The 143,295-nt window shown below is 51.5% G+C and overlaps 5 protein-coding genes across 8 annotated transcripts in view; 2 read left to right on the top strand and 3 right to left on the bottom strand.

Moving 5' to 3' along the window:
• LOC119093620 (protein O-mannosyl-transferase 2-like) overlaps positions 1-2,163 on the bottom strand; it is a 14,219-nt gene extending 12,056 nt beyond the window's left edge. The window contains 4 exon segments of the mRNA XM_037216601.1: positions 149-253; positions 536-620; positions 939-1,040; positions 1,971-2,163. Of these exon segments, the coding sequence (XP_037072496.1) occupies positions 149-253; positions 536-620; positions 939-1,040; positions 1,971-2,041 (363 nt within the window). The 5' untranslated portion in view covers positions 2,042-2,163.
• Positions 2,164-23,974: 21,811 nt separating this feature from the next.
• grp (serine/threonine-protein kinase grp) lies at positions 23,975-38,231 on the top strand. Its single transcript, XM_037217342.1, has 11 exons — positions 23,975-24,101; positions 28,054-28,149; positions 28,556-28,779; positions 29,246-29,310; positions 31,265-31,390; positions 32,002-32,131; positions 34,904-35,107; positions 36,403-36,434; positions 36,535-36,654; positions 36,885-37,016; positions 37,392-38,231. The coding sequence occupies exons 2-11, from the start codon at positions 28,082-28,084 to the stop codon at positions 37,608-37,610; spliced, it is 1,320 nt and encodes a 439-aa protein (XP_037073237.1). The 5' UTR covers positions 23,975-24,101; positions 28,054-28,081; the 3' UTR covers positions 37,611-38,231.
• A 78-nt stretch (positions 38,232-38,309) lies between these two features.
• Positions 38,310-75,424, bottom strand: LOC119093972 (galactose mutarotase). 2 transcript variants are annotated; one of them, XM_037217008.1, is made up of 10 exons: positions 75,102-75,424; positions 52,780-52,882; positions 47,182-47,316; positions 46,436-46,590; positions 45,908-46,008; positions 45,417-45,534; positions 44,200-44,284; positions 43,602-43,731; positions 42,332-42,515; positions 38,310-41,667 (listed from the first exon to the last, which is right to left on the bottom strand). In XM_037217008.1, exons 2-10 carry the CDS (start codon positions 52,862-52,864, stop codon positions 41,593-41,595), a joined length of 1,068 nt encoding a protein of 355 aa, XP_037072903.1. In that variant the 5' UTR covers positions 52,865-52,882; positions 75,102-75,424; the 3' UTR covers positions 38,310-41,592. The 2 variants fall into 2 exon arrangements, with proteins under 2 accessions (XP_037072903.1, XP_037072902.1); XM_037217007.1 differs by lacking the exon at positions 75,102-75,424 and adding an exon at positions 58,472-58,612.
• A 4,981-nt stretch (positions 75,425-80,405) lies between these two features.
• Positions 80,406-85,237, top strand: Rpn11 (regulatory particle non-ATPase 11). Its single transcript, XM_037217006.1, has 2 exons — positions 80,406-80,577; positions 84,105-85,237. Exon 2 carries the CDS (start codon positions 84,155-84,157, stop codon positions 85,088-85,090), a length of 936 nt encoding a protein of 311 aa, XP_037072901.1. The 5' UTR covers positions 80,406-80,577; positions 84,105-84,154; the 3' UTR covers positions 85,091-85,237.
• On the bottom strand, positions 85,238-134,297 carry LOC119093970 (protein amalgam). Of its 3 annotated transcripts, XM_037217003.1 has the most exons (13): positions 134,202-134,297; positions 104,041-104,193; positions 103,042-103,251; positions 102,166-102,284; positions 98,224-98,292; positions 97,648-97,801; positions 89,842-89,939; positions 89,422-89,596; positions 88,599-88,738; positions 87,892-88,090; positions 87,319-87,433; positions 86,460-86,483; positions 85,238-86,123 (listed from the first exon to the last, which is right to left on the bottom strand). In XM_037217003.1, the coding sequence occupies exons 1-11, from the start codon at positions 134,245-134,247 to the stop codon at positions 87,333-87,335; spliced, it is 1,464 nt and encodes a 487-aa protein (XP_037072898.1). In that variant the 5' UTR covers positions 134,248-134,297; the 3' UTR covers positions 85,238-86,123; positions 86,460-86,483; positions 87,319-87,332. The 3 variants fall into 3 exon arrangements, with proteins under 3 accessions (XP_037072898.1, XP_037072899.1, XP_037072900.1); XM_037217004.1 differs by lacking the exon at positions 86,460-86,483; XM_037217005.1 differs by lacking the exon at positions 98,224-98,292.
• Between the last annotated feature and the right edge of the window lie 8,998 nt (positions 134,298-143,295).

Here is a 143,295-nt window from a genome sequence, read left to right as displayed (position 1 = left end):
CAATTCCATCACAAAATTGCACAGAAAAATGGCAGACAGAAGCCATCCACACCAAAACAGGATGCTATGAAAAATCATCATAAACAAAGCAGTAGCTGATTCTTCACAGCATTGCCTAAGGACAGTCATTCACAGCTGTCACACTTACCACTCTCATTCCCAAGTAATGGGTCTCATTAAATTTCTGGCCAGGTTTTTCAAATTCAAAAGTGCCATCATAACCAGTAAGGTAACCAAATCCAGCAATCAGCATCTGAAACAGAATTGGTATGCTGTGATTCAAACATAGGGGATGGGTAAAAATGTTAATGACTTCCAAGCTACATCTAGTATTGTATAAAATTGGAGAACTCAAAACATTTCCAAAACTAGCCATTTCCTTAACTTAACACTTGGAAACACACTCATAAGCAAAGACAAATGTAAAAAAGTTCATCATTACATCATTGGGACCCTGCTTGATAGGGCTATCCAGCTAACAAAGACATGAAACAGTCAATCCAATCCAGAGGATGACACCCCTAAATGTGCTTACCTTCCCAGTGGGTGGATGTACATCAAAGAAGAATGTCCTGTTTATGTACCAGCTGGCCATCTTCCCAAAATGGGTCTCATCCCACCTGCAGGGTTGGATGCAATAGGGTCAGATGATCAAGCACATCAAGGAAAACTAGCAAGAAAAAGTTATGAACATATAAATTGGAATAACAAATACAGGCAGGTTTACCAAAGCATTTGGTGAAACAGGAACCAGGAAATGCCCAAATGGAAACATCTTGTGATGCTAAGAACATTGTAGTGCTAACTGTCAGAATGTGGGTAAAATTGAACAAAGCACAGTCAAGTCATCAAAAGGCAAATGTACCACAAAATTAACAAATATGTAAACCCATCATGAGCCACCCATTGCAGTCAAAACTGGCACTGACACAACTTACGCAACATGGTCAGGTGAGTCAACCTTGTACAGTCTTGTTGCTAAAGTAAGGCACAGGACAAGTCCAAATGTAGTCCACCACGTCTGATCATCCTTGCTTTGCCTGAAAAAGTGCATGGGGTCTGCTGAATGCCCAGACACTGATACTGCAGCCAAGAACACATGAACTTGAAACTTCACACAAGATGCAGGAAGACAAGCCCATGATGGTGCTATGAAAGTTGCTGCGCCTCAATGCAATAATTTTCTTCATAAAAGGACCTTAAAATGATAGAGAATACCAGAACTTAGTATGACAAAATACCACAAACAGATCTGTCACCTTCTTCCATGAAAACTCCAATGTACAAACACAATAAAACATCTCATGTGATGGTTCATGCATAATCTAGACTGCAAAAATATGCACCACATCAAATCTGGCATAGAACCCACATCCCTGCAACAATGTCAGTGCACGCAAAAAGTAAATCCAAGAGCCTCGAATTTAGTGTGCAGTCATAACCAATTTCAACACAGAATGCCAGTGTTCCAAGAAATGATGATGTTTCAAAGCAATCTGAAGGAAATATACCCAAAAACCTTTTTAAAGAACAAATAATGTCAAAGCTCTATACAATTTGATGTGGCCCAAGTTTGAGGCAAAAGTACTTCAGCTTCAGCACACCAATATCACAGGAGCAGTCACCCAATGCCCTGCACATTGCATGGATACTTTGAGCCCAGGTGTTCAATGACATTATTCTTGATACTTGGACAACAATTGATGCCTATGAAAAAGGCCAGTGCGGAGCAGACCAATACATAGGTTGAAATGCCACTCCAAGTCCAGCTCATGACATTTAATGAGCTGTGTCTTTCCCTTTTTACGGATAGCTTTTGTTTCAAATCTTTATATGCTCCCCTTACCATTTGCAGTATTTGCAAGGATGCATCCAGAACTGTACAGTCCGAACAACAATAGGTTTGGGCACATGCGGTACACGTTAGAGCCACAGACAATTTGGGTCAAGCAACACCGCGCGTATCTTACCTGAACCTGTGTATCCACTTAGAAAAGCTGACAGGGTCATCATCCGAACTTTTCGTTCCTTTTTGCTTCATGTCAGCGCACTTTCAGCAATGTCACATACAACCACCCCCACACGCGCACCACACTCAGTCCCGCGCTGCGACAGGCGGCACACCGATGAAGGCCCTTGTGGAGAAAGTAGCCGGCAGATCGCCACGTATGCCTTCTTTTCGTCTCCAGAGGCGCTTCTTGATCACCACAAAACACCATCAGGATCAACGTCTATGAACATTTAATGACGTCAAATACAAGAAGTATCACTTTAATGAAGAGTCCTTGGTATGTTTGCGTTCACTTTATATTTTAATTATTCTTAAAAGTTATAAGAATGATTTAAAAAGTCTTATAATGAGCTTTATACAATAATGTAATAGCAGTGGTCACGATTTACTTACCAAGACACATTTTTGGTTTCCGTCAAAGCAGATGAGCTGAACAACGTGACCTTGAAAGTGAAAGGAGACGATCCTTTCGAGATGATATAAAAAGGATGGCAATTTCTCTTTTGCTAAAAAGCTCACTTTACGCCATTTTGTCAACGCGGTACGTGTCTCACGCATGGTGGCAGGCGACTTTTGATGGAATATCGGCTTGGCCAATGCGTGTTTGGTACTCAACTTTCTAATGCGACGGGGCGTTTGATTCCGGCGTCAACACACATCCGTGTGGCTGGTTGAATACACTTCACTCGGGGGGAGGGGGGGGGGGTAGTTTAACCACCTTGAGATCTCAAGAACTAAGATAATTATTATCGTACCCATAGCACCTTGTTCTTAACTCAATTTGTGCGACTCCTTTTTAATGTGTCAACGGAAAGGCCACTGGCTTTTGCTCGCCACGAATGAATGAACAAAGGCTGCATTACCTGCCACGGCCTGCACCTAGGACAAAGCGTGCGAAATTTCCGACATGCAACTAAAAAAAAAAACAGATGGTGACTGGGCGGTCGAAAAGGTGCCATTTCAACGCACGTACGTATTCGTATTCGTATTCAACGCGCGTATTCAACGTACAAAACCTGACAAAACATTCAAAACTGTCGAAAGCGGACAAATCTTTCCTGAGCGCTACTGTGCGGGTGACACATGCTATTGCAGCATGGCAAGACACAACCTTTCGTTCAATTGCTTTTCGGGCAATATCAAAGACATGTCGCTCCGACTCCTCGTTGCTGAGTTACGACCACAGTTTCCGATAGCTACTCGCCCGTTTCCCGCGGTTCACGGTTCCAGCCTCCCTCATCCAAATCCAACGGGCCTAAAAACGGCCCTTACGGTGCGTCCCATGCCCGAGCCCTGGACCGCACGGCTCGCGAACCTAGATGTAGAAAACCGCCTCGTGCACGTGGGCGTCGTGTGCAAATGTTATCCTCGTGTCGCTCACTGCTTGACATAAAGACGGGTCAACATAAAAATACGACAGACAGAGACACCTCACACAAATCGTTATCGACAGGTGGTACCCGTCGGCTTTTGGCCAACGACCGGTCTAGAAAAGAGGTGACGGGGTAAATCAGAGCAAGGCTGAATGTTGTTGAACTGGACGTTCAACCTTTCCGAATAGTTCACACCCCGCCAAACCACATAACATGACCACCATGTGATAGGGCGATGCACTTAAGCGTATTGATAGTTATGCAATGCCAGGGACGGATCCAGGATTTCGTCAAGGGGGTGGGCACGCAACAGTGCGGGGGCCCCCTGGAGTTTGGGGCCGCTCTCCAAAAAATAGCCTTGCATTTTGGTCATTACACTTTAAGGCGAGTCGTATGTAGCGTGTATATATATATATATATATATATATATATATATATATATATATGCATATGGGTACGTTTATATGCATGTATGCATTTACTGATTCATTTATTTCATAAATACGGAAACCCATCTAACTGTGCACGACCTCATAAAGCTAGGCGTGCTACGCATGAGTACACATAGAGCTGACTCACTTTCAGCAGATCATGTTAAATGCTGTGATTTTGAGGCTAAGTGTTTCGGAACAACAGACGAAATAAAGCTGAGTCAGCTGCCAACGACCTTCAAAACCAAGCATGGGCTTGATTCCTAGCTGATGTTTTTACGGCTAGGCGGCTGGGCGATGCAATCAGTTGATGACTGATAACTAATGCAGGATTTTTCCTCCGTTATAAAGGAGTACAACATATCCTAGCATTCGAAATATGTTAAGACCGTGATGCAGTAGTATTATAAGTGTCACACGCTCAACAGGTAATGAAAATGACACATGCGATGTCCGCGGCATGTCAAATTACGTTTGACAATGGCGCGCAAACATTCATCAGCGCATATTCGAGCGCTGTTCTGAGACGACGGCACCAGGGCCAATAGGGACGAAACCTGGGCGATCATGGGTGCCGCAGGAGGCCAACAAAGTGGCTACCGTCAACAAGTATAGGGTCCGCAGAGCAAGCAAAAAAACCCAAGACCAACGTGGTGGGCCCATGAGCGACCGGTAGTGCCTCGGCAGGCTGACATATGAAGCCCCGGCCAGAGCACAAAACCCGCGAACGAAGGAGAATTATCCAAGACTATGAATTAATAACACCTGTGCGATCAAGAGTGCGCGAGCGGGTTAACAACACGAGCCTCGATAGGAGTGAAGAGGCCTCCACAAATGAGGCCAAAAGGAGAGAGCCCTCGATCAAAGTAGATGGCCCCTGAGCATCTAGTGTCTCCGTGCCTTACCTTATCAAAGCCCTAGCAACAGCACAAGGCGCTCCAAGCAAGTAGGAAGAGCCCAAAACTTAAACGCAGGGTCCCGGAGCAACTGAGTGTACCTTGGCATATGGGGCCTGGAAAAGGCGTAAAGAGCCTTTCGGGTGAATTGGGACAATCCGCGGAGGAAAACCTGATCGATCAACAGTGCTCAGACATGGAGGCAGATAACGTCCCAACAGCACATTAAGCCCTACGAGAAAATTCAAAGAGATCAAGAGCAACGTGGAAAGCTCCTTAGCGCTCAGATTGATCCGGGAAGTGGACATGTAGGGGTCAGGAAACCAGCAGCATAATGGGCTCCAAAATTTCCCCCAAGCAACACTTTCTCAATCAGCAAAAAATGAACTTGCTCTGCTTATGAACTCTTCATTTTTGCTAGCAAATGTTCTTGGTCGTCCATAGGCGCAAAGGCTTCCAATTTTGTTGTGTTTTTGTTGTAAGAAAACTGCGTCCGTTCGGCAGGTTATGGGCCCCTTCGGAGCCTTTAGGTCCCTTCGGCATGGTCCATGGGGCATGGTCCCGTGCCTCTCCCCCTCCCCCCCCCCCCCCTTCTGCATCCGCCACTGGCCCGAGCAGCTCAATAGATGGGGCCGCCAAGAACATGGGGCCATCCATTCAAAAAATTAATACTCATGACACAATGTGTAGGGCTTTGAACGATCGAGTGCGCCCCGAGCGGGTTAATATACAGGGCCCCATCAAGAGCGTAGAGCCCTCCATTCAAATAGGAAGTACCCAAGACCCTATGTAGAGGGCCCCGAATGATTGAGTGTGCCCGGGCAGGTTAACAGATAAGGTTCCCAAAAAGAGCGTAGGGCTCTCCGTTGAAATAGGAAAGTATTCATGACCCAGTGCAGAGGACCCCCAATAATTCAGTGCGTCAGAGCAGGTTAACATATAGGGCCCCGTCAAGAGTGTAGGACCCTCCATTCAAATAGGAAGCACCCAAAACCCAATAAAGAGCGCCCGCCAATGATCCAGTGTGCCCGAGCAGGTTTACAAATAGAGCCCCCAGCAAGAGGGTAGAGCTCTCCATTCGAATGAGAAGCACCGAAGAACTTATGTGAATGGCCCCAGAACGATAGAATGTGCCCGAGCAGCTTTCAGAAGGAGCCCAAGAAGAACATAGGGCCATCCATTCAAATAAAAAGTACCCAAAACGCAGTGGGGAGTGCCCATGAAGGATGGAGTATACCCGAGCAGATCATTCGGTGGCCCAGACAGGATTGCAGCGCCCTAAATTCAAACACCGAGACCCAGTGTGCAGGGCCCCCTCGACAATTCAGTGTGCCCGAGCAGGTTACCAGATGGGGCGCCGGCAAGAGCGTGCGGCCTTCCGTTCAAATATGAAATACCCGCGACACGATGTCGAGGGTCCCGAAAAATCGAGTGCGCCAGAGCAGGTTAACAGGCAGAGTCACCGAAAAGCGTCGAGGGCCCTCCATTCAAAAAGGAAGTGCTCAAAAACCACACGTAGAGGTCCCCCACGATCGAATGGGCCCGAGCATCTTATCAGAAGGGATCCCAACGGGAGCGTAAGGACCTCCATTCAAATGGGATGTACCCAAAACCCGGTGCGGAGTGCCCCCCGCAAGATGGAGTGTAACCGAACAGGTTATTAGATGACCCCGATAGGAGCAGAGGGCCCTAAATTCAAACACAAAAAACCAATGTGCAGGCCCTCCCCCCCCCCCCCCCCAGAGCAATCCAGTATGGCCGAAGAGGGCAAACAGAGGGACCCTCGACAAGTGCGTAGGGCCCCATTCAAATAGTCACGTGCTCAAGACCCAATGTAGAGGGCCCTCGAACGATTGAATGTGCTCGAGCAGGTTGTCAGATAGGCCCCCCCTCAAAAGCAAGGGCCCCCCATTAAGAAAAGAAGTACCCAAAACCCAGTGTGAGGGGTCCCCGAACGACTGTTATGTCCAAGCAGGCCATCAGATGGGCCCCTGACAAGAGTGTGAGGTCCTAAGCAAGTGACAGAGAATTGGAAGCGCCGTAGACCAATGAAGAGGGCCCATGAGCATATCGCAAGTGCGTCGGTAGGTTAACTGAGACCCACGTAAGGGGCCCCTGAGCGACCGAGAATACCCCGGCAAGTTAAGATATAGGACCCCGGCTATAACCCACAGAGCCTTTCTGGCGAATGGAAAGAACACGTGAAAGGGCCCGTGATTGACAAGAGTACCCCGGCACGCTAGCAGGAAGGGTCCCAACAACAGTGCAGGCGCCCCGAGCAAGTGAAAAGAAATAAAGGGCAGCGTGGAATGCATCTTAACTATCAAAATGATCCTGCAAGTGGGCATATGGGTCCCCAAGAAACAGCATGAGCCCCTAGACAGTGTAATGAGGCTGAAAGTTTCCAGTTCACAACTTGTCCAATCACTGAATAATTCTTTTGACTTCTCCTAAGCCCTTCACTTTCAATTGCCACTGTTCCTGGTTGTCTGGAAGACCAGAGATATCCAGTTTTGTTACGTTCTGTGCTAAAAAAAACTGCACCTTTTCGGCCGGCGATGGGCCCCCTCGGAGCCATTGGGCCCCTTCGGGACCCAAGGGGGGGGGCATGGGGCTTCCGTGGCCCCCCCTTCTGTATCCGCCCCTGTGCGATGCACCGTCTAAAATTCAAACGCGTGGTTGCATAAAATAATTGTTTGTGTTTGTGGATCGGGGATAGCTGCAGAGGAAAGTCGTCAAACTTACTCCAAAATATATCTCAAAACGGGCGGCCCCAGAGTTCTTATATTTTCTCACAGCTGAGGGTTTGAGTCTCCTCAGGCGCGACATGACATTACACCCCTGCAATAGTCCTTTATTAGACCACGGCGCTTCCATTTATTCAAAGTACCGCCATAGATTTTAATATCTTTACATAGTCTTGCTAAGATATGCATTTTCTGGTTTAGTTCTTTTTAAGCAAGAATGTGAACCTAAAAGCATTGCTGTTAACTTTCCCCACACATGTACGGTGGTTACACATGTACGGTGCTGGTGGCATACATCATTGCAGCCATGCCACTGCAGTTTTTTGCAACTGCTCCAAATCTGCGACTTACTTCGACGCATTCCTCGAAAGAAATGTAGACAAAATTTTATTAGGGTGGGGGGTGTAAAATATTCTCCGAGCTCCTGCAAATTTTGACCGCAATTTTGACCTGTCACATTTCCCAGTATCCAGCGTATCATTATTGGATCAGGGCGACGTGGCACTCGTTCCCATCGTGTAGGCACGTCACTGTCCCTCGCAATGACAACGATCCACACCACGCAACACGATAGCTTGTAATCATTTTCTAAACCCTTATGCTACGTTTTTCGAAAAATGCTATTCTGCTTTTGGATCAGCGCTACCAATTCTTGAAAGCATGCTTATGTGCAATGTAGTCGCCCGATATTGATGTCATTTTTTTGTATCTAGGAGTACCTGGCCGTTCTGTCACCAGTGAGCTCTTTTTTACAGTGACTTTTCTGAAGACAGCGAAGGTAATGGGATTGCATCCTCTTACGCATCTTGCTCTCTTTCAATAGCCGAGTGATGGATGTCGATTGATTCTTTCTTGCAGTGCACCGCACCGAGGTCTGGTGACATAATCGGCACGTCTCTGCGCTGATGTCTGAAAATATATGTACATTTTTCTGAAGATTGCATATCTGACCAACGTAAGCCAAGTAAATGGCGGTAGTTGTATCGCGGTTTTCCAATGGAACTAAAGCTACGGCTCATTCCGAAACGACCCAGTTTTGTTTGACAGCTATTCAGCCGTCGAATCACATGGTACTACCCTTGCATACCTGCCAGCCTACCTTGTTAGTCACCTTGGCCGTTTGATCGTGATTTTGCCTTAGCGCTGGCTCAAATTGTCCGGCTCGCTTTGATGCGTCCAGGCAGTAAACGTTCTTCATCGCGCAAGGGTGGTGCATTTTATCACCTATTCCTTTTTGCCTTTCAACATTTTTCGCAAGTGGTGTGCAATAAAATAATAATTGGTGTTGTTCGTAACGAGGTATCTCTGAGTTCGGTGACCGACCCTTGGCTCTAATAGTAAATTAGGCTGAAAGTGCCTCCGCGGTCTAGTCGACCGCAATAAAAGCCAACGTGTTCGTTCATAAGTTCTATGTGCGAGTCGAAATACATTTCAGCGTTTGCCGACTGCATGTAAAATGTCTATTTTTCTAGTTTCATATTCATTCATTACGGGATGATACTGGTAACCTCTGCTACGATGTTTCTATCTCACTCTGCAGCAATTAAGAAAACGCGCCGTGAAAGTGAGTGAGAAAGTTTTGTACCTTAACAGTGCGTTCTCTGCTTACAACCATCTGCGATAAGTTTTCCTGTGTCATTCTTTACAGATTACTCCGCACTTAATTCAGTATCTCATTATACATTTATGCATGCAAAGGACTGGAATGATGTATTCTGTAGTCACCGTGGCACACCTGTTCTTCTTGCCACGAATGAATGAATGGGCAAAAGCTGAACCGCGGGCCGCCGGATCACACGCAGGACGTGCACATTCCAAAGTTTTGCTTAAAAAATACGCGGCATGGACTGGTATCTATTGCCCTGGCATGGACTGAGCCACCAGCGCTGACATTTCGACACCGCGAAAGGTAAGATTGTAACTCATTGGCAAAACTAATATTTAAACGGGATATTTCACAGAATTACGAATCAAAAGGTGGCAAATACCGGAAAAGAATCGGCGCATGCGGTGATGTCAATTTCGCCGTGACCCTGGCGACGGTTTTGAGACAGCAAGCTGGCTTCAGCGCCATTTTTCAAAACGACATTCCCGGCTTGTCCGACTTTTATTGGCGCAACCGCGTGTCGCACGACTGTGTTCGACATGTGAAATGTGGACGGTACATTTGTTGACGCTTTGAAGCTAGCTCTGGCTACTGAGCTGTGACACAGAGCGTGAAAAAAAGCTGTCGAAAACGGACAAATCCGCCTTGATCACTTCTGCGCTTGTGCCACGTGCCACGTAGCGCCACAAACTTGCTAACCGCCGATTCCCCACTCAATTTCCAGTCGAGCTGTGCAAATTTCATGTCGCTCTCACCTCTTGTCGACATGTGGCCGCAGTTTCGAACGACTGCGCGCCCGTTTCCCGCCGGTCACATTTCCAGGCTTTCCCATGCAGCCCAACGCGCCTACAACGGCACTTTCGGCACGTGCCACGCCCGATGCGTGGACCACGTCGGTTCGCGAACTACCTGACAAAACTGCCTTGTGCGCACGTGCACCGTGTGCAAATGTCATCCATTATCTCTTACCGTTCGACCTGCAGACAGGTCCAACGGTAATGCAATAAAAGACACTAAACCGACAGGCAGACAGACATACATACATACAGACAGACAGACAGACAGACAGACGGACGGACAGACAGACAGACAGACAGACAGACAGACAGACAGACAGACAGACAGACAGACAGACAGACAGACAGACAGACAGACAGACAGACGACAGACAGACAGACAGACAGACAGACATACAGACAGACAAACAAACAGACAGACAGACAGACAGACAGACAAACAAACAGACAGACAGACAGACAGACAGACAGACAGACAGACAGACAGACAGACAGACAGACAGACAGACAGACAGAGACATCTTACATGAATAATATATCGACAAGTGGGACCCGTCTGCCCTTGGCCAGTGTTTTCGCGTTTTTTGTCTCTACATCAGTCGTGGCCGCACGTGATGATAGTCACAAATATGATTCTACCACCTGAGTCTTCCGTCAATCTATAGCCTTTTCCATAGGCATCTGCCCGGGCGGGCAGACGTGTTGTGCCGGGCAGACGTTTTGGTGTTGGTCCAAGTGGAGGACACATGCATATTAAGGGGAGTGTTCCACATTTGTGTAGCGTTTTGAGCTGCAATAGCCATCTTGAAGATCATTCGGTGCAGTTCACAGCTCTGTTCTTCTTAATACCTAAACCCGTCTATTTTCTGAGCCACACACCTGCAAAGATGTGCAGATTATTTGGGAACACTATTTCAAGGTCATCCAGGGATCCATGGCGCCATGAAAACACCACTGAAATCCTTCAGTGCCGTTGTTCATGCGGTGAACAAGGCAAATAAAAATATTTCTGTCGAATCGTCCATATCTGCCGTTCGGGACAACGATTTCCAGATATGACGGCCGTCGGTTGGCTCTCAATCCATATTGTGCGAGGTACGATGACATAATCAAACAAAGGACGTATTGAGGAGCATATTTACTAAACAGACGAACTGTTTGGCTAGAGAAGCCCTTCCCACCTAAAAACATACCTGCAGCTAAAAGCGAGCTTTTTACATCATGCATGACGCATGCTAGAATATCTTCAAATGTAAAACGTTCTCCTTCCCGCATAGCGTACAAATTTCACTAGTACGTGGTTGAACAGTCAAGCCGGTACAACACTTAATTTCGTGTGCCTGCAGTTTGCGTAGTATTTCATTTGAATATATTTTTGACACAGGGTGTCAGCAAAAGTTAGGCAAATAGCTGCCAAGTTGCTGCCCAGATACCGGTTCACCCGCAACTCATGTTTATATGAACCCAGCCGCCCCACCCCCACCCAAAAAAACATGTGGATCAAAAACAATCTTTAAGCGATGCACGCTTCTACGTGCAAACAGCACTTGTATAACTTTTACGGGCTGCACTTTTGGATCGCAGCAGAGTGCAACAAGAAGACAGCAGCAGAACTGATAAGTGACATCTGACAACGAGCGAATCTGTCGTTGGCAGCGACTACCAGGGCATGCAGATGTCTATAGCATGCACTAGTCATCAAATGAGGAGCAAAACGTACAAAAAGATGTCGCCACTGATCTGTGACGTTAACACTTTCATGGCAAAGTTTGTGGTATGTTTCTGCCACCTTCTAAAAGCCTTCCCAATTAAACCTACTACGTTTGTAAGCATTTTGTTGCTCAATTTGCTCATACAGCATAACGCCAATGCTTCTACATGTACTCTACACAAGCTCATCCTGCAAGCGTTAGCGAGTGCAGACCAACACTAAGCTTTGAATTTCGTCTAACTAAGATGGTCTGTTTAAACTGTTTCTATTTTTGCAATACTGTCCCAAAAAAGCTCGCAAAAGTGTTCCTTTTTGCTACCGATCATATCCTGTAAATCGTTAGCTTTTTCACTCCTGCCGTTCGAACAGTCACTACGCTAAACGCCACGGGGAGAAAACGCTAAACGCTACAGGGGAGAAATAAAAGTCACCATGCAACATCTCGTTGAATTCGCATGAGGATGACGTCATATTTGTAAAAAGTTGCCCTAAAGACAGGGTTTCAAGCTCTCTTACCGTCTATCGCAAAAACATTTTGACAAATTGGTCAACTTATATATCACATAATTCACACGTTGACAAAATCCAATCAAAACGAGAATATTGCTTTCGTAATGGTACAGAAGAGGCCCAGTTAAACTTTCTCCCCTGAAGTGGCTACTTCAAATTCAATTCTGAGCTTTCCAGCAGGATTTCAAGAAAACTGGTCTTACCGATCAAATCGGACCCGTCTTATCCAACTACGCATGTAAAGTGCAAAAAGGTGGATACCCCAAAAAAGGTGGATGATAAAACGACAGAACTCACGCGCGCTGTGTGTGAACCGGCGGCCAGTGGTGGTTTGTTTTAGTCTTTGCTCATTCGTTCGTGGCGGAGAAAACATGTGTGCACAGTGCAAACAGAATGCTTAATCGCATTTTGCAACCATCCGCGTGGAGAAGTAGGAAGGAGACTACACAGGTGGAGTCAAAAGCTGTCGGAAAGGTGGTGGGAGTGGATATTGGACTAACTTGGTTGACAGGAGCATGACGCAGATTGCCGGTCCAATATCCCAACACCAAACATAACTTAAGATACCTAAAAATCTAACGACGGCGGTAGAGAAAACACGGCTGGCTTCCGAGAGATTTCCGTGATGTAAATTTAGGTTCGCAATGACTATCTGAAAACCAAGCACAGGCTAGCTACCATGCCAAATTTGTGGACCTACACTAGCGCGGGACGTATCGTGACTCACATTGTGTCATGTTGATATTTCGCCGCACAATGATGCCGTTGACCGAAATTTCACCATCAAATGGCGGCGTCAGGGCTCACGCAAAAGGGACTGCGTGACGCGGGCACTGACCCCAGGAATGCAACCAATCAAAATGTTTAACTTAAATCTTGAAAACAAGCTCTTGCACGTCGTATGTCCTCGCTACATGCCGGCAGCGGTGGAACGCACCAGACACTGAACACGATACCGTCTGAGTTTATAGAACACCAGAAATTTTGACCCACGTATGTACGCCAACCAGGTATTCATGGGGACCATTCGGCTCTTGCTCGGGTTGTTCTGTCTCATCGTCAGACTGTTTGAGACAGAGGAGACCGAGTCGGCGTGTTGAGAAGAGAGCACCTTCGTCAGTTTATATCCGCCGTCCCTGCAGCACTGTTGGCGTAGCGCTGGACACTGGCCAATGTGTTGCAGCTATGTAATATCTCGATACAAAAACCGCGCTGGTCTGGCTCGCCTTTGACAGCCAGCTTACAACTGCTTCTGACCCCAGGTGCGAATTAAGGGGACTACACGGAAGGCATGTGGCTTCACTCAAAAATGCGGGAAGCGCCTCCGTGCTCCGCGCCGAACGGAATGAAGAACTGAGGGGAGGAAGGAATGAATGAAATGGGCGAATCGATTGCAAAGGACGGACTGTGGAGGAAATCCATTGCAATCACACGACAAACCCCAAAGAACGAATGGGTCGGAAAGCAGATTAAAAAACGGTAAAAAAGATACAGTTTTGGAGTTTGGCGGTCGTTCTTAATGCACATGTTGCTCCACAGGTCGTTCTCCTGCTTCCTGTTTGGCTCGGCCACGTCGAAAATAGGTGCTGCTGGGCATGGCGGCCTGTGGCATGGACTCTGCTATGCCAAGAGGTTGGTGAAACTTGATAGTAACTAGTAAAATCCCAAGCACTGAGATGATAGCATCACCGACCTGCGGCCCGTCAACGACCAAAGCGGCACCTAGCGGCCAGAAGCAGAGCTAAGACGATCCCTGAGCGGCCGGAGAAGCCCTGGGCATACATAAAATCTTAATGGTCAATGCGATCCCTGATCGGCCGGTGAGCCTCCGCGCAATTTCGACGTTCCCTTCTTTTTCCAGACGGTAGTTCGAGACGCCACAGGGGGCTTTAGTAGCTATAATGGCTTGAAAGGAATGTTTCACATTTGAAGATATTGAAACAAGCATCACATATAATGAACCAAGCTCATATATAAGTAATGGTACACCTTTGAGAAGAAAAGACTGCTCTAGCCAACACAGTTTCTCTGTCTTTTAAACATCCTCCCCGTTACGTCATTGTTTGATTACGTCATCGTACCATGCACAACATTGAATGATAGCCAATTGACGACCGTTCAACTGGAAATCGCGCTGACGAAAGCCAGATATGAACGACTCGACCACTACGTTTTTCTCGGCCTTGATCGCCGCCTGGCTTGTGGAATGGAATGATCTGAGCGACGTTATCATGACGTCATGAATGCCGAGGTGATCTTGAAATACTCTCCCCGAAATAGTCTCCCCATTTTCGCAGGCATGTAATCAGAAAATAGAGGGGTTTATATTTTAAGAAGGGTATGCCTGTGAACTGCACTGAAAGGTCTTCAAGATGGCTAGTTCAGTTCAAAACCTCATAGAAATGTGGAATGCACCCATTAAGCGGTCGGAGGGCCTTTGAGTGCCAGGAAGGGTGCACCGAACGGCCTCAGGGGGCTGTGGGTGGAAAGCTGGAGCCTATTGAGCTGGGAGAGGGCTGTCTGAACGTACGTTTTGAAAAAGGAACTGGCCTCTCATATACTCTCATACAGTATGGTGTTTTTTTTTGCGCTTCGCATGCCTTAGAGAGCCTTTCCGTAGTAAAACCTGAACCCTCTCGTTATCTGGAGGTGTAGGTAGGCACATTATTGTTATAATGTTGTGACAGACTCTCGGTCGCCCAGAATTATGGCCGAAACCGGTAAGAAGCTACTGCGATGTGCGCAAGGACAGACCTGAAAGCATTTTAAAGAGAAAGGGGAGCAGGGCAACTTGACCTACAGGCCGATGCTTTCTGTGTCAGTGATGAGCACGTAAGTGATTTGGTACAATGGGTATTGTTTTGGCCTTACAGAAAGGTGCATCCGTTCGTTGCTCACTCTAGTGCACGACAATCACGCGATGATACCGCTGGACGAAGATCGCACGCTGTTATAGGGCTTTGCTGGTAATTTCGGTACATGAACATAACTTGCTCGTCGGCAGGCTGCTTGAAGTCTGCTTGCGAGTCACAAACAGCCAGTCTGAGAACTGCCACTGCGCGATCGTAGTCCAAAGGCGTCAAACGCGTGAGCGTCGCGCAGAAGAGTGAGTAGCAGATTACTCACCGTCCGTCCCGATGGTTCAGCTGGTTTCAGCGCCTGCTTTCCGATCCACCCGCCCGTGGCGGGTTGGGTCCAAATCTCTTTAGACGCTCGCTATTTGCCATTGAGTAGGATGAACTGCGGCCGGTGGTAGAGGTTGCGCTTAAGATCAGGCGACGGCAGATTGCAGTATGGAACGTGCCGAGCTTATGGCACGTTGAACTTTTGCCCCCAAATTGTACCTATGACCGGGAATTTCATTTTCGTGTGGTGGAATCAGGGTTCACGCAACAAACATTGCTCAGCGTGTGCTATCACTCCAGAAATCCATCCATTCAAAAGATGCGCACCAAGTTTTCTGTATAGAAATTACCCGCCCGGAAGGCCAGAACAATATGCATCGTACGAAATCTCTCAACGCTCAAAGGCAGGGTTGCGCCAGGACAGCGCCCGACGGGCGGGCTCCGTCCGGATAAAAATCGCGCGCGTCTAAAGACACAACCCTGGTCGTAACCAACGTCGTTCAGAGCCGTGAATCAATGTGTTGAATCTCCATATCCACGCCCCACCTCACCACGCAGATGAGGCAAGCCGGATCGTTATGACGCAAGTCTGCCTGCAACCATCACCCAATTAAATGTCTCGCTTGTTCAAGACAAGTCCGGTCCAGAACCTGCTTTGTTTCACGGTGGACTCCAGCCAGTGACAGGTTCTCTGTAACTATGTAGCGCATTCGGGCAACCGTCGGCCGGCAGACGGGGGGCCGACACGGCCGTCGCTCGTGCACTGCGGGCTGCGTGTAGATCAGGGGCAACCGGCCCAGCCGGCGGGCGCGACCGGACAGACTCCCAGAGAGAGCAGCCGGCTGCCTTCTGGGAGATTGCGAGTTAGATCGTGCGCACGGACGGGGCTGCCCCGGCCACTGCGGCACCAGCAGGGGCGTAGCCGGGGTAATTTTAAGGGAGGGGCCTGGAGCTCGGCGAGCACGCATCACGCATATTATCAACTTTCTGTCGGGAGCCCTTGATGGTGAGAAAAAACAAGAACAAAGAATCCGGACCTGAGAAGAGAGCCCGGAGCCCCCGGCCTCTCCCTTGGCTGCGCCCCTGAACACCAACAGGCAAGTATCTTCGGCTACGGCTGCATATGCGCTTAAGGTCACGTGACATAGCGCCACAACCAATCGGCAACCGAGGATTCAATCAGCCCGCCTGAGAGCGAAAGCCGCGAATCAACAGCAAGACATCTTTACTTTTACAGGTAAGCCACACTTGTCTTTTCAAGCCCAGCGTCATCACAGATTCGGTAGCAAAAATTTGGGGATAACAAGCGCATCGACGCCAAACGTTGTTTGCCCACGACTGGGGAGCGCGATGACTTTGTGGGATGCAGCCTTTTGGTTGGGCTGTTAATGACAGCACTAAGTCAAAGGTAATTAATTTTTCAAGTATATTATCACCTCTGAGCCTGTGATAGCAGTGGATACATATGTTCTTCCAATGATGAGGTATTCAAGCCGCAGTTAGTTGGCTTCTTGCAATTTTTTTGGAATGATATCGGTTATTGGCGCAAACACCGGTGACAATCTACATCCGTTTGTGACGGCCCTGACTCCGGCAACGTTGAGTTCTACCCCTCCCAATGTTGGCTTGGTCCTCTGTACCCAAATTCTAGCTGGAAAATTACAACAGCGTAGGAAAATGTTCACTACCACGCATGCATTATCTTCTTGGGGGCGCCTTTTACAGGCCCTGAGCAACAGCAATAGATCGAGCGGGACGAGGAAATTCTGCAGGAGGGTCGTCAGTCTCAATCAAGGGGCCACCAGCCCTGCACAAAACACTCATATGGCGGTTTTGTGTTTAAGGGCACGCCTGCTGCAAATCGTCAGGCAGCGCCCATAATTATCGCATTATACAGCAAAGTCGTGATTTAAATTGGTTGTTGATATAAGAATAAGCGACCTGAAAGAGTGAGTAAAAATGGTGTACCACTAAAAATATCACGGTAAAGCCTACTGCAGAGAGAGAATAAGGCAGCTTTCGAGTTTCAACAGCGTCAGATTCATTATTTAAGATGTCGGCCAGCGTAAGATTTGGGGCGCTCCATCCAAAAACCGCACCCGCGTTCAAATAGGCCAGGACAAGCGATCAGCGCGAGACACAAAGTCGGCGGGTCGCGCGCATCGGGAGCAGCTGGGGCTGTCATCAGCAAATGTGGATGACGGTGAGTGGCATGAGTGTGTCCTACGCGTAGACGGCAAAGAGAGACTTCATCTCTTGTTTCTTTGGGGTCCGATGCCACGGTCAGATGCAGGGTTTGACGACCTTCAGCTTGTTGCTGCACGGATCCCAACGGCTCTACCATAGCTTCTGCATAACGGACACCCATGCTGGGTACATGTCCTTGGCAAGCAGTTTTGTGACGGATATGCGCGTCCCCCTGCGTAGCACATTTTGCTACTGCATCGGCGAGATCATTTCCAGTGATCCATTCGTGGCTCAGGATCTCACATAATACCACCGTTTCCCCCGCCCGATCCAGTGAGGTAAGTCGCGAAAGAATATCTTGAACAAGTAGGTTGTTGTTGTCAAACAAGACACGAGCCTGAGATATCCAAAATCCTGCTCAATGAGTCAGAGAGTATCAGATGCAGATAACTGCTGTCCACTTCTATAAGACGGCGAGTTTTGATGACAGCTATCAGTTCGGATGAGTGTACGGATGCATGGGCAGGTAGCGTGAATGAGCGTATTACGGGGTCACACACGAAGGCACAGCCTACGCCCGCAAATTTTCTGGAACCATCCGTGTAACTCGTCGTATATTCGTGGAAGGACACTGCGTGTTCCAAGGTTTTATTTTCAAATTCAGCCGATAATGCATTTTTCTTTTGCGTGTTTGTAGTCAGCCATCGCCGACATGAGCTTCCAAGGAGGGGTCGGCATGAGGCTAGGCCTGTTAACACGTCTAAAGTCCAAGCTATTTTCGTTCAGAAACCCTCGAATTCGTACGCAAAAAGGGGGAGTTTGTCGTGAACGTTACTGTTGAGAGAGGTTTAGCCTGCCACGCGAGAACACCGCGTGGTAGCTGGGATGACGCGGGAACTGAAACAGCGTGCACGCGTAGCGCAATCTCGGAATTTGTCTGCGCATTGCTAGTGGGGGTTCGTGAGCTTCCACCAAAAGGACTTTAATAGGGGATGTACGGAATGCTCCTGTAGCGATACGGATTGCGGTGTTGTGAACTGTGTTGGTGTGCATTTGGTTGAGTCTGATGCACCATCGTAGATAAAACAACCATAGATAAGTTTGGAAAGGAGGAGGGAGCGTTGCAGAAGGGTCCTCCTATCCGCACTGTGCCTCACGCTGCCCTACCTGATGAGAAGCAGAGCAATGTTGGCTCGCATGGTTGGTTCTGCAAGACTGTTAAGACATTAGAACACCCAGCACCCTTATTTGTTTTTCCTCTTTCGTGCCAACGCTTGATGGCTAGATTACAATTTATAAGTACAGCGTAAGAAAGTCATTCATATTTTAGGTTATTCAACTCTCACAAAAGATCACCAACCTAAGCGAAAAGCAGACGCTTTTGTTTTGTTGGTTTCGGTCAGTTGCGCACACTAACTTCAAGAAATGCACCCTCAGCTAAGGTATGGGACAAAGCCGGCGTCGGCCTCGACTTCGATCCACGTAGCCGCAGTTTTTCTCCAGTGACTTCGGGTTCGGCCTCGGCTTTGGGTCAGTTTTCACGGCTAGCTTCGGCTACAGCTTTATGCCTTTGCAACGGTTGGCTCCAACTTAATATTTTTGTCATTTGCAACAGCTGACTTTGGTGTTGGGCATGAAGTACAGCTAATAAATGTAAAGAAGGCGTAAGTATATTAGGAAAATAGGCTTTCACAAATAGCACTGGCTATCCAACTGTTTCCTGACTTTCGAGCAGCACTCTATCCGCGAAGGTATTCTTTCGGTGCGGGTCCTACATCATTCAATCTCTTACTTATCGTAACGTCCAACATACTAGCATGAAGTTTACGCAGGAGGAATGATATGAAATCGGCCCTTGCCTTTCCTTTAAAGGTATGTTTTACATTTTAAGATAGTGGAGTGAGCGTGAAATATGATGAAACAAGCTCATTCATAGCTATTGGTATAATTTCATGTAGAAAAGACTGCTCTGGACAACACAACTTCTCTGGCTAGTACATAGGCTCTCCGATACACCATTGCTTCCTCACATCATCATTTACATTGTACAACATTGCCTGAGAGCCAATTCACGGCCGTTGTATCTGGAAATCGTGCTCACGAACGCCAGATGAACGACTCGACCATTATATTTTTCTCGGCCTTGGCCGCCGCATGGCTTATAAAATGATAGAATTTGAATGATGTCAACTTGACATTATGAATGCCAGGTTGACCTTGAAATGCTCTTCCCGATATTCTCTCCCGATGTTCGTGCACGCATAGCTCGGAAACTAGAGCGGTTTAGGTTTTAACGAGGGCAGGGCTGTAAGACGCACCGCAAGGTCTTCAAGACAGCTATTTCATGTCAAAACCCATATAAATGTGGAACGCTCCCTTTAATGGGCGAGTTGAAAAGTTATAAGGGAAAGTTGAAATCTTTACTTGTTGAAAGCCTACATTCACCGGCCTCGGATTGAGCTCTGGTCATAAATTCCTGACGTTTTTGATGGTTTAGCGCTATTTACAGGGCTTTCCCTTGAAGTTCCAGCTACATTACGTTCGTTGGCCTTAATCTCTAAACGTGGAAGACATTGTGTGTGTTTGGTCGGTTTAGGGCAAGTTGTCTTTCAGTTTTGGTAAAACTGTACTGGTATTGGCAGAATTCTAATTCTACTTATTTGGGGAAGTTTATTTTGGTAAAAATTGGGAATAGGAGCCCCGGAGTGAAAATCTGCGCGACGAATATACTTTCCAATCTGTTATGGGTGTTCATGTGTCTGCCCAGCCGGTGAAGGCCTCCAGTAGGTACCTTGGAATAAGTGTATTTGTCCATTAAGACTCAACTGTCGTTAGATACAAGTTTCAGTTCCTTACCAAATGGCCCGAGCTTTGATGAGATGTGATTTGTTTCATTGTTCTGAAGATGATAAATGCTTTAAGCTACGTCAAGTATTTGCGCAGCAAACAACTGCAATTTAATAGCTCGGGACGCGCATTCCAATGCTTCACCTTGGAGATTCAGCGGCGTCGCACCAAGCACTCAAACTTACGCACGTGTGATGCGCCCTCTACTAGCGTAAGGTCCTTCTGAGCACGTGGGAAGAGGCGGCGTGGAGAGCCCAAGAGTGATCGTGAGTGAACAGGGCCCTATAAGGTCCTTCTGAGCACGTGGGAAGAGGCGGTGTGGAGAGCCCAAGAGCGATCGTGAGTGTGCAGGGCCCTAGAATGATCGGGAGTGTGGGTAGCACAGGAATGATCGGAAGTGTGCAGGAATCGGGAGTGATCGGGGGTGTGGAGGGCCTAGGAGTGATCAGGAGTGGCCCGGTCACACTTCGACAACAGCGTAGGGCTCTCAAGTTATAGGCGAAGAACTGGGCATCAAAATATTGTGATGCCAAGACCAGTTTTGAGGTAGACTCCTATAAGTGTCACCATTTCAGGATTCTCGGCGAGAAGGGGTACCATGGCGCCCACGAGCCCCATCCACTTTCCCCCATTCCTTCGCTTATGCTCCGAGCGATCGGGAAACACCCATAGCCAGCGTTAAGAGCTTATTTAGTGTGTAAGCGTGTGAAGGTCTCAGGAAATGGAGAGGGGACGATGCCAATTTGGATGTCAATTCGTATGTGCATTGCCATAGGTTTAATGTTTCACCTACTCAAAACGTTCGCGAGTTGGCATGCTCCTATTCTCACACCCGTGCATGAGGGATCTAGTAGCGCCCAGACGACGCCGCACACATGTAGATCCTGCCAACAGCTCAGCGCCTTCCGCGATAATGGGAAGAACACGCGGAGAGGCCCTGAGCGTTTAAAAGTACGTCTCCCCCCCCCCCCCCCCAACAGCATGAAACTCCTGAGCAGTGCGTACATGCGCGCTGCCAGGGCCTCGTCAAGGGGCAGGGACACAGGGTTGACTAAGGCCCCCTGATAGCAAAAAGAAGGTTCTGCGCTGCTGCCAGGATCTACATGTATGCCACGTCGCCTGGGCACTAGATCCCTCAATCACGGGTATGAAAACCAGGGCATGCCCACCCCAAACGTTTTGAATAAGTTGAACATTAAACTTACGGCAATGTACATAACGAATTGACGCCCAAATTGGTGTTGTCCCCTCTCCGTTTTCTGAGACCTTCTTACGCTTACACACTACATTAGCCCTTAACGTTGTCCATGGGTTCTTCCCGATCTCTCGGATCTAAGCGTAAGAAAAGTGGGGGTGGGAGTGGGTGGGGTGGGGCTCATGGGGGCCATGGTAACCCTACTCTCCGAGAATCTTGATGAATTTTGAATGGCAGCACTTAAATGGGGTCGACTCCAAAACTGGTCTTGGCATCCCCACATTCTGACACCCACTTCTTCGCCTATAGCTTGAGAGCCGTGTTTGTCGAAGTGTGCCCGGGCCACTCCCCATCATTCGTGGGCTCTCCGGACTTCGATCCTTCCCATGTGTTCAGAGGGACCTTGTGGTTGTAGACGGCATATCACACATGCGTAACTTAACTTAGCGCCGACACTGTGGGTCCCTGACCGACACAGGAGCCCCAAACCATTGTTTCAAGAACCAGATAAATACAGTCATGACCCCGAGCCTTGCTCCTGCTCAGGAAATAGGCCCCCAGCTGTTTCCGACTGACATGGAGCCATCTGTTAGGTGTTTGTAGTCCCTGGCCATTTTCGATACCCACATTGTATTAGGAGGTCCTCGAAAGGGGCAAGGGGTCTCTGACTGGTATTTCAGGTCACGACCCTACGGGTCGCGATTCCTTGCGTGACATACAGCAAGTCCTTCAGGCCCTTCCGCCGTCCAACCAGACCTTTGATCGTCGGTTCCGGCGGGTCGCCCGGGCCACTCTGGGCCTCACTGAACACTGCCCCTGGTCGGCTCGAGGCCCCTTGCCAGCACGAGGGCTCATACCGACTCGGGACCGCCGGCGCGGCACTGGCAATGTCTGACCGGTATATTAGTCCACATGAACTTAGGAAGTCCGCGACCGGCGCAAAGGGCCCTTTGGCTGTCATCTGAGGGCTTGTCCACGCAGGTCGGGGCCCCTGAAAGACTCCGACCAGCCATTTATGCCTTTAGGCCCTCCAATCGAGCCCTTGAATTTGACCCGGTGGGCCCTCCAGGCTCGTCCGGCATCCTCGAACATTGCTCCTGGCCGACTCGGGGCCCCTTAGCAACACAGAGGCCCCGCTAGGCACTGTGGGGCCTTGACAGACGCAGGGACCCCGTCCAATGTAAATCGCTGGTCACGGCTTCGTCCCTGCTTGGTAAATGAGCCCTCAAACCCATGCCGCCACGGAGCGGACTGTGCGTTACCGGGGGTATCTGACCAACACGTAGGCCCTTTTCGACTAAGGGGGTCACTGGTCAGCGCGCGGACCCCTCTGACTGCAATGGAGTGCCTAGCCTCGCGGGCCGGGGCCCTTGATTGTTGGACCCGGTGTCGCTGCTGATTGATGTACCCAATCCAGGTGCATCAATCTCGGCCTTGAGGAACCCAACCTTACCTAACCCTCGGGACCTAAGGGGGGGGGGGAGGCACGTACCTCTGTGCCCCTTCCCCTACATGCGCTACGAGCAGCGTAATGGGCGCTTAAACACTTTTCCACCCGTCACCCTCACGGCCAACCAGGAGTGCTTCCGGGCTCATGGACCTGAATTCCCAGGTCAGCCGGACGCTCGCAGGCGTGCAATGCTTTCGCTGTTTTTTTTTTTTGCTTTTGAAACCTGCAACCTTTGGCCGGTTAGGGGCCCTTGCGGTCCTTCTGTGGTAGGCTCCGAGACTCCCGTAGTGCGAGGACCACGGGTCCACGGCAGCTAAGCCCGGAACATTTGTGAAAATTCAACATTGCTCCTGCTTTTGATGTTGACAAAAGGAATGCCCAAAAGTGGGTATCGGCCCAACTCAACTTAGGAGTGCTTCCATTGCCCCTGCCTACCTCTGGATCCGCCGCTTGCCGACGCATCATCATTGCCGCCGACAATGCACGCTCACGCCCATGGTGCACCTCAAAAAGCCTAGAATTTTTGGGGGAGAGCAAAAGTAAGCAGCCACCGCCTCTGACGGGTGGCGGGTGGCGGGTGAGCGACTGTCCAACCTGCTCACCCCGTGGGTCTTTCTACGTTGTATCCTATCCCGCGCACCCCCAACCGCATCTATACCGAATACACCAATTGAAATATGTTTATATAAATGGTGGCGCCTAACACGGAAGTTCCGCCAAAGTAATGGAATCAGCTAACAGATGTCGCTACGAATCGGCGCGAAAATGAGTGGACGAGGTGGCTAGCATACGTTAGAAGAACTGAAGCGGAGAAACTTTTCTTTAGCATCAGCTGTTGAAAGAACGAAAAACAAATGACGTCATAAAAATAACGGCTCTCTGGTAATTCAGGATGCTCATTCACAAGAGGTGTAAATTTTTTCAATATTGTAGCTTAGTAAAATAAATTAAAACACTAATATTTATTTGAAGGTCGTAATATTACCAGTTAAGTTTGATTTGAACTGAAATTTAAGCCCGAGCCAGCTGAAAAATAATTCCTAGATCCCCTTTCCTCCAAAATGGCGCGAGTACCTTCTGTGGAAACGTGTAGGCGCTGGCGAACCGAGAAACGTGCCTGCTTGGTGCATTCTGGCGCGGTTTGTTCCTGGAGGGGGTTCCGCATTTTCGGAAATGGCGTGACGTTTTTATGCATTCTTCGTGACCCATCCCAAGGTTAGTTGCCGCGCAAGCTTAACGTGTTCCATGCCATTTGCGATGTGCGATGACTGGGTGCGTTTTTCTGATGATGTCCCGAGGTGAGGGACTTTTCTACAGTTACCAAGGATAGATCTTACAAGTAAGTTCCTGTGGGCTAGTTTGTAGTAAGGTGTGGTATTTTGCATTCACTTCATGCTGAAGCACATTTGCCTTCCTGCTATGTGCTCGTGGTAATTCTGGGCAGAATGGTGATAGAGGTGCTAGTAGGTCAATATGAAAGATCACATCCACGGAGGATATGGGTTTGTATGCTCCATCCAGCTGGTAGAATTACATGCTTTCACAGAGCAGCTCATTCCATTTACTAACAATTTAGTTGTTTATGCAGGTACTGCTTCCAAATTATGCAACATGAGTGATAACTGTTAGTCTGCACACTAAAGCCCGAATCATTGAAAGGCATGTAATAGCAATGCTGCAACATGCCTCCTAGAAATAGATGGCCGTAACCTCCCTGGATGCCAATTGCCTTCCAATAAAGAGCTGACTTATAACCAAGTATAATGCCTAATTTGTTGAATGATTGATCAGCTGATTATCCTGGTTATGTTAATAATTAAATCATTATGCAGAGTAGAAGCTAATAAGTGCACTTAATGCTATATGTTCTTTTTTAACTTCAAGAAAGAAAATGAATTTTTTTTAAGAGTATAACTTACAGAAATAATTTGGCTGTCACATGAATTTGTAATGGCAAAAGGACTGCAGTGAGCCATGCCATTTAATGTGACTATTTTATTGTGTACTATATGATGAATTTTTTGCTATTTTAGGATGTATGTAGCAGAGCAGAAATTCTGTGGCATTTGATCATTTTTTGACAACCACATTCTCAATTGAATGATAATGCCTACGCTTCAAATTTTACGCCAGATCCATGGATGATATATTTGGAAACTGCGCTACACACAGGTCTTTTGAATGCCAAATCTGCCAAACAAATCTGCATTGAACACTTGCAAAATATTGGTGTACTGAATCTTGAGCTTGCTTGTGTTAAATTCTGGTCAGGCTGCAAACTCTGGTGTGCCATATCTGCACAATTTTCATAAGAAATGCTTTTAAAGTACCTTTGCCTTCACTTTCATCTTAAATGTCATAAATCAGATTTATAATGTATGGGAACTCAAGGTTTTTCCTTGATTTTGCTTCCGCTCTCTACTTGCCTGTTTTTTTTGCTGATTTTTTTGTGCACTGGTTAGTAAGTGCAGAACAAATCAGGGTGTGTTGATATGTGCACCAACTCCCTTTTAAATAATGATGATCACAATTCTTTATTGAAAGCTCCTAATCACAGTAAGGTTGTCTTAAAAAATTTGGTGTTTGTGATATATGGCTGGTAACGCTGATGTTGACCTATCACCTGCTCTGCTGACCTGTGGCATGTTAATGGTCTTCTTTTGATGTTGACAATTGGCAAGGCAGATTATTAGTGAAATATACAGCATGGATGCGCTACCACAAGGACAAATGTTTGCTAGATATAAGCACAGTAATACAACTTAAGACATTGAATATTTAATTGAAAATTAAAGGAATAGAATGTGAACAAGGTGATTTTTTTCAATCAGTTATAAAATGTTCCAGTTTTTGCATACCACACCACAGATGCAATAATGATTCTCTCTAACTGGCAGACCTTGTTTGATCATTTCCCTGGTGGGGTACCTATAGTAGACATACCTCTGGTAACATATAGTATCTTCTGTTTATCAGGAAGTTTCCATGTACTACAGCTTTTGCTGTGTTGTTTTTTATTGTGCAGAAGCTTTAATATTACACCATTAATGACTGATAGTATTGAGGTGGAGAGCACCCAGGAACCCCTTTTCTGAAACTCATGAAGTGGAGCATGCTGTGACCTAAACTGAAAAGTGTGAAACCACAAAAAGTTACATATAAAGTTTTTTTTTTTACCCCACAACCCATAATGATATAAGTTTTTTGTTTGTTCAAGAAGCATTTAAATTGTTTTGAATTCATCCACATTGCCAATTGGAATTTCTGGTTCATGGAAGGCCCAAAGGCAGGGAACATTCAAGCAATACCATTTACAAATTATTACAAAGTGCACAAGTAATTCTGCATACCTTTCTTAAGCCCATGAACGGAGGGGGCTATGCTGATCCACTGACTTTCCATTTGTGTTCCAATAGGCAAGTCTTATCTATATGTTTTCCCATAGGTGACTCCATTTGCTTCCATCACATGCTAGCATTTAGGCATCATCAACATAGTGATACAAATCATGTAGGTGATGTCTTTTTAATCCCACAGCATCAAAGACATGCTTCCTGTTCTTATATATCAATATTGGAACATATTGTCAGCACTATGATTGTAGAAGAGCAAGCAAGATTGCTGCTTTTGCATATTTGACAGTTCTGCCTGCTCTGAGGCATCTCAATGTTTCAGCCTAAATCACTGCTTTGATGGGGTACCTTTTGCCTTGTTGAAATTTCATTGGTGCCACTTTGTGGGAGGATGAATGTTCATAATGGTATTGCCTCATTACTGCAACCATTTGTTGCAATACTCAACTGTAACATGGAAAAATGGTTAGTGTTGGCAATATGGGCACAATCAGTGCTCTATTGCCTTTGGAATGGTATTATTAACAGGCATATCAAGTTTTCATGCTTCCATGTAATATTAGCAATGATTTGACTTACATTGTTTTCCCTGTTACTTGAAGCCTGGGTGACACATCAGGCTGGGAGCTGCAGCCCACTCAGTCAAAGGCAACGACATCATCAACTGCACCACACTTACGTCATGAGAGTCTGTGTCAGGTTCACTACTGTGGGTCTTGGGACATTTAATGGAAGTGGCCTTTTATGCCTGGGCATCACCAAATTTGGAGGATTCTTAATGAATTGAGGAAAAATTGCTGGCCAGCTTGAAAGCTTGTCCACAATTGTTTAGCTTTGCAACTCAAAGCCTTACCAGGGTGTGGTAAGGTAAACAGTGGATGTTTACAGTAAACAGTGGATGTTTACAGTAAACAGTGGATGTTTACCTTACCAGGATGTGGTGTCCCACTGAGAGCTAAAGCTGCTAAAACCAGCTTTGCCTGCTTGAACAAAAAATTCCCCAGTTGTCTTACATTTGATGATGGTATTCTGTTAGTCCATACAGCTAGCTTGTTGTCTCAGATGATACACATTATGCAGTTGTGGTGAGCAGTAAGATCTTACAGGTCTTATTATAATTATATAATTTACTGGGATATTTGGTTTTGTCTTTCCAACCTAAAACACCAAAAATAGCTGTCCAGGAAATGACCTTGCAGGCAGAAAATGTCATGCAAATGAAAAGGATCTCAGGATTTCTTCACCATAAATTTTTAGTGCACAAATCATTCCTAAACATTGAGTGTGCCAGTCTTGTTGATTTAAGTTGAGACTTTTCGGCCTGTGGGCAATGGGACAGAGTGGCATGAGCTTGCAACAACACCTTTTGCTCCTTTTTTCAGGTTTGGCTTCTGTTTAGGAATCCCTCGCACAGCTGGCTTCAGCTTTTCAGCTTTGCATCCTTCTGATGGTTCGAATTAGCATCATTTGAACAGTTAACTTCCTATTTGGCAACAACTTCTAATGTTTGGAATTATGGTGATGTTTTGGACTTCATGGGATCCTGAAATGTTAGCTATGACTCAAGCATGGCCATTTGGTCATAACAGTTGTAACTCACCAATAAGTCTGATGCAGCCTGACTTTCATGCCCAGTTGCTGTATTGATGCATGTTTATGTTGCAAAATAGGAAATCAGCAGGGCAATGAAGAAGCAAGGAATGTGTGTGCACATGCACAGTAGTGTATTGGCAGTGTGGTGGTGCTGCTGATGAAGTTCAGTATCCTGATGCAAATTGAAATAACTGATGAATTTTTCTCCTGTGGTTTTTCAGAGGTCTGCTGACAGTTCTTCATTTCATCATGGATCAGCAGTTCATTGAAGGCTGGGACAAGGCGCCCAACCTTCTAGGAGAGGGAGCCTTTGGCGAGTAGGTGTCATTGTCAAGGACAACAGATCAGGTTGCTGAAAGTTGGTGTGCAGTAATGTTTGCCCCATTGTTTCCTATGGCATGCCAGTTTTATTAATGCAACAAGGCTGAAGAACTGGTGCTTGGTGTGTTGTGCTGTTTTCTTTCCATCTCCATGGGCCATTTCATTATGTGCTGGTGGCGACGGGCTCGTCATCAGGATGACTCCTGCGCCGTTAATCACGACTCAATGCCTCATCGGCCGTGCCTGATGCCTGAAGGCACTAATCACCACCTGAACTTTAATAATGTGCGTGTGCCGTGCTGCTGCGCGTGCCGTCTCTGTGTGTGCGTGGGAGGTTGGGAGGGCTGCCCCCCGCGCGCGCGCCGTGCTGAGCGCCGTGCTAATCCGCCGCCGGCGCCGCAGGGTGCACCTGCTCACGAACCGCGCCACCGGCGAGGCGGTGGCCATGAAGGTGATCGACACGCGCATCCACGCCGGCGTGTACGAGCAGGCGCGCAAGGAGTTCACCATACACCGGCGGCTGGACAACGACAGCATCATCCGCGTGTACGGCGTGCGCAAGGAGCCGCCGCTCATGTACCTGTTCCTCGAGTACGCGCCCGGCGGCGAACTCTACGACAAGATAGGTGCGTGGCGACTGCTCGGGCGTTGCCCGGTTGGCCTGGCGACCGCCGCTCTGCTGGGCGCCAGGTCTACCGCTCAGTGCCCCCCTAAGCATGTCTTTGTTACAGTGTCTCGAGTGGTACTATCCATCGTAAGTGCGGCCAGTAGTAACAATTGTCCATGTCCGATGCAAGTATACGGACAGTTCTACCTTTACAAATGTTAGCTAGCAATTTCACGAATTTTCAGTCAGTTTGATTTGCAACTGGTCTTTTCGCGTTTCTTTATTCCTTTCAGGGAATACGGCACTTGCGCGGTGTCATTTTTCAAACGACGCGCAGCCGTTATATCATCGGGTTTGCGTCTGGATTTGTTGGTGGAAAGCAGTACACTGTGTGCTGCAGAGATCTCTGTAGTGACTGGTTGGAAGTAGAGAGATGGCAGCATCGACCGGGCGTGCCTTACCGGAGCCCTGCCGTGGGTTTACAGAGCCGGACGTCGGGCTGCCTCAGCTGGAAGCTCAGCGCTACTTTCGCCAGATCATCGGGGGCGTGGTGAGTGGCGAGACCGCACCATATCATTCCGCCGGCTGGGGGGACGCTGCGTGGACTCGCACTGCAAGGGGCAGAGACACTGCGTGCGTGCGTGCGTGCGTGCGTGCGTGCGTGCGTGACACAGGTTATATTGGCTCGGCATGTGCAGAGAGCTCACTGAACCGCGCGGTAGCTGTCTTTGGATTGGTGTGCTTGGGCTGACGTTTTTCATAGACATTGATTGACTGCTGCATTTTGGCAGTAACCTCGCGTTATTTCGGCTCCCGCACTCGCGACCACGACTGCTAATGGTTCGTGGCGTCATGCTACGACCCGCTGTCCAGGAGATCACGTCAGGCGCGCTCGCCGCACCGGACAGGTGGAGCAGCGGGGAGAGCGACCAGCGCACTCTCCAGTTAGCTGTTCTGATGCGTTAAACGTTGACCTGCGTCATTGCTGACATTGAGACTCCTAGAATTTCGCCGCATTGCACTGCTCCTGAGAGGGCGTGAAGGCCGCGTCCGTTGTCGGGGGGAGCGACGATGGACTCGTCATTCAGCGGCACTGGGTACGAGCCCCGTAGCGGGCGCATTGTTTGGCTCGACTGAAACGGAAAGATCGGTTGGCGGCCGGCCAGCGAGGGTGACCCAGGTCCGAGGGTGGTGGCGGCCGGCCAGCGAGGGTGACCCAGGCCTGGGGGCGGTGGCGGCCGGCCAGCGAGGGTGACCCAGGCCCGGGGCGCTGGCATCCGGCCAGCGAGGGTGACCCAGGCCCGGGGGCCGTGACGGCCGTAGCATAGCATCGTGCCACTCGTAAACAGCCGGCATCTCCGGCTGGGCGGAGGCAAAATTATCCCTTGAACTGGACGACAGCGTGGGCAGTTGGTTAAGCATTCACACAACGAGCTATGCTTGTCAAATATTCTGAATCCATGGGCACACATGCGAGCCGTTTGGGATCAGTTTATAAAAAGGGCGTGTTGGACCCACTAGCACTTCCGGTTCAAGCAGGGGTGAGGGACCGGCGCGGTGTCGGTGCGACAGTAGCGGGGTGCGGCTGCTGGGCGGGGGTTACGCACCCGGTCGCATATCACCAGTCCCAGCCGACGGACGGCCGCCGGCGCCATCTTTGGTAAGACCAGGATGCATGTAGCATATAGTTCATGCACTTGGATTACCAACCGTGGTGCTGGCGGCGTGCCTGTGACCAGCATGAACCGGTGCGGCGCGGCCGACGCTCATGTGCGGCCGTGGGCGGCGCGCCGTGTGGGGGGGTACTGAGGGTTGTCCCGTGGACGCGTAGTCGCCACCACAAACGGCGTCCAGACCCAGCAGGTGCCGCTTCGCTGTTTCTCTGCAGTGCAGGACAGGTCTGAAACTCCAGTAGCACTCAGCCGCGCTGCAGGTTATGAAGGGGACCGTAGGAGCACGTGTTGACATGCACACACGTGAACAAGACCATTGTACGGTCACGGAACTAGTGGGGCTTCTGCCGAGTTATAAATGTTCTGAATTGCATTCGAACGCTGCAATGATCTCAAAAGTATTCATATAAACTAAAGGCAGTTGCATTACACGTTTCGTGTCTGTCTGTGAGCATAAACGCGAGGCCGAATGGATCAGTGTGGTAATGGGTGATTTGTGAGACACGTTTTTAGTTTTACGTGTGCTGTCTTTTGTTGGATTCGAGACGTTTCCTTCACATGCGTTAGAAGTTGGTGAAAATGCCGCCTTGATGCTACGTAGCGTTTTGTAGTAATGGCCGTACCAAACAAGCGCACTCTGGTTTTTCAGCGAATAAGCTTGTTGAAAAATTCACGTAGATTTGGGGACATTGCAGGGAAGATTGCATACATTTGAGGGTGCGTTTGGGCCCCCTTCCTCCCCTCACGGAGAGTGAGAGGGGAGGAAGGAGCCCGACAGCGAGGTTGGCCGGCGGCGGTGGGCGTCGGGTGACGGTCGTGACCGCGCCACAGGAGTACCTGCACCGGCTGGGCATTGCGCACCGCGACCTCAAGCCGGAGAACATCCTGCTCGACAACCACGACAACATCAAGATCTCCGACTTCGGCATGGCCACCATCTTCCGGCTGAACGGCGTGGTGAGTGGACCGAGCGTCGGCTCCGGCTCCGGCTCTGGCTCTGGCTCTGGCTCTGGCTCTGGCTCTGGCTCTGGCTCTGGCTCTGGCTCTGGCTCCAGCTTCTCTTCCTCCTTTCCCCTCGATATCGGCATGATCTTTTTGATAGGATATGCTAGTTATTGGTGTGCATTTTCCTGTATTTTCTTCGGCGCGGACTCTTCTTTCACAGAAGTCTGGTATCGCTCCAGAATCGGCGAGTGACAGAAGATATGTTTTGCCCCATGTTGCGGCTCGACTCATGTCAGAGTACAGGAATGCACCTGGGATTTGGTTAGAAGGGATTTTTGAGGGAACGAAGAGAACAGATATTCCAACAAAGCACTTTTTGCCTCTGGCAAGTCATACAACTTCTGAAATGTTTCTGCATTTGCCCTTCGTCTTCGGCGATAACTGTATGGATTGCAATGCTGCCACGGTAAAAGCCTCACTACTGTACTCGCTTCCAATTTGACCCACGCGAGAGCGTAAGTTGTAGATCTCTGGCGGAGAGAGCCCGCCGAGTGCCGCTGGGAATGCGGTGCGGCGCGGGTGGCGCTGCTCCCGCTGGGACTGACCTGACCGGCGGCCGGCAGGAGCGCAAGCTGGACAAGCGGTGCGGCACGCTGCCGTACATCGCGCCCGAGGTGCTGCGCGGGCCGTACCGGGCTGAGCCGGCCGACCTCTGGTCCTGCGGCGTCATCCTCGTCGCGCTGCTCACCGGAGGTAGGCGGAGCCGCCCCCCCCCCCCTTCGACCCCCCTTCGACCCCCCTTCGACCCCGCCTCCTCCACGGCGCCCACAACTTGCCAGCGTACTTGCTCTTTTCAAGTGGTCTAATTTTTCTCGCTGAACCTGCAACTTGCTGAGATGTTAGCTTGTATTATTGTAACGTACGAATCCGGTGCATTTGGATGCGTACGGTCAGGCCAGTCGCGACCATCCTGCCTTGCATAGGTCACCTGTTCGGGATAATGCCGACGCTAGCACGACGGCCGACAGTCAGGCCGTTAGGTAAAGTGAACTGACCAGTAATAGCGTGTCATCCTGCTTGCCACAACCATTTCCAAGATGCACGCTCGGTGTGTGGCGCAGGTGTTATCCGGATTTGTCCGAGGTATTCCTGTTGTCTCCCTTTGTGTGGTCTTGTTGTCGGATGGGCGTGGCAGAAGTAGTAAGATATGCTCTTCTAACATCAACATCCACGCAACGTGGCTCCATATCCCGTTTCGGAGCTGTGAAACACGACAGAAGTCAACGCACGAGCATGAACAGGTCACACCACTGGACAACGCGAGTTATAGGGAATGTTTCAGTCTAGGTTTGGGACAAGCTGATATGATCGTTACGTTTGTAGTTCTCATCGCTAATTAGTTAGTCTCACAAGGCTCGGGCCCGTCCGGACGGACAGCGACGCTACTGAGGTCCCAGCGCATGTCACCAAATGAGCGGGAGGGTTACGCCCAGAACGGAACGTTCCGGGCCGAGGAGGGTCCCATGTACAAATTATTGTTTCCTTATGCGCTCCAGTAGTGCAGCTCAGGCGAAGTCTGTGTGTAGTCGGCAGGCTGCCCGCGTGAGTTGCCCAGCATTGGATTTCAGGGCGTGATTTCAGAAAGCCAAACAGTAAGGTGGTGGGCCAATGCCAAAGCGCCATACCAGATGTCTCCTCGGTCCCGTGGACTGTAGTTAGGAGAGCGGTGTCGTGTGGCCCTCCAGCAGTATCCACCGCCAGACATGTGCCGGGAGCCCGAGCAGCGAGGTTGTGGCGAGGTTGAGCAGCGAGGTTGTGAGGTTGTGTGCCGAGCAGCGAGGTTGTGGGTCAATACCAAAGTGTCACACCTGATGTCTCCTCGCTCCCGTGGACTGTAGTTAGGAGAGCGGTGTGGTGTAGCCCTCCAGCAGTGTCCACCGCCAGACAGGCGCCGGGAGCCCCGCGCAATCCCGTGTCCACGATCCGAGAACATGCTCGATCTACCGCAGTGAAGAAAATGTGTCTCCGGCCGGACAGCCTGGCCTGTGGTGGACACAAATCATGGGCCTGCGTTTGTCCGCGCCCGCCACTTGGCTGTAGCGCGCAGTGGCGTGGAGCGGACACCTTGTTTGCACCCATTGGGGGGGGGGGGGGGGGGGGGGAGCTCAGCCCGATGCTCAAGACAGGGAGGAGACACTGACGATCTGAGAGGTCAAACCACTGTCACGCGAGGGTCGTTGGCTGCAGTGGGTAAATACACCGGTTGGGAGGCAGTAACCCGTCCCCCTGCTGGTGACGGCTCTGCCTCTGCCCGCGGCATGCGCCCGCGTGTGATTGATGTCATCGGACGGAATGACACGTGGTCGTCACGTGACCGGTCACGTGACGTGATCACGTGATTGTCACGGCCCCTCTCTCCGCCCGCCCCACGTAGCAGCACGAGAGGGGTTATCACACACCCGCAAGCAGCCGACGGCCGGCAGCTGTGCAGCGCGCGCGGGGCGATAGATGGCGCGTAGGGTGGGGCTTGCAGACGGGGACTTCCGGCTGTCTCGGGCGAGAGTGCAGCTTGCTCAGCCAGCTGGCCTTGACTGCAGATGGGCGCAGCATGCGAGCAAACACCCGACCGGCGCTTTTACGTAGCGCGGAGCTTTATTCGCGTGTTATGCATTGCCCCCACCGTAAGGTCACGATCAAGGCTGTAACTCGCTGTCGTAATCTTGTAAATACAAAGAACCAAGGCAGCTCGAATCGTCTCTCCCGTCCTATGCACATGTAGTTTAGTGCACCGTGACAGCAGCGCGCCCTGGACCCCGCGGTGTCTGGACCGCCGAGCAGCGGCATTGACTGGGAGTAGTTGGCCGGCTGCCCGCACGCGCGTGCTCTGCCGCCACCCGTCGGCCGGGCGCGCCGTCTTTGGTGGTTTAGCTGTATGAGTGGCGTTTCAAGTCATAAAGCTGAACCACCGGGGCTGCGCGCCCGGCACCGCCACACGAGGCGAGCAGTGAGCGTCGTGGGCGGGCCGCACCGGCGCCGCCAGCGCCCCGGGCACCTCTGTCTGCTCTGCATGCCACCCGCGTGGCAGCGGCTCCGCTGCGCTGGCACCGGGCCGACCTGCTTCTGCTGTGGCTCGGGGCGTGGACGAGAGGTGTGATCCAGCGTGCCGTGTCCCCGGACGGGCCGTCCGTCTGTAAACAATGTTGAAAAGATCCACAGGCCAGAGTTCTACGGTGCGTTGACTGCGAAAGTCATGCAGCTATCGGGTCATACGCAACGGGTTAGATTATTTCTTAACTCGTATGGCGGATATAAATCTTGTAGGTCTCTTAGGCGCGCCTGGTTGGAATTTTTGCCATCTGTAATGTAAAGTGGTCCGACTCAAGAAAGCTAAGCAAACGGCGGTGCAGAAGCTATGTTTGTTATTGTTGGTAATCGTGTTGCATCTATGTTGGAATGGGCGGCGTGGTGCGTCCTAGAGCCAGCGGTGTGTGTATGCGCCTGACGCCTGGTCGCCACCCTCGGCAGAGCTGCCGTGGGACGAGCCGACGCCGACACAGCCCGAGTACCGCGGCTGGCGGGACGGCAAGATCGGCCGGCCGCCCTGGGTCAAGGTCGACAGTCTGGCGCTGGGCCTGCTGCAGCGGCTGCTGCAGCACGCGGCCGGCCGGCGCGCCACCGTACAGACCATCCGCGACAGCGCCTGGTTCAAGCGCCGCCTGCGGTCCGACGGTACGTGACGCGCCGCCGGCCCGGCGGGACCCGGTCAGGCCGCGCTCCCTCCGCCGCCGCGCGGCTCCCGGCCGCCGGGTCTGAGCTCCGCTGACCAGTAGCGTGGATGCCGGAGTGGAGTTGCCGGTAGATTCGGTTCATTTCACGGGCATGGCGCTTTCCCGGTGATAAGGGGACATGCTATGCCGATCAGGCGTGTGTATGTGTGTGTTATGCGGCGTCGGCTGTCGCTTGTATTTGGGCGTTGCCGCAGTACGTTGCGTCTCGGGACGTTACCTGTTGTCGGCGTGCCGGGTGCAGCCTGCACGAACGCCAGGCGGTGCCATCGGACCGCGCGTCGGAGGAGAGGCGGCCCGGCGGCCGACCCCATCCGATCGCCGCTCCCCGCTTTGGCAATCTAGCTTATGAGAGTTGCTGACGTCATAAAGCTAGACTACCAAAGCAGGGCGTGGCGACGCTCGTCCGGGGCGGCCTGCGCGCCGGCAGCAGTCGAGTGAGACGGTGTCCAGAGGGTTAGCGGACGGGATGGGGGGCTCGTGTCGGCTGGCGTGTGCTCTTGTCGCGTCTTTGGTGACCTAGCTGTTATGGGTGAATATGTCGCCATAAAGCTAGGTTACCGAAGGTGGGAAAAGATGTCCCGCTTCTGGTCGAGAGCCTGTCGGGACGGACAGGATGGGCTGGGCCAGGCGGACTGCTGCCTGCGGGTGCGTTTTGCCTGGGGGTGTGGGCTCGTTAGTCAATGAAATAATTGGAACATTTGGTGACGTTACGTCTCCAGCTGAACCGTCGGGCTTTGGGTGTGTGCTCGCCCGCACACAGCGCGTGTTATGGGGTTGGTGGATTGGGCCGGGTGCGTTTACCTTAAGCGTGGCAACAACACAGGTTCGGTTCCCGGATTATGCGTGGTGTTCCGGGTATTATGTTCAGCGGCATATGGTGGATTTTTTCGACAATTGTCTTGAACGTTGGACGCTGGGTTCCTTGCTAGCGTTTTTTTTCATGTATTGCTACGATTTCATAGCCTTTTGTCACGCACTGTCCAAAGTCTGCTTCGATGTCCGATGCCTACCAATCTCTTGTGAATGTGTGTGCTTGGCTCCATGTCAAGTTTTCATGGCATTTGCCGTGGGTCACGTGGCACAGTACCGTTGCATACCAGTGGTCAGTATTTCCGGTGCCACCCGCCGAGCAGGCGCGACTGGCGCCAGCTGCAGCCAGGAGGCCGCGTGCCGTCGGCCCCGGCTGGCCAGGCGTGCACGACTCTGACCGGGCGTGTGTGACCCTTCCGGCCGCAGGGGACCGCTGGTCGCTGGACGGCTGCCCGCCGGCCAAAGCGGCCGTGCGCGGCCGTGGACGGCTCGCCGCTGCACCCGTCGCTGCGCATGGCCTGCTCGCAGCCGGCGCCGACGCGCCGCGCCGACGACACGCCGCCGGCCCGCGGCGGCGCCGACGACGTGCCGTCGTTCTCCCAGCCGGCGGCCGGCGCCGATGAGCTACTGCTCGGCACGCAGTTCCAGAACACGCAGCCGGGCACGGCCAGCAGTCAGGTCAGAGCCAGTATGGGGCGCCGGGCGGCCGGCCGGCCGGCCGCCAGACCACGTGAGCCCCGTGCAACACTGTTCATATGCGTTCAGCGACACGTCATGGGACGAACAGAGCGGAATGTAGCTGGTGTGACCTGTGCCGCCACATTTGGGGAAGTGGTGTGTGTTGTGTCGGACGTATGACGTGACATAGCACGGCGTGTGACGTTAATTGTGGTTGTGTCTTGCCGCAGACGCCGCTGCAGCGGCTGGTGAAGCGCATGACGCGCTTCTTCGTGACCACCAACCAAGCGGAGACGCTGGACCGGCTGAAGGAGCTGTTCGACAGCTGCGGCTACACCTGGCGCTTCACAGGATCGTGCACGGTGAGTGGCCAGCCTGGCCTCGGGTGCGCCTGACTCAGCAGGGGACGGGGGTCGCGATGCGCCACGGCTACCTGACCTGAGCCGCACGCGGCGCGGCGTTTGCGGTGGCGTGGGCTTGGCCCGGAGGACTGCGGTGACAGCCTGCGGTCTCGCTCGCTCGCTGACCACGTGGACTGGTCGCAGCGACCGTTCATGCGTGGGCAGACGTTAGTACCGTGTCGTGGGCCGTCTGGTGTCGGGCTGTCCGGTGGTGTGACTCGGTGCACCAAAGTTCATTGAGGTGGTTTGTCACCGGTGGCGTGGCGTCGCCGAGCGGCCAGCTGTCCGTCTGCCATCGGCGAACGGGTCTGACGCGACGGCTGTTGTCTGGCGCAGATGACCGTCCAGACGCTGGACCGGCGGAAGATGCCACTGACCTTCAAGGCCAGCGTGCTGGACATGACGGACCACGTGCTGGTCGACTTCCGGCTCTCCAAAGGCTGCGGCCTCGACTTCAAGCGCCACTTCATCCGCATCAAGCAGAAGCTGCCCGACATCCTGCTGAACGTGCCGGTGAACTGGTCGGTGGCGGCGGCTACCAACAGCGTGCCGTAGCGTCGGCCGCCGCACCTCTGGGCGGCCTCCTGTACATACTGCGCCTCATCCACTCATCATCGTCTCATCACATGGCATCCCAGTGGGCGCCGGCCGGCCGCATGTTTTGGGTGAGGGGCTTGATCTGAGGGACGCTGTGCCCGCCGTCGGCCGCTGGCCGTGTGTTTCGCCGGGGCGTGGACCCCGCAGTGGCGTCCGCCGCAGTCTCGCCGGCCGGCAGCCCCTGCTGGGCCGTCTCAGCTGTGACCCAGCGGTGGCGTCCGTCGCAGACCCGCCGGCCGGCAGCCCCTGCTGGGCCGTCTCAGCTGTGACCTAGCGGTGGCGTCCGCCGCAGTCTCGCCGGCCGGCAGCCCCTGCCGGGCCGTCTCAGCTGTGACCCAGCGGTGGCGTCCGTCGCAGACCCGCCGGCCGGCAGCCCCCGCTGGGCCGTCTCAGCTGTGACCCAGCGGTGGCGTCCGCCAGCCCATGCTGGGCCCGTCCCATCTGTGATCTGTGTGGCGCGGCAGACCACGCGCTGTTATGCCTGGTCTCCGCACTCTTGTAATAAAAGCGCAGCTGGGACGTGTCTTGTGTCCCATGCTGGGAATGTACACTCAGGATGAATATACTCCTTTGGTGCTAGCTGCTGTTGTCATTGCTCCGGCGCTAATATTTTGGGCGGAATGCACTTCTGACAAGGTTTTACCACAATCGTGAAGCCTTGTTTCATCCCTTTTATTTCATTTGCTTAACGTTATTCCATTCCGGCTCTTTCAGATGGTATACATTACGCAATGTATCTCGAAGTCGACATTTCAAAGTTATGCACATTCAAAATCCCGTGTGGACATCGCAAGGTGCTCAAGCAAAATGATGGTGCCACACGCAGCCCAGTTCTACGGTTGGATTATCACGTCTGTTTACAGATCATACGGTTTACGCCACTCTGCATCCAGTAGGCAATACACAACTGAAGTCGCAGATTGGCCATGCGAGCGTTATGCCCCAGTCGGTAAGGCCGATAGGTGGCAGTCGATATGACTGACAGGTAGGAGGGCCGATTGCGGAACGCTCGACCTACCTATGCCCAAAACCTGGTTCCCCTGGATTTTGACCACTTGCGTTTGCGTTCCCGGTGTCAGGCTTTTGTTTTAAATCGTCAGAGTAAAGATTGTGTTGCGGAAGAATCGCTTCCAGGTTAACCCTATACCAAACCGCGGTTTTGTAAAAGGCTCAAAATTGGTTGTGATTCGCGGAAAAGATCTAGCAAGATGGTCTGATATGATCACAAGAGAAAGAGTCTCGCTTATCGCTCATGACAGGCAGCCTGGGACTCAAAAGGACAGTTCTATACAGGACGGCCTGACACGTGCAGGCTTAAAAGAGTATTAGTGCGCACACTATTCTTTGTGAAGAGGCTATCTCAAATGGATGTTGGGCGCTGCCAGGCAGTACCTATACGCCAAAGAGGAAATGAGCTTGCATGATCTCAGCAAATATGTCTACAACCAGACGGACAAAGCTGGGAAAGGATAGTGACTGAACGTGCGATCAGAATGGCCGTCCCAGTACTTAGCGCGATCAGCGCTTTGGCACGAGTTTGATGTTATAAAAACAAGAATGGCCTTGCGTTTATGGTTACGCTCGGCATTCTGAGTTGGAAGTGGGCCGCAAATCAGCATTTAGTTGACGAGAAGGTGCTGGTTGAGCGACGTTGTCAAGCAAGCGATGGCTATGCCAAGGAAATTCAGCGTTCCGAAGCTGAGTTTATGTTCAGATTTCGCAGAAATCCACCAGCACGGCACGATTTCTTCCACTCTTGAGCCAACCACCCAAAATGTGTCAGTTCCATCCATGAGCACCCATTTTGCGGCGCGATCAGGCGGAAGATATACCACCTCTGCCTTACATCCTTGGCCGCCATCACACTTACAATTTGGCACATCCCCACGTCCGGCAAGACAGCAGTCCTTACACCTCAAATGCGGAGAGCAGTGCGCGAATCGTCACATTGTTCGTGCTGAACGGAGCAAACCAGTCTGGTTGAGTCCTATTTATTAGTTGCTGACAGAAGAACACGGTAATTGGTCAACCCTTAAATATATATACCTGTTTTTGAAGCTGAGTCCGCACAATTACGGTTGCTTGCACTAGTACGTGTTCCAGTCGCCAGGCCAGCGTGAGCGCGCTGGAGGCGTCGCGCTGGCCACACACGCATACTTATTTAGCTACACCCAATTAGTGAAGTACACCGATTCATAATCCGACTGGCAAACACTCTGCAATGAGGTTTTCAGTTTTGTTGAAACCTGTCCGTCCAGACCATGCGATCGTCCTCCAGCAAACAGTTACCGACGTGATTTCTGTAGCTGTGTTGGGTGGCCTCCACTCAGAACACATTTTAAACGTGGTTTGCAGTCTGTAGGGGCGTATACGGAATCTCAGGATGGGGAAGGGGCTGGGGCAACGCAGCAGAGGCGGGGGCGGGGCCGGGGGGGGGGGGGGGTCAGAGCACCCTCTATATTCAGGAGACCCCCATTACTGGAACTGGAGGCTTCTTCCATGCACCAGATGGCCGCGGTCTCGAATCCGGATGATCGGCAGTGTGGTAAGGAGGCTCCTTAGCTAGATTTGAAAGCCCCTTCATGAATCGGAGGCATTTTGTTCTAGATTGGTAGCCCCCCCCCCCCCCCCATGCCTCAGGAGATCATTTTCTGGAACAGGAGGCCCTGTGCTGTGATAGCGAATGGCACCGCCCAGGAAGCGCCCTGTGAGGAGACTTCATTTAGCCTAGGAGCCCCCCTTGAAACCCCTACCTTTCCACCTTAAAATCCGTGTCGCCGCTCCTGGGGGATAGACTCTGTGTTTCACTGAAATATTTTGCTAGCGCGCCGCAGTCGCGAAGAAATTCTGGCGTAGCGCGAAACAACATTACGTGTTCTCGACCATATCGTTTTCACAGACTCACTTCTACACTAAGCCTCCCATATACCACATCTTTGCTTCAAACTCCCTCCACACCATCGCATGTACCGTTCATCGAGTGTCCACTGAGCTGAAGAGGACGACTAATGAAACACCGACCGACGATTTTTGTGCCCTACTATTTGAATACCAAAGCAGCCAAACTCGGGCGAAACATAGCACGTTTGGTCACTTTAAAGACTAGGCAGCTTTCTAGAATGCAATTGTGTTTTAAGGTATCCTTGAAAGGTAAGAAAACAATACTAAATACATTTTTGGGAATCACTGCATCTGTTTGCACTTTGCTGCACTCCAAGACTGACAATGCCCCCCCCCCCCCCCTACTCCTTCCCTTTCCAGACGGTGTTTTGCGTCCGCCCTTGCTGTTTGACAAACCAATTATCAGCCATCGAGACACATAAATTAGCTATGGATTATCCCGTGGCCATCAAGTTCAGCTCACTACACCACTCGATGGACGATGTAAAACTGATTTGGCTGTAGGGAGTGCGGCGCATAGATGTGCTGTATAAGAGGCTATGATGCGGCTATAGGAGGTTCACAAAGGAGACGTGGATTTATGTGCTGGCAATGCCGCACCTTTAAGAGGGGACTAACATAAAAACACAACCATATGACCAATAGATGCTCCAATCTGTCTTCGAAATTGTTTTTGCACATCGGCTGCCACACATACTGCACATTTCATGTTGGATCATTTTTGGCTATGATGGAGGGCGACAAATTCGCCTTGTTCAGACTGATTCAGGTTCGAAATACGACTGAATCGTTGTAGTGCAGAATACTAGCACGGACAACAGAAATAGCGTGAGAACCATGTAAAGGAAACCATGAACATGCAGACATCAACAGAGACCATGAATAAACCGTGTGGTCTACATAGGTGCGTGGCCATTTTTATTTTGTTATGATATGGCAACACCATGCCACGAGACGTGCTGGGGCGACACTCAGTTGGCGGACGTGCCGCCTGCTTGCTGCAGCCGTGGGTCCTGACGCCGGCATTGCCAGCAGCCGCCTAGGCGCCGAACTGGTAAACGCACTCGTGTTTGTAGACTTGCCCCGGCTTCAGAATCACCGACGGGAAGGACGGCTGTGAAGGTCAGACGTGAACCGTCACACGGCTGAGGTCAGACGGAAACGATCAGACGGCTGTGAGGGTCCGACAGGAGCGGTCAGGCGGCTGTGAAGCTCACACGGAAGCGGTCCGACAGCTGTGAAGCTCACACGGAAGCGGTCCGACAGCTGTGAAGCTCAACCGGAAGCGGTCAGACAGCTGTGAATATCCGACAGGAGCGGTCAGACGGCTGTGAAGCCCAGACGGAAGCGGTCAGACGGCTGTGAATGTCCGACAGGAGCGGTTAGACGGCTGTGAATGTCCGACAGGAGCCGTTAGACGGTTGTGAATGTCAAACGGGAGCGGTCAGACGGCTGTGAAGGTCAAACGGGAGCGGTCAGACGGCTGTGAAGCTCAGGCCGGAGCCGTCAGACGTCCGCCCGATTTCGACAGCCGTAGTCAGCGGGTGGACACTGGCAAATATTGGTCAATGCCGCTCACTGGCAAGTTCGAGCGGGCAAAGGTTTATGAAAGACGGAAAGTTACAGGCATTTTTCCTCGGAAATACCTTTTGTTTTCCCGTATCTTGTACAAGCGTCATTCACAGAGCCGGCGAAAACGACAGACGAGGGTGAAACGCCCGTCGCTACACACTTTGACCTACTGCCCATTCAGTGGTCCGGGGTCCGACGATACTCACGACATTCACGGCGTTGGGGAACGCGCTGGTCTCCAGTGCGATGCTGCCGTGCTTGCGGTAGAGAGCGCCGCCTTTCCCCGGAATGCCACCGGGTGCGACCGGCATGTAATTGGACGTGTAGATCACCACAGCTCGCTGGTCGGTGAAGACGCTCAGCGACCGGCCGCTCGGTGCGTGGCTCAGCCTGCCGGGTCGGGGGCACGCTGCAGGCGGCGACCGCGATGGGGTGCGACCACTGGTCCTCGTGCTGGGGGACAACTTGTAGCATGCGGAGGAACACGGAAGCCCATTTCCATGTAAAGCACCAACGGGCGTGCGGATGCTTGCGAGGCAATCTTGGCGACATTGGCAATTACCATGGCTTGTTTTAACTGCGTCCGCTAATGTGACAGGCGCCAGAAGCAAGTTTTTCGTCTTCGCAGCGTACTCTCTACTGCAAATGCACCTAGTGGTCAACTCAGGTTTTTCGCGCTCATCAGGCCCTATTTTGCATGTTAAGAGGAAGAACAAAACCTCCAATCACACAGTAAAACCCTGTTTGCCAGCAGCTTACGCTTACCAGATCCTTGAAACGGTTCAGACAAAGATCGTGAGGAGTATGCATTCCGAAGTGACAGTTGTTCTTAAATAGGCCATTCCATGACAAACCGGCCGCGGATAGACGCATTTCAACACAACACCCTTTTCCAAATTTGACAAAAACACGTTTGAAGAGTAATTGTATGGGCAACACGCGATTCTGCAAGTTTTAGAACCATACAGCGCACCGATAAGGAACTACAAGCAGATGACAATATGCAATTACGTCACAAATCCTATTTTCAACCTGCTCTAGCAAAGCAGTTTGGCAACTACAGTGTTTGGAGAAAGGGCATCGAAAAGCTAAATACTTCTTTCTGAAACACGGGTCAATAAAATATCCAAGGCCATAAGGTGTAAACACTTTGCCGCTCGTTACTTTGCGTATATTCTTTGGCAGCTTGCAGTGCCATTCCATAGTTTCTCCAAATAAAGCCATATCCGCTTAAACGCATCGCGTTTACCTTCCTTCCAAGCATAAACGTTTGAAAACCATGTCCACAAGACCAAAGAAACAACATTCCACAGCACAAATCCCTGAATAAACAAGCGCAGAGTTAGGAACCACAATAACAATGAGTTTATCAGCAGATGGGTAGTGAGAACGTTTCATCTCCCGCTTGACATCACAGTGTGACTGCCCCGACCTGGCGCTGACTGAGTCAGTGCACGCTGCTCGTGCGGTACTCACTTGGCGGCCAAGACCAAGCCGTCGTCTGCGTACGGCAGCTCGAATATGTCGTCGATTCCGCCGCCCATCTGCTGCATGACGTCAGGCAGCGGGCCATGCGGCGGTGCCGGGTTCAGCACGGCCTTCCCGCCTGCGGTCACACGCGGGCGCTGCCGTCAGGCGCTGCGACACTGCAGTCGACCAGCGCCGGGCAGCAGTGTGTGCAACAGGGTCAGCAGTGCAGCCGCCGTGATATTCTCAGAGAGTATGGAGGAGGGAGAGGGGGGAGGGGGGCACGACTACCGTTACAACATTCTGAAACTGTATACTCGTCAACCTGAAGATGAAGACCCATGTGTTTTACGCTACACCCGGTTTCGCCCATTATGGGTACAGTTGAATCATGTTTTATACATCCTATGATTTTCCGGACGCCTAGCGTTACTCTTGAGCTTTCCGATATATCCTATATCTACTTGTCGGGCGTCGTAAAGTATGTGACGTAGAACCGTCAAAGCGCTATACAACTTTTCACCATGATCTATGGACCAGCAAACAGTTTTGACACCGATGCTGCCTCATTTACATAAACCCCGACCCCTCTGGCTAAATCTCATACCGGTAGCGATTCCCCCTTCCAAGACCAGCTTCTTCTCGGCGTTGATGCTGATGTCATGAGCTTTCAGGCCCGCCTCGCCACTTCCCTGTGGCACAAGATCACATTAGCGAGGCGCACATCAGTGGCCCCAGCCTAAAATCGGACAGTTGGCCACACATGAGAACCAAGACGCCGAAGAGCCAATGAAACGGTGCAAATGAAACCGACCCACCTGCTACACAGCAGCTTGAGACCATCCCAACCATGTACATGGCCGAGTCGTGCTTCTGTCCTGTACAGCGTGGGGCCTCCCTCGTACGCGGCAAAGGCCTTTTGCCGGATGTTGGCTCTCAACCACTCGATTGTAGTGATTGTGTTGTATATGATTACGATAAAAGATAGCCCATCGCCCTGACGAGGACCAAATTGCAGAATTTCGTCGAGACCACATGATAATTTTTGTCATGTCATTTTCGACCATTAGGTACGAATATGCACAAAACGGTCGATGAGAAAAAGTCGCCTTGATATGGGATAAAGGCTCACGCAATCTTTAACATTTCGCTATGGGAGTTCTCAGCATTTTATGGGCTTTGAACTGAAACAGCCATCTTGAAGATTATTCGGTAAAATTCACAACCCTGCTCTTTTTAAGGCCTAAGCCCCTCTAGTTTCTGTCCTACACGCCCGCGAAGATATGCAGACCATTTAGGGGGGGGGGGACTGTTTCAAGGTCGCCCCGGTATCAAGACCAAGACTCATATCGATCGATCGATATCGATATCGATCAAGACCAAGGAAAACATAATTGCCAAGTCGTTCCTATCTGGCATCCGTAAGCACGACTTCCAAATATAACTACCGCCAATTTGCTCTCAATCAATGTTGTGCAAGGTACGATGACGTAATCAGACAATGACGTATCGAGGATCATATTCACTACATAGAGAAACGACGTCGTCTAGAGCAGCCTTTTCCACTTTAAAGTATATCAATACTTATAAGTGAGCTTGTTTCATCACATCTGATGCTTGTTCAATATCTTCAAATGTGGAACATTCCCTTTAAGGGGATGAACGCATTTCATCCTTTCATTCTGACGAGTCTCCGCGGGCACCAGCTCGCAGTAAGCCACCAATTGCAGACGATTCCATTACGGACAGCAGAGAGGACGTCGTGGTTGGCGCCCACGGAAAACGAGAGGATGGGAGGCGGGGGAGGGGCAACACCACGCTCACATGGCCGGCGAGGTTGAAGTAGGAGTGGTGGGTCATGCTGAGTGGCGTGCTGGAGGTGGAGAGCCCGCGGTAGCTCAGGCTCAGCGCCGGCGACGCGCTCATCATTGTCAGGCTGTACCTGCAACAGACCGGACCGGAGCGACGCGGTGTCAAGCTCCCGGCAAGAGCCACACTCCGTACCATCAGGCGAACCCTCGGACACCTCGGACGAACACATGCGCAGCTCCTTCGAGGCTGGCTGGGAAAATGCTACCTTTTACCGGGCTATAATACGAGGTAGGTGGAATTCAGTAAAGATTGAGCATGCGAGGCATAAACAACGCCTTTTGTGGAATGCAAAGCGCACGGTGTATCGCGTCGATCAGAAATAAAGATGCCTTTAAGGTGAGCCTTTCAGTGAATCACCTATCGCAGTCTGCCGTCCCGTCCGCCGGCCTGGCTGCACGCTGCAGCCAGCGTCCGCGCCGCCTGCGGCCGGGAGCACCACTCACGTGACCTGGACCAGCACGTCGCCCGGGTAGCCCTCCTCGCCGTGGCGAGACAGGTAGCTGAAGGTCACCCCACAGTCGCTGACCTCCGCTGTCCACACGCGCTGAAACGGGGTCGTCGTCCGTTCACCGCCCTCCCCACCGTGATCGGAATCTTGTCTCAGCCAAGGCGCGCCAGGCAGAAGATGGCGGCGGCGTGAGCACAGCGCCCGGACACCAGCGGCCTTAGGCCTCGCAGAGGGAGCACCGCAAGCAGAAGGTCGTCCTATCATTACGTGCATTTCGCCGTCTTAGATAAACAAAGGTAGTGAACCAGTTGAAACTGACAATAGTGTAATTTTCTGTATATATATATATATATATATATATATATATATATATATATATATATATATTACGCATGTTCGAGAAAAAAATGACGGCTCACTAAGCACTGACGAGCTTTTTCATGCATCGTTGTAGTTTCCGGGCATTTGACTTAGCATTATCGTTTAGATTAATGCTGAGTCAAAAGCCCGGACGAGCTGCCACCTTGTCGAAGCCGCGCAGGCCGCCGTGCAGGTGGCCATCAGGCAAGTTCCTGGGCAGCCGGTAGGTAGTGCCGTTGAGCGTGAAGGCGGAGTCGCCCACTCTGCTAGCCGTGCGGCCGATGGTGGCGCCCATGTACGCGTCCTGCTGCTCGTACTCTGCAGTCGGTCCGGCGTCCGGTGAGACACGGCGCGGCCACGACTCGTTCAGGAAGGCACAACCAGGCCAGCACGCGGGCATGCACCCTCCAATAGCTCGTGTCCATGCCAACACGCCAGCATGTCTCAATATGTAGACACTTCCGCTTTCATGCTGTAGAGATACTGCGTGATGGGCCAAAAATTACCGAGCACGTTTCTGACGCTTGTTTTTAAGGGTGTTAGGACAGCGCATTTTTCACTGCCAAACAATTTTGATTTCAACAAGCAACTTCTCGCGCCAACACTCCAGGACGATGCTCTCAGAACTGATCACTGCCGTGTGCACGCCCTCAGTAAGACCCTCAATACCCTTAAACGTTGCGTAATTATTAAAACTTATCGTGGAACTCCTCGCAAAAATTACACAGAATCAGGGCAGTATTACGTACGATTTCTGCAATAATAGCCACGACATCGCGAGCGTTCAGCTCCCTGCAGTCTGACCACGTAAAAAACGCCAGCATCAGCACTCCATAGCCTTATATGCACCGAATCGGCCTATCGCACCGCAATCTCAGAGCCGGTGAGGATGGAGCCCGGCGGCCGTACCAGAGAGCGTGTCGAAGCCCAGGACGACATCTTCCAGAGTGCCGTTGGAGTCTGGCACGAGCAGGGAGACGACGTTGGCGCCGAAACTGCTGAGGGTGGCCACCACAGCCGGCGACGACTGCCCGGCCAATGTACCTGACAGAATGACACGAAGGATATATCTTTGGTGCTATTGCCAGTCGTGCCGGCGTAACATAGACATAGTAACGGGGGGGGGGAGTAGGTATATATATATATATATATATATATATATATATATCTATATATCTATATATATTTCCCATGTCTTGGGTGGAATTAACAGTCGTGCTTGCGTACCGTGGGCATATGAACTGATGGGTAGTGGGTATGTGTGTATGTATGTACACACACACACACATATATATATATATATATATATATATATATATATATATATATATATATATATATATATATATTCCACATCTTGGGCGGAATCGCCAATCGTGCTAGCGTACCATATGAACTGAGGTTGGGGGGGGGGGGCATATCATTCTCACCGCTCGCAAGCGCTGAATATTAGCTATGCGTCGACGCATGGAAGTAATCGACTTCAAATTTGGTTTCGTCCCAGCCCTCACCTTTCAAACCATTCCTGCTTATGTTTGAGTTGCCTGAGCATGCAGTGCTGAGGGCTCAGTGGAAACCCAGATTCTTACTGGTAACTTATGAGGGATAGCTATTAGGTGATAGGGTAGAGCTATATGAAAGGTGTCACTTTCCAAAAGCGGTTGGAGGAGGACTTAGCCGAGGTGGTTGACCTCACCTACCCTAAAAACCTGATTTCTCCCCGGATTTTGGTCACTTGACCAAAATCCGGAGGGTTATACGTGCCGCCTCCGTGGTCTAGGGGAAGATGCTGGACTCGCAATTCAGCGGCACTGGGTACGAGTCCCAGAATGGGTGCACTGTCTGACCCGACTGAAATGGAAAGGCCAGCTGCAACTGGCCAACGAGGGTCAACCCAGACCCGAGGCGACCGTGTCGCAGCATTGTGCGGCACGTAAAACCCTCCGCATTTCTGTTTGGCGAAAGAGCGGAGGCAAAATTAGCTGTTGAACTGGACGGCACGCTTGGGTGGTGGGTTCAGGGCATACGCAACAAGCCATGCTTAGCAGGTACTCTGAATTCGAGGTCACCCATGCAAATAATGCGGAATAAATTTTTAAAAAACTTGAAGTTACGGCCTCGATGTTAAAATAAAAAACAACTGTTACATTTCGTTGATTTCAAATTGTTTCCTGAGGAGGAATGACTTCCCATTTTAGGTAAATGTGACATTGCCACCATTATTCGGAGTGTCTATGTAATTTACCTAATTGTCAACAAAATAACAATATCGAAATTTGCTGATCCTCGTTCCACACTAACTAAAATTGTAATCAATACGGTGGTATGTAATGCCATATTTCGGTCAAAGAAATCCGCTGTAAACCATTTCTGTGGTGCACAATCTATCACGGCGGGTATGGTCGTGCCTTTTGGGCAATGGGGCGACGAAGGCGCGCCGCAAACGTCGCAATGCAGTGCTTCCGTGCGGTACATTCGAATCGGGACATTCGAGAGACAACGATGATCAGCAAGATTTCGCATGCTTTGTGAGGTGTCAGTGCGCACTCGGATGGCGTATTACATACAAGCTGTTGCTGATGCTAACCCCTCGTTTCGGTTGGGTTCGTGGCACAAAGCCCAGACGATACTCACCTATTGCCCGGTTCGTGGCACGGTAGACCGGCCATAGCATCGGCGGGACCACGGGTAGCAGGAACAGGCTTCACCAGTGAAAGTAGCTTCGATCTGTATTCTGCCTGGCGCCCAGGGGCTTCAAGGCCGACCGATATCTCCGACAGCTCTAACGGCCGCTACATGTGCCGATGGCGAGGTGGCATGAGGGGGTGGGGGAGCGATGCCTCGGCGGTGCGGCGAGGCTAGCAGCCGCCGGCCCGGCTGGAGACGAACAAAAACCGGGCCGGCTGCAGACGAGCAAACGCCGATAGTGGCCTGCTTCTGTCACTTAGTGTATCAAAACTCGACAATTTTGGGTGGAGAATAGCACCATTTCCGTACAATGATGATCCCTCAGTTTTGAATTCATCAAAGAATAGGCTGAATTTTGCATTTACTTTTTCGGGTCTTTGACGAGGACATTACAGTCTCTTTGGAAGTATCGCTGGGGCGATTCCGTCGCAGAGCATCACAGTTAACATCACTGTCCTCCAAGGGGGTCATGCCCTCTATTTTTCAAGCTGGGGGACGGTAATGTTAACGCCCTTCCCCACTTCTTCAGATCCCACTTGTGTTCAGCTTACGTTTGCGTTATCTTAAGCATGCAAAAAAGGATTTTACATCATGCATGTGTTTAATGTTGCTTTCGGAAAATTACCTCTATCACGCCATCTTGTTGAACATTTTTGACGTTAGGTGAAATGGCACGAGTTTGCGGGAGTTTTTTCGTACGTAACATTGCTACGCTATTCGCCTGACCGTGAAATTTTTAGGCATATTATGGGACGTCAAGAGACCATTGAGCATTTCAAAAAGGGGCTTGACTTAACCGAACATAGATTAAGCGGTATTAACTGAGCCAGTGTTCTTCATTGCGCTTCCGCGTTATCGGACACAGTGAACTACGCTTACTCCCCATCTGTTACCCATGATGCACTCAACCGTTTTACCTGCACGAGTTATTTTGACAAAACCTTCAGCAGGGGGCCGGCACGTACGAGTTTGTGCCGGTAACACCTACTGCTAGCAGCAACAATCAGAAAGCCATGAGTTTGTTGGAGGCATTCCTGAACGGTTCTGGTTTGTTCTGTTCCTGTTCATGGGCAAACATTGCAGTAGCACCATGCACCATACGTGTCACCCAGTGCGTGCAATGCGTTTGTCTAGATGTCTCGATTCGTGCACTGTGTCACCAGGTAGGCTGTGACAAATGGTCAAATTCGTAAGTCCCACACTAGCAAAGTTTCCAAGAAGAAAGTCGTCGCCTTCCATCATTAATTGCTGCTTGCGTTGAGACACGAAATGCATGTCAGTGTTTTCTTTCAAAAATGCCATAGCATTTCCTTTTTTGTTAAGTCAAACAGGCCTGCAGGAATAATTGATTAAGACTACCACCTTCAGGCGTCTCGATAACAAATTTTGCCTGCAACAGTCCGGGGGACCTTTCACGCGCCATCAAATGCATTTACACGGTCATGTCGTACAATCATGCAGACCCTCTCGCCTCCAACTAACTGACATTCACCAAGTCAAACAATGAGCTGCCTCACGAACCCAACCCAAATGCCTATCGCATGCTGTTGGGGTAGTCTGAGCCACTCAGACACCCTTGCGGGAACCGGCATAAATATGAATATGTGGGCAATATATACCCTAAGACTTACCACTGAATAGCCAGCTTGCAACGACTGAGAACCACGGGCGGTGCAGTAGGTTTTGAGCGGGGGGGGGGGGGGGAGGGGAGGCAGGACTTTTTAGGGCGTCTCCTGAACAAAATGGGGCCACCTCACTGGAGGTTCTCCCGTGCAGTGTCATATTCAAAGGGGAAGGAGCACCCAGGGCATGTGCCCTTTATAAAACTATTACATGCATCCTATCCAAGTAAAAAGATGTCGACAGTTAAAAATTCCAGAATATGGCCTTACAATTATCCAGAAAAGGGTCCCACTGTCTCAAAACAGGACCCATCTCCTTTCTCACAAAAGGGTCTCCCGATGAAAAAAGGCCTCAATCCAGAGCATGACGCATACGATTCACCAAGGAGGACTCTAAATCTAGCCAAGGGACCTCGCTGTTCCAAAACAGGGCATCCCGATCCGGAACCGCGGCCACCGGATGCATGAAGGGGGCCTCCCATTCCAGCCATGGACCTCCTGATTATGGAGGGTGTCTTGTAGACCACAGCAAGGGGGGGGGGGGGGGGCTGTGAGCTTGGTTATGGGAGCCTCCCGAGCCAGCAGAGGGACCTCCTTATCACGACGTCGTGCCTCCCGATCTAGAGCATTGGCTACCTGACCCATAAACAGGGGAGGGGGGGGGGGGGTGAGTTGGTAATGGGGGAGAGGCTACTCCCGACCAGCAGAGTGGACCTCCTTATCACGACGTCGTGCCTCCCGATCTAGAGCATTGGCTACCTGACCCATAAAAAGGGGGGTGGGGGGGGGGGGCTGTGAGCTGGTAATCCTCCCGAGCCGGCAGAGGGACCTCCTTATCACGACGTCGTGCCTCCCGATCTAGAGCATTGGCTACCTGACCCATAAAAAGGGGTGAAGGCGGGTGGGGAGGCTGTGAGCTGGTAATGGGAGCCTCCCGAGCCAGCAGAGGGGCCTCCTTATCACGACGTCACGCCTCCCGATCTAGAGCATTGGCTACCTGACCCATAAAGGTGACCTCAGGGTCCAGAAAACGGGCGGCCGCGCTAATGTGCTCGGCCAGGTCCGGTTCGGTGCCCCGACTGAGGACCTTAGCTTCTTACGCTGCCTTAGCGGGCGCCTCAGCTTGTTGCGCTGTTATAGCCGACCGGTCCTCGAAAGGATTTCAGCCAGGCAGGAGAGAGCTTCGGTTAAACCATCCTAGATTAAGTCGGTCTCTAACCAGTTTGTCATGACGAATAATCTGCCGCACCGGGGCCTTATCTAAATGCCAACTGGGGCCTTCAAGCTCGGTGGATTCTATTGGGGCAATTCATCAGAAGGCGGCAGCTGTGATGCACAGAATAAACTGGTGACACTTGGGTGTAATTTTGAGTCTGTCTTGACGCATTCCTTCCATATTGACCTCAATTTTGCTCTCCATCTCGCTCGTGAAACGTCTTTCTTATGGATCGGTAAGCGATTAGATGCGATCGCCAAGGTCCCTTACCGCGTTTGCTCTCGTTTGAGTGTGTATCGATTATGACAGTTAAAACTTACTCAGCTGAATGGGACTGCTCGACAATTGTATGGGGTTTTGAACTGAGATAGTCATTTTCGAAACCGTTTCTGCAGTTCATAGTTATACCATTTTCAGACTTCAAGCCTGACTTGCTTCTGAGCTTGAAGCGTGCAAACTTGAGCAGATTATTTCGTGCAGCCTATCTAAAGGTCACCCGGATAAGCATGAAGTCCACCATTTAAGATGGTGGTACGTCACACGAGTACCACCATCTTAATGGCCGTGTAGCCACGTAAGGTAACCCGCTCACCGTACGGACGCTTTTCAATATATCTGTTGGAATTCTGAGATAGGCACCAAATGCGTTAATGCTTGAGTGAAGTTAGATACTAATCACATAAAAGCATCCTGGGATATCTTGGAAAGTGTAACAAGCATAGCGGCAGGATCAGCTCTCCTCAGAGATCTCACTAAACAAGGCCAAACATCCATCAAAATAACATTTTCTTCGACGGAAGACTATTAATGTGCGCAGCAGTCCGCTTTACATGCAAAGTCTGCGTCCAAACCTATTCGTGCAGACCATTCAGAGTATCTTGTTGGTTAAACATGCAACAGTTGTCTGGCGCAAGCTACTGGGTCTATTACGCTAGCTTACACACAAAGCACGGCTACGGAAAACAAGCACTGGCGACTCACCTGTCATTATGAATTTGTCCACCTTGGTCTGGAGGCCATTCTCCGTGATCACGCCAAATGGCGACCGGGTGATTTCTACTTTCATTTGGGGCAGTGTTTGAACCTGCAAAAGATAGAAGACGAGGTGCGTGTTAGACACTTTTGTGCGCGCTGTTGGGTTTCGGGTTTGAAACCTACTGCTAAGGGATGCGTAATATACCTATCATTACCACACCACCCCTCACTGAGTGGACCATAATGCGCGGTACTAACCATTTAAATTAAAACGGCGGCCTGAAATGTCGGTTCTTTGGGTATATCATACGAGACACATGCTCAAAAGCCACGAAGCAGTATTTTACCGCCTATAAAAGCGAGCGTATTTTTCGCATTTACAATGCTAGAACAGGAAATATTGCCATGGTATTGCGATGCATTATTATATACGATGGTAACTGCGAAGAGCTTACCTGATCATGTGCGATGGTAACTGCGAAGAGCTTACTTTAGTATATACGATGGCAGCCGCGAAGAGCTTACCTCTCGGCAGGCAAAACCAAAGTAAATGTGCCTTCGACCCGGTCGGGGGTTTGCGGTCCAGGAATGTGTAAACATGTTTTGGGTTTATTCTTAGAAGGCTGTTAAGGGAAGCGTGCTATATTTAGACACAGTCCGTACCTGCTGTCGAAGGGATAGGTGGGTGGGTGGGTGGGTAGACTGGCAGTTTATGACTGTTAAGAGACTGGCAGCCCATGATGGGTAGGTTCTGCTACCACGATATCAAACGGCCCATAGATAAAAATGATAGGTAATAATGTGAGCATAAACCCGACAAGTGACAGCTAACTTACCACTGATAAACCGACAGCTTCACGGATGCACAGGTATGATCCTTTAAAAAAGCGCAGGTCGGTGATAAACTGATTTTACAAGCGCAGGTCGGTGATGATCTGATTTCACAAGCGTCATAAGCGTCACTCTTCACAAGCGCTCGGCTCTTACGCGTGTTCTACCTATTTGAACTCATGGAGGCGTGCCCAGAAGGACGAGATCCATGGGGCTGGGGTTTCCTTCCTTTTGCCTGCGAGACGCCTAATATCCATCCTCTGACACTTTAACACTTTTAACACTAACACACACACATATCCATCCTTTAACGCTCAAGTGATAACACTTGAGTTATAAAAAGTTCAAGTTTAGGTTCATCTTATTGAGGAATCACTCCAAGTAGTAACTTATTGTTTGATTCGGAACAAGTGCAATATTGCAACGTAATAACGCGACCACATTTGTACATTTCAATCATTTCTTCCTTCACACGCTTAGTAAAAAACACACTAATTAATCTTCACAACATATCACACAACGGCAAACACATCGTCCGTTCTGAAAAAAAAACGTTCCTTGCGACAGGCGACAATCATCACCTCTCACTGATTGTCGGGGACAGGTGACTTAAGGATGAGGCCTCCATATATGGAAAGGCCTTGTATGCCACCGACAGGCAGAGGGCTGACGGATCAAGGGCGCCCACCGCTGCCGCCCGGGTAGCACACTGGCGTGCAGCGGTACGTGGGGAGTGACCACGGGCCGGATCGCCACCGGATCGCCACCGGAGTCCACGAGTCATTAAGGGCCCTGAACAAAGCGAAGCTCTCACGGTCGGCTGCCAAATTCACTAAAACCGCGCCAGACCAGCGCCTGGACAGTTGTCGCCATGGAATCTCGCAGATGAGCCTCGGTGACGATCCTGGCCCCTAAGTGTATCGCCCCATCCGCTCTGTTAGGTGACACGCTGCAGCCCCACCCCAGACCGAGAGGAAGTACAGAATATGGGGGAAGACGTGGGGCTGGTTGACAAGTTTACGAACTTCAGGCGTAAGGTGTTGATGAATTTCACAGAAGCAGAGGATACAGTTACACCTTTTGACAACATGAGATATATGAATCACGCAGAGAAGTGTACTGTCAATAGTGATTCCCAGCATCTTTACGGTCGGCGGAGGGCTTACTTTGTGTCCAGCAATGGCAAGGTGAAAGGATAAATGTTTCTTCAGGGATTGAAGAGTGTCGAGAAGAAGAATGCTTGGTTTGGTGTAATCCACTTTGGGGGAATAACATGTGAAATAGGACTGGATCACTTGGATTGCTTTTCTCCTGTCGGGGTTCGTACAGCGGATAGGTTTCATAACATTCCCACGGAGTTATTTTTTTTTGCTGTTGATAATTACAAAACCAGTGTGAATGCAGCTAATTGCCCACCAAGCTCGTCCACCTAATTGCTCACCTAAGTTCACCGCTCTGCAAGTTGAAGGTACTACAAGTGAGTCAGACCGCCCGCTACAGTGGCATATTTATTCTGAAACGGCCGATCCCGAGCGATTACGTCATGGGCACTCCATGACGCAATCAAACGATGACGCATGGAGGAACATGCTTACTATATAGTTAAATTATCTTGTTTACAGCAGTCTTTTACATTTAGGAGCAAACCAGTGTTTCCAAGTCAGCCTATTTCAACAAATCTGATGCTTGCCTCAATGCCTTCAAGTGTGGAATATATCCCTAAACACGCGCTCAGGTGGAGTCAAATTGACCCCTGAGAGTTTTTCCGGAATGGTTACCGAACCGTGCAGCGTGGCCGCGCCAAATTTTGCGTAGATATAGACAATTGAAAAGCAAATCGTGTGGTATCAGAAAATTGGATGCATCTTATAAAGTCGCTGACCTACAGCACGTCAAAGTTGTGCCACGGATTCCGCGAAGTCGATTTCAAGGGAATCGCCCAATCTGATGGAACAGCGGAGTGTTAGACGGAGCCATAAGCCTCTGAGATATTTTCTCAGGCAACACAACAATTGAATGACTGAATTTGATTGACCTAGGGTCAGATATGAAGGTTATACCAAGGTCAAGACCAACCTGTTTTATTACTCTATGGCTTGCTGTGTAGGGGTAACTTCTGGTGCTCATTTCGAATTCATTGATGACAGGAACCGCATTAGACGTCTTCCACGGACTTCGTATAGGTCAGAATGGGTCACTGACCTAAAATCACCTAGGTCAGCATTTCTTTTTTGGGAACATACTGCCTAGCTTAATCTTTTTCGCTTATTCAAATGCAAAATTCAAAGCAGTCCTCTATGATTTTAGTCACCACGACCTTCGAAAAATCAAACAAGGTCACTGACCTTTAATGAGCATGTGACTTTTTCTTGGAACAGGTATCTAGGTTCTGAGGACACTTTGAAGACCAACTTGGAGTTTGACCCTGTTTGACCTTACTTGACCCAAAGACCATGATCTATGGGCTCAAAATTTGACCGAAATACGTTAACGTACAGGCCAACACACCCTGTGAATTCGATGTTTCTAGCCCTTTTAGCTCCTGAGATTTCAGGGGGTCAAATTGACCCCAACCCGGGCGGAAGGGTATTCAACCGGCCACCCGGGCGCGTGTTGAAGGGAGTGTTCCACATTTGTATGGGATTTTAAACTAAAATAGCTATCCTGAAGACCATTCAGTGCAGTTTACAACCATGCCCTTCCTAAGGCCTAAACCCCTCTAGTTTCTGGGCTACGCACCCGTTAACACGCGCCGGGGTGGCCGGATGGATACCCTTCGCTCGAGTGGGAGGTCAGTTTGACCCAGCCCTAATATCTCATGAACTAAGAGGGCTAGATATACCAAATTCACAGGTGTATTGGCCTGTACGTGAACCCACTTAGGTCAAAGTGTGAGCCTCCTAGGTCATGACCTTTGGGTCAAAAAAGCTTGATTGTCGTGAAGACTCGCCTTTGATCTGGCCTAATGATGACAGTTATTGACCTAGCAACATAAAACTTATCACTAACCGCGATATTTCGTTGAGACCAATCCACCGCTGCTTTTCACGCGGCCCTGTCACTCTTAATTTGGAAATGGCAAGGGTGAGGGGCGCACCGACCCGTTTCACTCCGTGTTATAAAAAAGGGCAGATGAGGGCAAGGGCTCAATTTTTGGCTCTGTTTTAACAGTTAATATCAACACATCATCCTGTGTGTATGCGGCAAACCTCCATTATACCCAGCCTTGCCAGGCGTGGTAGCATTGCCTTAGCTTGTGGACCACTAAGGCGGACTGATCCGAGATGACCGCCTCCAGTGCACAAGGTCCGGTGAGGCACGCCCGGCCGGTGCTGCCACCTCTCTACTTCCAACCAGTGCTACGAGTAGAGACAAGTTTAGCTAGCTTAATCTTTGTCGCTTTTTCAACTGCAAAACTCAAAGCAGTCCTCTGTGAATTTAGGCACCACAACCTTAGAAAAATCAAACAAGGTCACCGACCTTAAAGAGCATGTGACTTTTTTCTTGGAACAGCCATCTAGGTTCTGAGAGCACTTTGAAGACCAGCTTGGAGTTTGATCTTGTTTGACCTTACATGACCCAAAAGTCATGACCTATGGGCTCAAAATTTGACCTAAATGAGTTAACGTACAGGCCAACACACCCTGTCAATTGAATGTCTCTAGTCCTCTTAGCTCCTGAGATCTCAGCGGGTCAAATTGACGCCCACCCGGACGAAGGGTATTCAACCGACCACCTGGGCGCGTGTTAATGGGAGTGTTCGGTATTTGTATGGGATTTTAAACTAGAAAAGCTATTCTGAAGATCATTCAGTGCAGTTCACAACCATGGCCTTCTTAAGGCCCAAGCCCCTCTAATTTCTGGGCTACACGGCCGTAAACACGCGCCGGGGTGGCCGGTTGGATACCCTTCGTTCGGGTGGGTTGGTCAATTTGACCCCACCCTGAGATCTTAGGAACTAAGGGGGCTAAAGACACCAAATTCACAGGGTATATTGGCCCGTACGTGAACTCACTTAGGTCAAAGTTTGAGCCTCCTAGGTCATGACCTCTGGGTAAAAAAACTTGATTATCGTGAATTCATCTTTGATCTGGCCTAATGATAATTATTGACCTAGCAACATAATACTTATCACTAACCGCGGTATTTCGTTGAGACTCATCCACCGCTGCTTTTCACGCGGCTCCGTCACTCTTAAGTTGGAAATGGCAGGGGTGGGGCGCGCGCCGACCCTTATCACTCCGTGTTACAAAAGAAGGGCAGATGAGGGGCAAGGGTTCAACTTTTTAGCTCTGTTTTAACAGTTAATATCAACACATCAGCCTGTGTATATGTGGCAAACCTCCATTCTATCCAGCCTTACCAGGCGTGGTAGCATTGCTTTTGGGTGCATTGGCAGCGTGCTACGAATATTCTATTTAGTGTGACACCAACCAAATCTCCGTCGCACGGGTACGCAGCGAGGCTCTTTTTTATTTCGTAATATTCGTAAGAACAGCTGTGGGTGGAAGTTATTAGCACTAGTACCCTGGCTTACGCCAGTTTCTGTCTAATTTGCACAAACTAAAATGATGATCTAATGACACCAACAACGAGATGGTGAGCGTCCGGCAAATATTTTACGTGACCACAGGTCAAATCCTTGTGATCCCACGCCGTCGTGAACAGCCAAACAGTGTGGGTATCTTTAGGGTTACACTACATGAATGACGTCAATGGCACAGTTTCTTATCTTACGGGTCGTTGCACCCGACACCGCCTGTTCCTCAGGGCAAACATTGCACAATGTATTGCTCAGCACCCTTTCGAAACCGGTTGTGCCGCACGGAAATAACCAACACAAGAGCAAATAATTACTTGGAGCTACCTCAAGCCAGAGCGCTGAGAAGATGAAAAGAAGAACGGCATGGTGAAAAGATATCATCTTCCACCACATCTTCTAGTCGGATTACTTCACAATCCCAGGATGCCGGGCCCAGCTGATGCCTTCCGCACCTCGCACACGACTACAGCGCGCCACTGTGGCAGAGTCACGCTCCGCTGCCAGATGAAGGTTTGAAAAAACCTTTAAAAACGCGAGCCCGCACCTCTAGAAACCTGATATTCTAGGAAAAGCTCTATATATTCCCTGACAAAAAGCTATTGTCTACGATGAAGACAGCTGTTTCAGTCAGACACGGATCGAGACAGGGGACTTGACATAGGCGACTGCCGGTTCGGTGGCTGAATAGGTCCGCACTCAGCACATGAGGGCGCATATTGTCACATCGATTATCCGTCCTTTTCATCGTCTATCTTGCTTCATCGTGCACCCTCGCGACTATTCCGCTATCCGGATCCGGGGCAGTTATCCGTTATCCGTATCCGTATCCGCAGTTCCGTTATCCGGGGCAGGCTACATGCGTCAGCATGAGTGGGCCGAGAGCCCCGTAGGAAGGGGGACCCTGACTGGGTATCCAGCGCGCATGCGCGGGTTAAAGCCCGGCTGTTGCCCCCCCCCCCCCCCAGGCGCGTGCAAGTCTGCCCCACCGTTAACCATTTTCCTTCATCCCATAGCCCTGACTGATCATTTCTGGCCGAAATGGCTCTAATCCAAACAACAACCATTGCCATGTCAAATGTGTGATCTACCGCGTCGAGCACCATTACCTCCGCAGGATCGGTGGCTGCGTAACCTTTTGCTCCACCTACCGGTAATGGTAGAACTGATTAGTGCCTGTCTGTCCCGTCCGCCGCTCTCGCCTCTAGTTTAAAAGGCGCGCGAACGGCGCGCTGCAGTAAATCCCGCATTCCGCTTGTCACGGCGGTAAATCGTTCGTCTGACCCATCCGTGTGTCCTTGCGCGCTTCGAACTCAATTGCCCCATCGTGCGATGGATCCCGCAGCAGTCCCGTACTGCACTGCCATCTCCAGTGACGCATCGGTGGCACACAATCAGCAACAGGTCACAGCAATGCAGCAACGCTGGAAGATAACTGTTAATAACAGTGAGCAGATAATGAATATATAAGCATGCGCCACAAATGGCGGTACAAGACGATACATCAAATTGCGCCAGGCGCGTGTGTGCACACCTGCCTATACTGGCCGACTTATCGGAGGTAAAAAACCACAGGTCACCTTGCCACCCGTTGTGTCAATCACAAACATTCATGTGTACTTTCGTCATTCAAGCCAATAGAAGTGCCACTTTAAAGCCCTCAGGCCCCCAAGTTGCGGATTAAAAAAGCTCAAAGTGGTATCTCTAATCCGCAACAGCTGGCAACGAACCTCAGCAGATTCTGCCATCGTCATGACGACGGTGCTTGCCATGACGGTGGTGGTTGTTGTCACGACCAGGGGTGTCAATTTCTGTAAATTATTGGGGGGCCGAACCGATGGCCCAACAACCTACCCCCCCCCCCCTATTTGTTCTCACCGAATTTAGCCCACTTTATTTCGATTAAACGCAATGTATTCAATCGTTGTATAATTTATAAAAGCCCCTAATCTAAGCAGTATAAAAGTCACTCAGGGTTCGATCCAGGGAGCAGGCACTGGACGCATGCGTCTCTTCCGATCTGCACGTGAAGGCCACTCAGGGTATCAGGGTGTCAGGGTATTTAGAAGACACCTTAGGGCGCCGATGGTGCTCTTCCGGGGCGGTCGTGGGAGACGGCACGCATTTTGGTTTGAGGACGGGGAGGGGATTAGCCATGAAGGACTTATGTCATTCCCATATTCCAGGGCTTTTCACTTTAACCTCACAATCATTGGGTTTTTTATGGCGCTAGGTATGTGAAGTTTATTGCATTGTTTATCCGCTCAGCTGTTACGATATGTATCTGGTGGTGAGAGCAACCATGACTTTTTGTCAGAGTGGTACGAGACGCCACTACGCAGGAAAGATCAAAGAAGATAGTCTTTGCGTTGTGATAATCTTTTATCCACGTTTTTTGCAGTATTCAACCAAAAACATTGGGAGAACCAAGCCAACATTGAGGGGCCCAACTCAATGTTGGGGGGGGGGGGGGGGCCGGGCACTCACAAAGGATACGAATCGACACCCGTGATCACGACGGTGGTCGCGACAGCTGCATCATCGTGGACTTGGGGTACACTCTGGGGCTACCAAGAAAGGAAGAAGTATAGTGCTGTCGCAAAAGGTTGACAGCGTAATTTGAACTAGAACATAATTACAATTTATATCCTTATTATATCCTGATTGTGCTACAGTGGCACGACCCTGTGCTGTTATAGACATCAATGGTCCTGAGGTTTCGTCAGAGTACGTTTTTTGAAATATACCCAAAAGGTGAACAATCTACTGAACGGTCGTGTCTGACCCTCGCCATATCATTTAATACATCAAATGGATACCCTAAAGGCTGCTCGATTGTTATCAATGTGATATTTGTGGCGTTCAGCTGGTATGGATTGCACAGTGAGATGAAGATAACTGCGCATGCAGGCGCTACGCATACGGCGACAAGGGTACGTGTGGCGTGTGACAATATGAAGCCTCAGGCGGTATCGGCTCCGCCTGTTGGGACGCAAGACGAATCAAACCATTATCTACTTCCTGTGCATAGTCCCCGGTACGGGCCCAAACATCCGTGAATCCCCCTCCCCCCGTGGGATGTGTGCATCCTCCTACGAACCATCAATACACCAGCCTGAAAGCGACCTGAAAGCCGTGTGATTAGCTTCGTATCATCGTTTCTGCTCCCGGCGCCACCCGACTAGATGCGGCTCCCGGCGCCACCCGACTAGATGCGGCTCCCGACGCCACCCGACTGGATGCCGCTCCCGGCGCCACCCGACTGGATGCCGCTCCCGACGCCACCGGGTGGCTACAGCTATCGGCGCCACCGGGTGGATACAGCTCCCGGCGCCACCAAGGTGGCTACGGCTCCCAGCGCCACCGGGTGGATACGGCTCCCAGCCCACCGGGTGGATACGGCTCCCGGCGCCACCGGGCGGCTACGGCTCCCGGCGCTACCCGAATGGGTGCGGCTCCCGGCGCCACCGAGATGACCATGGGTACGCAGCCCATTGACAGCCTTGTAAACGGATTGTAGTCTTAAGTTGGGCAACCAGAGTCGTTGTTCGTCCGGCAGGTTCATGTAATAGCTGCACACTTAAAACTTGAAAGTAGCCTTCAGCATACCGTAGTGCCTACTTGTCGCAATAGTGGTGGCCTTGGCCAACATCTCGGTGGGCAAACAATTTCCTGCAGGCCGTCCCCGCCGAGTGCTGTTAGCGATCCTCTGAGATCCGCTTCCCCAGAGTTCGGTTTGAAATCCTCAGGGCACAGAATGCGTCCGTAGCTTTAACTCATGGGTTGCGTCTTGCCGTTGCTTGGGTATTTCAGCTGGTGTGTGTGCAGCATGCCCTTTTACATAATCACGATGTTGTTTACTTCGAATATCACTCGAAATAGTTTATTTTCGTCCGTGGTTTAGTGCTTAACACGCGCTCGGGTGGGGGTGAATTTGACTCAACCCCGAAGGTTTTGCCGGAATGGTTTCCGAACAGCGCGGCGTAGCCGCGCCAAATTGGCCCTACCTGTAGACAATTGAACAGTGAATCGTTTGGTATACAAATTTAAAGGTGTACCTTGTAGGCTCGCTGACCTGTGGCAGGTCAAAATCAGGCCATGAATTGAGCGAAGGCATTTTCTAGTGAATCATTCAATCTGATACAATAACGAAGTCTTACAGGAAGTCATACATTTCTCCGGCAGTTTCCTAGGCAATGCAACATTTGAATGAGCAAATTTCATGGACCTCGGGTCAGGTATGAGGGTCAGACCAAGGTCAAAACCAACCTGCTTTCTCAACCCAGATCTTGCTGTATGGGGTAGCTTCTGTGCTCATTTCTAATTTATTGATCACATAAGCCGCACTGTACATCCTCCATGAACTTCTTATAGGTCAGAATAGGTCACTGACCTGAGGTGACCAAGGTCAACATTCTGTTTTTTGAAGAATACTGCCTAGCGCAATCTTTAAGCGCTTATCCAAATGCAACTCAAGGCAGTCTTGTATGATTTTATTCACCATGACCTGCGAAAGGCAAACAAGGTCACTGACCTTAAATGAGCACCAGCGACATTTTGCTTAGAACAGGCACCTAGGTTATGGGGGCACTTTGGACACCAATCTGGAGTTTAGCTTTGTTTTACTTTATTTTACCCAAAGATCATGACCCAGGAATGTCAAACTTTGACTCAAGTGAGTGCACAAACAGGTCAACACAGGCACCCTGTGAATTTGGGTTCTCTAGCTCTCTTAGTTCCAAATATCTCAGGGGGTCAAACTGACCCCCATCTGAGCGAAGGGTATTCAACCTGCCACCCGACCGCGCGTTAATTAAAGGAAGCATCCCATCTTTTTTGTACCTTTCACTTATTGATACAGCAAGCGAGCACGACTTGACAAAAAAATACCACCTTAGTCAAAATCATTCTGAATAGCTCAGTATTTCTATTCGAAGCAGCCGAGCCTGCGGGAGGAATTTCGTTTTATTCCCTGCTCACCACTATCAAAGTAAAACATCTCATTTGCCTTGCTTTTTCCAACTTGTGCGTCCTGCAATGTTTCCAACACTAATTGGTCAGACATTACTAATGGGTCGTATATGGTCATCATAAATAATGGGTCATAATAATGGAATAATAGGTCATAACTAATGGGTCATAATGGGCCAGCTACAAAAACTTGAAACATTGTTTAGACAAAAAGATGGGCTAACATGAAACTTCTACCCTGTTATCCAACAAAACGTTATGCTATGACTTTCATCTCTCTCACACCATTCCCATACATCTCTCATACGTTTACCACAGTGACTGTTTTTGAGGCGCACTTTGGCTTTTGGAATGGGAGTATCACATGATCGATGAGACGCACTGGTCCAAACTTCAAACCCACCAGCTGAATGTGCCGTCTGAGTGAGCAGAGCGCCGGCGGGGGCGGTCGGGAATCGGAAGGGCCCCACGCGCTAGTTCTGAGAGTACCGGGCGGGCCAAGAAGGGCACGGCTTCTATCCAACTCAACTTGGACTGCAGGTGGTAATGAAATTTCAGTGTATGGTAAAACGACGACAGCTTTCTCTAACGACCTGCAGGGGCGTAATTTTGCAATGAGAATTCGGAGGTTGAGCGGCGAAAAATAATAAAACTTCCATTCCCGAAACAACGTGTTTTACCCTTGATTTGGCCACTTCTTCTCTCATAGTGGGGGTGAGTGGCTGAAACTTTCTATTATGAGTTTGGGCGGTCTCGCACCTAATATGCAAGGGGGTGCGTTACTGTGCATGGGGCGATACTTGACCGGGCAGCCGACTGTCGCTCAGGGCACTTTTAAAATGGAGGGTTAACAATGCCACTTCTCAAAAGTCACAAAATCATCGGAACCTGTCTCCGTATTTCATATGAGTGCACACTGTGCCACATTTGTGTCGATATGACCGGTTCTACATTGAGCCTGCAGGGAGGTAGGTCGCTTACCTGGACTCGGAGCAGTCTAGCCGAAGTTACTCCACACGACGCGTGAATTGGATCCGAAAGCGATGAAACGGTCGGTATAGCTCTGGCATTTGCACATACATGGATACGTGTCACGTTTGTACCGGCTCGGGAGGTCTTGTGCCTAATTTGACGGGAGGTTAGTTATCGGATTTGTTGGGCTTCGGCAATTATCGACCGGGCGGCCGCCAGCCGCCCACACCGCTTGTACCATGACATGTTCAAGCGCCAAAGCGATGGAGTGGCTGACACTATGTCTCCATGTCACATGCGTGCGCACGTGCTATGCTTGTGCCGTTCTAGCCGGTCTTCTATGAGGCCTGCACGGCGGTCTGTTACTGAACTTGGGGCGATTCCCGGTAGGTGGCCGCATGTCGCTCAGACCGCTTTGACAATGAAAACTTCGCAACTCAAGTCCCGGAGGACATAGACTAATAAACATGTGTCCATCACTTTCACATACCTGCATACGTGCTACGTTTGTACCATTTCGGGCGGTTTGCACCTAGTTTAAGGGGAGGTCCGTTGCTGAACATGTCTAAGCATGATAAAACGTGCCGACTTGGTAGGTAAGGCTGTCGGTAAATATATCCAGTTTCACGCAACGCTTGGTGTCAAAAAATGTTTTTTAACCGAAAGTTTTGGTGACAACGATGACAGAATATTACAGCGCGCATTGTATAAGCCGACTTCAGTGATAATGCATTTCATCACACAACACCAGCAAGCATTTCCGTAAAGACCCTTGAAACCTTACCTTGCGACACCATGGTATGTTGCTTAGGCTTCATTCCCACCCGGCGATAAAAATATCACGTGATTTTTAGTTGGTCGATCGATTCGATGACAGATCGACGACGAAACAGTGTATTTCCTATGGCCTGGCCGGCCGGCCGATTGTTTTTACCAGCCAATTCTAACTATCCCAAAAAGGCAGCAGAAAATATTGAAAAAGCTCTAGATATGGCGATTCATCTGGCCGCAATGGCATATTTCAATCGCTACGATGCGACTCAGATATGTCAGGTTGGCGGTGGCTTTTAATGCACTGCAGCTTTGCAAATGGCATTCGCATTGCGGTCTCATGAATACCTACCCAGGCTCAATTTTTGGGCCTTATTGACTTTATTGACAACTCAGGGAAAGAAGGCGAGGTGACCCAATCAAGGTAAAATTACCTGATAATTCAGACCGACGCGCAACACACAGAAAAGCAACAGAAAAGGTTATTGATTCACCGTTGCAGTCGCAAGCACCGAGCCTTCCTCCCTTTAAAGAGAACGGCGGGTTCTGTGCTGGGGGCTGATAACACTCCTCAGGAAAGACAATGACAGGAGGTGAGATTAGTTCTGAGGTGCCAACGTATGCCGCTGCTACTTTACTCCTGATTGAACATGGTTACCAGTCAAAAGATATCTTCAAATCAGCATTGGTAACAAGTTCCTATTCGGTTAATGCCTACCCCCCCCCCCCCCCCCCACCAACTATGTGGAGACGTGCGCCAAGTGTGGGGAGACGGAATATTTTAGGGGGAACATTGGATCATTGTTGACTGCTCAGCCCCTCCCCAATTATCTTCGAAAACTATGTCTCTACATAAAATTCAATCATTTTATTAATGTTTTGCTAGCATCGAAAGGACAATACCGCCAGTTCAAACATTTCCTCACGTTAATCTTGGCTGCTGGAAACTGATATTATAGCCAATGTTATGGGCAATGAGGGAGCAATGAATGGTGAAGAGTAAGGTGGTGTAGGAAATGTAGGCGATAAGGAGGGAGTAAGGAGAGGTTTCATTGCCATATCTTCCTTAACCAAGAGGTTTCGTTTAAATAGGAAGTGTTTTGTGGAATTTTGGTCCTATTGTCATAACAGAGCCCTAGGGACTAGGGACCCTAGAGGGACCCTAGAGCCCCCAGGGACTACTGAGATAACCTCTGGGCTCCCAGGGCCCACAGCCCTCCCAGGACCTTATAAGGAGCTTAGTGGCCTTTATCCTCGCACGCCCCTCTGGATACTCGCAGTCCATTTAGCTGCAAGGGGTCCACTTCCCGTCTCAAAGGTCAGCTGGTTACCAAGGAGCACCTCAGTTCCTTTGAAAAGCGTTTTAATCTTACACGTGACCCTGTTAAAAAGTCCCCGCCGGTGTGAGTGTGCCGAAAAGCTGGGGTCCTGGATCGGCCAGTAAAATCCGAGCCCAGTCAGATAGAGCTCTGGCCCCCTTGGAAGGGTTAAGGTGTACCATTGACGAGCAAATTACATTTTGAATAGCTTAGATTTAATTCTGCCGTTAAACCCGCAGCTGCCCATAGTCACGTATCCGGTACAGCCTTCTGACACCTGCGCAGAAAACGTATGAAAGTGCAGCTCAAGACGAGAGCGCGTGGCAATGTCAAAACACGAATTTGTGTGCGGCTTTATTTGCATGAAATTGAAAAAAAATTATTCAAGCTGTGGTTCAAATAGAGAGAAATGCATGAATTCAACGAAGCTAATAATTCCGCGCCTTCGGTGCGTCCAATTCAACGCATGAGCTGCTGAGCTTCTTAATGGAAAGGGCAGTAGAGGCGGCAAGGATAAGCAATAGCTCGCTTGTGTTATGTAGGTGGAGACACATGCCATTTCATTGTTCAAACGGCGGGAAATTATGAAGCTCGAGCATGGAATTCCTGGTACCTTCAGTTCGCCAAAGAGCATGTAACAGTCTTCGTAAGTTCAGGCCGCAGCTATAAATGATTTTTCTCTCTTGCGCGACAAGGCATGAAACAGCTGGTATCTGTTTTTCTTCAAACAATTTGTGATCCCATCTTTCTGTGACCCTGATGCATCCTTCATTCAGCACGCAACCGCCACCTCTTGCCCAGCATTTGCGCAGTCGCCTTCACCTCAATCTGAACCCAACGCGGAACCCAACATATTGCTCTTTCCTTTCCAGGCCACCTAGAAACCCAGTTTAAACGTGTATGTATCCGCGGCTGTGGCGCAGCGAAAGGCGCCCACCAGGCAACACATGCCGCGCCAGGCTCGGAGCATGCCTAAGGTGTGGTGGGGATTATGGTGATGGTTGGCTGGAGCGCGAGGCGCGACGTGTAGTTCCATAAAAGGACATGAACTCGAGGATGTCCGCATGTTGGGTGCCACCCCCCAGTGCTGCCTACCACCGGTTGGAATTATGTCCTATGCTCAGCTGCCCTGGATGTCGCGGTCCTTCGCCGTTTTTTTTTCGCGGTCGTGGACAGCAAACCCAGCCGTACATCAAGCTCAAATGTGAGGCCACGGCAAGTCCCGAAGATTAAAGAAGATTGCATTTATGATCTAAGATATACATATATATATATATATATATATATATATATATATATATATATATATATATGATATGATCATACTATTCCATTGCCTGGGCCGGTGTGCCTACATTATTCGCGACAGCAGCCATCCTGGCTTCACTTGAATGACACTGCCTCAAAGAACGATTCGATCGTGTGCATGCAATTGAAAGTTGCGGTCATAAAAGAAGCCTTCGATGATACACCGAATCGTGATGACGCGGCTGGGCACAGATAGCATTGCCATTTCAAGTCATATGGTATCGCGTTACGCTGCTGGCAACAGCTTCGTCTGCAGAAATTCGTTCCGCAAAAAAGCAACACTACCCGCTCCTGCATTTGTCAAAAATCAATCACCGGGCGCCAGCCGCGCAGACCACTTGTGTAGGTCTAAGTGAGTGATGCTCACACCGTGTCAAGAATTGAATGTTTAGACTGGAAGACCATGATGAGACGGTCGCAGACGCTGTTGAGGGAGCAAGTATTCCATTCCAGCCCTTATTCAGCTTTTACATAGGTAGCGTGCGTTTGCTGTACGCGGCATTTCTTCATAGACACTCTGCGCCCGCCTCGGTGCACCTTGCCGCCGCATCGCCGCCAGGGTGGCCGCCGGCCACCCGCCACCTGGTGGTAGCCGGGCGCAAGGGAAGTCCCTTAGCAGACCTTTGACCGTGGCGAACGATGCCCAATCTTTCATGCCGAACACAAGATCGACAATCCCTTGCACAAACAACGCACCCTGTGATAACTAGGCAGGTCCGAAAAATTCCGGGGCGGGGGCACGTCATGATCAAAGAAACCAATCAATGGTTCCGGGACGACGATTTTCGCCCGTCCCGCGCTGGTCACCGGCACATTCAGTCCATCTGGAGAGGAGTAGTGTCAAGCAAGACAAGCACTCACCTGCCTGGCATTCCTGTATGGTAGGACGCGTATATTTATATCCAAGTCGCTAAGGGCTTTTTGCTTAGAGACTTCTAGGGGAATGTGGTGACATTTTGCGGTTTTAGAAATTTCCCTAGTTTTGCTCGGGCCTCGGTGAACAAGGTTGGCATTTGGTACTGTTGTCTTGGTCTAAGTGGCAAATTCAAGATCGGGGTAATGACTGTTGGGTTGTGCATCCTTGAGTACCAAATCGCAACTGAACAAGTATATTATCTCTGCAAATGATGGAGCAGTTACTTACGTAGCTATTCAACACACTGCGATCCATTTACAAGTAATCCTCTTCTTGGCATTTCACATTGTATGCTTCTCGTATGGATACTTCTGACGTGTGACTCTTGGTGGAAGCACAGCAAGCACCGAAGAAAGCCATAATAACGGGTACCAGCGGACGCTATCATGCCGAGTGTGGATAAGTAGTGTGGGCGGCGATGCATCGCCACATGTAACCGATTGCTTGTGGGATACTCAGTTTTACGCTCCAAAAGGTTCGGCGTGCAGGATGTAAATTCGCGTTGCCAGTATTCTGGCTCCTCGGGGGCCTCCGCACGCACATTTTTTTGGCAACTTATATGTCGTCTTATGACCCCAAACCCTGACATCTGACCTGGCCAATCCATTTGCCAGCCTCGAGGCGCCTACATGCCCCCGGCCAGCTCAATGTTCATAGGCCAATCATGCACGCGGGGAGGAGCAACAGGCAGTGATGCCCGATCCGGGAGTGTGAAAGTGTGCAAAATTTTGACTTGTCGAGACGTTAAAAACATTTGCATCGCACCCCTGACTCCAACTAGCCAAATATCCCCACGCTGTCCAGTCTAAGTGACATAGGATGTTATGAAGCTGTATGATGTCATCACCACTCCCACCGTCGTGTAATCCCTACGCAACGTTGCCGTTGCTTTATTGAACCATGTGCATGTGTGACCACGCCACGGAAATGCGGGAATATGGTGAATCACGCAAGTCGTGTTTTAACGTTCGAGTAAACCTCGGCCCCTGCACTGCATTAAAACGGATCTTCTCGCCAAGTGAGTCAGAAACTTTTAATGCTATTGTCTACGTGCGAGCATATACAGCTGAACGATGTTTATACGTCTGCACAACACCATCACACCGCCCTGATGGCATCACTGAAAACATGCGAAGAAAGTAAAACTATAGTGACTTTCGTTCTGGTCGTGTGCGACATTTTGTGCCACCACCAACTCTAGTCCACTTGCGTTAGAAAGGAAGCTATCACAGAGCAAAACTGCATCCTGCCATGTGGTGTGGGGATTAAGCTTGGGTTTGAACTTCCTATGGCCGGCTGTCCGACATCTGCACCGAACAATCCCAAGAATACGAACCTTTCGTGTTGTCTAAATCGCTCCCTCGCTCTCGGTCTTGCCACGGAGAGATCAGCAAGACCGAGAGAGCCCAAGAGGCCAAGACAGGCCCGCTCTCCCCCATGCACTCACCTCTCCTTTTGACTATGATTTTGATGCTTCCATTGCCAGAAAACCCAGTGGCAGGATATTTGTGTTCTGTTTGATGTGCGAAAGCTGTAGCATACACTTCTGGTGTACTTTCTGCTATTCTTTTTTCAATAGTTCTTTTTCTAGCATCATGCCATTGTCCACGATATTGCTGACGTAGGACAAGAGCAATGAAAACATGATGCACGTCTTCGGGAGTGCTTGCTGTTGTGTTTTTGTGATTTGGCATGTTGTGCCGGTTTTAGACATATTGCGCGACAATATTGCCGTCTCATTTTCTGTAGTGATGGCGTGTACGCCAGTTCCCTTATCTCCAAGCTAGTTATATTTTATTTTGATAGGTAATGTCCGCTCTTAAAGGGAGTGTCGCACCTTTGGGGCACATGAAACATCCTGTAGTTAAACCTCAGAAATAGGTATATCTAATAGTAGCCGTGGGTAGTGTAGCTACAGTGTCGTCAAGGCATAATATGGATATAAATTACGATTATTTTTTAGTCCAAATTACGCTGCCAATGCTTTGTAACAGTACCACACTTCTTCTCTGCGGTCGCGACAACCAGCGTTACGACAACCACCGCGCCCCTCTTTACTGATGCGAATAAGAGGACATTTGTGCTTGGCCCAGCGGGCAGGGGCTTGTTACCAAGGAGCGCATTGGTTGAAATTTGAGCCAGTACGTCACCATAGATCCTGTGGTGCTCCCACTCTCAAAGCCGAAATGCGCCTAAAAAAGCCACTGCTATGAACGCCATAAGGGAGCAATCAAAGCCGTGGTATGGCGCTTCGTCGAATTCGCGGGATAATAGATTCATGTTCGCATATATTTTAGTGTAAAAGGCTTTGGTTGCAAACATTACGACACACTCGTTGGAAGTAGCAAGGCAAATGAAATGTATTGCTTTCATGCTGGTGAGCAGGGAGTCAAATGCAATTTCTCCCGCAGGGTCGGCTACTCCAAATACAAATCATTGGCTATTTAGAAAAATTTCAAGAAGACTGGGATAGTTGATCAACTCGTATGCGTCTGATGTAGCAATGAGTAAAAAGTACAAAAGTTTGGATACTCCCTTTACGGAAGTTAATACGTTTACATTATCATTGTCTCTAGCAAGAAAATAATGGATGGATTCGAAAAACTTGCGTATTAGTAACGTCGAAAACATAATGTTTCTCAAATGCTATTTTAGCTGAATAAAACTCGTTGAATGTGTCCACGCAGGTGCCCATCGCTGAGCAACGTGTAACTTGCGCCCATTGCCATGTCGGGAGCGTCCGGCACCACTCCAAGAGGATCGACAATGGCTGCCGACTCCGCCGCGCCGGGACCGTCTGGAACAGCCTCACCGGTGCGCGCGGAGGTGGGCTCCAGGATGCACCGTGCATGAACGGAGTTTGCCGGGCTCAAGGCCCCTGCGCAAGGGCTGATCCGGACTGGGGAAAGGCTGCAGACCCTTCATGCGACGCTGGCACAACTCCACCAGTGCCGGCCGGCGTTCTATGCTGCACGGCTGCCTGCAAGCCCCGGGGGAGAAACGCCACGCACGTTGGCGCTCAGTCAACGGCAGCGTCGCGCCGCCGCTCTGCCAGCCTTCGTGGCCGGACCCGTGTATCTACTGGTCGGTCGGCCAAAATGGCCAGCATTGCGGAGCAGTGCTAAAATGTAGCAGATGGCCGGCGAGGGGCTGCACTTTACAGCCTCGCTTAAACTGTGCCAGTACAAATCGTACCCCATAGTGAGGCTATGTTTCTTTGGGATGAAACGCAAAACGCACCATGCCAGGCGCTGGGGGATACGTTGGTCTATGTCGAGAAAGGATAGTATAGCCGGACAGCTTTCGTTAGAACTGGGCTCATTCAGGAGCTGGTTTGAAACCTCCGATGCCTTGTGTGATCTTGCTTTCTCTGCGTGCGTTTGTGTCTCTTGTTCCGTATGTGTGTGCGCGCGTGTTTGTTCCCCGGGTATCATTGAAAACAATATACCTATGCGCGAGATGCAGATGCAGATGAGCATGATTTAGCAGTCGTTCATCGGCCTGCAGGGCGCAGAACCAAATTAGTATGTTCGAGTATCGAATCGACGAAGACTCTGCCGTTCTGCTTCCGCCCTTTTCCAGCGCTAGATGCCGATCTTTACTCAACAGATGAATTGCTATATTGATAGGCCATGACCTGGATGGCTACTCTGTACCGCCTTAGAGCTAATTGAAAGGAAGCTGCAGAATGTGGATCCTTTTAGCAAATGGTTTAAGCCCTTAGCGGGAACCATTGGTGGTAGTGGGGCTGAGTCTGTGTGCTATATTTTCCAAGGCGTGCATTTTTCCATACGGGGGTTGAATGCCAGGAAAAAGAGAAGTCCCTCGCCGCCCTCCCCCGCCCCTTCACACTGGGGAATGCAGCCATGCTTTGCATCGTTTCGGTCCACAGCACTCCGTCGCATCATTTGCTTTGGTTCCAAAAATGCCTTACCTGTCATTTTGCATTATCAGAGGTAAAACACCCTTAACTGTAGTACAACATTTTACACGTCACATGCCTTCACATTTAGTAGCGTTTATCACTGTGTGAATTGGCAGCAATCTGGTACCATGACTGGCGAAACTCATTCAGCTAGAACTCTCAGATTTATCCTGAGACATTTCGTCAAGAAGATCTCAAGTGCCTGGGATACCAAATTACGGGATGGAAAGAATGCTGATGTCACTTGTGACGCACTTGTGACAAAATACGGCTATGTCAGAAATACATCAACACCTTGATAGCACCATCTGTATATGACGTCACTGGGATGCAGGAATTTTATTTGTCTCTTAACAGTGTTTTGAGCAATCATTGGTATTACGTGAAAGGACGAGGCCATGTTGGGTCCAGCGTAACGAGAGAAGGAGAGGCCAGTCGACTACCGAGATTCACAAGTAAGGACTGTCCCTACATCTCCCAGCTCGCCACCGACTGATGTTCATAGCTGCGCGTATCGTGATGCCAAATCTCGTGCCCCTGCGCTTCGCTTCAGCTAATGCAAGCAGTTGCAAGAGCTTCGCTGAGAGTTAGTCGTTGAGATCTACGCCCAACATTTACCGTGTTAGCGGGTGTCCATTTCCTTTCCGCTCTTTCTTCTCCGTGGCGTGATGTATAATTGACTTGTCACTTGTCTGTCCATCGCTATTTTCGCTCGTTTAGTGTGCGTGCTTTTGGTTGGTGCTGACCTCCTGTTGCCTGTTCCCACGATACAGCCCTGTCAGAGTGCACTGTGAGGCCAATTTCTTCGTCTGTGAAGGCCAACTCGTGACTCTGAGAGACCGAAGCAGCAGACAAGACGTGAGCCCGGCAACGCCCACAGCACACTGTCTCGGATCATCTGTGAGATTGAACTCGCGCTATGTTTTAAGGTAAGCGAGACAATCTTTTAATATAGAGGTGGAGATGCAGTGGACGTAATCAGGAGCTGTGTGATCCATTCATCCTTGTGTTTCTGGAGAAAGGGAAATATTTTGAGGCAGGAGACAGTGCAGTGATTTACAATTTATCCGGCGATTACCAGGGCGCACTTGTGTGTGTTTTTATGATAAAGACTGACCTACCGAATGCAGGGTTTACCTTTCGTCAGTTTTCGTGAATCTCAGGTGTAACACTACTTGTTTAAAATAGCACGTCATACTCCTCACATATGCTCTGGGCTGAATAATTGCAATACGTTTTGCTGATGTTCCGTTAGTTTTACCAGTTGTGGGTGCAAACCATCCATAGTTTTATCGCTGCTTAGCTCTCCTGCCGTGCCGTCTTATTTGTTGTCCGTATACATAAATAATTTATCAGGGTGTAAGGAAGACCTTAGTTGAAATATAAGTGCAAACGGCGAGGGTGGGGTAAAGGACTTCAGCTTAAAATGGCGTTGTTATGGAGTGGTTCTTGCGTTGCTTCGTGGTGCACATAACTTTGTCTGGGAAAGAAGTGAGAATGCCAGTTGGCGTGGCTACACCGTCAGTGAGGTTGTTAGCCAAAGCACTTAAACGATCCTATGACAGGCAATGCGAGCAACAATTGCGCATGTTTTATCTACGGTCTGCGCTGGCACTAACCACACCGTTTCCTTTATCATGGAGCTAAAATATTCCGGATAAACGGCCTTTTCACAGCGTTATGCGACGCGAGAAAGATCTCTCACCAATATTTTACCAAAGGTTTGGGGGAAAAATTAATCCCTAGATTAGACCGCCAAGCAGCAGAGTTATGTCCACGCCACAGGCTACCCTCAGCGAGGACTCCCAGCGCCCATGAAGAAGCAAATCTAGCGGGCAAGTGCAATGTTGGAGACGTAAACACAGGGTCAGGTACATATGCAGGTACAGACTGCATCCATCCTAGTAGCTGAAACTCACCCAACGTGCAGCTGTACCCCAATTAATAGCTAAACAGCTACATCACCTCGACTTGTTACTGAACAGTCCCAGCTTGGCGGATAGGCTACCGAAAAACGTCAACAAACAGACAGATCAGCACTATATGCAAGTCACATCGCGGTCTTCGTATAGCAACTAGGATATTAAAACATGAATACGTTTTTCTAAAAAATGCCAAAATAGAGTGGTTACAATAATCGGAAACATTTCCTTTTGTGGAAGCTAGTTTGATGTACCCCACGCTGAAGCCCCTGAAACATTTTTTTCAAAACCCTGCCTATGATTTCATGTGTCGTGCATGATCTTTTTCGATCTCCCGCACTAAGGAATTATGGGGCATCCGAAGTCAGGACTAGAACCAGTCCCATGAGACCGACTCCTGAGAACATCGCGCTATGGCAGACCTGACAACTGATAATGCTATCCCAGAACCCTTGGAGCTGTTGATTACCCGTGGGACGAAGCCGTCAGGTTGCCGTTCACCCGTCCTTCTGACCCCTGAACCTGCCGCTCTCACATCAGTCCGACCCCTGAAGCTGCCGCTAGCCTGTCCATCCGACCCCTGAACCTGCCGCTCTCACGTCAGTCCGACCCCTGAAGTTGCCGCTAACCTGTCCATCCGACTCCTGAAGCTGCCTCTCACCCGTCAGTCTGACCCCTGAAGCTGCCGCTCACCCGTCAGTCTAACTTATTAAACCGCCGCCGACCTGTCAGTCTCACTCATGAAGCCGCCGCTCACCTGTCAGTCGCACTCATAAAGCTGCCGCTCGCCCGTCCTGTCTGACCCCTGAGCTGCTATTAACCTGTCAGCCTGACTTCTGAAATTACTGCTCACCTTTCAGTCTCGCTCCTAAAGCTGCCACTCCTCCGACAGTCGAACTCCTGAGTCTGCTGCTCTTCCGTCAGTTGGTATCCTGAAAATGCTGTTCACCTGTCAGTCTGACCCGCGAGGCTGCCACGCACCCGCGCACGACGCCTGGACGGACACGCAGCGGTGTGGCGGGCTCGTCCTGACGCGGGCACCGAGGAGCCACTGAACGCTCTCCCACAGGGGCGTCACCGATAACGAAATCAGGTCTGCGGTATTCGTGAGACGTTGCAGTGTTGGTCAAAAAGCAGCTGCGTTCAGTTCGTTCTGTTTCCTTTTCAGTGTGCGTGGCATGCTCTTAAATCAGCTAAGCTGAGGGCATCGGCTGGCCGGACAGCCTCCCACGGGCAGACAGTTGCTGCGTCTAGGGGCTGAAGCGACAGGTGCACACGCCGGCTATTGCGTGCTCGCGGTGTATGACAACTATCTGTGTCCACTGATAAGATACCGATGCACCCAATGTGTCTTGGTGGGGACGACAGATATTCGCTGGCGCTGACGTAGTGACCAAACCGAAACACAATCATGGCGGACTGACGTCTCAGGAAGAAACGATTCTTTAATTATCGTTAACGGATGGTTATTTATCCCTAGCCGGTACAGTAGTAATGTAGTTATCCTAATACGGCTTGGTGAATAACCTATCATTTCTTGAACGCGGTGGCCTTTGGGTAGGGTTAAGGGTTAGCAAAAACACCCGAAACTGCAAGTTTGCAGACAATCCCATGCACCCACGCCATAAAACCGGCCACCACAAAACCTTAAAATATTTTTCCCTGCGGCAGGATCAACAACCTTCCTTTTCCGAACATTGCATTGTTGGAGCAGCTCAAAAGGCACCAAATACCCAACACCGGCTAAATCGGTTTGCAGACGAGCGTCTCGAACAAAATTATCTTTTTTAAATCACGAGCCATCCGCAAAAGTATCTCCGGTGTTCGAATTCCTTGATTGTACCTAAAAATTGGGTACCTCTGGTTCTCATTGATGACAAGCAACACGACTTCTATTCGTATCAAAACTCGTTTGGAGCCAAAGAAACGTTACTTTTGAGAGACGTTACATTCAACACATCGTTTTCAAGGGGAAGGGGTCACCCAGCGTAAACAAGGCATGACCAGGGGGAGGCAAATGGCAGAAAATGCGTCGCATAATTTGTGGATGGTCTTTCTTGAAGATTTAGCGTGGATGAATCACAAACTTGAAACCGCTAAAAGCCACATGGTGAACGCAGGTGGAGTGCAAACACAATTAGTTCTATGCTATGAGGCGTGGGCAGACTGAAAAGTACTGATCGGTCAATAATCATCCAACACCAATGAGTCTATACAAAATAACCTATGCTCTATTTAGTCAGGCTTGAAACAGAGTGCTCAACATTTTATGGACTTTTGAACCGAAATATCCATCTCGAAGATCATTTGATACAGTTGACATTCTTACCCTTGTTTCGAAATAAACCTCTCTAGTTTACAAGCTAGTGAATCGCTCCTTTTAAGAATAACTCGCGATGCATGATTTTTATAGCAAACTAGAAGGGCGTCATCGTGCGACACGGAATTTGTTTGAGAGTACCATTTGGCTTTGAGATGTTTTGATGCCCAGAGGGGTCTCGACCTTTGACTATTGCAGACATATTTACATCTTTACAGCCGAACTTTCTTTACATGGATTAATTTGGATATTTGCTTGGACATTTGAATATGGATCTTAACATGGATTCTTCACGTTGGATATACCTAACATGGATTTGACATAACCTATCAAGACTTGACCTCCCTTTATTATCCAGAAGTGACTCCCAGAAAGGTCTTTGGGAGGCATGTTACGACTGATCGCATATTGTCAAAGGCGAATGTGTCGTCCACGCTTCTTTGAGCAAACCCGACCGATGTTTGTTGGAGTGGATTGACTTATATCAAGGCACATCGCATGCACCCGCACCAGCTACCAAAACACATAACCAGCCCGTGCGTACCGCGCAATATTGGACAACGCTGCCCAATCTGCTCCATTGCAGTTCTTCCGCACTGTGACCACTCGCATCGGAGTAACTCGCTGTACACGATGTTTCTGGTAGTTGTCATGCTACCAGTGGGCAGTGCAATGCGCAGGTTATCTGTACGTCGCACCCTGGACGTAGCAACGTACAATTGCCCGTACCTAAACACGGGCTCATCAAGGTACACGGCCGCCCGGCCAGTTGTCTGCTCCTGCGCTTTGTTGACCGCCATGGCAGACGCTGGCCTGACGGGGAATCGCCGACGCTCCTAGCTCCTGCGGAATGTCCAGCTGGTCGACGTTCTCCACCACGCTGTCAGCGCTCAGCAGACTGGGGAAGCGTTCGGTGACCCGACTTAAGCTTAATTCCGCATGGTTTGCTCAGTCGTGCTGGCCAGCTCAGCGGATAGTTTGGCCTCCGCCCCTTCACCAGACAGAAATGCGGAAGGATTTCACTTGTCGCACAAAGCCCGGGACTAGGTTGACCCTCGTTGGCCAGTTGTCATCCGAACCTTCCATTTCAGTCGGGTAAAATCCCTGCACCCTCTTTGGGACTTGTACCCAATGCCGCTAGGCTATGAGTCCAACATCTTTTGAAGTAGGGGATGGGCTCAGCTGATATAAGAGCTGAGCAATGCTTGACAAGAAGTGGGAGGGAGGCAATGGTGTGGAAAATGTCTGAGAGAATGTACCTTTACTCTCTCACCACCCCTGCAAAACTTCTTGATGTCGGCATTGCGTGATGCTACTATTAAAATTGTCTTGACGGTATTTGCCCAAGACTTAACGGAGACTTCCATCGCCAGCTATTGCATGCCCAGCTTGGGATTTCCGCTGTATACCCTCTTTCAGAAAAAAAACTACATGTAATGAAATTAGCCAGCTCATGCATTGCACCCAACAGCACTGGCCAGCTGAACTCACTAACCATGCGCTGTCGAGACTGCTGCAGAATAATAATGTGTGCGCACAGGCTCTTGCGTATTTATCGCATTACCGTTTTGTCCCGCGTCGCCATGGTCCAGGCAGCCAGATCGCCGCCCGCACGCTTGCATATTCGCCGCGCAAGAGTGAAACCTACGTCATAAGTGCCTTAGCCAATCCAATTATGCTATTCCAAAACGCCAAGCCGACTGCACCCAGAAGTGGAGATCAGCAATACTGCAACTGCTCAGTGTTGTCCCACAGACTCTTGTTTGCTGTGTTTAGCTCCGCCTGCGGCGTGCTCATTGATGCGCCCGATATCTTCTGCGCGGAGGTCTGTCGGCAGAAACTCGTGAGTTCCCGGTCAATGCATAGTCGACGATATGCCGGCAAATAAGCGCGGCAATTTGCGCCGATCACGACGGCGACTTGTGTGCGGTGACGAACGTATGGGGCTATTGTAGCCAAACCGTCGCGAGATGTAGGAATATATTGGGTGGATAATGGTCACCATGAAGCGGGCTCTGCGCCAGTGTCATTTTCACGGTCCCGGCTCGACTCATTTAAGCGCCAGCATATGTATCCGAGGTCGCGTTCGAAAAACCCGACATGGTTCGTTTCCCGGTCGACTGCCGGGGTCGCTACGGGTCAGAGGGTGTTGGTTGGCTGGGTGATTTGTAGATGGTACACGCAACTCCAATGTGCAGTCATTTTCGCGTCTTTATTTGTTCGGACTGCCGAGATCTGACAAAAATCGTGAACAGCGTCCGATACCGTCGCATCTGCGGTTTGCGCATCAGCGTACGTGCGCCTCAATACGCGTCGATTAACGCTTTTGCTTGCACGATTGCCCGTCCCACTTCGGGTCTCAATGTGCTGATTCTGTTCGTTGCAAACACCCGCATGTTTGGCCAAGAAAACCGGGTTTGGCCAAACGGTTTGGCCGATTCTAGCAACTTGCGAATTTCGCGTGTTACGTATTGAACACACGGGCTACTTGTGCACGTGCCCACGGCGTCCCGCCAGTCGGATCACGCCCACAATTCGATACCCAAATAGCGACCCACCTGGCCTTGCCACCTCCCGAAAAATTCACGCCAAAACTTTTAAACACTTCTGCCATAGACTATAATATAGATTGACATCCTGAACCTGAACTGTGGGTGTCGTAAATAAAGAACACTCTTGTATGTTTCCAAGTCACAAAGTCCGTCCTTCTCTACCCTTCATTTCCCGCTGAAAACTCGTGGTTACCAAATTCAGCTGACACGTATCATCAAGCGTTGCATGCAGGACTGGATTACTGTTAGTTTCCACCATGTTAATTCATCGCTTTCTCTCTTATAATTAAGACCCACTCGGGTGCCTAACGTACTGGAATCAACACCACATTTAATCACTTAGGCATACGGCGCTACTTTGCACGCGCGCACTACGATTCCTCTTTCGTGATCGTCCTAGTGACCAAACCTCACTTGCAATGTGACCTGCCTGGCCTGTGCCAATCGCATCACATCCTGGTGAAGCCTCTTTTGACCGGTAACTTTATGGCAGTGTTTTCGCGTCTCGCTCGTCTCTGACGAAGGCAGTAGGGCCGTAGGGGTAGGAGATAGGTGAGGAGACATGCTCAGGAGCGATGCGAGCTGGGGGTAGGCTAAACATATTCCATTGTTCGTGCCAGCTCTTCCAAGTACACGCTGGCAGCTTTGGTCATCGAGTGCAGAGTTGCAGTCGTGGCTCCGTCCACTGAGAGCTCCCGAGGGGCGGAGTGCGGCTTTTTTCTCTGAGAGCGCCCAGGCGAGAGTGCCGCTTCTCCTCGAGTAAGAGTGTCGCTTCTCCAGCCGAATGTGCCTCTCCCATGAATTTTGTTCCACAGGCTTCTTCTCGCGAAGTTCCGGCCATGGTCTTTGTTCGTTTCCTTACTTGCAGTTCCGTACTGCATACATTATTTCTCGGTCCGGGATGGGCACGTGGGAATAGGGCCACGGAAGAGAAGCGTGTTTGGAGTGCTCTGGGGCGACGTCTGGCATGGATTTTTTCTCATGGCGATTCGATCCGCACTGATTGTCCCTCAACCTCCGGGACCGTCTGTGGACTGGTGGCTTCATGGCTTCATGGCTTCACCTTATGCACGCAATGTGCAAATCACATCCTTTATTTTTCATACGCTATGATGATTCACGAGATATTTCGATTTCTGCAGTCAACGCTAGATTTCTCCAGTTTTCCGCTAGTCGTGGCTCGTTTTGGCGTATTCTGGAACTATTGCATGACAGACAATGAGGCGAATCTGGCGCGCCTCCGGCGTTAGTGCGGCGTCAGCGGCGGCTCACAGAAGAACAGGGGGTCGGAGTGGTTACAGTTAGGGGAGCCCGGCGGACAAAGCCGTCAACGCATGTTTTGAGCTTAACTCATAAATTCATTTCTTGTCGGTGCTACCGTAGTATAAGCGTACAAAAGTTTTGTACCTGTGAACATTGTGGGCGTGAGTTCTTTTTCGTCATTCTTTATCAGGAAGGTAGGTACCAAACGATGGACGAAGCAAGTTAAAGGTGATTAGGCACGAGTGCAGAATCAAATGAAAACTGATGAGCAAATGAGTACTGTCATATTGCCTTGTATGTCGATCATGTCAAAAGCTCAGTGAGAGACTTGTGAAGCTCTACCCATCAAGTGTTTTTGCGTGCATGGAAATAAGCTGGTTTACAATGCACCTGCTGCGCAGTTTGAAGGTGTTGCCATTAATTATGCAGTTAAGAATTGTGGGAAATGGCTCTATGATATGAAGTCTGTAACCATTACATCATCAAATCAGCATCATATCAAATTTTTTGTTTTCCTGCAAAGCCAGACAACAAAAATGCATGATGCTTTGAATGGTCTATGGTTTATCTGTTACCTTTCATTGAACATGTCAGGCATATTTAGGTGCACTGTGTTCTAAGTGCTTTGAGTTTGTACAGGCTCATCACAGTTTTTCAGCATGTAGGGCCAATGTTTCTAGGGATGTTACGTCAATCAGTCATTCCAAGCAAAGATACCTTGCAATCTTTTGTCAATAATGAATGCTTCACAAATCCTGCTTAGTTTTGCATAGACTAAGCTTGGTATATACATGCACCATGCTCAGCACTACTACAAATTGGTTCAGTGGATGCTTTTGTGGACTGGCCGCGTCACACGTTTTTGTTCCCTAAAGGATTTCCATGCAAAAGAACCTTTCAAAACATCAACACGGTGATGCTAGTATTTGACAAATGGAAACATTCAAGACATTGGCACTGGAGTGTAAGTGTTAAGCAACTGGAAATGCCACCTAGATGGAAGTGCTAGTCAGTGGTACTTAATCTTAAAAACATCAAGTTTAAGGCAAACAAATCCTGCCAGGTTATTGCACCATGGTTAAAATTAGGCTATGTTTGTATGCACGCTCTCCAGAATGGAGGGGGACTATGGTGATGCTTATATACCCTTCTTAATGGAGGGTAACTTCCATATGTAAAAAATGTGCTCAAATGCCACCCACACCAGGGCCCCAGTTCCTACAGCCAACAAGGCCTGTGACCAGGCATTCATAAGGGGATTTGGCCTTGTGACTCAGGATCACTGTAGCCTATCATTTACATGCTATTGTGGGATTAGTCATGAGGCTCAAAAACAACCTTTTAGTTTCCACCAAACCAATTTTTGTTATTTTAGCAGTACACAGGAGATCACTTCATTTATCTGAAGCCCAGCCATGCCCTGTTTTCCCATAAAGGCGGAAATGTGAGAGTTTCCAGTATCAAAATATGCTTACCTAGCATGCTGCCAGAGCTCTTCTCTCCTCATCACAATCTCTTTCTCCTCATCTCTTCCCATTTTAATGGAGCAGTTGTAAGTGAAGCACAACCACTGTAACCATGGCTACTCTTAAAATATTTTATCTGGCCCTTCATAGAACCCTGACCCCTACTATGTGAGCTTGCAAATCCAGGTCAGTAGCAGAGTTAAGTATTAGAAGTTTAATGTGCCGCAAAGCTGGGCATGGCCCATCCTGTCCTCTGACATCACATGAGCTTTTGCGCAGCCTGTGCCACCAGCCGCAGGTCATATCTGTCAAGAACAAACAGGGAGTGCCAAAAGCAACTCAAACCCTGCTCCACAATGGGTGGGAAGCAGACACCCTCGCCAGCTTTAAAAAGGCTTTAGTTTTAAAGCAATTTGCATTTTATGTACTTAATGCTGCAAATTCTGTTTCAGTACCTAGTTATGCACATAGTGCATGCCATAATGTGGCATAGGTGGCATAATTATTGGGACCATTGTCTCCATCTGGTGTGTTGGTATAGCATTCACACAACTTTTCGGCCATTAAACTCTCCGGCCATTGTCAGATGTAGGGAGTCCTTAAAAGGACTGGATGACGGTTGGCTTTAGCCATGTATGCGTCACAACCGGAATTTGCTCCTTGGAATTGCTGGAATTCGAACCAGTTTTTTGTTGTTGCGATCCCATTGCTCTAAAGTAGGATTGGTAGACAACTTCGAATTTACTACTGATATTCGTTTTGATGAAGGCATGTTGCCGAAATATCAACCCATCCATCTCCTGATTCCCCCGTTTTTTCTACGACGCTTAAGGCTGTTACTACCGTCTTATCCATATGCATAATGCCCTCACAAATGCGCTTAACAGCTTGCGTAGATCAAACATGTGTAAAGTGGAGCTCGTCTATGGGAAATAAAGAAAAAAAAATCGTCATCCCCCGCTCCGTCATGCACAAATGCACCATTCAGCTGTAAACAAGCAATCGGCGACAACGACGGTGGTATTTTCATCTTCGTTGGAGTCATTCAGCATCGGCTACCATGGTGCAGCATTCGAGGTACTTGAAAAGGAGCATTACACATTACAAATAGTGAGACAAGCATCATATATGATGCTTGCTATGAATAATCAAGTGGAGTGAAACACTGCTCATGGCAACGACAGTTATATTTCCATCATAACTAGTACCACTTCCCAACTTGATGTACTGTGCAGCACGAAACGTGATTCGTGGTCGAAACTGGCACTCCATGCTTAACATTGCTTTCTAGCCCATTGAACTTTATTGTTGCCAGAAATCTTGCTTATGTACACCAGGCTGGTGCTGATGCTGATAGCTCGTCGATTATGTTTATCTTGGCTTTGAGCACCGCATGGTCAGTGGGGTGGCGGTATTTGTGTGACGTTTCTTTGTGGTCATAAAGGCCTTGGTGATCATGGCATTGTCTGCACGAAATAGTCTGCACAAGTTCGCGGACGTCTAACTCAGAAACCAGAGGGTGTTATGGCTTCGGAACGGCAGGGCCGTGAACTGCACTGAAGGATTTTCAAAATGGCTACCTCCGCTCAAACCCCTATACAAATGCGGAGCTCCCCCTTTCGGGGTGCCGAAACACAGCTGACGCAGCGTCTGTGCCGGACTGTCATATCGCTGCGAGGCATCGGACGTTAAGACACACAGATCCCAGTTTTGCCTTCCCTTTAAATCAAGTGAAACATGTATTAAGTGACGCGCTCTAAATGCGGGATATGTCCATCCTACAAAATTCACGAACTTATGAAGCGGAAGACTCTGCACGACTTGTGCGCGGTGTGCTTATGGAGTAGGCTAGAGATGCAATTTGTACCTAGTTAAAGAATGTACTGCTGCCAAATCAGTTGGGAAGGGTGCTGAGTGTGGTGAAAATGAGTTAATCTACCCATCCCTTCTTGCCAAGCTCATTTTGTTCACGGATTGAACCCTCTTTTCTTTCGAGAAGTGGGGAGGATTTCTGGACGCCTTCGTGTTGAATGCGAACTGCACCCTTGATGGAGTTCGGATGAACATCTGACAGTGAAGTTCGGATGAACATGTGACAGTGACACTCGTTGTATGATCAGTATTGATTGAATCCGCCTCGTACTGCGTAGACGTTGGTATATCCGTACCGGTGAAATCCAGGGGTGGGTGGTGCTCGTGTTGGTGGGCCTGTGGCACCAGCCGGCGAGCTGACAGGACGCCCCCTCCGTTGACAGGCGGCGCCGACCGTGAGTAGCGCGCCCCGCGTGCCCGCCAACCGCGAGAGATGGACCGGATACTGCGCCTGGGCGGTGGCATGCCGAACCTCGGCCAGCAGGCGCCTTCTGGCGACGGGCCGACGGTCGACACGGCCGAGCAGGTCTACATCTCGTCACTGGCGCTGCTGAAGATGCTGAAGCACGGCCGCGCCGGCGTGCCCATGGAGGTGATGGGCCTGATGCTGGGCGAGTTCGTGGATGAGTACACGGTGCGCGTGATCGATGTGTTCGCCATGCCGCAGTCCGGCACCGGCGTGTCGGTGGAGGCGGTGGACCCGGTGTTCCAGGCCAAGATGCTGGACATGCTGAAGCAGACCGGCCGTCCGGAGATGGTGGTCGGCTGGTATCACTCGCATCCCGGCTTCGGCTGCTGGCTCTCCGGCGTCGACATCAACACGCAGCAGAGCTTCGAGGCGCTCTCGGAGCGCGCCGTCGCCGTGGTCGTCGACCCCATCCAGTCGGTGAAGGGCAAGGTGGTGATCGACGCGTTCCGGCTCATCAACCCGAACGTGGTGGTGCTGGGCCAAGAGCCGCGCCAGACCACTTCCAACCTGGGCCACCTGCAGAAGCCGTCGCTGCCGGCACTCATCCACGGCCTCAACCGGCACTACTACTCCATCTCCATCAACTACCGGAAGAACGAGCTGGAGCAGCGCATGCTGATGAACCTCAACAAGGAGACGTGGATGGACGGTCTGCAGCTGCAGGACTATCATCAGCACTGTTCTGTCAACGAGCGCACCGTCAAGGAGATGCTGGACCTGGCCGTCAGCTACAACAAGTCGCTCGAGGAGGAGGAGACCATGACGCCCGAGCAGCTGGCCATCAAGAACGTCGGCAAAATGGACCCGAAGCGGCACCTGGAGGAGAAGGTGGGCACCCTGATGACCTCCAACATCGTTCAGTGTCTGGGCGCTATGCTGGACACGGTCGTGTTTAAGTGAGCGCCGGCCGGAGTTGCGGCCGGTGAGGTCGGTACGGGCTGACCAGGCGAACCTTGTCATGTGGTGGTGGCAACTGCGCCGCCCTGGACGCGTACTGTGTTTTCTCGCTGCATCATTTTCGTTGAAAAAAATACAGGTAAAACGTATGTTGCTGTTTTATATTTATGGCCATCCAGTTACTGCTCATTTCGGGATTTAGCACCGTCGCTGCTGATATTGGGGCGTGTCTGCACGCACGAGATCTCCGCTCAACGATGGATCGACGAATCCGCGCCCGCACTGAAGCGGCTACTCGCTGTTTCAGTGGAGTGACCTCGCTACCGCGGCCAAACAGTAGCCCTCGGCGATTGTCACTGGTTCCATGTCCTTAATCACTTGCACTTTAACAAAGCTGAATAGTACGGGCTGGGTACCATGCGCAGTAAATGGGGATCTTTTCATTGTTCGCGCTTTTGGCTCTAGTTACTTTATTTCTGATCTGACGAATCATGTTCTCGATTACGCTCACAAAGCTCGGATCTGCTCACAGGTAGGCGCAAATCGTAAGGACTCTGCGTGAGAGGTTGACCAGGGCAGTGTCACAAGCATTCGAAAACAACGAACACGCTCGCTTTCTGAACAAATCACCGCACAAAAATAAGCATACACCACAAGCAAAGGCGAACATCCGATCGTTCGTACAGCGCCTCAACAAAAGACAGCATCACAGTGCCTACGTCGTAATTGTCTCTTTCACCTATGTGGTCGCAAGAGAGCCACCGCGGCGATCGCGCGCGTGCTCTCTGCCCGTTGCCCCGGCAACGGCCGCAGGACGGCAGGACGATGATTGAACGGGCCGGGCTGTGGGCGTGGCCAGAGACGGAGAACGCCCCGCTTCGCCGCGGGCTCTGGTTCCAGGCAGCGCCGGCACGAGTCCCATCTCGCGGTCAGTGCGAGGCGAGAACGTCACCGGTGCCGCGGACGTGACGTGACGTCACATCTCCTCGATGAAGAGGACGTGGGCGCTGACGTGGCACAGGATTCTCTTCCCGACCTGGGAGGGCACGGGTGGGACGTGAGGGGCGCTGCAGGCGCGGCTGCGTTTTCAGCAGCGCAGGCACAGAACAGCGCTGCTACAGGCCAGGCGAAAACGCATGGCCTTTCATGCAACGCTAGCTAATAGTTTGCATCCGGTAAACGTATGCAAGGGACGTCTGTAGGTAAAAACCAGTTAAGACTGTTAGTAATCATTACCTAACGCAGAAGATCTAAACCTTTGTTCGTGAACATCATGTCTGCTCCGTCGATTCTCGAAATTAATACTCTTGTCGAGTTACATGCTGTGTAGTTCATTTAACATCCAAACAAACGCCTGCAACATAATTCTTACCGAACGACTGAAGGGATGTTTCGTCTGAAAAAGCAAGGTTATTCTGAGTTAGTAGTTCAGCATAGCCGAGCCGTGACGGGCACCGTAGCTGGCGACGGTATGCCCAGAGCTTCCTCATACTGGAGCGCACATGCGGACAGTGTCTGTTGCGGTCAGCCCACGGAGCCATCCCGTGGGTAGAGGTGTCGAGCAGAAACAGATCAAACAGATGCACCGTGTTCTGGATGGTATTTGACCTTACAGGGTTAAGCGTGCGACGTGAGCTTATGTGTCATAATGTGTATGCACCTTCAGGTGATCTAATATGATGTGCAAAACTTGTGCACTGCCGCCTCCTCCGCCAATTGACCGAACGGCGTTAGGATGAGCGTGGTTATTATCAGAGCGCGCATGACATCGGTGTCATGACTCACTTTGATATCGAAACAGGTGGTCGGTTCAAATGTATTGAAAAATCACCAAATATTTCTGGCACATATCACTGGCACAGGTTTGCCGCCAGTTTTATTGATGGTCGTCATTAGGCTAATGCGACACCCAGTTATTTAAGTTATTTCCTTTAATTCATTGATGCTCACGACACGCGATGTTTCAGGAGATATAAGGCAGATAAGGTGAGAAGGTCTCATACTTGCGAGCCCTGGCCATGAGCCAGCCCAGACAACTGCCATTTCGAGACGCCATCACTTGGGGCATAGTTTTACCCGGCCCATCGTGCCATGAGAACGCAGTCGTCACCAAGATTATACACACAGGGTAAACAAAAAATAGCACACTCGCAGCCAAAAAATTAGAGCAGCTTCGCTTGTAAACCTGACCGGTTACCAGCGCGCCGTGATGTGTCATTTCCACGACTCACCTCATAGGTAATCACTAGAAAAAACACGACAGCGACACGATGAGCATGATGGGCACCAGCTTTAGCCGCCCCACCGTTGACGCGCCGGACGTGGACTCAGCCGGGCGGGGAGGCTCTGGGAGCACGGAACGGAACGGCCGTCAGCCAAACGCCGGCATGGTTCACTACGCACACGCGCACAGTTCCAGTCTACACCCTGTCGGTTGCAGCACTGCCTCCGTTTCAGGTCAAGGCGCAATGTTCGCTCCGACACCGACGTAACCAAATTATTTGCGCTAACCTCATTTCAACATGGCTATTCTGGTCGCACACCTGGGAGTTTGTACAGAAATAGCAGACGTCAGGATGTTTGCATGTGAGGTCGCGTCGCATTCGAATCCCATAATGTAATATACGCCAGCGGTTGGTCAGAGAAAGCCGACTTCATCATCAGAACAAGATGTACGCAGTATGCAAGGCAACCATGCTATCTGTCATTGTTCGAGGCATATTACGACTTCTGAGTATGGCCGGTCTTCCCGGAGAGGGGTTCCATCCCTTGACCTCGGGGGGGGGGGGTCGATATCGGCTAACCTTGCGTGAGGATCAGCTCGCCAGCCGAGATGCTGAAGAACAAGGAGGTCGGCGGCGTCCAGCCGTACTGGTTGCGCGCCTCCACCTGCACCTGGTACGTTGTGTTCTCCTGCAGCGGCGTCAGCTGGTGCTGCCCGCTCTTGGCCACTGAACGGGAGGACACACCCGGCAGCCGGACCTCCCGGGGCTCAGGACCGGCCTGTCGACGCGTCACGACGCCGTCACGCGCCGTCACGCTCTGTCGCACCTTACCGTCCAGGCTAGCGGTTACACTTCGGGTTTTCGGGTCTGACTTCGGGTTTGGGAACCAGCTTAGCGCCACAGTGTGGCTGTCACGGTGCTGGAACTGAAGGCACGATCGTAGGGAAGGAATCCGATAGATATTGATGAGCGCTTTAACCTAATGTATGCGTCTTGACCTCGATGAGGTGAAGTGGTTCTCGTAAAGAAATGCCCCATTACGTCTTACCATATGGTGAAAGCACGCGTCACTTTCCTGTCTCGTCTTGTACTTGATCTAAGCATATCTTTGAATGAAATGCATAAGCAATAGAAAGGAGACACTTCTTACGTGCAAGCATCACCAGCATGCAAACATCAGCTGACCCAGCCGCCCATGATCTTTCATCCCAGATCCAGCAGGGTCATCCCACAATCCGTTGCGTTTTCGGGGCGGGGTAGGGCATTCTCGTAGGACGGCTGCTCACCGGGTCCAGCTGCACGAGGGTGACCACAGTCTCCTCCAGTGCAGAGAAGCTCATCAGCTCCCAGGAGAGGCGGCTGCTCAAGCTACCGGCCGCTGTCCGTTCCGGCTTGCTCAGTCGCAATTCGGGGCTACCCGGCAACCCTGGCGGCCAGAAGACATACTACAGGTTAAAGCACGCTTTGCTAGGTGGCAGGCAGATATTGGAACTCTGACAAGGCATTCGTGTGAACTGGTCAAAACCCCTGATTAGCTCAGTTCCTTGACGCAAAATGGAGGCAAATCTGGCGCAATTCGTGATACTGCGATCCATCTCATGGCAATGGACAGCTTAATTTTTCTTCAGAAAGGTTCATTCAATTTCGGGATGGCACGGTCATCACACGGCTAGACCAGGAAGTTGCTGTTTCTGAATCATCATCCGTTCCTCTTATCCTCTATCTCGCTTCATCCTGCATCCTCGCGACACCCCGCCTGTCCAGGGCAGGCTGCATGCGACGGCCACGAGTGGGCCATGAGCCTCGTGGGAAGGGGGACCACAACCGGGTACCCAGCGCACACAGCGGGTTAAAGCGGTTGCCTCCTCCCCCCCGTCGCATGTAAGCCAGCCCCGCCGTTAACCATTTCTCTTCATCCCATAGCCCTAAAATGATCATTTCTGATCGAAAGGGCTCTAATCCAAACAACCAACTTGAATCATATAACTCACGTTAAAGTGGCACTCCTCATACCAGCTCATTCGTACGACATTAGTCTGATGCGCACATGGGTGCGGTACTGGTCTGCTGGCAGACCGCCAGCTGCCCGCCCCCCCCCCCCCCACTCACCCGTGAGCGTGAGGTGGTGTTCGCTGCGACCGTGCTTGTTTTTCGCTTTGCACGTGTAATTGCCGAGGTCTTCGTCCCTCACATCACGGATCTTCAGAGAGAAGAAGCGGCGCGAGACTGTCGTCTCGTACCTCGAACTCACGGGAAGGTCCAGGCCGTTCTTTTGCCAGGTTGTCTGGTGAGCATATAGAAACACTGATACCAAAACGCCACAGGTAGCGAACATTCAACCTATAGAGCAACAGGCGCGGTGTCGTCAATGTACGTATTGGAGTGTGTGTACAGCTTTGCTGTGTTGTGCAGTACTCCTTATTACAACCTTATCGTTGATACCATCGGCGAGGGCAGGGCCAGTGAGGGCCAGCGCTGGCGACCGGGCAGGCTCACCGGCCACAGAGCTGCAAAGACCGCACCTCTCACCTCAGCACGCGGGTTGGCGAACACCTTGCAGGCCAGCTCTGCCGTGAGGCCGCGCGCCGTACGGACGACGGCCTGCTCCACCGAGATGTGCGGCGCATCTGGGGGCAGAGCGGGCCAGGCGTCTGTCAGCTCTGCGGACTGGGGCACACAGGTCAGGTCACGGTTACCCCTGCGAACTGGTCAGGTCACAGTCACCCTGCAGACTGTAGCCCACAGGTCAGGTCACAGTCACCGAGCAGACTGGAGCACACAGCTGGGGCAAGCTAGATTGCAGCCACTTGAACTTAGGAGACGTTTCTCTGACCTCTTGCCACCACTCACCAGGAATTGCGGCATAGCTATTCAAGGCATGCAAGCTTACCCAATGTGTCTACATTAAATCAGAACCCACCGCGATTGCAAAACCGGACATGTGTTGGACTGCACTACAGAGGAGTTAATCATGATCGATGTAATGATAACAAAGTCAGATTCCGAGTCGCAAAGATGGGGCCAGCCGAGCCACAGGGAACAGAACAGTGCAGGTCGAGTCCGATTCTATTATCCCATTTATTGCGGCCCAGAACTTGCAGATAGGCTTAGCCGAGGTTCACGCACGATGCTTTTCCGCATACATCGCTAATAGGCACTGTTCTCGTGGCTTTGCTGCTACCTCGAATCATATTCATAATCTTGTGCATCGGAACCGCCCAACTGGGCGCTCAAGTCCCAAGCTTTGTTACCATGCCCTCCCCCTGGAATGCAAATACGGTGGAACGCATACACATAAGTGCAGCGCTGAGTAGAATTGTTCAGTGTCCAGCTCCTCGGCGCTGATGCCGCTCCCCGCCCCCCGGTGCGACGGCGTCCAGCTGCCCCCTTCGGCGGCGGTCTGCCGGCCAGATGCGGCGCCGGACCGGCCCCGGGACGGCCGCCGGGCGCCGTCGCGGCACATAACCGTCACAGGCCAGCCGGCCGCTCCCGCGCTCAGATTGGAGGTGACCGGCGGAAGTGGCGACAGGGGCCGACTGCCGACGGGGAGCTAGCGGAAGGACCGGCGCAGACAGCGGCGGACGGCGGGCGGCCGGAGAGGCACGGCGGCCGGCGAGCGGGCGGGGGCAGGGCAGGGACGACATATGGGGAATGACTAGTCTAACGTGTTTTTTTTTTTGCTCTTCTCTGTTTATCTTATTTCGAGAAAGGTTACACTTCAAGTCTCCCTTTTTCACCTCCCCCATTAGCTCTGTTAGACTGTCTGCTATATCTGTTATGTAACTATGTATGCAAAACATGAAATGCCTGCTGCACATGTCACATCTAAATCTCTGCATTTGATCTACTGATGACTTACTAACCTTAGTCCCGCCACGAGAACGTCATCATTCCATTCCTTTACCGTAGATCGCAATTTGTCGGGCAAACGTGCCGTTAACCAGGAATCACAGGCATCTCAAGTGTGTTTGTGTGTTGATGCACGTGATGGACGCACGTGATTAGTTTTACAAGGGCTGAACAGGATGCCCCATTTATCGTACTTTGCAGGCTTGTTTGGTGGCTTTGTTTTTTAGCACTGAGTACCGGACACTACGCCACGATGTGCTATCGAAGTCGAATTTACATGATGGTGGCATGCGACGGAACCTGCTGCGATCACATATGAATTGCCTGCTGAACTGAACTGCTCGGATGTGTGTCTGCTTAAAGGGAATGTTTCACATTTGAATATATTGAAGCAAGCATCAAAATGATGCTTGATGATGATGAAACAAGCTCACAGAACTACTGGCATCCATTTGAAGAGGAAAACTGCTCTAGACAGCACAATTCTTTGTTTGGTAAATATGCTCCCCAATGCAGTCATGGCTTGATTATGTCATCGCGCCTTGCACAACATTGATTGAGAGTTAATTGATGACTGTTATATCTGGACATCGTGCTCACGACAGCCAGATCTAAACACCTCAACAATGATCTTTTTCTTCGTCTTGATCACCGATTGGCTTATGGATTGGCAGCATTTAAATGAGGTGATTATGATGTCATCAGTACCAAGGTGACCTTCAAAAATTCTGCCCGAAATATTCCACATTTTCGCGGGCATGTAGCTCAGAAGCTAGAGGGGCTCAGAGCTTGAAAATGCAGGATTATGAACAGCACCTTCAGAACTGTTAGAAAGACCTTCAGAACTGTTATTTCAGCTCAAAACCCCATATAAATGTGGAGCACTCCCTTTGAAAGCTTGACACATCATGATAAACGCACTTTACAAGGGTTAACGCGAACAGACCACCTGCTTATGTTTTAGATCAACGAATTGAAAGTAACGTGGACATCGGTTCGCTGATCTACAACAGATTACAAAAAAATAGCTATTGAATTCGATAAAGAATGCCGGTCTTTGCTGTCAATCCTGCGTTCCTTCTGCGGTCAATTGGGTAATATTCGATTGCTCGTCAAATTCCTTCCTGGACAAATGCCATTCCGGCCTGTCGGAGCCATTAAATGCTCGCATCGCCCGAGATTACATAACCTGCACCAGAGCCCAATCTGTCCGCTCCATTCATTCCTTACAATCCAAGCTACACATTTGGGAAGGCGAGATAAGCACAACTGAGCGTGAATGGAATCCATGTACATAAATATACCCACTGGGTGGAGAGACGGGATGGGCACATACACCGACTTTGCCAACATAGCCCTCTGTCTCTCTCCCAAAACTGTCGTCCAAAAATACACACGTTTCGCGATTTTCCACTTCAAGATGCTAGTAATGCTCAGGCTGTTTCCTTGACATTCTGGCCCGCCGTCGCAGGGCCCAAATCGTTGTTACATCCACGCCCGTTGCGAATACAGACGGTGGATCGCGGCTCAGGACCGCAAGTCGCTGGCTACGCATTGTGCGATGACTGGATTCTGGACTCCCTCGGCTAAACTACATGACTGGCTGAAACCGATCAGGTTGGTGAGGAGGCCAGGTAAGGGATACGGTGCGTTATGTTGTATATATTTATAGGAACGGAAAAGTGCAGTAATGATAAGAAACTACGCCAAGTTGCGTCTCCCTGACGTGGGTAACGTTGAGCTGCGAATACAACGTGCTTCTTTTTGACAAATCACAAAGACGGGCGCCAGCGCTGGTGTGCTGATATATGTTCCAGTGAACAGCAGCAGAGTACAACTGACAGCTGGAGGCTGATCCGCAGCGTCAGCGCGCTCGGCTGTGTTACAGACAGCGACAGCGAGGAGTCAGGCCGGCCGGGCAGAGGAGCCGACCGGGATCCCGCGCCGCCGGCGGGGTCCCAGGGGCGCCGAGGCGCCACCGGATCGTGACTACCTGGAAAGTTTTCCCACGACCTCGGAACTCAGTTCGTTGTGTTTTCGCTGACGCGCTGGAGCATCATCAGTGTAAATCGTAGCTTCTGGCGTCCGAAGTCCCAAACTGTCATCGTGCACTGTCAAATGGCACCGTCAAATCGTATTGCCGCAATTTATTATCGGCCTTGCGGAATGGTCAGAGATTTGCCGCTCGCTTTGATATCGAAGATTTTCCAGTGGATTTACTGTCAGATCGTCAACACAACAAGGGCAGATCCATGGATGTCGATCTGCATCCCATCGAGTGATTCACTACCTCCACCCCCGATATCTGAATTGTTCCCCCCTCACCAAACGGTGGGTTTGCCCCCCCTCACCTTCTGGAGCCTAAGTACGAGCCAGAACATTTAGGGTCAAAATTAGATGAATTTTGAAGACAGCTTCTAGAAAATGCGTCTCAAATATAAGGAACGAATAATATAAACATGTCATGCCTAGCTAAATCGTGCTGACTTAGCCGATGTAAATCTCCGAGCTCGTATCATATTCACTTGTGTATATTCTTTATTCACTACTTGCTGCATGTTTTGAGCTAAAAGTCTTGTTGACTCTGGTCTAGTTTTTTGTATGGCGTTTTAAAGGTCCAGCGGTGGTTAAAGTTTTACAGCGTCCAATAAGTTTCGTTTTTCTGCCACCATGTCTTATCGGTACACTTTCTGCGAATGAAAACAAATCAGTCACATATTACCACCCCACAACGTGACGAGTCTTCTAGTCGTCTACATCTGGGAAAGCCATTGAAATGCGCCGATCTCTAATTCGACGTAAACATTTAATGTAACAGTTATGAAAACCTGACTACCGACTCTAACCAACGACACTAATAACGGTCGTCATCCGACAACGACCACCATAGAAGCAACACAAGCCGTGTTGAACACGCGCGAGGCGAGTGCTGCCTTCCAGCCTGCAGCCCGTATTGCAGCCCCCCGCCGCAGGGACTTCTGTGGCAGCATCCCACAGTTGTGTACATCAGCTGGAACTATTTGTTCCCGAAGCTGTGCGGGTCCAACAAGATCTAAAGCCAAATAATATCGACCATATGTTGGTAAGCGAAAGCTAGCTTTGACAATTGACGCCCCCCCCCCCAAATAAAAATAAAAATGATGTTCAACGGCAGCATTATCCGCCGAAATAGAGCGAGGAGTCGTGGTGTAGCAGGGGTTTGCTTTCTTTTTCAGTTGAACAGTCTTCAGTCCCGAAGTTAAGAGAAAGGGGGTCAAAGCGAGGATGAAGCCCGTTTTTTGCTCATTCTGAGGTAGGTTTTGAGCTATTTCTCACTCCCATCCCCTGACCTATTTTGCAAATCTTCACCACGGTTGTGGAGCTTTAATGATGGTGGCTCGCAGCGGATTCTGAAAGCTGGCATTGCTGACCAAGTCGGACGTGTCAGATCTAACAATAAATGAAAAATACGAAGAAGGTGGTTTACTCCCTTTAAATGTCCCCTGGCGCAGGCCCCATCTAAGCGCCCAGCACGTACACCGCATAGGGCACCCTGTGTTGGCTTACGTTCGGTGGATGACTAACTAGGTGCGCGTAGTTCTTCGTCTCTTTTGCTAACATCCCTCGTCATCCCACAGTCCCAAAATGGTCATGACTAGATGCCGATAGCGCTGTGGGTCTGCGGAAACAGACGCTGACGTCTGATGTGATGTCATGTGGCCTCAGCAGCTGAATGTGTTCCTCAGTGACACAAATGGACATGACTGACAGAAAGGGATCTCATCTAAACCACCATACTGTAGGTCATTTCACGTTAGCATTACTATAAATTTGGCGCCAAAACATGCGATACTCGCAAACCGGATAAACAGAAGCAGGATCATGGTTTGTCGTCATAATAGCCGTAACTGATCCCTCCATATGCGTGTTTACATTGTCGCTTGTTTCTATTTGTCATTTCACGTTTGCGTTGCTTTTTGATTCGATTTTACGGCACAAACCACAGAAATGTAAATTGACCAATTGCACACAATGAAAAAGCAAAAACGCTGCCACGGTTAAGTTTGCCATCTATGTTAACGTGCCTGAGTAAAAACAATGACCTTAGCGCGCTGTTTGCATCATTTTCCGTGCTTTTCAGGATGCGGTGCCTGAGTCTTGCGGCAGGATCCGGAGCGGTCTCCCGTCCCCGCAGCGCGGTTAGGGGGGGGGGGGGGCGGGGGTCGCGGCCGGGCCGGCCGGCGCCGTGACGGCTGGCGGCTCCGCCGGAAGTGGCGCGGGGTGACCTGTCCCGTGGGATCGACGCCGCCTGATGTCACACCGGGGGCGGAGGACCCCGGTGTGACATCACCGGATGGGGGTGCCGTGTTGGCCAACCGGGCATGGGTGCAAGACGACGTGGGAGGGAGGCTGTTCCGGGAGTGGTCTCGCCGGATGGGGGCGCGACGTCGGCCGACCGACCGGGTCAGGCCGTGAGAGAGGGAGGCAGCTCCGGCGGTGGTGTCAGCTGAACCTCGTCATCAGGCCCCCGGGCCGGCGCTGCACGAAGGACACCCATAGGCGGGCGCTGGACAGATCCGGGAGTGGTGTCATCATGCGAGCCGCTCTCTTGCGGGGCCCACCAAAGACGGGCCAGTGAAAAGACAGTCAGTGCCACTGAACTTCGCAATGGCTAGAAACTTCAGCTGCACGACCGGGTGTTTTGCTTGCTGATTGGTGTTTACGCGACCCCATGCTGCACGATTTACCAGCTAATGTGACCGAATAGGCGAAACGTACGCTCCTACTTTCGTGCGACGTTCTGGCCTCGTCTCGGAGCCGCAGCTATCCTCATATTTATCCAACGCTGACCAATCACCCCGAGTCGCAGCCCAGTAACGGGTGAGGACGGCGCAGAACAGCTGCCTGTCGGCCCATCCGTCACGAGCGCATCCGCCTGCTCTCAGCTGCTCAGCTGGACCCATCACCTCAGCCAGGCAGCCGTCCTCAACTGCGTCGGCGGGCCGCTGCACGGTGCGTGATCCGTCCCAGCCGGCGGGACCCCCCTCCGCGACCGCCCTGGGCGGGCCTGACCTGCCGGCCGGCCGACACTAGCCCGGACGAGACGCTGAGCCGGCCGCCGACTGGGCAGGCCGGGCGGGCTGCTTCGGCTACGGTCATGGGCGCAGCGAGCTGGGCACTGGGCGCCTGCTGGGTTGTACGCGGCCGGACAGGGGTGCGGGAGCCGGCTAAACTTTGGCCATTAAGGATTTGCGGGCAGACTTAAAACAAATGACCGACAGTGACCGATGACCCCGACTTCCACTGTCCCTGGGACTAACGATACCAGCTATTTTGATACGGTGCAGGCGGCAGCATTGGTCTGAGAGAGACGATATCTTTAGTTCTGGCGAGACAACATACGGGAAAGGAGCCATGCCACTTTGCCGACAACGACATTAACTGATCGATGCCTGCAGACTCAGCACGTGCCAACGGTGTCAGGGCCCAATGCGTTGCGGAAGAGCAGCAAAAATGCAAACAATCTTGAACGAGCCATGGAATGACTGCACCCGTGCGAGGTTTTGCGTGACGCTGAGCAAACAGCAGCACGTGTGTTTAATCAGCGACACCCGGTCGTCAGGATGAGCCCTGGGCGCGTGTCTCGGCTATGAGCGCGAGCCCGGGCCAGCGCGGAGCGCCGACACCACGTGGACGTGACAGTGACGTGAAATGCCTTCGCCAGCGGTCGACGTCCACCATCTGTCCCCTGGCTAGGTGCCAGCCGGCCGGGGCCGCGGCCGACCGTCGCCCTGGGCCACGGGGCAGTGACCCGGCCCGGCTCCGTTCTGTCCGCTTGACAGGACCGCCAGGCCGGTGGCGGCGCTCGGCGATGCGCAGCAACGAGCCCCAAACGTCGGCCGAATACCGAATTCTCTCGATCGGGGCCGGCAACGTTCCGACACACGACAGAGGCATTGGGGGCATGGCGGGGGAGGGGGGCACTGATAGTGCCGATGCAATCGTTCTGCTCGAATCTCGACACCTCGGCACACAGGGCAGGACGGGGACCTCGACGCCTAGGCACGCAGGGCAGGACAGGGACCTCGACGCCTAGGCATGCAGGGCAGGACAGAGACCTCGACGCCTAGGCACACAGGGCAGGACAGGGACCTCGACGCCCAGGCACACAGGGCCGGATGGGGGCGGCTTTGAGGCGCGCACGTTGGTGAGCTAGGGGAGTAAGGCAGGGAAGGCAGGGGGTGCTGAAGTCGCAGCAGGCACGTCGCACGGGTATAGATAGCCCTCAGTTCGACCAGAATCGCCCCACAAGCAACGACGGCCGAAACGTGTCCTTAGTTTGCAGAACGAAAGGACACGCAAATGCGCTCAGCAACGTGCAGTTTGGGGTCACCCTGCAAAGTTCAACGAACAATGCAACAGCCGGAATGACATGCCCGTTGCACACGGCGAGAAAAAGAGAGAGAGAGAGAGGGAGAGGAGGGGGGGGGGGGGGGGGGCACTTACGGACCACCTCGAGCCGCGTGGTGAGCACGTCCGGCGGACCAATCCCGTTCTGAGCCGTGCACGTGTACGTGCCCGTGTCGTGTGGCTCCACTCTGTCAATGGTGAACGCCACGCCGCGGGACGAGTCCTCCTGCAAAAACACCAGGTCGTCGCCCTGCCGGACGAACCAGGTCAGGTCAGGTCAGGTCATATCAACCATCCGTGTCAAAATTGCACGCGATCCTCGTCTAGAATATTTGCCGGGTCATTCCGTTAACTTTTCCTACGCCAACAATGCCCGTCCGTTGAACTGAGAGAAAAAATGTACCCCGACGAAAGCAAGAGTCCGATGTACTCGCTGATACGGGGGAAATAGAAAGCGAGCGTAAACATGAAACTTGCCAAATACTAACGGTTTCTAAAGCGGAAAATGGTTCTGCAGCACGACAGAGATATTGTGAGGCTACATCACGACTTTCATGCCGTCTCACCGCACGGTGAGTCAGCTGACGCCACAAGCACGACTAGCTCCCCAGCTGGCAAAAGGAAAATTCGCCGGCCGTTTACCAACGACAACAGTTAATAAAGCAAGCATACCTCTGGTAAACTAGTTGTCGCTAGAAAATCTCCGTTGTCAAAATAGGGTCCTTCGGTATCCTCAACACGCTGAAATAAAGCCAAAACACACGTAAAGCGGGCAGCCAACGGACGTAGTCGCGGTCGGTCGGCAATTAGTGAGTGTGCCAGGGCGCGTGCCAGACTGTGCGTGACGACGCCGGCCGGCCGCGGGACTGTCGGGGGCCCGGTGGCCGTCGCGTCAGCGGCCGCGGCAGACGTGGCGCGCCGGCGACGCGCCACCTGATAACCAGGCGGTGGATGTTTAGCCGCGGCTTCCGGTGCGGGGACCAGACTAGCTAGATCATTACCACGGCCATTGGTCATCATGGCGCCCAAATAGATGCATCTCTAGCGGCCGAAGGGCCGTGGCTTATAGAACGATGTAATGACTACGCTTTAGTTTTCTGCTGCAATTAGCGTGAGATGCTTCTCACCGATGACCGGCACGCTTTGTCACTCGCGAGAAAGGCAACCCAGAGTAACTTTTGTAGTTAACAGAGGCCAAGGCCGGACGGCTACCAACACATCCGATCATAAAGCAACATTTGCAAAAATGGATTTGTGCTTTGCAGGAGCAAATCACCTTGTGCATTCACCATTTTGTGCATCAGTTGTGACCTAGTGGGGCTGGATAAGCGAGCACTCTTTCTATGTGCAGCATTGATGCATTAGAAACATTGACAGACCTTGCACGGTGGCTTTAAAGCCACCAAACGTGGCGATTTCGCTCAAGGAATAAATATTTGCTCGGATCTTGGCTGGCGGCCGCCCCTGCCTTGGCACCGAGGTCGACCCTCTGCAGGAGTAAAATGTGAAGTGCAGAGCAGGGATGCCACTTTCTTAAGTCCGTGTGTGGTTGGGTGGGGACAGGGGAGGAACTGAGCCGATGACGCGGAGCTATCCTGACTCCAAAACTCGACTTATCTTTGGATTTCGGTTATTTTGGCTAGCCTCCCCAGTGTCAAAACAAAAAAACTTTATATTTGATCGATATTTGTCGCTGACTGGGAAGGCCTGTGGTCAATGGCAGTGGCTGCGCTAACGGACAGGTAACGCCGGAGGGCATGTGGACCATGCCGAGACTTGCGGCACGTTAGCATCAGCCGCAATATTCTGCCGCTGACCGGCAATTTCACGATCGAATGGCGGTCACGAACCAGCGCTGCTTAGCGCAAGGCATGATCCCAGAATTGTCGAATCGAAACCCCACAGAAGAGGCTTGTTTGAGGACGATAACGAGGATCCTGTCAACACCACCTCAGAGCGCTTAGGCTCTTCAGACTTAGGATGGGACGTGTCACTCTCAGCAAGATATGTCTGATCTGTCCGATCTGATCATGATACTGCCCGTGAACAGCATCGTGCTTGTAAACGGTTTTAACTAAGGCAGGTTCAAGATAATCCCATGCAATTCTAAGTTATGCGCTCTTCAAAACTAAAATTTATCTCATTCCTGACCTAAAAGCACGCAAACTTGTCCAAACCATTTCTCGCCGCCTATTTCAAAATCCCTCAGACGTCCTCAATAGCCATACTGTTCAATTACATAACAATGTCACCATTTACTTATCCTTGTCTGGAGTGCGTCAGCACGAATCACCTTATTAACAGAAAGCAGTTCGATTTCAATCAGCTTGAGCCGGTGAATGCAGGTCTCGATAACAAACCCGTTTTGTGATGCGTGATATAGGCTATTGGACACTCCTTTGAGTTCTAACGGACATGCAGCTGGGAATCGAATGACTTAAGAATAGCGCCGTAACCGAGAATAAGAATACAAGCAAAAGGTATAAATCACGGACAAATAAATGAGAACACCATGACAAAGGCCCAAAACACGCGCGCGTGACAAAAGTCGGGTTTACTATCAGCGCTTAAATAAACAAGCCACCTTGCAACGCGCTGAAGTACTACAAGTGTGTCAGCCCGTCCACCACAGAAGCAATTCTGACATGGCAAGTCTGGCAGGGACTCAGCCATCAAAAGAAGGTTTCATGACGTAATCAAACGATCGTGCATTGAGGAACTTATTTATTACGTAACGAAATTTTTGTTATCTAGAGAGGTCCTTTCACGTAAAGCATAGTCAGGGTCACAAATGAGCCTTTTCTATTAAAGGTGATGCTTCCCTCCATTTCGTCGAATGTGAAGCATTTGCTTTATGCTGTTAAGCTTCCTGGAACGCCGGGGGCCATCTGGACCATCTTTTGTTGGTCCGATTTGACGTTTAAACTTTTACCTGAACCCCTGTACTGTACTACACATATCGCAGCCTATGTTTTGTTGATCCATCCGTCTTATCTTGTGAGGAACCTGCTAATGCTTGCGGACTGGCGTGACGTTCGAGATATCGGGCATGACAAAAACGTGACATGTGTACCTACCGGCTACTCTCTGGTGCGTATGCAACACGATTCTAGGTAACGTGTCTAGATGCCTAGAGAAACAATCACTTGCAGACAGCCAGAAATCTGCATTTCTTTGACCCAATATTTTTTGTTTTGCTCATTTGCATCAGGGAGGGAGAGGGGGGCTCAGAGGGGCATTGAGGGGCTCAAATGAGCATTGGGGATGGGGTTCAGCCCCCCAAAGGTATATAAAGTGACCCCTGTGGTGCAGAGTCTGGCACGTCGCGACCCAGCTGGGAGTTAGTTCCACTGTGGGGGCCGAGGTAGTACGAGCATCCCGTGAGCGATGTGCACATGCAACAGAGACCCGCTAGTCGGCCCAGAGGCGCGCGGGACGAGCGATGGGCGGTGACGCCGGCAGACGGCCGCCGAGCCCCCGTCACTGGCCGGCCGGCGGCAGTCGTGTGGGGAACACGGGCCGGACGGGACAGCGCTGACCGCTCCGCCCGTCCGGCGGAGCGAGCCAGCGCGTCCGACAGTCTCGTGAGTGCCGCGTGCCAAGAGGAAGCACGACATAGCACCTATCGGATGCCAGCGCACGGAGGACTGCGAGCCCCGCGGCTCAGCATATGTGCAAGAGCACAGCTGACGTCACACCGGCGGCAGCTGCACGCACGAGACATTCCAGACACGGGTCCATACAGGGCACGGGGGTTGGCTGTGAAGTCCCCGGAGCTACCCACTACGTGGAAACGACTGTTCCAGTAGCCGTTGCATCGCAGCCAAATCATGTCACTGAAGCGTCTACACCATGTGCACAGCGTCATAAATATATGTACATAGGAGCACGCGAACTCATTCCACGTGCGTGAGTATGCTTGGCTAACTTCGGGACTCCCTGGCACGTAACACGTGCGGGTGCTGTAGTGATCAGGCATGGGGCAGGTATCGGGCGGCCCTCCCGGTCCCGGTAGCCGGGTGCAGAAAGGACGCATGCTGGGCGCGGACCATTAGGGTCCGTCTGAACGAGCCATCCTGCACCAGACACCTACCGAGATGGCCCGTTGCGGGGCTGGCCCGAGGCAGACCAGCCGGGGCCGCAGGCCACCCCGGGACAGGCGGTCTGTCGGTGAGTCAGTGCTACCTAGGAACTGGTGCGGGCCGGATTGGTGTGGACCACGCGATGGTGTTAGGATGCTTTGATCCGCGTCTTTTGAGCCTGACGGTGCGTGCATCGGCAGAAGCCGTCGTGATAAGCCAGCTCTACCTGCGGCCGTCAGTCGGGACTAGGGGATAGCTAAGGTTCATTTGTCTGGAAGAGAAGCAGGAGAGGACATCTGGTTTGGAACGATAAAAACGGGAGATGGGGACACACAGCACTCTCCAGTTTGGACCAGGAAACGGGGAATGACGTCAGTCACCAATTTGGACCAGGAAACGGGGGACAGGCAGCACTCACCAGTTTGGACCGGGAGACGGGGGACTGACGCCACTCATCAGTTCGGACCAGGAGACGAGGGACTGACGCCACTCACCAGTTTGGACCGGGGGACGAGGGACTGACACCACTCACCAGTTTGGACCAAGAGACGGTGGGACGCGGTACGCCATCCGCCTGGCACACCAGCTCGAAACTGTCCCCCTCCGGCACCTGGAAGTGGTCCCTGTCCATCGGGTGCAGCTTGGCCGGTCCTGCGGAGCATGGCACATTTAATAGCCGCGGAGTATTCAGCACGGTGCAGAAGGATAAAGGTGTTGGCTGGACAAAGAGACGCATGCAACACTTCGGTCGTCAGGTCTCACGCAACGCCACCCGAAAAGGCAATATCAACCAACAGCATTCATACATACTTGAAATAGTATGAATGCTGACAAGTGGGATGGCCTATCAAATTTGAAAAATTCAACTAGCACGAACTATGCACTATTTCAAACATTGCCGCATCACTGTATGGTTCCTTTCCTTGTCCTTTGAGCCCGACAGCATGCATCAGTTGCACAAAGAGGCAGATTGCATAAGCTTGACAGGCCGAAGAAATTGAACGGCCAGACGGTCCACCCCCAGCTGCAAATCGCTTTGCACGCGCGGGCACACAACGAGCCCGGATGACAAGATGATGATAAGCTGATGATTCGGAGACGATTACTTTGCTTGGCCCGTGACAAAACTGTCACGCGGCACGTTAGCGGCATTACAGCAGCTCATTGAAACGAGACCCGCTTCGTCCGCATCACAGCCTGGTCACAGGGACAGCCCAGCGACAGGCGCCCGCCCAGCCTCGCTACCGGGGTCATCTGGAGACGAGCGATGAATATAGCCGGTATGCAAACTGAGAACGTAGGAGGGGACATACAAAAATATTTATCGGCGCTGTCGCTTCACAGAGGGGCCGGAATATCGGTAGGTAAGGAGCCGCCGACCACATCCGAGCTGCACCACGTGACTTACTCTGCACGGTGACGGTGTGATGCAGCTCCAGCGGGTCCGGGTACAGCGTCAACGCGCACACGTACGTGCCGTTATCCTCAGCTTTGACACCTTCGATGAGGAGCTCGTTGTTGTTGCCCAGCTTTATTCGATTGTCCACGGACATCTTGATCACGTCCGTGAACAGTATCATGCTTGGCAGCTTCTTCCATAGTACGACGACGTCAGAAACTGAAACGAGGTACGCATGCTGTCTGTCGGGTATCGTGTACAAGGACTCGGACCACCCTATAACAAAGATCATGCATTATGTCTTCAAAGACGTTCATTATCTTTGTATTAAACATTGCTATAATGCTAGTGAAGCTACCTTAAAACGTATTGAGCAATATCGGCAGTTGCAGGTAATTATGCGGGCTTAAGACCAGCCAGCACCAGCTATGTGTGCATTATTTATACTGTGGGAGGGAAACGTCCCATTATCTATATGTTAAATAATTTAAAGATGCAAACCGTACTTTATGTAATACATTATAACTCTCCTTAATCACTACTTCTGTTGCTCTTTTGTCATTCAGGCTCCGATCATGCACCTTCCAGCTATGTCCTTCATTTAGAGTAGCATCGGTAGGTACAACCAATTGCGTCTTATGAAGAGCAGGCACCTGCACTAACCTAGATAGATATTATCTTGAAAAAAACCGTTCAATTACATGGATAAGCCTCGCAATTTCTTTACAATTCATTCTTATCACGCAGCAGCCTTGCAAAATGCTCTTATACAGAGCCCCAAATACATTTCAGAGCATTGCAAACCGCTCGTATTTGTATTGCGAACCTCTCGTCGAGCTTCGAAGACATATCTTTTAGATGCGCCTATCGGCGTGTTCCCTTTTTCTGTTAGAAAGCGGGCAGCCGTTGACCCACCTGTGCCCTCCCACTGGCAGGATAGCCGCTTACCCACTTGTGCCCCGCTGACCCACCTGTGCCCTCCCACCGGTGGAGCAACCGCTGACCCACCTGTGCCCTCCCACTGGCAGGGCAGCCGGACGTTGTCACCCTCCTGGACTGTCAGCTGCTGTGAGCTGGAGGTGATCTGTACGTCCAGAGGGTAGAGAGCCTGCTCCTCCGGGTACACCAGCTGCTCGTCCTCAGCCAGCTGCGACGCGCCCCCTGCCAAGCAACGGAGCACAGGTCAGCACGGAAACAGGCGAGCACAGCAGATGGAGCACACGTAGGTGAACACAGACTGACATTGCACGTGTAAGACATAGACAAACTACACAGAAAAGAGCACAAAGACTGAGAATCGGAGCGGAAAATAGAAGGACCACATGTGGAAAGCAGACGGAAAGATCGTGGCAATGGAATACGCGGGTGAATGACGCGGTTGACATTCGTGGCTTCTCTTATTTTTCAAAAATGGCATTCTGGTGAGTCTTGGTTATAATGCGACCACATCCACTCAGCTTTGAAATCATTTCCGGCATATGCAATTATTTCACATACATGCACTTGCCTCACTTACGTATTTGTCACTTTCACATGCGAGCGGCCCTGGACTGATTGATGTGTTCTACATAATGACTACCCGTAAGTGGAACACTGCTCTGTTCGTGATCAGCTGAATGAGCCCATACATGCACATGATGAGTAAGAATGTACCCAAATATTGATACAGTCTGTAGAAGGTTGCTGATTTTAGATGTGGGTACTACTCATAGCCATATATCTTTATGCACGTGTTTAGTATGCATTACTGATGCTGTGGATGTCTTTCGTTTCACTTCTATTATTTGCCTGTCCCCTGCTTCAATTTAAATGAGTTCAAACACCGCCGGACCCACTGCGGCGGCTCTCCACCACAGCTTCCCATCGATCTCTTTTTTTCTTTGGATTGTTTAGAAGGTACCGCTCCGGCATGGGAAAACCCCGAGTGAGATCTCTCCCGCCACGGCTCGAGGACATGCATCCGTCGTCGATCGAAAACCTTATCACATAAACCCCGCACAGCAAATAAACACGGATCAGACATAACTGAACCAAGCCGTGCTCGTGATTCCAGAGTGAGTCCACACTTCAGTAAACATTCGAGAGCTGCCTTCATTTAGCCGGGACCTTGAAGAGGTCGCTGTAAAATTCAGAGACGTTGGAGAAGCGTGTTTGTATTAGCACTAGGCGACGAATGACGCGGGACGGGGACGCAAATCTGATGATCCGTCCCGATGGATAAGACACTCGGAAGAAGCGGAAGTAGGGAAGACGCTTGCGACTCTACCCTAGTCACGACGCCAAAGTCATGTGAGGTTGTTTTTTCCTATGCAGCCCCTTGCAGGGACTTTTCAAAGGAACCAATAACGGCTCCACTGACGGAAAACTGTTAAGCCATTGAAAGCTCGTTTCAAGTTTATGACTGCTTCATAAAACCAGGCCTGGCTGATGGCAGTTCCAATTTCAACACGCCTGCACGACTTATCCCCAGACCTCCGCTGGACACCTGCACTGGACGGTGCGAGTGCGACCGACCCGACTATAATAGACGGTCTGGCAGGCCCCCAACGGCAACACGTGCGGCCGTCTGTATTTTAATATAGTGCCGGGCCTGGTGCCGGCCTGGCCGCGGCCGGCCGCCGCTCTGAAGCGGCTCGGGGTCCACATATCACGCCACAGGCGCGTCCCAGCACCTCTGACTAACGAGCCGTCTACCAGCCCGGCCAGCCGGCAGCCTGCAAGCGTCAGGTGCGGAATTAAAGAAAAACAGACAAAACGGATTATACGTTTGGAAGACCCAAAGGAACAGTGTAACAATTTTTTCAAACGGCGGAAGGTTGTATACTGCCATTTTAGTAATAATAAAGCAGGAAGACATCACCTTATAACGTGCACATAGTCTTACAACACCATGCACTTATGGTGTATCTCTAACGTCTTGCAGTGAGCAAAAAAACCTCTACCTCACAAAGAATATTCCGTCATCCGCAAAAATAGCCATAAGGTCATTAGTGTTCCAGGCCCTTACGTCGGTTGCGCATCAGCCAAATACGTTGGTCGTTCTTCTGATAAAACTCTAGCAAAAATGTACCGAAAGAAAATGTGCCGCATCTTAAGATATAGCAATCATCAACGATGATGAAATAAGCTCACTTGTAACTACTGATATATACATACATATATATATATATATATATATATATATATATATATATATGTATAGATGTATATATATAGATATATATAGATATACATATATATATATATATATATATATATATATTTGATACAATATAACAACCGTGTCATCATAATTATATTAACAGTCTTCCTGAAATAGTTTGTGCAATCTTCGCAGGCGTGTAGCTCAGAAACCAGAAGGCCTTAAGTCTTAAGAAGGGCAGGTCTGTGACCTGCAGCGAGTGATCTCCAAGGAAGCTTTTCAGTCCAAAACCCCGTACAAATGTGCAGCAATCCCTTTTAATAATGGCGAATCCCACATCACATCTTTGATTTTTGATAGCTTGGACCTCCACATAAAATGGGTGCTGCATACTGCGAATAGGTTTGGTCAAGCGCTTAGCACATTTCTGGATTTAAAAAGATCTTTAATGCTTATTCCCTTGCATTCTGGACCAAAAGAAAGGTTTGGACGGACGGCTTTTGGAGGGTTGTTCTCTCGCGATCGTTCATCAACACTGCTTGCTAGACGCGGCAGCCGCAGGTGGCCGTACATCAGCCGCCGATCAGGCCCAGCTGAGGCCGTCCGCTCCGGTAACCCGTCAACACGGACGGCCACTGCGCCACGGCAGCCGGCCGGCCCGCCCGCGGCGGTGGCCCCGGCCGATCCGCCGCCTCTGGCAAGGGCAGAAGAGCAGACCCGAACGCTGCGGCTGCGGCTGCGGCGTCACCGCAGGCTGGCGGAGACGCTGCTGACGCCGGCGTGGCCTGCCTCGCGCCGAGACGAGCCGTCCACGGCAGCGGCATAGCGCGCCGGGACGAGCCGCCTATGCCAGCGGCACAGCGCGCCGGGACGAGCCGTCCACGGCAGCGGCACAGCGCGCCGGGACGAGCCGTCCACGGCAGCGGGACAGCGCGCCGGGACGAGCCGTCCACGGCAGCAACACAGGACGCCGGGACGAGCCGTCCACGGCAGCGGCACAGCGCGCCGGGACGAGCCGTCCACGGCAGCGGCACAGCGCGCCGGGACGAGCCGTCCACGGCAGCAACACAGGACGCCGGGACGAGCCGTCCACGGCAGCGGCACAGCGCGCCGGGACGAGCCGTCCACGGCAGCGGCACAGGACGCCGGGACGAGCCGTCCACGGCAGCGGCACAGCGCGCCGAGACGAGCCGTCCCCGGACGCGCGGCGGCGTCGCGCGGAAGCGCTGTGATTTACGACGCCGTTGGCGTCTGGACGGGTCGCCGCGCTCGCCCGGGACGCGCAGCCGGAACGAGAGGGCAGCGGCTGAGCACGACTGAAGGGGGGGGGGGGGTGGGCACCGTCAGCTGTGTGGCACCTGCGGTGTGACATACGTGCACCGCGCCGCTGCACGCAGGCTCCACGCCGTGTCTTAACGTGCGGCTGCTGCGTGGGAAATCCACCCGAGCTGAGGTGCAGCCGCAGAGAAAGAGCGGAAGACGCGTGGACGCACTGGTGCGCTCCCGTGAGCGGATGTCACCGGCGCCGTGGGCGGGCTCCGGGTCTGTCCGAGCCAGGCGGACGCGACGGCCGATCGCATCCGACGGGCGCGCCTGCTGTCGCCAGATCGGCTTCTGATTGGTGAAAAGATCCGCACGGCAGAGACTGAGAAGTCGAGATGAAACGGCATTTCTTAATCGTGTGCTAGCTAGCAACCAACTAGGAAAATATTTCGATGCCATAGAGTGTGAAATAATACAAATCTTAAAAAGCGCTAGGACAAGCGGTTCTTGTCAATAATTACACGCCATAATGACACAGCACGAATAATGTACGTCGCCACGAAAAGGGCTCGTTTCACCAAAATAAAACACGTTCAGTTCAGAAGTAAGCGTCTGATGCTTCAATAGGCACATCATAAGCTACCTGTTCACTTGCTCATCAACCCACCATTCACAGGCAGAGTTCTTTATCTATGAGATTCTTAGAATTCAGTCCTATTCAATCCAATTTTAGGCCATTTGGAATTTTACAATCCACACGCTGATCTACGCACTCACAAAATTCAAATCTGATCTGGTAACGCCTCTCACAATTAGGATACATCCTGACACAATCGTGTCAATGTGTCATAGTTCAGCCACCTTTAACATGTCCTTAAATCGACATTAAGGTCTTTAATCCGCTCCAAGCCACTTGTTTGTCATTTGTCAAAACCAGTCAAATTCTTATCCGTGTCATTCATCATTCATCATCTCAATCCATGCACTTATCCCATCTATATCCCATCCTACTATCCCATCCCTGCAAGGATCTGCCGGGGCTTAAGATACCGCATAGGGGTAAATACCCTTCGAATCACTATCACATCGCAACAGATCACAACGCGGGGAGTGAGGCAGCAAACAGCCCCTGAACATTCTGAGCTTCTGTCCACTTGATGTCAAGTGCCTGACGGCGATCAGGGATGTCGTTGAGATCGCGGGCGACACATGCAATGAGCTCATCTCGGCACCTTCAACATGCAGATATCGCTGAAGGGAGCACTCTGCCTCATCCATTTATGGATTTCGCCCAACCAATGTGCCGTTCCGAGACCAATGATAAGGATCAACGCTGGTTGAAAGTCACAATGCAAATGCGGCTCCCAGGAAGCAGGTGCTGACAATGCGAATAGGTCTGTTGGCAAGGCGACAGATCCACATTAAGTACGCACGGTCGCCTCCTTCCCCGCTCTTCGAGCCGCAGTGACTGAGGGCCGGCTTTCCCGCTCCACCAGTGTTCAGCACCACTCTTCACTTGCTGGGTGCCAACGACGGGGCGGCGGCCACGGTGCCCTGCACTGCTCTCCAGCATCCCGCCACAGTGACCGAGTCTCGGTTTCAGTGCTCACCACCACTCTTCGGTCTCCATCATCCCACCACAGCGGCGGCGCCCCGGTACCAGTGCTCACCACCTCTCCGGTCTCCACCTCCCACCACAGCGGCGGAGCCTCGGTGTCAGTGCTCACCACCACTCTTCGGTCTCCAGCATCCCACCACAGCGGCGGAGCCCCGGTACCAGTGCTCACCACCACTCTCCAGTCTCAAGCATCCCACCACAGTGACCGAGCCTCGGTACCAGCGCTCACCACCACTCTTCGGTCTCCACCATCCCACCACAGTGACCGAGCCTCGGTATCAGTGCTCACCACCACTCTTCGGTCTCCACCATCCCACCACAGCGGCGGAGCCTCGGTACCAGTGCTCACCACCTCTCCGGTCTCCACCATCCCACCACAGCGGCGGAGCCTCGGTGTCAGTGCTCGCCACCACTCTCCAGCCTCAAGCATCCCACCACAGTGACCGAGCCTCGGTATCAGTGCTCACCACCTCTCCGGTCTCCAGCATCCCATCACAACGGCTGAGCCTCGGTGTCAGTGCTCACCACCACTCTCCAGCCTCAAGCATCCCACCACAGTGACCGAGCCTCGGTATCAGTGCTCACCACCACTCTTCGGTCTCCACCATCCCACCACAGCGGCGGAGCCTCAGTACTAGTGCTCACCACCTCTCCGGTCTCCAGCATCTCATCACAACGGCTGAGCCTCGGTGTAAGTACTCACCACCACTCTCCAGTCTCAAGCATCCCACCACAGCGGCGGAGCCTCGGTATCAGTCGTCACCACCTCTCCGGTCTCCACCATTCCACCACAGCGGCGGAGCCTCGGTGTCAGTGCTCACCACCACTCACCAGTCTCAAGCATCCCACCACCGTGACCGAGCCTCGGTATCAGTGCTCACCACCTCTCCGGTCTCCAGCATCCCATCACAACGGCCGAGCCTCGGTGTCAGTGCTCACCACCACTCCCCAGTCTCAAGCATCCCACCACAGTGACCGAGCCTCGGTGTCAGTGCTCACTACCAGTCTTTAGTCTCCAGCATCTCCAGCCTCGCCGAATCGAACCTTGGTGCCACTGCTCACCACCTCTCTCCAGTCTCCAGCATCTCCGGCCCCATATCGAACCTCGGCGCCGGCCGAGCGGCTGGTGCTCGCCACCCCTGCTCTGTTTACAGCGGCGAGTGGCGGCGCGTGACCCCCCAAACGGCCGGCGGCAGTCGGGCGGCGCCGGGCCCGCCGACGCGGCTATCCCCGGAGCGGCTTCCGCGGCCTGCTCGCCTCCCGGCCGCCGCATACATGAATGTCGGGGCGACCCAAGCAGCCGGTCACGAGACCTGTTGATCGGGCTCGGGAGCGGCGCGTGACCGACCTGGCCGGCCCCCGCCGCGCCGGCGCGCCGCCCTGCCACGGCCTCCAGCTGGGGCGTCGGCCCGCGGACACTCACGGCTCGAATCGGCCCGACGGATCTCATGCAGCACCTCTTCGCGGACCGCTCAGCGCGTCAGGCCGTTCGCAGCCGGGGTGCAGTGGCGGAATCTCCGGTTTGATTTGGTTTTCTCCTGTACAATGACTGGATTTCCTCGCGCGTTGTTGTGTGCATTGAGCCGCTGTTCACTATCCGTAAAAGGTTAAGTCCGCGACGAGATGAGATCGAAAGTACCGCAAATGAAATCAACATCATACGCATCTGTGAATTTTTCGGCGCTACCTCGGCCGCCAGCTGATGGCAATACCGGTGTTGGTGCAGGTCTTTCAACATTCCTTATTGTGTCACACCACACCGTCAACATCTCCGCTCGGCTGCCCAGCTGCCTCAGCATGAGCCCTTCTGTCAGAGGACCGACCCTCCTCGCCACGTGCGTCTGGTGACGTATGGCCGGCCGGCCTCTCCGGCGGCACGTGCCGTCCGCCGCGAGCCAGGGAGGCCCGAGCGACCCGCGCCGGCTCGCCGCCTGTTTCCACATTCGTCTCCGGCCTGAATGCGAATGACTCGCCGCACTGACGGACCGGTCCAGACTAACAGGCCGGCGCCCACGACCCGGCTTGTGCCGGCGCGCACGTGCGAGCTGCCACGGACCCTTCCCCTCCCCACCGCTGTCGACGCGGTGACACGGCCGCGGCTCAGGTCAACAGCGGACCTGCGAGCCGAACATTGCCGGCTGACCCACAAACTGCGGAGCACAGCTGTTGTTTGGCAGAGCGGAAAGGCGCGACCGCTGACGACCCCATCCGGCTATGAAAGGGGCACTGTCACATGCCTCGTGGCCGCGCACGTGGCATGGGGAAGCGGCTGGTGCGCGGCCGTCCGTCGGCTCTGACGTCCGTAGGTGCTCCTGCGACAGAGACGGACGCGACACCGTCCCAGCCGCGCGCAGTTGAGCACAAATAGGCCTGCTGTAAACATGTCGCTAACGACCAGACACAGTCGGCATCTTTCTAACTGGAATCTTGTGCCGCACAACTGTTGTATTTGTCGTTGGACCGGGGCCAGGCAGTGTGTAAGGCGGTTGGTGGTTAACGATTTCTGCAAAATTAGGCCACTCCCATTGGAAATCGCGCTTCATCGCAGCCGACGTCTTCGTGATCATTTTTTTCATACAGATCGGACAATGACATACGCCTCAGCCCCGACCAGACTAACATCCGCATAATATACCAATGAGTTGCACCTTGTTAGCGAAAGATGAGCGTCAACAGAATCAAAGCAAACACATTGCTTTGTTTTTGTCTCTCCGTACATTATGGTATGGAATGCACGGTGAACATCTCCATGCTGACCCCATTCAAAGAAGCAAATAACCTATCGACTGTTATGCTCTGAGTGCCCAGACCCATGGACACTTAAAGTCACTCCATGCCGTTATTTTTGACAAACATCCTGCCCACGCAACTGTAACTCCTCAACAGCTGATTACAACGGCCACAACCTCAGCCGCAGGGAACGACAATGGCCCGCTTTGGCCTAACAGGAGGGTTGTAATTACTCTGACCGGGGACGCCAATAGGTTCGCTGGTACGCAAATAGTCGGCGGCGGGGAGAGCGGACGCACGTGTTTGTTTGTAGGCACTGTTTGTTTTGTCTTTCGGCGGCTGGCCCGGGGAGCACTGAGGATTCGTCCCGGGAACAATGAGGAGTCGTCCCGGGAACAATGAGGAGTCGTCCCGGGAGCAATGAGGAGTCGTCCCGGGAAACAATGAGGAGTCGTCCCGGGGAACAATGAGGAGTCGTCCCGGGGAGTACTGGGAGGCCGTCGCGGGAGCACTGAGCAGCCATCCCGAAGAGCACTGAGGAGCTGTCCTCCCGGGGAAGCACTGAGCAACCGTCCCCGGCCGGGTGTTCGTCTGCAACATATCTAGGGGAGAGGAGTGCCGCCCGCTGGGGTGCGGAGTGTGATCCGCGAAAGAAGAGTGTCGTCTACTGAGGAGCGGAGTGTGGTCCGCGGGGGCGGGGTGTGGTCCGCGAGAGAGGAGTATGGTCCGCGGGGGTTGGAGTGTGGTCCGCGAGAGAGGAGTATGTTTCGCGGGGAACGGGGTGTGGTCCACGGGGAGAGGAGTGCGGTCCGCGAGAGAGGAGTGTCGTCCACTGAGGAGCGGAGTGTGGTCCGCGGGGGGGGGGGCGGAGTGTGGTCCGCGGGGAGAGGAGTGCGGTCCGCGAGAGAGGAGTGTCGTCCACTGAGGAGCGGAGTGTGGTCCGCGAGACAGAAGTGTCGCCCGTGGGGGAGCGGAGCGTTGTGGAGCAGTGTGCACTGGTCGCGGTCGGCTGTCCTGAGCGCGCCCTGAGCGTCTGACTGGTCTGTGCAGCCGGCCTCATTTGTCGGGGTGATGCCGTAGTGCGAGTTATCGCCTGACCAGCAGCCCGGCACCATCTGACGGGCTGCGGCCCCTCAAGGTCGGGTCAGTCACGAGCACGAGAGACATGGCCATCCCCGGTCGTTAGTGGACCGTCGACAGCGCTGCGGAGGTCGCCCTCTGGTTATGGCGGTAATCAGCGGGCTGCAACGGTGTCAGCTATCCCACGAATGGGATTGATCAATTAATATTGAATAAGTGCGGTCGTTTCGCAACATTGCGAAATGTCATCGGAATGGCATATGTAGGTCACGTAAGCACCAGCACGACGGACACAAATCGGTTGCGCCAACTTTTGGGGCCCTGGTTTACCGGGTGCCTTGGAATGTTCTGCCATGACGTTCACAGAGCGTGTGCGGTAGCCCGTAAATTACGTTAAGAATTTTTGGCTATCTCCAACCCTTTTTCCCCCTGGTTACGCATTGGTAGCCAGTTACGCTGGTGACGCATTGGTTCCACTGGGTTGCCCCTTACCTGGTTACCCTCCGTTATGCACAACGTATTAAAAAGTAACGCCTACGTGTGGCCGCTAAGTGAGCTGGAGTTGCGAGACAAATTACCGGCGCATTCCGTGTTATGCGAGAAAGCCAACGGCATCCATCTCCAAGGTCTTAATCATGATTTTTCGTCACACTAGAACATAACGCGACTCTATCCAAAACCTCCTCGCCACACTCAGTTACGTTTCCATTTTGCATTATCCCCCTCTCCTCTTCCATGCGTATCGGAGTTAATGGCCGAGCACTGCTCGGGTAACCCTGTGTTGACGCAAATCAACGCACCGAGTGCTCGCTCTAAAATCATGACAATTTCAATTTAGCCGTGGACACCTGTACCTGTACCTGGACACCATGTATTGCACTTTTTACACCAGTCCTTCCCAATTTTCCGGAGGGAGGAAAAACCGTATGTGAACAACATTAGCCAAATGTTTGTCTTGCATTAACACAGTTATTACTACCATCCAGATTTTCCTGTAGATCCATAATGCGCCTTCTTTCTCTACTCCTTCAATGATGTAGCACGAGATGCTCTGCAATTACAGCAGACAAGTCCGAGGTCAAATGTAACAATCAATATCATTCCAAAGACAGGAGTGATATCAAGCACCAGTTTCATCCTAGTATTTGCCATGGACGAAGAACGCACGGCTCCTTCCTACGCTGTGCGAGGCTTCAAAACCGACTGCTTTTCCGCAGCAATCCCGGAAATGGTGTCACAGTTCGTGCCAGTGCCTCCCAAGTCATTCCACTAACGAGTGGCTCCAGGTCCGCCCACACTCAGGAGGATAATCAAACCTCTCTGATTCTCCTCAAACGGACTCATGGGCGCTCGAAGCCTCCCGCGGCCCTCTTCATGAACGGAGGAGGGAGGGGAGCCTTTCATGAGTTGTGAAAGCTCATTTGACTCTCCGAACACGGGCACGCCCACTCAAAGTACGGGGACTAGCAGCCGTCCGTGCCATGCCAGTCCTGAGCCGTCCCGAGAAGAGAGAGAGAGAGAGAGAGAGAGAGAGAGAGAGAGAGAGAGGAGAGAGAGAGAGAGAGAGAGAGAGAGAGAGAGAGAGAGAGAGAGAGAGGGGGGGGGGAAGCACTGGAGAGGCAGAGTCCAGCCAGGTCCGAGAGGGTGAGCTGGAGCGGAAGCTGCCGCTGGTACCCGGCGGCCGGCGGCCGGCGGGCGGTGTCGTATTTCAGGGGCGGCAGCGGTGCTCCTCCCACGGGCCGTCGGCGGCGGCACGAGAGACGGCAGTAAAGCGCGGCCCATTACCATCACACTGGCCAGGTGCTGCCGCCGCGGCGCCGCCGTGCAGCGGCACCTGACCTCGGCCGCCGGGGTCAGCCGGGCGGGCCGGGCCGCCGCGACCCTGCCCCCCGCCGGTCGGCGAAACACCGCCCGGCCGCCGCTATCGCACCGGCCGGGCATTGTCCGGCAGCGGCGGCGGCCGCGGGTCGCAGGGGTCGACTCTGCCCAGCGCTGACGCGGCTCCAGCTCGGTCGTGACTCATCACGCAGACCGACCATCAGACGAGCAGCGCGTACTCTTGGGCCGCTCGCACCCCGGGATTAGCGCCGCGTTCTGCTCCTCGTAGCCGGCGACGCAGCGGGACCTCGGCCGTTTGCCGCCCGCTGCGCCCGACCATGGTTTTTGTCACGGGGCTCTGTGCAACCAGTGCTGCACACTTCACCCGGTGCATCGGGCACGAGGACGAGGAAGCGAAGTGTGCAGACGCAGCACGATGAGCCGTGATCGTCGACGTCTTTTTACTCTGCTGGGACTGAGTGCGACGGGTCGTCTGCCATCCCTCAGATGGGCTAGAGATGGTCCGAACGGACGTGAGGTATGTCTGACCTGGAGGGAGGGCCTGTATATACACGGAATTTCGCTCGCTGCCTCCAAACGCAAAGAATCACGCATCATCATCGTGCCAGGTACCGTGCCCAGCAGCCAGTACAACAGCGACTGCCTCGATTTGTGCGGTGTCTCGGGCTCCGTCGTCCGCGGACTCGTCCCCGACGACGGCCGCCGAACGGGACCGTCGTCCGGCGCCGGCCGCCGTCTCCAGCCCCGCTCTCCGGGTCGCAAGGTATGCCAAGCGCGCCGCTCTGGCTCGGCCGCCCCGTATCCGGCACGCACCGTCGCGCCTATCATGCGTCTCACGTTTTTACAAGGGCTAGCCGCTCAGCGACGGCGCAGAAAAAGACGGCGGCGTGCCGGCGTCACCTGTGCGGCCCCGGTTTCGTTGCGGTGCGTGACAGATGACACGACCGCCGCCCCCGCAGCTCGTCCCCAAGCGCCGAGGCGCCGCGCCTCGGCGCTCAACGTCTGGTGCGATGGGGCGGCGCCGCGTGGGGAGGGGGGGGGGGGGAGCGCGTGCGGCTGGCGCGTCTGCAGCCCAGGACCGGACGGACGGCGACCCGTCCAATCAGCGTCATGACGTGACCTTCAGGACGCGTGTTCTGGCGTCGACCGACGGCGGCGGCGCGGCCGGGGCGTGCCGGAGTCTGCCTCCGTCGAGCCGGGAGCAGCGCGGCGCGGCGCGGCTGCCAGCAGAAGGGATGGCCGGGCACGCCGCCAGTACTGGCCTGGGCCAGGACCGGCTCCAGCCGCTTACAAGGCGATAGGTGGCAATCAACGCCACCGGGCAGGCGTCGAGTCTGCACACCACATCAGCTTACCGATGGGTGACAGTGGCAGCACCGCCAACGGGAGATAGAGGTGGAGGTTCGGCGTGAGGGACCGCCAGCGGAAAAAAGAGATGGAGGCTCGGCACGAGGGAGCCCCAACAGAAGAAAGAGGTGGAGGCTCGGCACGAGGCGTACTGAGGATGACAGCCCAAGTCCTGTGCACGTCTTCCCTTTGCACGCTTAGTCCCAGGGGCCGTGCGCGGTTTAAAACCACTTAGACAAGACTTCGACGCGAAGAATCTGTTCGGCAAGATGCAGAGGGAGGCCTGGTTTTCCCTGGAGGTGCTCTGGTCTGCAAACTTACACACGAGAGCGGCGTGCGGGATAAACCGTCTCCGCGCACAGCGAGGGCTGACGTAAGTGTTCTGCACGGTTCTCGTGGCGTCCGGGGGTTTCTTGCGCCTGCTCTCCAGCTGCCCATCGGCAATTCTATCTAAATATTTGCACGGTTACGTATTTCGCTTAACACAGCAGATGTAGCTCTGTAAACCTGCTTCGATATCGCTTACCAAAAGGCATGCAGAATGCTTGCTAAATACCGATGGGTTTACCACGGGCTGAGCGAAAACGCATCAGGCCACGTCAAGCTAAGATAAAGGAGCCTCATGAGACAGCGACGTTTCGGCGATCACCGCTGCTGTGACACCGACATCCAAATAAATCAGTTAATGTCACGACCAACAAAAGTCTGGCAGATACCGGCAAATCAGTGGCCACTTGAGTTTGCATAGAACCCGCTGTCCCGGCAGTGTAGACATACCCCGTTAACCCGGCAGTGTAGACATACCTCGCTGGCCCGGCAGTGTGAACATACCTCGCTATCCTGGTAGTGTAGATATACCCCGCTGTCCCGGTAGTATAGACAGTATTGGCGTACCCCGCTGTCCCGGTAGTATAGACATACTCCGCTATCCTGGCAGTGTAAACATACCCCGCCGTCCCGGCAGTGTAGACGAATCCCACCGTCCCGGCGGTATAGACATACCCCGATGCCCCGGCAGTGTAGACATACCCCGATGTCCCGGCAGCGTAGACACACCCCGCTGTCCCGGCAGTGTAGACACACCCCGCTGGCCCGGCAGTGCAGACATGTCCCGCTGACTCGGCGGTATAGACATACCCCGCTGTCCCGGTAGTATAGACATATCCCGCTGTCCCGGTAGCATAGACATTCCCCGCTGTCCCGGTAGTGCAGACATGTTCCGCTGTCCCGGTAGTATAGACATACCCCGCTGTCCCGGTAGTATAGACATATCCCGCTGTCCCGGTAGTATAGACATATCCCGCTGTCCCGGTAGCATAGACATACCCCGCTGTCCCGGCATAGACATACCCCGCTGTCCCGGTGGTAAAGACATACTCCGCTATCCCGGCAGTGTAGACATACCTCGCTGTCCTGGCAGTGGCACCCACCCCGCTGTCCCGGCATCAGGCCTGACAACGGAGCCCACCGCACCGGCAGCGGTCTGGTAAACAGACCCGATGCTTCAACGGTGGGTCAGGTCTGTCGGAGCCTCAGCGGCGGAGTGCGGCCCGTGGTGGCTGCTGTCGATTGACGCCGACGGCTCACGCTGGTAATTAATTGGGTGACGCGGGCTCCGTCCCTCGGGAGATCCGCCGCAGACGGACGGGATACGGCGCACCCCGCGTCCGCCCCAGCTCTAACGACCTGCCATCAGTTCAGACAGCGGCCAGCTGACTGGTCCACCGTCGACTAGCGGACAGCTGATTGGTCCACTGTTGGCCTCACCCGCCGTATGGACTGGTGCCTGAGGAAAGTCGGGCCGTGTCGAGGCGCGCCATTGCTTGGGCATGTGTAAGTTTCACAACTGGGGCACACAGGAGTGTGGTTTCGCCAAATAAATTGGGGAAGCTAAGCAGGTCGAGCGATAAGAAATGCACCGAGGGCGCATACATCCCCAGATTTTAACTACTTTCATCCCAAAGTTGAAGGCGACGGGGGCGCTGTAGATCTTAACTGAATACAAATCTATATACCGGGGAACTATTTTTTGCTTCATTTTTGCTCCGTATTATTTATTTTATGAGTTCGCCGCCGACGCCGATGATTTCACTTTTGACAATTATTTACATGGATTTCAATGCATGTCAAAGTTTGACTCAGGGTCCATCCCTTGAGCACCCTACTGCTTCTTTCTTTATAATGCACCCATATGCTTAAGTTTGATGTGTTCTTGGTATAGATGTTATGCTTAGGCAGGCCTATTCGCATCATATACCTCGGTTTTTGTGTTTCTTACGTTCATTATTTACCTGGACCCAAATTTGAGAGAGCTGCTTCGGAGAGTTTTGATATCGGTCTAAACAAAATTATGCCACACCGAACTGCCTTCAGACGCGTGCTTTATGGTGCTTACCTAGGTGTCAAACATTTCGCATGATAGGTGTGACACGTGTTCCATATTCAAAAGCAATTCGTCGTGCCTGATTTTCGCGTTGTATTGCCCGAATTCAAGTATACCGTTAAAATCTCGAAAAGGGCATTTCAGTACATTGTATTTCAGCTCAGAAATCGAAGGTCCTCACACACAGATAAGAGCAGCACAGGAAAATAAAAACAGCTAGATCTTGCAATGTTGCAAACACACTTGTCATGCACATCGGCAGCCTTGGGTCAAGGGGGACAAAAAGCAGCTCATGACTCCTGCAAAACAGCTGCCATCCCTGTCAGGTCAGCTTCGGCGCGACAAAAACCTCGCGATCGTGCTGGCTCCTGACGGGACGGGACATGCAACTGGCCAACTATGTACAAACCGGAGCGGATGCCATGGCGTCGGGCCACGTGCCAGGCACACATCTGATGTGGCAACCGGCAGTCTGAGGGCTAGCCCGACATGGGGCTGTGTTTGGGCAAGACGGGGCGGAGTCGGAGCATCAGAGCTCGCGGACCGAAACAGGCCAAGGGTGCGAGAAAACGAAACTACTTTTCAGTGTGCTGTTTTACTGGAGCCTCGCAGCATGATGCAATGGTGGAGCAACATAATGCAGCTTTTCAGTCATTGTACAAGAAGACACTGTAACTACCGTGGGTGAGGTGTGAGAAGAGATGACTTTGCAATATCTGATGGCAATGGGCACGGTTCTAAGAACGTACGCCTTACTTCGATCGGCCATGCGATGAAGCCAGTTGGCAAATTTTCTAAGTGTCTACCTGACACGGGGATGTCGTGTATCTCTGAACGGCAAGGAAAAGGTCCACTCGAGACCTGTTCGGCTAAATGTTCGTTGATCTGAGATTGCCGTTCTTGCGTGGTCGTACAGGGAACATAAAACGACAAGCGTGACTTGAGGAATGCTCGTGATTTAAGGCCACTGGCGCAAGCTGTTTGAAACATACCGCAAAACATTATGTCGGCACCAGCCTCCCGGCACCTCAGTCACTTGGGTCAAGAGCCAACTCTGATGGAGAGAGGAGCGAACTGATTTGTGGCGACGTGCATGTCGTATTACCCCTCCGGACGTCAGCAGCATCGCTGCACAGTCGCGGCACTCCGCAACAAACGAACCGGAATCGTCTCAGTCGTCCTAAATCGTCCTCATGATGGTAGGGTGGTGCATCTGGTCACCGTCAACTGCTCGGAGGGGGTGCCGCACGTGTCGCGCGCCACGTGCGGCAGCCCTGCCAAACATATTGCTGACAGCGCCACAGTAAGCTGACATGTTGGCAACAGCGCCACAGTAGCTGACATGTTGGCGACAGCGCTTAGCCCCAGCCACTATCATTATGAACATGGGAACTGGACAGCCGCGGTGCAGACGTGTTCCTCGTCACGGCCCGTGTTCCCGTGCTCCCGTGTTCCCTAGCCACGACCCCCGTCCAGCGCAGCCCTCGCCGAGTGGCGGTCGTTCGCTGTCAGCCCGCGTGCCACGTCATTTCCCGTAATTTGACCGGAGCCCGGAAATGTAAATCGCTTAGTTTACTGTCGGCTGCCCTCAAAAGAAGTGGCACCTCAGACGCATCACCGGCCGATTTGACAGTTTGTCTGGGCATGACGCGTAAAAACCGGCCCGACGTCGGCTGAATCACGAGGTCGAACGCCTCCACCGGGTCTGAATGGCTCAAATCAGACGCCCGGCCCCGCACCGGGCTGGTTCATGACCGGGACCTAACTCAACCACGACATAGCCCTGACGGACAAAGGCCACCTCCTCAGGCCAAGTCCTCGTTTTTGCTGCCTAGTCGTCGCACCCGAATAATATTTTACGCCGCACGGTGCACGCCGCAGGGTGAAATTGGACTGAATATCGTGAGTACCGCCACGATTCTCTCAGGCACCTCAGCCGGCCTTTCGTTTGCACCATCCGAGCAACAGGTGGTGCAGACCACGAAACAGTCAAACGAAAAGAGCAGCGCAGGGGCGTGCCGAGACACGGACGTCACTTCACGAGGCACCGTTATGTTGTCACCCTCCGAGGAGACGAATGCCAGACCAAGGTCAGGCGGAGTGACGGAGGAAGTGATAACAGCCTCACTGCTAGAGACGAGACAACAGAACTGGCGGATATTGGAGCTCCGTGAACTCGTGATTCCGCTACTAATGTCAACCAGCTGCGGATAAAGCACCAAGGAAAACAAACATGGGCCGTCTTGCGGTGCAGCAAACGCGGAACACGCCTGGGGGTGCAGCAAGCACGGCACACGTCTAGGAGTGCAGCAGGCACGGCACACGTCTAGGAGTGCAGCAAGCACGGCACACGTCTAGGAGTGCAGCAAGCACGGCACACGTCTAGGATTGCAGCAAGCACGGCACTCGTCTAGGAGTGCAGCAAGCACGGCACACGTCTAGGAGTGCAGCAAGCAGGGGACACGTATAGAAGTGCACAAAACACGGGCCACATTTATGCGTGCAACAAACACGGGGCAAATTAGGAGTGCAGCTTTCGTGCGGGGTTCCGCGTCATAACTTTTGTTGAAAGTTGTGGCTTGTGAATGCAACTTCAAACTGCCATTGCATAACAATTCGTGCGTGTTAGTTAACAGGGGGAGAACGGTAAAGAAAATGGGTGTAATCAAACCGCTTCGATGAACATGCTTAGATTATGCGATGCTACGAGTTCTCGTAAGCCTCATGTAGCCGTCGCCACGTATGTCACGCCGCATTATCCACCAATATGTGCCTTCACATGACCTCAGATCCTTGTTCAGGCTTATATGTGTTTTGACGCCAGTGTTGGAACCCAGAGCCTCATGCTCGACTGGACTCCACCAGAGTATCTGACACGGTCTGTGGTTCACTGACGCGGATGACGGCGCCAGGTACGCGGTGAAATGGATTCGCATCGGTCTGCCCTACAAATAGTCCCGTCATAATGATTACAGCGCCCTGTGTGGCTTCAGATCATCAATATTGACGCCTCTCCGCTGTGATTCACGGTACCCATAACTCTCGGCGACAGGGAGGATCTCGACTCGGACTGCGACCAGCGGCCGGACCCGGTGACAAGGAGGATCTCGGCTCGGGCCGCGACCAGCGGCCGGACCCGGTGACAAGGACGGGAGCTGGGGTACCGACCAGCGGCCGGACCCGGTGACAGGGAGGAGAGCTGGGGTCCCGACCAGCAGCCGGACCTGGTGACAGGGAGGAGAGCTGGGGTCCCGACCAGCGGCCGGACCAGGTGACAGGGAGGAGAGCTGGGGTCCCGACCAGCGGCCGGGCTCGGCGCCGACGGTGGAGCGTACCGGTCCGGACCCGGGCCGACCTCCAGCTGGCTCCAGCCGGCGGCACCACCAGCCAGCCGCCCAGATGCGTCTGTCAAGATACAGCGACGAGACCCGCCGCTGTTTTTGCCGGTCCTCCTCCGGACAGCCCCCGGCCGGATTACTGTGAGGGCTTACATCGCAGATAAGGTGGCCGCTCCAGCTGGGCCGCCGAAATAGCGCCCCACTCGTCCCGCCTCCTCCAGTAAGCAGGCGGCGGCCTGTCATCCGACCGCGTCGCCGCCGGCACCGCTGCGCAGGCGGTGGCGGCGGTCAGAGAACCCTGGGCAGGCGAGGAGTGAGGACAGCGCCGCCACCAGAAGACAGTATAGCGGGAATGGAGCGGGCTGTGAACAGAGGACGGCAGGCGAGGAGTGAGGACAGCGCCGCCCCCAGAGGACAGTATACCGGGAATGGAGCGGGCTGTGAACAGAGGACGGCAGGCGAGGAACGAGGCGCACTGCAGCCGCTGGCTGGTGAGCGAAGAGTAGGCACCAGAGAACCACACGCACGGATGATGTTTGTTCACCCAGTCCACCCGCTGCCTATGAGGATAACTAAGCCCATACCTATATGGGCATTGTTATAACTAGTACAGGTGTACCTATTTCAAATCAGTTGAGCCCAGCTGTTTGCACTGCGCTAGGACATTGATCCTAAATTATAGAAGAAGATAGGATCGATTTAAACACAAACTTGCTTTTTATGCAAAATTGCAAAATTGTGAAATCAAAGAAATTATGAGCAAAACAAGTGCAGACAGCAGTAATTCGTAGTAGTTCCTGAAGGATCAACCCGAACTTTAGTGAGCGTCTTACCCATACCCGTAACCAAACCCATCATCTTCACAAATCTGTACTTGAGCCAACCCGTTACCCATTTCATATGCACCCACGGGTTTACCAACTGGGGAGGTTCTCTTGTAGTGACCATGCCATGGTCAGAGTACGGCGGGCGGGAAACGAGGACAGTCCGGCAACCTGAGGCTGGAAAGAGAGGAATGAGGAGCGGCCATGCTGCGTCAGTGCCAGAACATGGCAGGAGTCTGAGAATGGCTCGCTTGGTCGGACACGTATTACTACAGAAACGAGTGAGCATTCCAAGACGCCTCCCGGACCAATTTGCGATAATCCGATGATCACATAGCTCTGGGAGGGCGCCATCCAGACGTTGCCACTGGCACGCAATCAAAGGGTGGCCAAACGAAAAAGTCGAACGTTGTTCCTCGCAACAGGCGGGAGGACAGTCAGACAACAGTGCTATTCATTGCCGACTGGAAGTGACCTTCGAGCTCCCCCGCAGTGCCCCCGACCTCCACCGCGGCGGGGAGTCTTCGGACCGCTCCCGACGCCCCTCTGTCAGCAACTGTCCACCATTCGTGGAACACGTGTTGTCCGACTGAGCCCAGGCGCCCGGCGGGTGAAAGCCCGGTATGACCCCCGTGTTTTGACAGGCGTCATGTGTGCCGGGGATGTCGCCGTCTTGTTTAGAGAAATGCTCGTCCTAGCCAGGCAGGGTGAACTCTCACAGGCAATGACCGAGTACAGCGAGCTCGACATGGACTCCACTGGTAACTCTCGCAGGCGCTGACTGGACACCGTGAAGTCCCACAGGCCCTCACTGTACACAGTGAACCCCTGCGAGAGCTGACTGGACAGGGTGAACTTCAGAAGCGTCATTTTCAGAAGGATCTTGGGATCAGAAGGAAGGCACAGTTTTATTCTGTGCTCTATCAATAACTTACTTACGTCCCAGAATTTTTTTTTTGGAAACGAGCTGTATTAAATAAGTTGAGATGCGTACCAATTTGCGACACGAAAAATGGGGTAACGCGTCCAAAAAAACAAAACAAGAAAACTTCTGTCCCTGTTCGTAAAAACAGGTAACTCCCACAGGCACTGACTGGGCACAGCATGTTACGGCAGTACCTGACTGGACCCAGCGCATTATCACAGGTATTCGTTGCTTACAGTGAACCACCACCTGTATTGACTGGTCACAGCAATTTGGCATCCGCGCTAGCTGGACACAGCAAACCTTCATAACCCTCGGCTGGACGCGGCGAACCTTTGCACCTAGGCCCGGGCCCATCACTCACTGCTTTGAAGGATGGAGCTTCAGTCCGGTCTTCAGAGTAACGCAGGGTTTGGAAAAGCGTGGTCACAAAATCTCTGGCGACGTCTGGGCGCAGAAGAGCACGCCATTGGGCGATTATCATACTGTAATGTACCTGCACCAAGATCGGGGTTTCGCGACTTTTGATATCAATGAAAATATTCGCGAACCCCACGTGGAAAACAATAGATATCAGGCAAGCAATGTCAATGTTGACCTCCAGACGAACATCACACAGCCAGCACTGTTTATTTGTTTGTTTATTTGCTTATCTAGAGCATAAGCAGTCCACAGGCAAAAGCCCAACTGCGGAAGCAATGCAGTTTTAAAAACAAAAAAATACAAGCTACACACACAAACAATAAACCCAAACAAACACACATACACATTAGACAGCCACCTTACACACTCAGACACAGCGGTCATCAAAAGAATGCTTCACCAGTGCCGGCGAACCAAAGCAAATCAGATCCGAATGATTTTGTTTACTTAAAGAAGTCAGTTGGGGAAAATGCTGTAGAAAACGATTGCAGGCAACGGCCAGACGTGTGACTAATCCATTTTTATCAGCATTGAGCCTTGCAAATGGCTCGTGGAAGAGGCCGGTGTGCCGAGAGCGCTGGGCGGGTGTTGCCAGACCGAACAGCGATGCCAGGTGAGCGCAGTCAAGCCTCTGATGATATACGTTGTAAAGAAATAAGATGCCAGACCGAGGAAACCATGCCTTGATAGATGCTGTTATGAAGTAAATGATGCTGTTTGGAAGTATTTGGTTTAGTGTCAAATGTGCCAAATCCTATGCTGACTGCATTTACTCCATCAGTCAGTCATCAGTCAGTCATTTCCAAACAATACGTAGGACCTGTATTAGCACTTCTTAGTCATACAAGACAGTTCAACAAAGTCCGGGATGACGGAGATTAATTATCCTGACTCATCATATTGCACGTCGCCAACCTGTGGCGTCTTTGGCACGCCCGAACCAAAGCGAGTCTGTCTTCATTTGCGTTTGACAGGGACCCCACAACCTGTGCAGAAGCCACGCCCTTCAGCGGGTGTGAGACGCTGAGGCAGCCGCCTGGCCTCGTCCCGGCTCGCGCGCGCCGTGCGATCGGCTCCTGCTGTATGCCGGGTCATAATTGGGTCAGCGGCGGCGGCGCGCGCCCTGAGCTCGCCCCGCTAGCCCGGGCAGCGGCCGGCAACACGCCAGACAACGCTGTTCGCCGCTGCAGACGTCATCTGGCGCCGCCGGGAATGTCGGCAGTCAAAGGCGCAAGAGCTGCGGGGGCGACGCTCGTGGGCTGATTCGGTCGGTAGTATAAACAGGACTAGACGGTAGGCCGACAGCCTGTTGTGGGCCGTTTATACGGCCTGGCGCAGCGGCGTCGTCCTCGGCACACCGGCTCCGCGCCAAGCCGAGCTGCGGCGGCTGCTGACCGCACCGGTACCTCGGACGCCGAGCTGCCGTCGCAGGTGGGTTCTCTCCCGGTCCGGCCACCCGGCATTGATGGCCCCCCTCGCCGGCGCGTGGCCAGCCGGGCCACTTCAGCCGCGTCGGCACCGTCGGCGGCGACGGAGCGCCGTCTGGCCGTGCTGGAGGCCTGCCAACGCCGCACCCTCTCACGCTGGCGCTGTCGGCGCGGCTCGGTACCACTGCCCAACGCCCGCCGGCCCCACCCCGCGCCCTTTGACCGGCCCACCGCTGCCGCCGCAGGCCGCTGCTCTACCTACCAGGTGTGGGAGGCTCCACAGACGGGGCCAGCCCAGCCCATCAGGCCCATGGGAGTGACGAGTGATCACCCAGGCGCGGCACTGACGGCTCCCTAACAATGGCGGCTCGGTCCACGCCCGTCCCGACCCGACCCGACCGCATCACCAGTGACGGGGAGGCGCACCTCCATTCTTCCGTCATCCATTTCAGATGACTCGGTCGCTGGCATTGCATTCCTGGCAGGAACTCATGCCTGATGCTTTGGAGCAAGGTACCCAGTCGGGAGGCAGCTCTGGTTGTCCGATCATCGCATCAATGCGTCATGCAGCAGGCCTTGCGAGAGACACGGCGGGCCGTGCGCTCGCTCCGTAGCCTGCCCCTGAATGCAATGTGCCGTTTTGATTTGTGGCCTGCCTGTCAACTGCTAGGTAGTGCACCATCAAACACAGCGACTGCAACGTTTGCTATCTGCCGGCTCGTGGCGGCGACAGGCTCCGTGTGCCAACAGGACATCGTGAGATCTTGTCACCAAGTCTTCAATCCATGTCGAATGGAGGTCGGTTTTTGCTCGGCGGCATAAATATTTGATGGCGCTCATGTGACGATCACCTCGAGCCTCGTGTCACGTGTTTACATCCACGCCCAGTATTCAGATTTGCATGCAGATGCACCGCCCCATGCTAAGGTAAGCGGCCGATCCCTGGACAAAACAGGACCCCGATGCAGGATATCGGAACCGTCACAACGTCACATCAAGCCACACCAGGACCGCCAAAGCGTCACCTCAAGCCACACCCGGACCGCCAAAACGTCACATCGAGCCACACCAGGACCGCCAAAACCGTCACATCAAGCCACACCAAGACCACCAAAACGTCACATCAAGCCGCATCAGGACCGTCAAAACGTCACAGCAAGCCGCATCAGGACCGTCAAAACGTCACATCAAGCCGCATCAGGACCGTCAAAACGTCACATCAAGCCACATCAGGACCGTCAAAGCGTCACATCAAGCCACGTCAGAACCTCTGGACGGCTGGGACAGGACCCGGTGCAGGATGCTTGGATCATCACGACTTAACATCTGACGGAGAAGACTGAACTTTGGACAGTTGAAGGCGGTCAGTTTATTGACAGCGGATGTTCTCCTAACGTTTACGGCACCCGCTCTAGCTACCGACGACGGTTTGTCCGTGCTTCACAGAACCCTTTCGCCAGAACAATAAACACGCTGAGCCGTTGCAAGCAGCGATCGCATGTCACTTTTTCGCATCGTCCTATCGACCGCTTTGAAAGGAAACCGGCGAGGAAAGCTTTGTAAGGAGTCAATGTTGTGCACTGACCGCAGAAATCTCTAACTGTACGTGTCGTGCCAAACGCCCAAAAATCGGCAAGAAATGGAGGGCAGGTAACGGTTAAATGCAACAAAAATTCCAAAACGGTTGTAAAATGTTTGGTGGACTTTCACCGCTAACAGATGGAGAGTGACGTCACGCGACCACCGTCTGGCTAAGTCCGGCTGCAGCTCCTCCATAGCTTGGACAGAGGTTGCCGATCAGCTCCAGCACTCACCGACTACCAGTGGCAATGCCGCTCGTATCGAAACATGACTGGAGATCGAGCCGTGGCATCGAAGCTCGAAAACATTGTAAACGTTCTGTTGCTGGCCGTCCGCCGCTCGGCGGCGTCAGCTCACCACGCGGGTGCCAGCTCAGCTCCAACTCGGCCATGCCGCCCCGGCAGATGCAGACGGTACAAGTTAGGCGGCTAGAAGGACTCCTCGACATGTGCTAAGCACATTTTCATCCAGAGATGACGTCACGCAACCATGGGCGAGCAGCCACGGCACTGCTTAGCGTAGCTAATGTACTCAGCGCGTATCCCTTGCTCGTACGTCTCAAGTCACCTGCGGGGCTGACGCTGCGGGGCTGGCTGCCGCGTATAATTAAATACCCCACGGGATGTGCGACGAAATATGAAGCGTTGTGCACGCCATAAGGAAGGCGAACGAAGATAATTAGGAGGAGTATGTTACACGACAGTTTGCAAAATAACCACATGAACGATAGGGACCAATAAGACCAAATAGCTAAGCCAAGTGCGTCCAGCATGTTTAACCCGATGCGATCATCACCTGTACCATTGCAACCTTCAAACATTTTCTGGTGCCATACCACCAGTCTCCCTATAAATGGACAAGGCGAAGTGGCTGCAGACGAGGCGTGGCTTATGGTTACGGTAAACTAACCAGGACACGTCTGCCATACACGTCACAGGACCTGGGACCGCGCGTGCGTAGCGCTATAAATAACAATCATTCTTCACGCGCCAGAATGGAAATAAAACGACTGTTTAGTTCTAGCCAATGCCGAGTTCCCTTCCATTGGGCTTTCAGTATACAAAAGGTGGATTTTCTTTCACACAACAGAAGTTAAGATATCATCAATCAGGCAGCAAAAACGAACACGTGCCTTAGATTACTTGAATAGAAGAGCCGTCCGTCTGTAAGATGGAGAAAGCATTTGATATAGTGGTATAGTAACACTGTATGCGTGCCGTGCGTTCACCGTTCAAAACACAGCCAATGCTTCATTCTCCGTGATCTTGACCGCAAATAATGCTTTTGTAGAGGTATAGAAGTAAAGGACTTCTTTGAATGTCACCTGCTACATTGATAAATTGATATGAACAGATAAGGCGCAACCTTTTGAAGCCAAATGCAGCGGCTCATGGTTTGGAAGCACGTCAGCAAGTGGGGCATTGGAAGCTACAGGCTGGGAAGCCCACTATTGCGGATTATTACAGACAGTAATAATAATAATATTAGTATTATAATATAATCTGGGTAATACTCACAGGTCTTACCCAGAGTTAAAGATCGCTTTATTGTCTATTGTATCATTTGTTAACCTTTGCTCGTGCTGTGATATATTTCGAGGTCAAATTTCACTTTTTCAACGAAAAATCCACCAGACTATAAGGGTACATTGCCTTAGTTTGTGCTTTGAGCGCCATAATACTCTGAAAAGGCAGATGTCCTGACTAAACCTAAAGATGGAGCGACGTTTTCGTAGGTGACATTCTTTGAGTTCGGTACAATTCGATAGTTGTTCCTACCAGCCATAGGTGGTGGAGTTCCCTCACGTCACACAATGTCACAGGTCATCGATCAGCGGCGGCCGCGCGGGATCACAAAATCCTCGCACCTCACACGGGATCACAAACGCCGCTCACCTCGCACGGTACCGCAGACTCCTCGCACCTCGCACGGAGTCACAAAAGTCTCGCACCTCGCACAGAACACAAACGCTCGTCGTCCGTCGCACCAAAATTCTCCACCGTTTCAACCCGCCGAGGGACTGGCCAACGCACGGTGCGCCGTGTTTGGCCCCCCGCCGCTCGTTGCGCCGCACCCTTCGCTGTCCGTGCACCGAGCCTGACCCCCTGAGGTTGAGCTCGGCCAGTACAACAACCAATATTGTCCGTGCCTCCTCGGGGGCCCTAGCGCAGGCCGTTTTTGCTGGGAGTTACGCGCGTTTTTGGACAGGGCACTGCGTGCGCTGCATACGTATCAGCTGTTATCGGGCGAGGAGCGCACCTGGGTGGTGGCGACAGAGTGAAGCATGAACGGCATGCTGCCCTTTTGTTCTGCCTGCCACGGGAGGCGCGAGGAGCTCGGACCCTTCGAGCGGACACCTGTGCCCTGAGGGGCGCGTGATTCGCTCAGATGAGGGACAAAAACCACTTTGATGGTGGCGCTTTCACATGCGCGCGCGCGTAACGGCTCAGGTTTTTATGCCGAAAAAGGTTTGATCGTCCTCGATCCGTTCTAAGGCCATCAAGCCATGGGCGCAGGTGAGAGGGAGCAGTTCTGCAGCTCAAATCGAAGCGACGTCAGAGCCGAGTGGGTTACAGTGGTCACGCATTTGTTGATGACGACTACGTAATACAGATTAAGTATGTTGAACACTTAAGCGAAATAAGCGTAACAAAACATGCTACCCGCATTTTTCGACAGTAAATTCAAAGACATAGTCATATAATGTCATCCGATGGTCAGTTAGAATGTGCAACTTTGCCGTATCTAACGTAACTCGTGGTTGACGGTGTGGCTGGTTAGGATGACGCAAAATAAGTGATCTGCAAATACTGACGGCAGGGGCGGTCTATAATGGCAGCTGTTGCTGACAAATTGGGGTGATCAGTCCGAGACTGTCGAGCCTGGTTTCCGCTCCCACCTCAGTTGCCAGCCAAGCTACACATACATGGCGTTAAGCATGTGTGCAGCTTTGCCCTGTCACGGGCCTGACATAGCACCTACATTGCTGCGAAAGAAAGAACCTGGTTCTCCTCACTTTTTAGTCCGTGGAAGGTATGCAGAGCGATCTACCACTGATGTGATATATGTTGGGCGTTTTCAGTAATTTTCTAAGCATGCGGTTCATTCCACACTAGTCCAGTCACTTATGGCTCACGCTCCCCCGGCCATTCAGATAGACATTAGCCTAACAAATATTCGCACTGGATCTGCATGCGCACGCCCGCCATTAAACGAACACTTCCAAACGTGCGTGCCACAGCTCTCGCCACGACAAAGACGTGATTGCCAGCAGAGTGTGGGTGAGCTGTGCATTTACCCGGAGCGCGCTCTGAAACTGCTCCGCAGAACGCTTCTTAGAACAGCGAGACGATAATAGACATTAAAATACACCCACCGAGGCACGCGGACTACGACCAGTGCCGTCTACGGAACTCTTGGTGCAGTCAGACAAATTACGACGATCAATTTACGAGCGTCTTTCAATTAAATGAATTAGCGGCCAAGGTGGCGCAAATACGGAACAGCTATTTGCAGTTTGGGATCAGACAGCGAAGCCTGCAGGGGCGTGAAGAGCCGGTGGCGCGACGAACGTCCGGTCGCGCCGGGCGCCGGGCGCGCGTGTGTTCCAACCGCGGCCGGTCGGGGCGGGCGGCCGTCCGGTCGCGCCGGGCGCAGGGCGCGCGTGTGCTCCAGCCGCGCCGGGCGGGGCGGGCGGACCGGTGCCCCAGCGGGCCGGCACTGTGAGAACCGCGCAGAGATAAGCAAACAGCGAACCGCGCCGGATGTAGCAGCTGGCCGGCGAGCGAGCAAAGCCAGCCCGCAAAAAGCTCGCCGAAATCTCGGTAGTAAGCGGGAAATATTCCAGCCAAGTCGCGCGGCCTCAGATGCGGTCAGCAGTGCACCATTGTCTCATGGCCTATGCGCGTGATCGACAGTCAAGCCGTTTTCGTCGAATGTGGACAAGTGCAGCACCGTTGGAATATTTCTGACGGGGCTCGGTGATCATCACATGTACTTCGTGAACGCAGCTGTGGACATTAGTAATGGCTTAATCATATATCACGACGCGGATTTGCGTAACGTAAAATGTACAGTTGGCACCGCCTGCATGGTAAGAGAAGGACAGGGAATGATTCCGATGGTAAATCGAATTTTGGTACAGTTTTAGCAGGGGGTAATGTCACGTACGATTTATCAAACTCAACAGGATGACAACTCACCGAAAGGTCGTTTATAAGCGCAACAAATCCAACACCTTCCAGTCAGACACTTTATAAATAAATAGCATAGCCTGCTTCCATTTCGGCACTGGAATATCTGCCATTGCGTAAGAAGGGCGGATCGCGAACGGCTGCAGAAGAGGCATCGGCCGCACTTGCCTCCCGTTCAGGTCACGGCCAGGCCATGACCGTGGCAGGCTGCCTTTTTGAGGTGTCCGCGTGCCATGCTGACACCTACCAGAGCATCTCTCGGAGCGACGACCAAGGCCTGCCCGGTAAACACAGGCCGGTGTATTTACATTGATTCGAGCGCGCCCGGTTCCGCGCCGAAGTGCAGCGCGTTCTACGACCCCACGCCTCTCGAGACGAGCAGACGGGCGGCTTCTTCAGTTCCAAGGGCGCGGTGCACCGCGGCATGTGCGACGCTCCACCTCCTGCCGCGGTATGTGTTGTGTACTCAGGAGGCGCTGCAAAGCTGCACGCTGGGGCTTCCGCCCCCGCCCCCCTCTGGAGGGGAGGTATCCACAGGGGTACGGTCACTTGAGCCCGCGTGTGACCGCGACTGCGGACCGCCCCGCGCCGGGTGCGGCCTTGACAGTGCCTGCGGAGCGCGAGGAGCACGAACTCGTAACCCGGGCACGGCACGCCGCCGCTCCAGGCTCATGTTTTGCCCAGGTGCCTGTCTGCTCCAGCTAAGATGTTTATGGAAAGGTCACGGCGAGAAGAGATCCCTCCTTTAATGACAAGAAGGGCGCCCTGCGTGCATCGTAAGCCAAATGGGTTACAGTTGGCACAGACGCCCAGAAAGAGGTGTTTGGGGGACACACACAACCCCTTGAGTCCAGTAAATCAGCGTCCGAACAGATTATGCTGGCTAAAACAATTATTTCCAACATGGTCACTTCCATGTTTCAACAGTGCTTTAGCTTGGTCAGTCATAAGTGTCTCGGCACTTGTGAAATGTTGCCCACTGCTCTCCCCGTCTCGAGCCGGACTGTGGATCCTCGCAGTGCCTACGTTCAGCGGGCAATGCTCCGTCGTCAGCGATGCCCGCAGCAAACCACAGCCTGATTATGTCAAATTCCACTGGTGAGATTCACAGCCTCAAAATGCAAAAAGTTCACTCAAAATCCACCCGCGCCTTCTTGGAGGAAAACATATGTTGCAAGTCACGGGATTCCTCTCCATGCCATCGTAAAACAAGACAAACCCCAAATCAAAAGGAGACAGTTGACTGTTCATTTCGTTTAGCGTTCGAATTTCACTCCAAACTCAAAGGAAAGACGCGAACTATTGTTTGGTACTGCGGCCAGTTTGACTCAACCGTAATCGAAAAAAATCCAAATAGGTACCAACGCGTATAACGTGCAACATAACTTGCGCATATTTAACGAGCTGATATCGCAACATCAAACCAATGACGTCGTACGCACAAGAAGACACCTTTCTCTATGCAGCACAATACTTACGTTAACACCAAGCCGCATTGTTTACACAAGAAAGTAACCGTTTCTCACAAAGCCTACTACGTGAATCGCACTAAAACGTTTGCAAACATTTTTAGCTGTTTCAAGGTTTATTGCGGTTGCTATAGTCGAAACACAAACAACTAACTATGCTGGAACAACCTTTGCTGTGACTAAAAAACTGTTGATAGCAAGAGCCCTCAAATTCAAGTTGTTTAAAGAATCATAATCCACACAACATTTGGCGAACTTCGTTACGGTTTTGAAAAAGCCCACTCACTGTAGCCTCGTAGAAACATTTTGTGGCTGGTCTCAACAGTTTGCGGCGGCGTATTCAAGGAGAGAGGAATGGGGGGGGGGGGGGGGGGGAGGTGGCACTCAACGGGAAATTCGTGTCCGTCCTTTGCCAAAGTTGTACTTACGTTCACAAGCATGCGAATAGATGTCGACAACTAAATGAAGGTGGATGTGTAAAATAGGCAGACCAAAAATTTGTAGTGCTGTTACACTCCGTGAAATGGCCCAATCCCAAATCCTGCAGACATCCTCGACAGGATGCGTGCATATGAGCATCACGGATTCGGAGCTAATATCTATTGTCCCTGTCGATTCCATTGCTCATACCCCATAGTCCATGCGTGGTTGAGACGTTTAGATAAGTATGATGGCACCAAATAAAAAGCTTTATATCTTGCACAGCGCGCCTGCATGGCTTCGCAGATGTGCAGGAGTTATATCTGTTCCTCACATGAAACCAAAGAATGTCTCAGCTCTTCTCAAGCATCGATCCTTGGCAAGGGACGGGACGATATTTTCTGGAAAATCACGGAAGCAACGACCAAAGCGTAGTCTGAATGTCTGTGGCTCGACATTGCTAACAATATTGTTCTACTGAGTAGACTTTTGTTAGTTAAAATGCAGTCGACATTTGTGCATTCCCCTAATCTAGTTAATGCCGCTGTTTGAAAGGCGCTGCTCCTTACTCGTAGTAATTCTACCAAGTTTTGTCCAAGACATGGTCTTTAAGGAGCCAGCAATCGACAGTGGCTCATCCAATTATAACAGCATTGTAGACGATAGCACTACGGCCGACAACAAGGAGCAGCATCGACACAATTTCGGTGATTTGGGATTCGCTGCGACTGAAAAAGCCGCTATTTGGCAACATAATCTTCTCGGCGAAGATAGAAAGCAACGCAACTTTTTTGGTGGGGCTCAGTCACTCCGAAGGGATCATGTAAATCAACCCTGATTTAATGTGAGAGCGTTTTCGTTGTAATTAGCCGGCACCGAATGCCTCTGTTCCCAGGCCAAGGGGAAACCGATGCAACCGGCGGTAAGCTCGTTACACCGCAGCTGAACCGTCAGTCTAAAACTGAGGACCTCCGCGGGGTTGCTCAGGAAGGAGCTGCCAGCCAGACGTGAAACGCCTCGACGTTAGCTCTCAGACCATCACATCTCGAAACATCACCTCGATGCGACACAGACAGCGAGGACACTCAGGCCACGGAGGAGAGACCGTGCGGCGAGCCGTTGACCTCTAGAGACCCGGTATCAGGGCGGAGAGCGAGCGTGACTGACCGGAGGTGGCGGCCAGAAGCGTGAGGAGCGCGACGCAGCACCACATCTCTGCGCCGGTCACCGTCCACCACCCAGCACCGCTGTACACAGCCCCGGCACGGCGCCAGAACTAAACGGCCTCCTCCGACCCGGCGCCGGCCGCCGACCGACGGCCGCAGGGCGGCGCCACTGCTGCGGGACGCCACAGGTACCAACCCGAGCCCGGCCCCAGAACTATACCCGGGTCTCGAACCCAGAGCGCGTCTCCAGGCTCTCCTCCGGGACTACATGGCCTAGGACCCGGCCCAAAAGCCAACCTTCGTGCCTGACTCCAAAACACTCGGGACGAAATAACCCTGGAGCCGGACCAAACGGCACGCTTTCGGACTCTCCCGGCTCAACTCGAAGTGCCTCGGAATTCTTTACCTCAGGACCCCTAGCCCGAAGACCCCCTCCCCAAGCCAGACTCCAGTACCTCCAGGGCTAAATAACCCGCGGGCCGGCTCCAAAGCCCAACCCCGGGCGCGACTTAAGTAACGCGGGACCAAAACCCGGGCACCCGACCCCAGGTCCCAGCCTCGAGTCACATCGAAGAACTCACAACAGACCCAATACCGATCAGCAGCGGTCCTGACCGGCTGACTTCTGGTCTCAGCCACAAACCGAGATCGTTGTCCGCTGCCAACTTCCTGCTGTGAGCTGTGCCGTGCCAAGCAGGCGCGTGAGGCTTCGATGCCATGGCCACGTGTTGTGTGATATCGTCATCAGCTTCTCTGGCTGTAGGACGCTCCGCTCGGTGCCCTTCAGGAGGGCTTCTCTCGGCAATTGACATTGGTTAAGAATCGGCAGTGAGTGCGAACATCGTGACGGAAATGTCGACTTCTAAGCAGGTCGACCGCAAGTTTAATGCGATTGAAAGTGCAGACCTGACCTTCCTTAAGCCCTTTTTCAGGGTGGCATCGTCTTACGAAAGAAGAGGCCTTGCATTCCCATCCTGAAACGTCGAAGCACCACATTCATCATTGTCGAATGCCACGGACCGATATCAAAGGTTTGAACCGCGCTATAATAGTACGTGTTCAGAGTTCTGATCACGATGGCACGAACGTCATTTTGCATCCTTTTTCACGAACCATTGATAGCTCACAGCACTGCGCCGAAAATAGCACTCAGCTCGTATCCTCCATTCAATACACGAAATCTCACGCTTAACACGCGCCCGGGCGGCTGGTTGGAGCCCTTCGCTCGGGTGGGGGGCAATTTGACCCCATGAGATCTCAGCAACTAAAAAAGCTAGGAACACCAGATTCACAGGGTGTGTTGGCCTGCACGTGAACTCACCGGGGTCAAACTTTGACGTTCCTAGGTCATGGCATTCGGGTAAAATAAGGCCGAACAAAGTCAGAATCCAGATTGGCGTCCAAAGCGCCCCCAAAACATAAGCACCTGCTCTAAGCAGGAGATCACATGGCCATTTAAGGTTTGTAACCTTATCTGACCTTTCGAGGGTCACAGTGACCAAAATCATACAAGACAACGTTAAGTTTTCCATTTACACAAGCGCCAAGATTACGCCAAGTAGTCTGTTCCTGAAACAAAATATTGACTTCAGCCACTTTAGATCAGTAACCTATTCCGACCTTTAGAAAGACCATGGAAAATGTATAATGTGATTTCTGTTATCAATGAATTCGAAATGAGCACCAGAAACTACCCCACACAGCAAGAATGCTAGTAATAAAGAGGGTTGGGTTGACCTTGGTCTGACCTTCATACCTGACCCTAAGTCGATGGAATTTGTTCATTCGATTGTTGTGTTGCCTAAGAAAATATCTCAGAGATGTATGGCTTTTTCTAACACCTAGTTGTTGCATCAGATTGAACAATTCCCTAGAAATTACCTTCGCCAAATTCACGGCCTGACTTTCACCTGCCGTAGGTCAGCCACCTTACAAGGTACCTCTAAATTTGAGAAAACAAACAATCTGCTGTGTAATTGTGTACAGCTATGAAAAATTTGGCGTGACTACGCCGTGCCGTTTGGAAACCACTACGGAAAAACCTTCGGGGGTCCAATTGGCCCCCACTCGAGCACATGTTAAGCTGAAATGTGGTCCGCAAGTTCACAGAAGTTCGGAACGCAAATCACACGTGCAGGTGGGTGGAAATTTTGATCAGTTGCGTCAAAGCATTGAGCTGCATTGCGAGCAAGGTCCTGCGGGCGAATTGTACCGGTGATTTGGCTTTTATCATCCATAAAGAAGCACTAGAACTAACTCGAGTCAAAATATGCAAATAGTCATGCTGGGTTGTGTCGAAATAACGTGATTAGCGCTATCAAAGCGACCAGATTGGAGTCTTTTTGTGTTGCTGGTATGTCTTGGTATGCTAAAATGGAGTGAGAGGTCAACAGAGGTCAGCCATATCACTCTAACCTTACGATTACGGTCACCAGGAGTCATTGCAGCTCTTCACCACCTTTACGATAAGTCATCATAAGTCATTACGGCTCTTCGCTATCTTTTTCTTTCACGCCATAGATTCATGCAGATGATTTTGGTTGCAAAATGTCAGGAAGCTGTCCATTGATCAAAGGCGTTCATTCGTAATAATTTATCCTTCATTTACATCAGTGGTGACTTTCCAGGGGCGGTTCCAGCTCGGGTTCAAACGTACCCTTCATTGGGGATCGTCACGGGTTAAGTTATCCGCTGTCGTCACTACGGCGCATGCGCGGCCTAGAGATGTCATCGACGCTACACGCCGGGCACCGTGACATCGGAATGCAACCCTCGCAGAGAGCAAGTCGACTCAATTTCCTGTGGTGTCAGAGCAGCTGAAAGCGCTGACAACCCACATAAAGCTGATGTTGCATTGGGGAAGAGGGCGAAGCATTCCCTTCCCAACAGGCTATTGTATTCCTATGAAAGTTACCGCCCCTGGACAGAGGGAGCAGTGGCTTCCAAACACCGCGATCCCCCATACCGCATCATGAATAAGAGTGTGACCCCAGGTACACTTTGGTAATCGCATCATCTCCTACCGAACGTAGCAGGAGTGCGTGCCTCACTTCCCTGACCTCAGCGCATTGGGCTTGTTCTTGTGTGGATACCTCGACGACAATATGTCCATAAACAAGCACGGGACAGCCCAGGACCTAAATGATACCATCGGTGAGGTGCGTATGAGGGAAGCACATTTAAGTTGTGCTCTGTTGAAACCCTGTCATATAACATCTATTCACGTTCTCTGTCTTACTTTTGTCTGAATAAAACTGATGATTCGTTCCATACGCCCTTAACTCTTTCTTTTGTTTGACAGAATGGTATGGAAATACAAGTATTCATTTTCCAAAACATTTCTTCATGGATAATTGGTCATGCCATGGATGACATTCAATCTGAATGCTAACTGTACAGTGAAGACACCTTTTACGCCGTCGGATCACTGACTGACAGCAGACGTGACCGTGCTGTCATCACGCGCGGGATGACAAGGCACGAGCGCGGGGAAGGAATCGGCCCTGCGTTTACAAACAGAGAATCCCCCTTTGGTGAGGTTAATAAGAAGAGATTCACTGTTGGATAGGTTTTGCGCACATTTTGCAAATGGCAGTGATAATCTTGGTTGGATTTTAGCTTTGGCGTGTAGAGAGACTGCGGTTTTATTGTCGAAAATCGATAGCCGTGGCTTGTGGTTTGAGTCAGGGCCTGATCAAATTCTTGAGACAATACGTACTTGCCATGCAAGCTCCTCCATACAGCAGGCCAGTCTGAAAATACATGGCAGGTTTTACGCATGATAACAGCGGGATAGGGATAAAGAACAAGCTACTGAAATATGTTGCATATTCTACGTGCGTAGTTGCCCAGATAAAAGTCGACCGGTGTATCCCTCTACAGTGCCGTGTATTTTTGTTGCGCGAGCGTGACTGTGGTGGCGCCTAGCCGACTGTCAATTGATTACCAAAACACGATCAGCGGCAGTGACGGTCAACAGCTGTTCACATCCGCCCAATCGTGACCGCAAACGGTGCTCCAGGTAAAACCCCCGACCGCCCAAGATAGGCAACAGCTGTTCACATCCGTCCAGTCGTGACCGCGAACGGTACTCCAGAGGAACCTCCGGCTGTCCAGGATCCGCGACAGCTGTCCTCATCAGTCCAATCGTGACCGCAAACGGTGCTCCAGGTAAAACGCCCGACTGCCCAGGATCCGCAACAGCCGAATCTGCTGTAGGTAGTCCATCGTTTGGTCGATTGTCCATGGTGTTACGCCTAATTTTAGAATCAGCAAACCATCTTTTTTTGCTGAAAAGTTATTTTGCACGGTGCAAATGTGAGGTATACCAATGAAGTCCTGTAAGTCATGAAACAAGTGGTAGTGATCTTCTTACGATGAGTCTCCAAACATCTTCTGATTTGGGTTTTTAATAAACGATGGGCCGTGTCCAAAAGTTGATGCAAAAATGAATATTTCAAGTGTTTCAGACACCTCAATTTTATATATAAGAAAGCAAGAACACTTGCTTTATGGCTAATCAATTTTCTAACAAGGCGGCGTAAATTGAGGTGGACCAAATCCGGGCAGAAATACGTCTTTGTTGGTGGGGGTAGGTTAATATCAACAGTTCCCCAACCGATTCTGGAAAGTGATACCGCTGGCTGCATGGCAACGATACCTACTCAAACAGCCGTTTACCAATGTTTCTAACATCATTACGCTTGACTTAGACAATGTGTTTCTTACCGTTGAAAAATTAATTAAACTTTCATTTACAGCCCGTCTTCAGAAGTTGATGTTGGGGATTTTACGAGCTTACGAGCTTTTACGAGAAGCCCAACAGTGATGTATCGTGACACAATAAGTGATCCATCGCATGGGGCCAGCGTGGTGCCATAACATACCTAGCAATCCTCCATTTTCACATGAAGATTGCTGCAAACTGAATAACTCAGTCCTCAGAAGCCCATGGTTGGTTTCGGCGAGTGCACAGTGAAGTCCGCGTCATTCATGGCAGTCCAGCAGACAGAGATTCACATGCATTTACCAGCTTATATGCAGTACGAGCTGGTCATAACTTGGTTGGGCATTCGTTTTACCAGGTACAACATTTTTGACCCAGGAAAACGATGCATTTGTAAAGTTTGTTAGTTTTTCCTAGAAAAGCAGCCCTGATAACAACATTAATTGAAAGCAAAAAAACAACGACAAAAAACAAACAAAACAGAACAAACAAAAACAACAACAAAAAGGCAACAAAAAAACGTGAGGTTCTGAAAGCCAACACAATGGTCTTTTTCGTGTTTTGACCTCTCTCGGGAGACCACGCAGTTTCTCATCATGCCCGGAGAAGCAGGTATAATGGAATATTTTCCGTTCATATAAAATCACTCAGTAAGACTCAAAAAACTTAAAAGACAGCTCAAAGCACGAAGAACTTCATCATGGCATCGTTTTACCATCGACATCAGCATCCATACATTGGCATTATGCAAAGGTTTATCGCGAAAGGCAGCCTTAAAAATTGACCGATGAAGTCAGTTGACGAAAAGTAGCCAATCACTGAAAATTGGAAAAGCAAGGGAACTCATCAAACAAAAGGCTGGTGGAGAACGTCCTAATCACTCCGTCGGCTGGGTCAAGAAAAGGTAGCAGCAAGACCATTGGGTTCAGAACGTCAAGGCAAGACTTCAGACTGTTCTCGTACAAGGTGAGGTTACACCAGAAGCTTTATGCAACCGATTATAACGAGCACGCGTGTTACAGTTCCTGGTTTCTTTGCCAGTGCAAATCTAGCCCAGCGTCAACCAGTAAGACTTGGTTCAGCAAAGAAGTGCACCGTCACTTAGACGCTACATTCAAACGGTCAAAATTTTGGTTTACCGACACTTCTACATTAATTTTGTGCGGCACCACTGCTTAGTGAGAAATGCACCGCCTGGTGCGCCATCAGCAGTTATGTCGAAGAGTTTCTGAAACTTGCAGCCGTTAATATGCGCCCGGATGGCCCGCTGGGTACCCTTCGTTCGGGTGGAGCGGGGTCAATTGACCCCGTTGGTATCTCAAGATCTACGAGAGCTAAAGACACCAACTTCACATGGTGTGTTGGCCTGTACGTGAACTCATATAGGTCAAAACTTGTGGTTCCTGGGTCATGACCTACGGGTCAAATAGGGCCAAACAAGGTTAAACTCCAGGTCGTCGTCCAAAGTGCCTTCAAAACCTAGATACCTACTCTAAGCAAAATATCACATGTCCATTAAATGTCAGTGACCTTCTTGGACCTTTCGAAGGTCACGGTCACCAAAATCGCACAAGGCAGTTGTGAGCTTTGCATTTGAAAAGTGCCGAGATTATGCTAGGGGGTATGTTCTTCAAAACAAAATGTTGACTCAGATCACTTTAGGTCAGTAACCTATTGTGACCTTAAGGAAGCCCATGGAAAATGCATATTGCGGTTCCTGTTATCAATGAATTCGAAATAAGAGCTAGAAACTACCCGAATACGGAAAGCTCTAGAACACAAAATCAGGCTGGTTTTCATTTTGATCCAACCTGAGCCTAGGCGAATGAAATTTTTCCATTCAATTATTGTGAAAAAGAAAAAAGGAAGTGAAAGAAAAAGAAAGTGACTGATAAATGTATGGCTACGTCTAACACCCCATTGTTACATCAGGCTGAACGATTCCCTAAAAATTGACTTCGCTGAATGCACGGCCTGACTTTGACCGTCGTAGGCTAGCGATATTACGAAGTATACTTGCATTTTTGATACCAAACAAACTGCTATTCAATATTCTCCAGCTGTGCAAAATTGGGAGTGGCTACGTCGCCCCATTCGGCGAGCGCAACCCAGCAGGTCCTCACGAAATGCGCTTACCTTGCCGCAGGCATCACAGACGATTCCTATTGCCAACGTTAAAGGAATGGCTAAAAATGCATTTGGAGCTAGAATTCCACAAATTTTGCGTTAATGTGAAGTCATTATTGCATTCAGCGGCAAGAACTTCCGTAACGTATTGCCAAAAAGTGGAAGAATAATCAAAGTCGTGGGCTTCCTAGCGTGCTGCACAATTTAGTAACCCACATTTTCTATCACAAATACAGAAATGCCGCAGCTGTGATGTTACATAAATGGGGCTTTAATGACAATCATCAAGGTACCTTCACCGGTTAGGTTCGGAACTCCGGAGAGCTGTGCGTGAGTTTAAAGGAAGGTAGGGCTAGTTGTAGCTGACATTGGTCTGAGGTTTTGCATTTAAGAGGACCATGAATTTTGCTGTAGAATGCATATGCCATAACGATTCAGACAGACAGAAGCTTATTTTAAATGCTACATATTTGTCCGTCTACAGCGGACCCAGAACTTCATAAACCGTAATCGCAGTGCGGTAAAAGGATGTGTCAGATGGTAATGGTTTTTAACCGAATGATACTCATCCAGATTTTTGCATGAACTGTGTTGATCAATCACACTGTTGGGAACTTAAGCGATATGCCTTCTAGTACTTGATTTGTGTTCTCGGCATTTTATCTTGTAGCTGCTTGTCTTTTCAGTTATGTGACCCTTACAGTAAGAGAGGATGTACAATTGCAGGTTGTAGGGATCCCACACTTATCCCCACGAGTGTTACCACTACAGGTCAGTGGGTTTGATGCCCTGGTGGCCTTTGGACCAATTTAATGGTACATACAGCCATATGGTAACAGCCAGAAATAAGCCAAGTAACATTTCAGGATTGGCTCCATTCAATAATGTGTGTTCTGCTACATCCATGCACATGCCTTCCTTTTTGTGTGGGCAAAGAAAAAATACTCCCTGCAAAATACCCCTTAGATTTTAAACAAATGCTCAGTTATATTTAGTGGGCATTATATTTGTGCCATTCAGCCGGTGTAGTTGTACTTTCCTACCTAACGTTAGACAAAATCATTGCACACCATTCGTCGTGTTTAAGGCGGCACATATCGTAAATAATCTCAAAACAGGTAGAATCATGCTCCTACCTTCGAATTTCAATAACTTTGATGGCGGGCTCCCGAGCGCCGCGCGCACCGCACCGCCTGAACTCCCCCAGCGCCGTTTCTGCGTTGCCGTTGCGTAAATACAATATTTCTGCTTACCAAGAACTCTACAAAATGTACGGGACCAAGGTAAACCATTCGTCGTGTTTAAGGCGGAACATATCGTAGATAATTTCAAAACAGATAGAATCATGCTCCTACCCTCGAATTTTAATAAATACGATAGCGAGCTCCCGAGCGCCGCACGCACCGCACCGCACCGCCTCGACTCCCAAGCGCCGTTTCTGCGTTGTTGCGAAAGCACAATATTTCTGCTTATCAAGAACCATAAAACATGTACGGGACCAAGGTAATAATAATAAAGCAACCAAAATAGTTTCTTATCGAGTTCAGGTACATTTATGAAACACGCAGGCCACAATAGTCCAGAACATATCCTAAACTAGCCTAACCTAACCTAACCTAACCTAACTTAACCTAACCTAACCTAACCTAACCTAACCTAACCTAACCTAACCTAACCTAACCTAACCTAACTGAGAATAGACCAGAACCTAAGCTAAGCTAAGCTAACCTGACCTAACCTAACCTAACCTAACCTAACCTAACCTAACCTAACCTAACCTAACCTAACCTAACCTAACCTAACCTGAAAATAGACCAGAACCTAAGCCTAGCTAAGCTAAGCTAACCTAACCTAACTAACCTAACCTAACCTAACCTAACCTAACCTAACCTAACCTAACCTAACCTAACCTAACCTAACCTAACCTCCCCACCCTATATCCCCTTCAACCCAGCCTTTACATTCCCCACCCAATCCCCCTGCAACCCATGGTCCCGTTGGCGTCGAGGATCAAATTTCATGGATTCTTGTTACCTTGGCCCGGTACATTTTTGTGGTTCTTGATGCTGCTTGATGCGCAGTAATGTTGTGACCCGCGCAGTAATGGCGCCGGTGTCGCGGGTGCTGCGTGTGTGCGGCGCTCGGGAGCTCGCCATCGTAGTTATAAAAAAATTGAAGGTAAGATCATGAATCTACCTGTTTTGTGATTTTTTACGATATGTCCTGCCTTAAACACGACGAA

This window comes from Pollicipes pollicipes, unplaced genomic scaffold (genome assembly GCF_011947565.3).
Source record: "Pollicipes pollicipes isolate AB1234 unplaced genomic scaffold, Ppol_2.1 Scaffold_4002;HRSCAF=4701_pilon_pilon_pilon, whole genome shotgun sequence".
Classification (NCBI taxonomy): Eukaryota; Metazoa; Arthropoda; class Thecostraca; order Pollicipedomorpha; family Pollicipedidae; genus Pollicipes; species Pollicipes pollicipes.
Note: the sequence above shows the minus strand (reverse complement) of the source record. Positions and strands in the feature narration are given on the sequence as shown.

What these genes read in the sequence shown, in the direction of transcription:
- grp (XM_037217342.1), top strand. Translation starts at nt 28,082, where the DNA reads ATGGATCAGCAGTTCATTGAAGGCTGGGACAAGGCGCCCAACCTTCTA. An exon ending in TCTTCCGGCTGAACGGCGTG is followed by an intron (nt 31,391 to 32,001) that starts GTGAGTGGACCG and finishes GGCGGCCGGCAG; the next exon opens with GAGCGCAAGCTGGACAAGCG. An exon ending in GCGCCGCCTGCGGTCCGACG is followed by an intron (nt 35,108 to 36,402) that starts GTACGTGACGCG and finishes TTCCGGCCGCAG; the next exon opens with GGGACCGCTGGTCGCTGGAC.
- LOC119093972 (XM_037217007.1), bottom strand. Translation starts at nt 58,540, where the DNA reads ATGTGGTGGAAGATGATATCTTTTCACCATGCCGTTCTTCTTTTCATC. An exon ending in GGGCTTCGACACGCTCTCTG is followed by an intron (nt 46,591 to 47,181) that starts GTACGGCCGCCG and finishes GACCGACTGCAG; the next exon opens with AGTACGAGCAGCAGGACGCG. An exon ending in GCCTGCGCGGCTTCGACAAG is followed by an intron (nt 46,009 to 46,435) that starts GTGGCAGCTCGT and finishes ACCCCGTTTCAG; the next exon opens with CGCGTGTGGACAGCGGAGGT.
- Rpn11 (XM_037217006.1), top strand. Translation starts at nt 84,155, where the DNA reads ATGGACCGGATACTGCGCCTGGGCGGTGGCATGCCGAACCTCGGCCAG.
- LOC119093970 (XM_037217003.1), bottom strand. Translation starts at nt 134,247, where the DNA reads ATGTGGTGCTGCGTCGCGCTCCTCACGCTTCTGGCCGCCACCTCCG. An exon ending in GCTTCTGGCCGCCACCTCCG is followed by an intron (nt 104,194 to 134,201) that starts GTCAGTCACGCT and finishes GTTGCTTGGCAG; the next exon opens with GGGGCGCGTCGCAGCTGGCT. An exon ending in TCGCCAACCCGCGTGCTGAG is followed by an intron (nt 89,597 to 89,841) that starts GTGAGAGGTGCG and finishes TATGCTCACCAG; the next exon opens with ACAACCTGGCAAAAGAACGG.